Source organism: Vipera berus, assembly GCF_964194415.1.
Source record: "Vipera berus genome assembly, chromosome: 1".
Classification (NCBI taxonomy): Eukaryota; Metazoa; Chordata; class Lepidosauria; order Squamata; family Viperidae; genus Vipera; species Vipera berus.
The window spans coordinates 167,415,548-167,546,041 of NC_138202.1; the positions used below are offsets into that span (position 1 = coordinate 167,415,548).

The 130,494-nt window shown below is 40.0% G+C and overlaps 2 protein-coding genes across 3 annotated transcripts; both read left to right on the forward strand.

Moving 5' to 3' along the window:
* Positions 1-1,397: 1,397 nt before the first annotated feature.
* ZC3H15 (zinc finger CCCH-type containing 15) lies at positions 1,398-14,772 on the forward strand. Its single transcript, XM_081315332.1, has 10 exons — positions 1,398-1,622; positions 7,053-7,154; positions 8,574-8,685; positions 8,778-8,930; positions 9,701-9,792; positions 10,802-10,984; positions 11,589-11,735; positions 11,860-11,961; positions 12,205-12,331; positions 13,014-14,772. Exons 1-10 carry the CDS (start codon positions 1,542-1,544, stop codon positions 13,205-13,207), a joined length of 1,293 nt encoding a protein of 430 aa, XP_081171458.1. The 5' UTR covers positions 1,398-1,541; the 3' UTR covers positions 13,208-14,772.
* Positions 14,773-37,095: 22,323 nt separating this feature from the next.
* Positions 37,096-120,004, forward strand: ITGAV (integrin subunit alpha V). 2 transcript variants are annotated; one of them, XM_081312674.1, is made up of 30 exons: positions 37,096-37,564; positions 52,583-52,710; positions 72,340-72,431; positions 80,900-81,014; positions 83,545-83,606; positions 85,604-85,649; positions 86,923-87,048; positions 87,501-87,545; positions 90,343-90,386; positions 90,486-90,542; positions 92,422-92,474; positions 93,905-94,113; positions 95,424-95,615; positions 96,178-96,223; positions 97,670-97,771; positions 99,000-99,058; positions 101,831-101,985; positions 103,096-103,233; positions 103,802-103,869; positions 105,102-105,249; positions 106,138-106,230; positions 106,425-106,504; positions 108,008-108,088; positions 108,185-108,290; positions 110,497-110,655; positions 111,572-111,685; positions 115,952-116,065; positions 116,159-116,269; positions 117,171-117,293; positions 119,125-120,004. In XM_081312674.1, exons 1-30 carry the CDS (start codon positions 37,413-37,415, stop codon positions 119,218-119,220), a joined length of 3,114 nt encoding a protein of 1,037 aa, XP_081168800.1. In that variant the 5' UTR covers positions 37,096-37,412; the 3' UTR covers positions 119,221-120,004. The 2 variants fall into 2 exon arrangements, with proteins under 2 accessions (XP_081168800.1, XP_081168801.1); XM_081312675.1 differs by having other exon boundaries at positions 85,607-85,649.
* Positions 120,005-130,494: the final 10,490 nt, after the last annotated feature.

A 130,494-nucleotide genomic window follows, 5' to 3' on the forward strand; every position in this document is an offset into this window, starting at 1 on the left:
TTCCAAAATCAAGAAGTATCTGAAACACAGAAGGATGTGAAATCATGCAGTTCATAGCTCAGTCGAGTTTATCTTTTAACACAACAAAACATACTACGCTCACCAGTACTCTTGTACTTTAGGGTGCAGCAATCTCGACGGAGATCTTTACAAAGGGGGTGCAGTGTATGCCACTCAGCATACACAATGAACAGCACAGCAGGAGGCTGGACAGCTCCGGGCTATAACCGTTTCCGGGAAAAGCATGGATGGTTCAAGCAGTTGACAGCCCCAGGCATGGTCAGCCCTGGTGGGAAGCCATTGGCCACCTGCACTGGCGGGAAGCCCAGGTTTGAATCGATTGGTTGTGATTCACCTGGGCAGGTATAAATAGACGCCAGGTATCCCCTTTGCCCCAGATTCATTCTGTTCCTGAATAAACGCATTGTTACCCAGCTCTTGTGTCCGTCTCTCTGTGAATCACGCGATCTTGCAGGGGAGATTCATGAAAAAGCCTTTGGTGTTAATACAGGCATATTATTTGGTTGGCTGCCTCCCACATACATAACGACACACGAATGGAAACGACGGTACGGTAGACACGCCAATAAGGATTAATTAATGACCTTGCTACTTTCGAAAAACTAGGCAAATTTGAGCCTAGCTAGGATTCGAACATATAACTGGAGAAGTTAATAATAAAAGAAAACAAAACTAATTCACATCTGCCTATCCCAGGTAAGAACTTGATAGGTGGGACAAAAATGCCAAACCCAGTCTGAACATCTGGATGACTGTGTGATGATTAATAACAAGGAATAATAGTAATAATAATAATAACGACGACGACGACGACGATGATAATGATCCAAAAGGAAAGAGGAAATCCCTTTTTGCCGGCCCAGCTATAAACGTCGTAAGCATCGAGACCAGAGGTCTTCAAACTTGGCCCTTTTATGACTTGTGGACTTCAACTCCCAGAATTCCCCAGCCAGCGTGCCTGGCTGAGGAATTCTGGGAGTTGAAGTCCAGAAGTCATAAAAAGGCCAAGTTTGAAAACCCCTGATCGAGACTGCCTTGAAAGGAAGGCGTGAAGACGGCACGCCTCGCCCTTTCAATCGCGCCCTAACCCCGCCCCCCCCTCTTCCCCCCCTCCTCGCCCGATCTCGCAATCGGAAGAACCCGGTGACGTAATACACAAAGAGCGAATTCTTCCAGCCCCTCCCTCCCTCCCTCCCTTTCCCCCACCCACCTCGCGAAATGCATTGTGGGCGTTGCGATCTGCCGCCGCCGCCGCCGCCGCCGCTTCCACGAGTCTGCGCAGGCTCGCTTCCGTCTTGCCTTTCCTGCCGCTTTCTTCACTGACGGCCTGTCGCAAATCTGGGCCGCTTCTTCCGGCCGCGCTCCTTCCCTCCCGCTCGTTCCGTCGCTTCGCTCGACGTCGCCCCTACCGCTTCTCGCTTGCCGTTAAGCCGAAGCGAGCGGCTGTTCTCTCTCTCGCTCTCCCCCCCCCCCTCAGGGCCTCTTCCCCTCTCTTTCCCCCCTTTCCCCCCCGCCCCGAAATGCCCCCGAAGAAACAGCCCGCGGCAGCGGCGGCGGGGAATAAAAAAGCGGATCAGAAGAAGAAGGAGAAGATCATTGAGGCGAGTCTCGGGCCTGAGTCCTCTTCAGCGGGGGGGGGGGGGGGAAAGAGGCTTCAAACGCGTTGGTGCCGGTTTCTCCCTGCCTGCCTGCCTGCCGGCCTGCCTAGATATATGGAAGAGTTTTAGAAAACTGGACAGGGTATATGTTGAAACCGAAATTAGGGTCTAACGTCTTTATTGTCGGGCCGTCAGCTAGTGAGATTTGGCTAGGCGTCAAGACTTTTGTGGGTTCCGTTACTAAGATTCAAAAATTGTAGGGAGGTAACTTTTAAGTTGGCAGTTTATTTAGAAAAGGTATATAGGGTTTCCTGCCTTAGCAGGGGGTTGGACTAGATGACCTCCAAGGTCCCTCCCAACTACTACTATTACTACTCCTTCTTCTTCCTTCTTCTTCTTTCTTCTTTCTTCGTCTTCTTCGTCTTCTCCTTCCTTCCTTCTTCTTCTTCTTCTTCTTCTTCTTTCTTCTTTCTTCTTCGTCTTCGTCTTCTCCTTCCTTCTTCTTCTTCCTTCTTTCTTCTTCTTCGTCTTCTCCTTCTTCTTCTTCTTCTTCTTTCTTCTTCTTCCTTCTTTCTTCTTCTTCTTCTTCCTCTTCTTCTTCTTCGTCTTCCTTCTTTCTTCCTCCTCCTCCTCCTCCTCCTCCTCCTCCTCCTTCTTCTTCTTCTTCTTCTTCTTCGTCTTCTCCTTCCTTCTTCTTCCTTCTTCTTCTTCCTTCCTTTCTTCTTCTTCTTCTTCTTCTTCTTCTTCTTCTTCTTCTTCTTCTTCTTCTTATTATTATTATTATTATTATTATTATTATTATTATTATTATTATTATTATTATTATGGCAACAGATTGTATGTTAGTCACTACAGAGACTTTTAGGGGCCTTGTTTTCTTATCTCAGTCTTAAGTTTGAAGACCAGGGATGATGGGGAGGGGGGGAAAAAAGGCATGTAAAGAAGGCAAGGCATCTGTTGACATTTGTAACTGATGCTGGAATTAATTTTGGACTCAAATGTTCCTAATTGTAGGTAGCTTTCTCAGAATCATTCTCTGTCTGGCTAGTATTTATGGATTTATTACCCATATATCTCATGCTCGGTGTGTTTAGGTACTAAAAAGGGTGGCGTGTATGGGAATCTCTCCTAATTTGATTCTTATAATGACAGTCCTGTGTGGTCAGGGTAGCTGAGAGAGAGGAGGACTCCTCGTGCGCAGTCACCCAGTGAACTTGGTGAGGGAAGGCCAAGGTGTCCCTGGTTCTCCATATTGGCTGACTGAAATTACAAGGATTTAAGAAAGGTGGTGGTGGTGGTTCACAAGCCTCAGGGAATCTTTTTCTAGAAGTTAAAAATTAAAGAATTTTTTAAAAGATGTTTACGTGCTGATGCTAAAAACTTCAACTCTGCTAATAGCAACAAAGCCATGAGTCCTGAGCGCAGCTGGAGTGCTGCTACAAAGACATGGATGTAATTTCAAGGAATAAACATCACCAATTAAAGCAGACATGTCAAACACAAGGCCCCGGGGGGGGGGGCAGATCCGGCCCACGAAGTGGTTTCATGTGGCCCGCGAAGCCATCCTGGAAACAGGGAGGGAACGGCCCCCACTGCCTTGGCCCCGGCCCAGAGACCCTCCTTCTGCCAGAGACCCTCAGATCTGTCCCACTCCTGCCCAGGCCCCCATAGGCACCCTTGATGCGAACGATGTAGAGCTGGCCACGCCCACTCAGTAGGCCACGCCCACCCTGGCCATACCCACCCGGTCCCTTGAGGGCAACCGCAATGCTGATGCGGCCCTCAATGAAATTGAGTTTGACACCCCTGAATTAAAGTATCAAGCTTAAAGTTCTGTTTTGTACCTGTATACAAGAGAATATGCACATTGGAGTTGGCTGTAAAAGTATATTAATGATGTGGAGTAACAGTTTTCCTTCCATGAATAGATTTGTACTGTGGGGGTTCGCGGGATTCTTTGACAGAGTTAATGCAATTCATTTCTGTGAAGTAATTTGCACTGGCTTTATAAAAAGCTAGGATATAGCATGGGCTGAAGCAACATTTCCTGGAAGATATTTGGTATGTGCCTAAGGGGCTCCAGGCCTTATGGCTCTGTTGCTCACTGCAAAGTTCCACTAAGACCAGCTCAGCCTAGTAATACTTGGGTGAGTTGGTGAAGGAAGAAGACTCTTCTCAGTCTTCTCCTATAGAACTCATGCTGGAGCAGTTTGCCTTGAAGGGGGCTGCAATGCAGCTTTCGGGGAAACTTTACCTAAATCTTTGAATGCCCAGCCTTTTATAATAATCGTATGAAGCCAAATTATTTTGAATGATTTTATGACTTACGCTGCTAATTTACGATGTTATGAGAGGGAATAACCTATGAGGCCTCTAAAAAGTTCCAGTGGTATAATAGTTCAGTTGCTATGTTATCTTGAATCTTGGGATAAAACTGATAGGACTGGATTTTGAGCAAAAACAAAATTCTGTTAAGGTTTGCTGGAATAATAACCAAGGATATCCACCAGATCAGTATAGTCTACCAAAATGAACGTTGAATACAGTAATATTTTTAGACTTGGAGGTATTAATCAATACAGGCTATTCTATGGGTGTGGATGTATTAAGTTACTCTATAGAGCTGTGTAAGCGAATGATACTTAACTAATAAAATATCTCAGTAGTCCATTTTTCAAAGGATTTAAAATCTAAAATAGAGACATTGAAATTACTGAGGAAAAGAACTGGAGGCATGGGAAGAATATAGGATTATTTCAATTATCCTATATTTTAGCAAAATAAGATTTGAAAGACTAATTTTAAAAGACTCAAGAAAGAAAAGACTATTATGTGACTATTATCTCTAAGAGGGAGTAGTAGAGGAAGAGTAATACAGTGAAAAGGAATGAAACATTGGAAGAAAGTGGTTTGATTCTGTAATATTTAAAATCTTAAGCAGCGTAAGGATTTACATCAGTCGGCATGGTCAGGCTTTTTGGGGATAACACACATTAATACAGATCTTTAGGTATTGCAAAAATGCTTTGAATCACTTTATATCTGATAAAATAGTTTCCTACTTTGATGCTGGCAGTGTTAGACGTGAAAGGCAAATTGATCACGCTACTAATTTGTTAAAACCGATGTACAGTTTCAGATTAATTTGCTAGGAAGAAAATGTCCCTTTTATTCAAATTTTAATAGTTCTCCAGTAAAGTCTAAGGTATCATTTTTGCTTCTCTCTCTCATAATTTGTTTACAAGGTATTATACAAAATATTTGCAAAATGTTTAAATCTCAAAATAAGGCAAAGATAAAGAAATAATTAGACCACACAGTGCTATGGATATAATAATAAAAACAAGAGAGTGAGAGCTTTATCATACTTTCTTCTAATAGGCTTTGAAAAGTTTGAATGTCTTACTAAAAATAGAAATGGATAACTTGATTGTTGTTGTCAAAGGATTAGAGACAGTTTTGGAAAGAACTGGAGACATCTTTTTAGCCACTAAAGAATATTCTTTTTGCTTTATTACAGGACTGGTATCTTAAAATTGCATATCATTTGCACTCAACACTAACAAGAATGTCTTATGTAATATCCTATCTAATTAGTGGTGGGATTCAGCCAGTTCGCACCAGTTCAGCAGAACCGGTAGCTAATTTTTTGTTGCCCAGGCCCAGAATGGACTTCCGGAAGTGGCATCCACACAGAGAACCGGCTGTTCACATATTTGAATCCCACCACTGTATCTAATCGATCATTTTGAAAAAGTAAAAGTTAATGTTGTTGTTAGTTGTGAAGTCGTGTCCGACCCATCGCGACTGCATGGACAACGTTTCTCCAGGCCTTCCTGTCCTCTACCATTTTCTGGAGTCCCTTTAAGCTCATGCCTACTGCTTCAGTGACTCCATCCAGCCACCTCATTTTCTGTCGTCCCCTTCTTCTATTGCCCTCAACCTTTCCCAGCATTAGGCTCTTCTCCAGTGAGTCCTTCCTTCTCATTAGGTGGCCAAAGTATCAACTTTAGGATCTGGCCTTCTAAAGAGCAGTCAGGGTTGATCGCCTTGCAGTCCAAGGGACTCGCAGGAGTCTTCTCCAGCACCATAGTTCAAAGGCTTCAAGTTAATACCCAGTTCATCTTGTTGATAAACTATTTGTGGCTTGTTTAATATTGTCAGTTTATGCTTGGCTCTGTAGGGAATAGGGGATACATATTAGAGAACCACTATAATATAGTTATTAATAGCAAAAAATAGCTCTTGACCAGAAATGTGGGTACAAACAACTTTCCTTTTTCAGAATAGTTACAAGATTTGTTGAATCATTTGGAGTGAAAAATACATTAACCTACAAGATTTAACTGGCTTAACTTACAGTTAACTGGCTTAACTGTAACACTGTAGCAGAGAAAAAATAAAGAGGTATTCTGAACTATATTTAAGGCTATCTATTATGTTATATCTAGGGACGCGGTGGCTCAGTGGGTTAAGACGCTGAGCTTGTTGATCAGAAGGTCAGCAGTTTGGCGGGTCGAATCCCGAGTGCCGTGTAGCAGAGTGAGCGCCTGCTACTCGTCCCAGCTTCTGCCAACCTAGCAGTTCGAAAGCATGTAAAAATGCAAGTAGAAAAATAGGGACCACTACGGTGGGAAGGTAACAGCGTTCCGTGCGCCTTTGGCGTCCAGTCATGCCGGCCACATGACCACGGAGACGTCCTCGGACAAGCGCTGGCTCTTCGGCTTTGAAACGGAGATGAGCACCGGCCCCTAGAGTCGGAAACGACTAGCACGCATGTGCGGGGGAACCTTTACCTTTACCTTATTATGTTATATGAGAGGAAAATAAAAATGCTTGAAGGCTTCCACCCTAATTATGTTTAAATAAATAATTGTATAATGCTCCATCTACTTTAATAGCCTGATATTTCTGTTGATAGAATTTTAGGGTATATACACAGAGTTCTATTTCATATATTTTCTTTTTAGCTTTGTATGCAGAATATTTTACTTCACTTTTACTGTCACCTAAGCATGTTTATCATAATCCTGAATCTGCAGGGCTTTGTGTTAAAATCTTTCATTTATTTAAATAACCAATTTAAAATCTACAAATTTTATTTATGGTCCAAGACCAAACACAATAACCAATTTTATTTATATGGATACAACCACCAGATATTGTGTCTGGACAGAAAACTGAATATATATTGCAAGCAATTGGACCAATGGATAAGGAAGAACTAAGTCTACATGTTTTCTTTTGATTGGCATTTCTCATTAAAAAAAATTATTATTGAAGTGGACATATTCTTAAATGTAAATGTATTCTAATAAAGCAAAAATGTTTTTGTTACAGTTATATTCTAAGGATAAATTTCAAAAACTGGATTGCTTTACATGAATTTTGTAAAATGTAATGCTAACGCTCGTGCAAATATTTCAAATTTAGGATAAAACATTCGGCTTAAAGAATAAGAAAGGAGCAAAACAACAGAAGTTTATCAAGGCAGTTACCCACCAAGTTAAATTTGGTCAACAAAACCCACGGCAGGTAAGTAAATATTTACTAGGCTTCCCTCTTTTCCCTTTACATATATTGTGATTTGATTGCTTTTTTTTATACCTATGGTTATAGCCAAATGGCTATGGCACAGGTCGGCAACCTGCGGCTCCGGAGCCGCATGCGGCTCTTTGAGCCGTCTCTTGCGGCTCCCAGCCGCCCGGTGCGCGCGCACCTCTTCCAACGGGCAGTGGTGCGCGCGCACCTCTCCAAATGGAGAGTGGCACCGCCCGTTTGGAGAGGTGCACGCGCACCTCCCCGAATGGGCGGAGGTGCGCGCGCACCTCCCCAAACCTTTGGAGAGGTGCGCGCGTACCTCCGCGCGAATGGGCAGCGGTGCCGCTCTTTCAGGAAGCCCGCCGCGGCCCGTCTGTGAAGCTGCCGAAAGCGGCAGCTTAGCAGACGGGCCGCGGCAGCTTCCGCAAAGAGCGGTGCCCCTGCCCATTCCGAGAGGTGCGCGCGCACCTCTCCGAACGACCGGAGGTGCGCGCGCACCTCCCCAAACCTTTGGGGAGGTGCGCGCGTACCTCCGTGCGAAGGGGCAGCGGTGCCGCTCTTTCAGGAAGCCCGCCGCGGCCCGTCTGTGAAGCTGCCGAAAGCGGCAGCTTAGCAGACGGGCCGCGGCAGCTTCCGCAAAGATCGGCGCCCCTGCCCATTCCGAGAGGTGCGCGCGCACCTCTCCGAACGACCGGAGGTGCGCGCGCACCTCCCCAAACCTTTGGGGAGGTGCGCGCGTACCTCCGTGCGAAGGGGCAGCGGCGCCGCTCTTTCAGGAAGCTGCCGAAAGCAGCAGCTTCCTGAAAGAGCGGCACCGCTGCCCGTTCGCGCGGAGGTGCGCGCGCACCTCCGGTCGTTCGGAGAGGTGCGCGCGCACCTCTCGGAATGGGCAGGGGCGCCGATCTTTGCGGAAGCTGCCGCGGCCCGTCTGCTAAGCTGCCGCTTTCGGCAGCTTCACAGACGGGCCGCGGCGGGCTTCCTGAAAGAGCGGCACCGCTGCCCATTCGCGCGGAGGTACGCGCGCACCTCCGGTCGTTCGGAGAGGTGCGCGCGCACCTCTCGGAATGGGCAGGGGCGCCGCTCTTTCAGGAAGCTGCCACGGCCCGTCTGCAAAGCTGCCGAAAGCGGCAGCTTTGCAGACGGGCCGTCGCCATCGGGCAACCGGGAACCGGTTCCATCTCATTTTTTAAAAAATGGCAGCCGCGTGCGTCCGCGCATGCGCAAAAAACCTTTTTGCGCATGCGCGTGCATGGACACACGCACGCGGCTCCCTCTTTTTTTAATTTGTGATGGAACCGGTTCCCAGTGGCTCTTTTTCTTTTTTAGGTTGCCGACCCCTGGGCTATGGGTAGTATTATAATTATATAATACTAATAGCTATAGCTTATGTATATTAATGATATGCTCTACTAGGCTTCTCAAGCAGATGCTGACAAAAAAGGAAAGAAAGATGATAAGAAAAAAGAATTGCAAGAACTGAATGAGCTTTTCAAACCTGTAGTTGCAGCCCAAAAAATAAGTAAAGGTAATTTATTTTCTACATTTTTTTAGTGTTGCATTTCAGGTTTATTTCTTTAATCTAAAAAAAAAATACTAAACAGTGTGCAAAATTTACAGGAGCGGATCCAAAATCGGTAGTCTGTGCCTTTTTCAAGCAAGGGCAGTGCACAAAAGGAGACAAGTGCAAATTCTCTCATGACTTGTCTTTAGAGAGGAAGTGTGAAAAGAGGAGTGTCTACATTGATGCCCGAGATGAGGAGCTTGAAAAAGGTAGGTTATTTCTGAAAGATAGGTTTAGTTAAGTTCTGTAAGTTAATATAAATAATGTTTATTAGTGTAAGTATTCCTCACTTAGGTGAAACTTTGTAATTAGCTGTGAGATCTGTTTTCTGCCATTTTAACAAGATATTTCTTTGCTACCTGATTTCAGGACAATAACAAAAATAAAAATTAATTCATCGTACTGTTGTTAAAGGCCTTCACAATAACACAAACAGTGTAGTAGTGTTAAAAGTGCATCTTATTAAGCATGGGATGATGCTTTTTGTTTACTATTTAGATTTGCTTTTAAGGAGATCAAAAACACTGATTTTTTTTATTCAGCCACAGTTCAGTGCTATGACTAAATCTAGACAAATATTGTGTCTGGTTCAGTTTCATGCATAGTGCAGATTAGCAGTTTGTCAGAAAGAAAAATTTCAAGTCTTATCAGCCAACTAAGAAAGGGATTGGGTGATATTAACTGAGTGTATAGTTCATTAGCATAATGCTAAATCATGTTATGTCTAAAAACCAGTATGAACGCTTGCTAAAGGATTCATATCAAACATTTGCTATGCTGTTTTGTATGAACTAATTCATACATAGGACTTAGTATTCCCTTTTGTTGCTTCATATAACTCCTTACATCCTGAATATTCATAAACTTATAGATGACATATTTCTGTTTGTCCTGGCATGTAGTGGAGAGATTGTTAATGGTGATGAAGGTGCTTTCGTAAAGCATTTCTTTTCATGAAACATTTTGCTGTTCTGTCTAGATACAATGGATAACTGGGATGAAAAAAAGCTGGAGGAGGTAGTGAACAAGAAGCATGGGGAGGCTGAAAAGAAAAAACCTAAAACACAAATCGTATGTATTTTTGGTTCTTAATTAAAGAATCTGTACTAGAATTCCTTTATGTAGATTTTACATATTATTTCATTGTGTATTCTCTTTGTGTAGGAGAGAAAGCCACTGATAAAATGAACTGAAATACTCACTGTGTGCTATGGAAGGCTAGTGTAATAATAGCTGAAACTTGTCAAAACTTCCATGATTCAAAAGTGTAGTTTGTTTTAGCCTGGACAAATTAACCTCAGTAATGGCATATTAACATAATACAATGGAGGGAAATAAGGAATCCATAGAATTAGAACTATCTCAGGCATATAATTATTTTGCCATAGATTATTTAATGTTTTCGGGATGTAATTCCAACTTTGTTTTTACTACTTCTATTTTAGACATGAAAGGCATGAAGGTGGGCTGAGATTTATATAGAGAAAACAAATCCTGTTTCAAGGAATGATACTTACATATGTCAGTATAAAGGAATAATTTTGGAAATATAGGTACTGTATAAACTACCTTTTCCCAATCATAAATTAAAGAGCTACTTCAGATATATTCAGGATTATATAGTTACTAAGTAACTATGGTTATACTCAGTGCTATTTTGTAAAAGAAAAAGGTGCCGCAACTCACACATGTCACTCAACCCGCCTTGCCTACCCTACAAGGTTCCATCCAAAAAAGGTGCCGCAACTCCGTTCTGAGCGTTCTATGAGAAAAAAAGCCCTGGTTATACTAATATGAATAGAGAATGAGATAACAAATGTAGTCATATCATCTGAAGGGATTGGTGTCAAATAAAAAAATAACTAAGAGCATTTTAACTAAGAGAATTACATCTCAGGGGAAAATGAACGTGGACACTATTCTGTGCAAATAAAGCAAACATTGCCATGTTACCTTCTCAACCTGCTTTTATATTGCTCCGGGTGAATTCATGTGTTTGCATTTTGTCCCCAGGAATAAGAAGCATTCTCTTGTGGGTGTAAAATAGAAAACAGAGTTTGATGCTAAATGTTTAATGCAGGTGTGCAAGTATTTCCTTGACGCTATTGAAAACAATAAATACGGCTGGTTTTGGGTCTGTCCCGGCGGAGGTGACAACTGCATGTACCGCCATGCGCTTCCTCCTGGTTTTGTGCTCAAAAAGGACAAAAAGAAAGAAGAAAAAGAAGAAGAGATTTCTTTAGAAGATCTAATAGAAAAAGAGGTAATGTAGCCACTTACCCTGAAATAGAGTGGGGGAAGGAATGCAGTTATTTGGGCAATGAGAGGATCCCATTAATTGAGTAAAGCTGAGAATGTTAAATTTAGAGATATTATTAAATTGCAATTATAATTTTTAATTATTGAGAAAGATTTATACAGCTGCAGCATTCCATTAGTTTACTTTAAAAATTAAAGCTTTTTTAATTTCTGCAACATTAGACATCATGCAAATAAATACTAGTATTTGCCTCCAGGGGGCAGCCATTTATCTTAACTGAATTTCTTTATGATAATGAATTTGTCTTGTATGTGTCATTGGATAGTAATAAATAATATAAAATATAGGTGGAAGATTTTTTTGACCTTAATTTTAATTTATATTTCCAACTGCTTGTAGGCTCTGGAACCTTCAATTTAAAAATGTGAATTCCTGCCTTTGGTTCCAAAGAAGCTAGAAATTCAAAGGGTCTAAGCCATATATACTCACAATCTTGCTGAAAAGATTTATGATAAGATTTAGATTTTAATGTACTAGAGAATGCGAAAGGGGGGGGGAGAAGTCTTTTAAGATCCCGCAAAGTGATTATTTTTTTTTAATCTTGCAGCGTTCTGCCTTAGGACCAAATGTTACTAAAATTACTTTAGAGTCTTTTCTTGCGTGGAAGAAAAGAAAAAGACAAGAAAAAATTAGTAAGGCTGAGCAAGATATGGAAAGAAGGAAAGCGGACTTTAAAGCTGGCAAAGCATTGGTGGTATGTTCTGCTCTTTTATACAGCAAAATATAGCCATAGTTTTATTAACACAAGTTGACCTGAAATCCGTCTGTCTGTAATATTTACATTTCTGCTCGGTGTTGGTCCTTTTCTCCCTGGCTAGATCAGCGGGCGTGAAGTGTTTGAGTTCCGTCCAGAACTAGTTGATGCAGATGATGAAGAAGCAGATGATACCCATTATATTCAAGGGACAGGAGAAGATGAGGTAAAGCAGCTGCAAGAGCAATGAGTATGTGATACTGAGAAAAAAATGCCCTTCACAATTAAAAAATCCTATAGTTAAATGCACATGCTAAATCCTCCATCAGTACTTGCTTTAAGGTTGTAGTCCGGTGCACAAGCAATTGAACATAGACATTAAATACAGAGGTAATGTTAAAATATTTTTTTTGTTATAAACAAAATTAGAAAGCCTAATTATGGGAAACCCACGTTTCTTCCACTTCAGGTTGATGAACTTGTCGGTGTAAACGATATCGACTTGAATCTTTATGTTCCAAAAGCAGTGGATGAGACTGGAATTACTGTAGCTAGTCTGGAACGATTTAGCACATATGCTTCCACTGAGAAGGATGGTAAGGCATTTAAGAACTACTTTTAATGGGGAGGATTGGGGTAATTTTTTTAGATTCTGAATATTATTCTATATTTAATAGTGAATCCCAAACTATGATTCCTGTTGCATGTGTGATTTGTTTTGATAATTGAGTTTCTTAACTTATCCCGAATAACATAAAAATAAGTGCAAAAACATGATAAAAATTGTTTCCAAGTGAGAGTCAAAACCTCCTCTTGAAAATAAAGCTAAAGTCCTAAATCTGCCTGCCCATAAGGAACTTTTTGCATCTTTTGCAATACATAAATTTGTCTAGGAGGTGAAGTAGTAGATTCCTGATTTCTGAAAAGTTTATTTCTAAGTATAATGCGTTGATAGTTTTACTTTCTAGTCCCTCAGCTTTGATGTATTTTTCAGGTACATCCGTCACATTTAATGATATTAAATATGATTGATGCATAAATATAGAACTTTGTGTAGTGATCAAGCCGCTGGCTTAGAAAGTGTGAGACCTTGAGTTTGAATCCCAGCTGACGCAGAAAGCCAGTTTGGCGACGTTGGGACAGTCACACACACTCAGCCTAGGAAGCAAACAAGGGAAACACCATTGCCAAAATTTAGCCAGTAGCCAGAGGATAAGAAGGACTGAAAGACACACACACACATACACAAATGATAATAAGAAATGTTTTATTTTTCAGACAAGAAGTTAAGTGAAGCTTCAGGGGGTGGACTTGAAAATGGAGAGCAAAGTGATTTAGATTCTGACAGTGACATGGAAGGCAACTCAGAAAATGGTGTAATTGATGCTGTACCTGTTGATGAAAATCTATTTACTGGCGAGGACTTGGAAGAACTAGAAGAAGAACTAAACACACTTGATTTAGAAGAATGAACAAGCAAATCAAACATTGTTTTCAACTGGTTTATCTAAAATTCTCAAATGGAGTATTCTTGCTTCCTCGTGTGATTCTGGAAAGAACGTTAAAGCAGAAATATTTCACCAATTTTTCTGATTCAGTCTTAACCAGTTTCATAATAAACTTCATGTGATACACTGAAAAGATTCCTTTAATATGCAGGGATATTGTAATGACATCAAAAATAGAAGACTAATTTTCCACAGAATATAAAGTTGAATGTTTCTATCAGGTCCTTGAGGAGATCAAAGCACAACTGCATCTATGTTAAGTGTGTTTGAATGATTTAAGTTTAAGATATATTGTATAATGATAACGGATTGAAATGGCTGTTCTCTATGCTGAAATTGAAAGCAGACATTGCTCATGGTGGAGACTCATAAAGTGACACTAGTATGGGGCTCTGTTTTCCATATTAAACATAACTGACACAAAAGTGTAAAATAAAGGCTATCTGGTTGAAAATATTGATCCCAGTATACATGCATGTTTTGCAGGCAACAGTAGATTTGAACAAAAGCAGTTTTGCAGATGGATGCAGTTTATGCCGTAATCTCGAGGTAGTGATTCTGAATGCAAATGCATATTCATTCCTTTTGTTGATCCAAAAACAAAACCAAAAATCCACAACTTTATTGTATCAATATCTACTGTAAATTTTGTGATAGCTTAGATTTCTGCTTTGAATCACCTGTCTTAGTGGGGGACACTAGCATTCTTTTATTATCTAAAAGTAAAGTAAAAACAAGTTGCACATAATTGAAAAATGAGTTACTGTATTACAATGGTATTTAGATAAAATGTATGAGCCAGGTGAATTAATATTAAATATTTGCTTTGCATTTTGTTTTGACATTAAGAAGCTATCCTAACATTTGATTGCAAAGCAATGATGTAAGAACTTTGATATGTCTTAGAAATCAGGCTTTTGTATTCATTTCAAGTGTCGTTTCTGTCTAGCTTGAAATCAACAACCTATGTACAAATCCAAAAACTTATTATTTGCAAAGAGGATTATGACCACTGGGAATTAAAAATAATTTCATTGCTTGATCTAGCTGGTAAAAGGCAACTCCTTCCCCTATATCCAGAGAAGTGTGTACTATCTTTTTCATGTAAATTGATATTTGAATGTAAAATAGAAGGTAGTAGATTAGTAAATCAAATCTTCCTGGTATTCTACTGGCTTCCAATTGGATTAAGGAAGGAAACAAAGCTGATATAATGTATAGTAAAATGGCTCTTCAAGATTGCCATTATTTTTATACTGAATGTATAAATTATACATAAATGCAAATCCAGTTTCTTTGTCAGTCCTTTTTTAGATTATTCCTCTTGGGGGTTTTTTGCCTTAATTTCCCAACTCTGCAGAGACTTATGGACTTCAGCTTACGTTTGTTTTTTTATGTGTGTGTTTTTAACATGACATAACTGTTTGCAAAGGGAATGGAATATTAATGTAATTGGACGTCTTAATATTTCTCCTTTTAAAAAAGTTTGGAAGAATCTTCACAAAAAAAGTAAACATCCAATAAGCCTATTAATGTTATTTACAGAGAATGAATTGTGACAGCTCTATTTACTTTCCCAGAGTTGTTCATTTTTGCTACATCAAACAAACTAATGAAATATAAACACAAAATTAAACACAGTTTAAACTTTAGTGAAATAGTTTGTATGTCTAGTAAAGGAATTTACTGACCAAGCAGTTTGGTCTGTTTGGTACTGTGAGATGGTCCTACGGCAAATACATTTTATAATGATATTTCTTAAATTAAGAGTACCTTTCAGAGTCCCATAGGAGCCTGAAACAGGCTGAGTTGTTTTAATGTAGAAAGAGGCTGTAGTTTTGGAAGGCTCCAAGTAATACTTCTGAATCATTTTTGAATCATGCACAGCCCTCCAAATCCTTCTGGTGCAGTCAAAGAGAGAACCTTTATTTGTATGTGATTTGTTGACTGGTTTCTAATTAGTTTTCATAGTATTTCCATATGATTTCAAAAGAGGTCTTCAGGTCTTAGCTTGTAATGTCAACTCAGAAATGGAATTCCATTCACAAATCTTTGCTTACTACAGTAACCTTCAGCTTCTATAGGATCATATGGATTTGACGTTTCACCAGGACTGACATACAGAAAGAGAGGCTAAATTGAAAGATTGAAAAGTTCTTCAAAAGTCAGAACATTTTTGAAAAGGTAAGTGCATAGCCCTCAATACATTTTGTATGATGTCAGGATTGTAAATACTGTACTAACTGATGTAATTCTTTCAGAATGCCAGAAGAAATATTAGTAACCTCAAGTCTACAGTATTATTCAAGGTGACAGAAAATGTGTCCCTATTGTATGAACCTTGCACTCTTAATCATAAGCATTTTTAGCATAAAAAGGTAAAAGTAAAGGTTCCCCCGCACATGCGTGCTAGTCGTTTCCAACTCTAGGGGCCGGTGCTCATCTCCATTTCAAAGCCGAAGAGCCAGCGCTTGTCCGAGGACGTCTCCGTGGTCATGTGGCCGGCATGAGTAGACGCCAAAGGCGCACAGAATGCTGTTACCTTCCCACCGTAGTGGTCCCTATTTTTCTACTTGCATTTTCACGTGCTTTCGAACTGCTAGGTTGGCAGAAGCTGGGACGAGTAACAGGCGCTCACTCTGTTACGTGGCACTCGGGATTTGACCCACCAAACTGCCGACCTTCTGATCAACAAGCTCAGTGTCCTAACCCACTGAGCCACCGCGTCCCTTAACGTGGAAACAATGCACATGATTTTTATTGTGAAACAAAAACAACAAAAATTCCATTGAAATAATTTCCTTTTATTTTTTCATGTCTGATTCGTATCCATTCTCTGATTCTTCCTTTGTCTTCCAGTTTGCTACTGGCGATTGACACGTTTACAGATATATACACCCGTGTACTTACTTTGGTGCCAAATATATACATATATACATATATACATATATACATATATATATATATATATATATATATATATATATATATATATATATATATATATATATATATATATATATATATATATATAATAGGAATATTATTTAAAAACAAAATTTGCTTTATACATTGTAATGATTTCTAAAAGTTACTTTTAAAAAAAATAACATTTAATCTAGCCTAATACAAACTTAAATGTGTAATTAATGTCTGTTCATATGTACCAATGACTCAGTCCTCACTGGGACGCTGGCATGGAAAGTATCAACTTTAATTGATTGGAATGTCAACCTTGATTAGTCTCTTTACATTTAAAATGTACATTTTCCCAAAGAAAGCTAATTCCACCTAAAAATACAGCAGTAACGGACTCGATATTTTTAGCATGCAATCTAAAGAAAAATAATGTGCTTTGGCCCTAAATTGGCACAAATTGTTTTCAAGATAATACATTCACTTTAAATTAACATATGTTTGTGGTTTCAGGGGATATATTCAATACACATATATGTGCATATTGACTAAGTGGATTTTGTGGCACTAATGAAAACTGAAGAAAAAGTATTGTGAAAAATTAGTTAAAACTCATCTCATTTACCTGAACAGCTTATCTTATGTTAATATTGACTTATGTAGCACTTCTTCTCAAAGCTATAGTGTATATGTAAATCAGTTCAGATACATGGTAAAGTACTGGATAAGGCAGATGTTTTCTAACACCAGTATGATGTTCATAAAACTGACTCATTTCTCCCTGAAATTTCTATCCCCTAAACTAGCTCAATCTCTGGATCTGCCTATAGTGCATACTATGTTTGCAACAGAAAAAAATGCTTTGAGAAAAATATACTAATTAACTATATTTTTCATATTTACTAAGAGCTTTTCCTGTAACCAGTATAGAATCTGTGCAGAAAAATAAGAACATGATCCATTACTATTCTCCTGCTGATTTTACTTCAGTTGCCATTTTAGTGGCATGCATGCTGGTGTGCAAAACATTTCCTTCCTTTTAATTATTGCTTATTAGTCATTTCACTGGAATCCAAGAAATCTAAGTATGAGGATTTATCCCCTGGATATTTGTTGCTGTTGTAAGAAATAATGTAAATAATTAATGAAATACTGGAAAATGTGGCTTTGAATATAGAATTCTTCCTTGCTTCCATGTTATTTAAACATTGTAGAGGGAGGGAACTTAGTGTTGCTGTTTTCCATCCCCATTGCAAGCTTGCAAAATTTAAGCATGCTAATTGATATCTTTTTTTAAAAAAAAAAAGCAATAAGATTCATACTCAATGAAAGATCTTAATATAAGCCTTATGAGCCTATTACTGTCTACTCAAGCTATGCTCCTCCCCTTGCCTCCCAAATACTACTTGGTGATTGGTAGGCCTTTCGTTAAAACAATTCAAAACAGCTGCAAACATTTCATAAGGAACTTCTAATTATTATGGACATTCTATAATGTAAATACAATATTTCAGGTATGTTTGTGCTAAAAACCTATAAAGATATATAAAGTTCTGGTCAGTTGTAGTTTTCAGATGATTAGCTTCACTTTCATAGAGAACTATAGTGAAGAAGGGGGTTCTGAATTGATAGGAAGCTGACTTCAAATCGGAGCATAATTCCATTTTGTTTAATATGTTGTTGTTAGCTGCGAAGTCGTGTCCGACCCATGTCGACCCCATGGACAATGTTCCTGCAGGCCTTCCTGTCCTCTACCATCTTCTGTAGTCCATTTAAGCTTACGCCTACTGCTTCAGTGATTCCATCCAGCCACCTCATTCTCTGTCGTCCCCTTCTTCTATTGCCCTCAATCTTTCCCAGCATTAGGCTCTTCTCCAGTGAGTCCTTCCTTCTCATTAGGTAGCCAAAGTATTTGAGTTTCAACTTCAGGATCTGGCCTTCTAAAAAGCAGTCAGGGTTGATCTCCTCTAGGACTGACCGGTTTGATCGCCTTGCAATCCAAGGGACTCGCAGGAGTCTTCTCCAGCACCATAGTTCAAAGGCCTCAATTCTTTGGCACTCAGCCTTTCTTATGGTCCAACTTTCACTGCCATACATTGCAACTGGGAAGACCATAGCCTTGACTATGCGCACTTTTGTTGACAGGGTGATGTCTCTCCTTTTTAGTGTGCTGTCTAGATTTGCCATGGCTTTCCTTCCCAGGAGCAAGCGTCTTTTAATTTCTTGGCTACAGTCCCCATCTGCAGTGATCTTGGAGCCCAGGAAAATAAAATCTGTCACTACCTTCATTTCTTCCCCATCTATTTGCCAGGAATTGAGAGGGCCAGATGCCATGATCTTGGTTTTCTTAATGTTAAGTTTCAACCCTAGTTTTGCACTCTCCTTCTTCACCTGCAACACAAGGCTCTTTAGTTCTTCTTCACTTTCTGCCATTAGAGTGGTATCATCTGCATATCTTAGGTTGTTGATATTTCTTCCGACAATCTTAATTCCAACTTTTGATTCACCTAGCCCTGCCTTTCTCGTGATGTGCTCTGCATATAAGTTAAATAGGCAGGGTGATAGTATACATCCTTGCTGGACTCCTTTCCCAATTTTCAACCAATCAGTGGTTCCGTCTCCAGTTCTCACTGTTGCTTCTTGACCTGCATATAGGTTTCTCAAGAGACAAATAAGATGGCGTGGTACTCCCATCTCTTTAAGAACTTGCCACAGTTTGTTGTGATCCACACAATCAAAGGCTTTACCATAGTCAATGAAGCAGAAGTAGATGTTTTTCTGGAACTCCCTAGCTTTCTCCATGATCCAGCGTATGTTGGCAATTTGATCTCTAGTTCCTCTGCCTCTTCGAAATCCTGCCTGTACTTCTGGTAGTTCTCGATCCACATACTACTGGAGTCTAGCTTGTAGATTTTAAGCATAACTTTACTAGGATCTGAAATGGGTGCAATGGTGCGATAGTTTGAACATTCTTTGGCACTGCCTTTCTTTGGAATTGGAATGTAAACTGATCTTTTCCAATTCTGTGGCCACTGTTGGGTTTTCCAAATTTGCTGGCAAATTGAGTGTAGCACTTTTACTGCATTGTCCTTTAAGATTTTAAATAGCTCAGCTGGAATACTGTCACCTCCACTAGCTTTGTTGTTGCTCAGCTTTTCTAAGGCCTACTTCACTTCACATTCTAGGATGTCTGGCTCGAGGTCAGTGACCACCTCATCATGGTTATCAGGGACGTTAAGCTCATTTTTGTATGGTTCTTCTGTGTAATTTTGCCACCTCTTCTTAATCTCTTCTGCTTCTGTTAGGTCCCTGCCATTTTGGTCCTTCATCATGCCCATTTTTGCATGAAATGTTCCCTTCATCTCTCCAATTTTCTTGAAGAGATCTCTGGTCCTCCCTATTCTATTGTTTTCTTCTATTTCTTTGCACTGTTCATTTAAGAAGGCATTCTTATCTCTTCTAGCTATTCTTTGGAATTCTGCATTCAATTGGGTGTATCTTTCTTTTTCTCCTTTGCATTTCGCTTCCCTCCTGTCCTCAGCTATTTGCAAAGCTTCCTCAGAGAGCCATTTTTTGCTTTCTTGCATTTCTTTTTCTTTGGGATGGTTTTAGTTGCTACTTCTTGTACAATGTTGCAAACCTCCGTCCATAGTTCTTCAGGCACTCTGTCTATCACAGACATGTCAAACACAAGGCCCGGGGGCCAGATGCGGCCCGCGAAGTGGTTTCATACGGCCCGCGGAGCCATCCTGGAAACAGTGAGGGAACGGACCCCACTGCCTTGGCCCTGGCCCAGAGACCCTCCTTCTTCCAGAGACCCTCAGATCTGTCCCACTCCTGCCCAGGCCCCCATAGGCACCCTTGATGCGAACGATGAAGAGCTGGCCACGCCCACCCAGTAGGCCATACGCACTCTAGCCACGCCCACCCAGTAGGCCATGCCCACCCTGGCCACACCCACCGGGCCCCTTGAGGGCAACCACAATGCTGATGCGGCCCTCAATGAAATTGAGTTTGACACCCCTGGTCTATCAGATCTAATTCCTTAAATCTATTTGTCACCTTTACTGTATATTTGTCAGGGATATGATTTAATTCATACCTCCTGAGTGGCCTAGTGCTTTTCCCTACTTTCTTCAGTTTAAACCTAAACTTTGCAACGAGAAGCTCATGGTCTGAGCCACAGTCAGCTCATGGTCTTGTTTTTATTGACTGTATAGAGCAGACATGTCAAACACAAGGCCCGGGGGCCAGATGCGGCCCGCGAAGTGGTTTCATACGGCCCGCGGAGCCATCCTGGAAACAGTGAGGGAACGGCCCCCACTGCCTTGGCCCTGGCCCAGAGACCCTCCTTCTTCCAGAGACCCTCAGATCTGTCCCACTCCTGCCCAGGCCCCCATAGGCACCCTTGATGCGAACGATGAAGAGCTGGCCACGCCCACCCAGTAGGCCATACGCACTCTAGCCACGCCCACCCAGTAGGCCATGCCCACCCTGGCCACACCCACCGGGCCCCTTGAGGGCAACCACAATGCTGATGCGGCCCTCAATGAAATTGAGTTTGACACCCCTGGTATAGAGCTTCTCCCATCTTTGGCTGCAGAGCACATAGTCAATCTGATTTCTGTGTTGACCATCTGGTGATGTCCATGTGTAGAGCCGTCTCTTGGGTTGTTGGAAAAGAGTGTTTGCTATGACCATCGTATTCTCTTGACATAATGCTATCAGCCTGTGCCCTGCTTCATTTTGTATTCCAAGGCCAAACTTGCCTGTTATTCCAGTTATCTTTTGGCTTCCTACTTTAGCATTCCAATCCCCCATGATGATAAGAACATCATTTTTTGGTGTTAGTTCTATAAGGTGCTGTATAGCTTCATAGAACCGGTCAATTTCATCCTCTTCAGCACCGGTGGTTGGGGCATAGACTTGGACTACTGTGATATTGAATGGTTTGCCTTGGATTCGAACTGAGATCATTCTGTCATTTTGGGGATTGTATCCCAGTATTGCTTTTCCTACTCTTTTATTGACTATGAAGGCTACTCCATTTCTTCTGAGGGATTCTTGCCCGCAGGAGTATACCTGATGGTCATCTGAGTTAAATTCACCCATTCCTGTCCATTTTAGTTCGCTGATTCCTAAGATGTCGATGTTCAGTCTTGTCATCTCTTGTTTGACCATGTCCAGCTTTCCTTGATTCATGGATCTTACATTCCAGGTTCCTATGGAGAAAAAATCTTTAAAGCATCGGACTTTCCTTTCACCACCAGACACATCCACAGCTGAGCGTCCTTCCGGCTTTGGCCCAGTTGCTTCATTCTTTCTGGCACTACTAGTACTAGTCCTCTGCTCTTCCCCAGTAGCATATTGGACACCTTCCGACCTGAGGGGCTCATCTTCCAGCGTCATATCTTTTTGCCTTTTGGTACTGTCCATGGGGTTTTCATGGCAAAGATACTGGAGTGGGTTGCCGTTTCCTTTTCCAGTGGATCACGTTTTGTCAGAACTCTCTGCTATGACCTGTCCGTCTTGGGTGGCCCTGCACGGCATAGCTCATAGCTTCATTGAATTACGCAAGCCCCTTTGCCACGACAAGGCAGTAATCCATGAAGGGGCAGTAATTCATGAAGGGGTTGTTTAATATAGGCTGCCTAATCGCCAGCAGCCCTGCAGGATTTACAAACAGGTATATTTCCTATCCATAATGTCATAGCGGACATTATTTAAAGCTGCTTTTAAAAATAAATTCCACAAAAATGGATTCACAATAGATGCCAATAAATTCATCATAATACATTGTTCAAATATAACAAACAGGGATTGAACTACGGATTTTAGCATATGAGCCATGCTCTGCTTAGAAAGGGTTTTATTTTATACACTTTTACCAGATTTGAGTGCATAATTGTGGAAGGGAGAATAAAGAAGAAACTGAAAATAGCGAAGTTCATATATATTACTATGTATGCAAATTAGATTAAAATATATGGCACATTGGAGAATTTTTAAGGTATTGATTCCACTGATGTAGCTTGTTCGGTGTCCAAACTGAGAGAGATAGTTTATTGATCATTTTGGATGCAAACCTATAATAAATTTTAACTGGGATATTATAGTTTTAATAAATATTTTCTGCTGTACTTTATGTAATATATTTATTTTGATGCCTTCTTGTATGAGAAATACATAGAAAAAGAAGTTTCAATCTATTATATTAAAATGACTGGTAACTGAGTATTTGCAAATCTGGATAAGCCTTATATGTACTGTTATGAATCTCTCACTTATATTTTCCTGGTTTCAAAAAATCAAAAACCTTTTTTCTCTGTAAGATAAATTGTTATGCAAGAATACAGTAAGCTACACTATGCAAAATATATTAATTTGATAATTCTCTTGATCAAACAGCATTAATAATGGAAATACTGCCTGTGTGATATTGGTGGGCATGCTAGGCAGTTTTTATGACAGAAAACTGGAAATCTACTTCAGGTTAAAAGTGAAACTCACTGGTATATCATTTTCTATTCATGCAAAAGTCCATGTTTAGACTTGATCTTACAGTATCTACACTTTTCGTATTGATTATATTAACTGCTTTTTTCAAGAAAAACAAAATAGCAAACAGGAGAGAGATTTTAATCGTGTATGATTTTACTGAATCATACACATACAAATTTATGAAGATTTTTTTTCTGTAAATAACCAAAGGTTCTATATAACAAATATGTCAAGCATCTGTCAGTATTTTCCCCTCCTAACACTCTGGCTGTTAATTTATATTATTTTACATAGTATTTTTAGACAATTGCAGGAAAACACCTAACTGTATCTTGTGGATATTTGGACATTTCCTGAGGGAAAATAAGCTTAAGGGTCATGAGTTCTGATACAGATTTAATATAACAGAGTCACTGTTCCATTTTAGAAGACAATGGAATTGCATGTGAGTCTGATTTCTGATTCCCGTCTTTGATGAAATTTTGATGAATCATTTATTACCGAAATTAGAACAAGGCAAGGAAAGAAAGCAGGCAATACACAATTGGTTCTTCTCAGTCCAGTAAATGAGTAGGAATCAAAGCAGGTGTCAAAATGCAAGATAGAGCAGAAATGTGTGGCACATAGACTTTAGGTTATTGGAGAGGGGGCTATATGGGAGCACCCCGATACTCCCATATTACACCCCTCCTACGTGAGCTGCATTGGCTACCGGTTGCCCTCCGGGTGAGATTTAAGGCGCTGGTACTTACCTTTAAAGCCCTACATGGCTTAGGCCCGGGATACTTGCAGGACCATCTGCTGCCGGGAACGAGTTCCCATCGCCCAGTACGCTCACACAGAGAAGGCCTCCTCAGGGTACCGTCAGCTAGGCAATGTCGGCTGGCGACCCCCAGGGGGAGGGCCTTCTCTGTGGGAGCGCCAGTCCTATGGAATCAGCTCCCCCCTGAGCTTCGGATGACCCAAAATCTCCAATCCTTTCGCCACGGCCTCAAAACACTCCTATTCCACCAGGCTGACCTAGACTGACAGGCATTTTAATTAATTATATTTACAATTTTTAATTTATTTTTAGTTTTTAATTTTAATTTATTGCACAGATGATTTTAATTTTATTTTTATCTTAATTTCTGTACTTATTATATGTTTTGTTGTTAGCCGCCCTGAGTCCTTCGGGAGATAGGGCGGGATATAAATCCCATTAATAAATAAATAAATAAATAAATTTGAATGATTTGGTAGAAATCACAATCCTCTTTTCCTGTATGTTCAGAAATGCCACAACCCATCTACACTATATGGCTTTTCATTCTTGTGCCTAATCATAGCAAGAACGTGCCCAGGTGACCTCTTTTTCTGTCGCGTCATTATTTTGCCTTCATCTTGTTCCCAATCCATATCTGAAATAGCAGGTTTTTTCATGGGCATAATCTGATATTTCACCAACCATTCAGGGAGCATCAGAGTCAGATGATCCTTGGGAGGAAGGTAGCTAGTAGCCCCCCCTTAGGCTAGTAAGGGCACACTTTCCTCTTTGTTCTGTTAGGGCCATGGAGTGTGGGAGAAGCCGGCATCTTTCAAGCCAGATGTGAGAGACTGAAGAAACTGAGAAAGTTAAGTGTAGGAAACCTAGACATAAACAAACAATAGATGGCAGAGTTGTAAGCGGCTTTTCCAATAAGCAGCTCAGTCCTGGTTGCAGGACAAAGAAGTTGTAAACTTTCAAATAAGAGTCTACCTTAATGAACTTGGTAATGAAACTGAGATAAACTACATTTTCCAAGATCTGATACCTTGTTTCCAATTCTTGCATTAAAACTTTTTAAGTCAAAATCTCCTTGATGCTTGCTTCTTCGATGGTGGTCTGATGAAAGGGACTTGAGATTGGGCTGACTTTTACTGTAAGAATGCTGAGCTGATCCTTGGTTCAGAAATCCAGATCATTTGGAGCAGCAGCTGACCAATGATTGGGAGGTATACATACCTGATAATGGGAGCGAGCCTCTTTTCTGGGCTTCCTGATGTGACTCTCCTTCACTTATCACAGTTGCTCTAGATACTTTTGAACGTGGATTGATTCTCTTCTGGGAGTCTTAAATCCATGATCAAAAGGGCATCATCTGATAATTCCAGACTATTTGAATGCACCCACAAGCAAGTTCTGATAGATGACTAAATCTCCCAGCCTTAACAAGCCCTCTTTGAAGAATGATTCTAGGTCACGGGTCGGCAACCCGCGGCTCCGGAGCCGCATGCGGCTCTTTGAGCCGTCCCCTGCGGCTCCCAGCTGCCCGGTGCGCGCGCACCTCTTCGAACGGGCAGTGGTGCGCGCGCACCTCTCCAAATGGAGAGTGGCACCGCCCGTTAGGAGAGGTGCGCGCGCACCTCTCCGAATGGGCGCAGGTGCGCGCGCACCTCCCCAAACCTTTGGAGAGGTGCGCGCGGACCTCCGCGCAAACGGGCAGCGGCGGCGCTCATTGGGAAAGCTGCCGCGGCCCGTTTGCAGGCTGCCGAAAGCGGCAGCTCTGCAAACGGGCCGTGGCAGCTTTCCCAACAAGCGGCGCCGCTGCCCATTCCGAGAGGTGCGCGCGCACCTCTCCGAACGAGCGGAGGTGCGCGCGCACCTCCCCAAATGTTTGGAGAGGTGCGCGTGGACCTCCGCGCGAACGGGTAGCGGCGCCGCTCGTTGGGAAAGCTGCCGCGGCCCGTTTGCAGGCTGCCGAAAGCGGCAGCTCTGCAAACGGGCCGTGGCAGCTTTCCCAACAAGTGGCGCCGCTGCCCATTCCGAGAGGTGCGCGCGCACCTCTCCGAACGAGCGGAGGTGCGCGCGCACCTCCCCAAACCTTTGGAGAGGTGCGCGCGGACCTCCGCGCAAACGGGCAGCGGCGCCGCTCATTGGGAAAGCTGCCGCGGCCCGTTTGCAGGCTGCCGAAAGCGGCAGCTCTGCAAACGGGCCGTGGCAGCTTTCCCAACAAGCGGCGCCGCTGCCCATTCCGAGAGGTGCGCGGTTCCATCTCATTTTTAAAAAAATGGCAGCCGCGTGCGTCCGCGCATGCGCAAAAAACCTTTTTGCGCATGCGCGTGCATGGACACACGCACGCGGCTCCCTCTTTTTTTAATTTGTGATGGAACCGGTTCCCAGTGGCTCTTTTTCTTTTTTAGGTTGCCGACCCCTGTTCTAGGTGGTTTACCAGCTGCTGGCTGGTAATACTTGGTGGGAAGAAGGAAAAGCCTTTGTCAGAATCCATTTATATCACATTCATAAATGTATGTTTAAAACATTATCCCCCCCCCCCGGATCCTGCCATCTCCCGAGGAAGGAGGAGTGGATGTAGATTCAGCCTGCCTTAGGTTATTTCAAAGACCAAGGGAAACCTTTTGAACTGGGGGAACAAAGGGGAGGGTTAGGGAAGAAGGCATCTGGCCTGTGTCTCCATTTGAATCTGTAAAGGAAGAAGGCAATAACCATAAAGATCCGAAGTTCCCTTGTTCCCACGAAAGGGATGACACGAAGTAAATGATGGGGGGCTGACCAAATGGGGTTGAGGGAAGGGGGGTTGAACCGGGAACTCTTTATAAAGTTTCAATCTGTAAAACAATACCAGGTCCTGTCTTGTATTTCCACAACCAAACATGTCCTAGTAAAAATTCCTTTTGGACTAGAGCTGACTCCAAGAGTTTTTGTTTTCCTAAGACGTGGATTGGGGTGGGTCCTGACAGTCTTGATGGAACACCTTTTCCCATTGAGTATGGTACTTAATTTCCTGCACGGGATTCTAAGACTTGGATTAGCAACCCCATCGCCAAAATATGTTTAGACAGAATCTTGGAGTGCCCATCACCAATGTTTTTTTTCTTGCTCCCTTTCTTTGCTTTTACTGGTTCTTGAGGAATAAGGAATTACTGAGTTCACTCTTCAATACTAAACTAAGCAGTCCTTGTCTGGCCTACTCATCATTTACTCTCCCCTTTGCATTTGCAAATTCCCTAATCTAGTTGTGACTGACACCCTTATAATAACATAACTAACGGTAAATGAAAGAGGCACCATTTAAGGCTACAAGGCTTAACACTCGGGGCCACATTCTGAAATATGAGAAGCTACTGTAGAAAAATGTCTTCTAGAGATTAGTCACAATTAAATATCCTGCCAAAGAAATGACATTTGACATAAAGGTTGGCAGATAGTTGTGCCACTTCAATTCTTTCCAAGGGCAGCTTGGCTGAGCATAATAGAAATGTTAGGTTCCAGCTATTTGGATGCCCATATATATTTCCGGGGAATAAAAATGGTTGCCTAGCCAGCCTGAGGGTGTTGCTTTTTTTCTCTCTTTTTTTTTGTAAATCATAATTTAAGGAGGGGGAGGATAGGCCCAGAGGGAAACTTCTAGGGATGTTTGTATGCTCATGGGCAAAACTTTGAAACAACATTGGTACTTTGAGAAAAAGAAAAATAATGAGCCTTCATTCCCACCTTTTAGGACATGAAACTGAATTTGTATCTGCTTCATGTTATCCCCACAACCCTGTGAGGTGCGTTGTGCTGAGAGTGGCTAGCACAAAGTCAACCAGTCAGCTTTCATGCCCAAAGGGGCTAGAACTTACAGTCTCCCAGTTTCTGGTCCAGCACCTTAACCAGAACAGAAACTGGCTTTGTTTCTCGGAACTAGAATCAATATTTTGTTTCCAAATTGTTTGAAATCTATTCTCTTATTTAAATAAACCTGCTGGTCTTCAGAATGAAAAAAAAACCCAACAGCTATGGTCCACCATGATTCCTCAAAAGAATGGTATTAAGATTATAACTAATACAAATACGAAGGCTGTGTTCTATTCAGATGATTCCTGGGTCGTGTCTCACATGATGCATGGCTATAATCTCCCGTTATCAAGCTTCCTACAAAGAAATCAGTGATTTTGAAGAAACTAGTGGAACACTTATACTGAGCTGGGGACTGTCTTTGCTAATCTGGTCACACAGATTTCTGTAGCTTTGTTTTTAAATAAAGAATAAAGTGAATACATGTCATCTGTTACTTAAACATGAATTCATTTGAGGTTTCTGCCAGTCTTGCTTCCTACTCTTTCATACAGCTTTGTTTCTCTTTTTCCTCCCACGTATTAAAAACAGAAATGGCATTATAAAAGAGAGAGAGAGAAAATGGCAGTAACCACTGATAATTCTTGGCAGGATTTTTAATATATTTTATTTTCAACATTCTTATTGTAGGGTCAGTTTATGCAGTAGTGTGAACAGTCATATAATGATTATGTGCCATCAATGGTGTTCAGTCTTAGCAATCACGCAGATTATCTCCATGTTTTGTCCCAATTGATAATGTCTTTCAATGTTCCGCACACACACACACGCACACATGTTCTTGCTACAACTGTTCCTAACTATAAAAGCAACACCATTTCTGAATAAATACAACAGTGTTATCTTCTGAATGAAGGTATCCAATTCTAATCCATGTCAGTTCATTGATGCCTAAGTGACTGATGGACCCACTGGAGTTCCAAAGGAATTGGAAATTGTTCCTGAAGTTTTGCTATATAGCCCTACTGAGGCCTTGGCAACTGCTTAGAATAAGGATAATATTGTGCCTCTGCAGACTGTCTTGCCCTATCTCCCCTGTGGTTTACAGAGGAGTTGAGGGATCAAGAGGTGTCTAGAGCATCACTGGAAGAACACAAGGGGCTAACCTGATCAATTACAGTTACAGCTGCTATTAAGCCTACTTCATGGCAGTAAGTGACAAAAATCAAACAGACCTGTTTAGGATTACCCAATCCTTTCTGGATAAAGGGACTTTGAGGTTCATCTTCAGGGTCATGCTGAGAAATTTTCAGCACACCTGGTGAATAAAATTATTTGGATCAGTTGGAGGCCAAGCATGCAAGTCCTTTGGAGATTCCTGGGGAAGTGATAACTGGGAAGAGTTTGATCTGGTTGGACCAAAGAAAGTAGACAGGATCCCCAGGACTATAAGCATATTCAACTATGATTTAGATCCATGCCTCTCCTGGTTGGTCAAGAACACCTGGGGGGTGACGTTGGGTAGGTCCTAGTGATGGTTAATTCATCCTTGAGATGAGGTATTTCCAGCACCATTTAGAGGTGCTGATGCACCCTCTTCTCAAGCCATTGCTAGATCTTTCCATCCAATCTCCCACCTGCTCATTTTAAAGAAGGTGGTTGCACTGCAGCTTCAGAGGCTCCTTGGTAAGGAGGATTATCTGGATCCTTCCCAGTCATGTTTAAGGCCCAGATAAGGGACAGCAACAGCATCAGTCATGCTTTTGGATATTACTTCTGGTGGCCTCTGCCAATTGGGAAATACAACACAGAACAAATATAAATATCTCAGCACACTTTATTGTCGGGAAGGAGATTCCAACCATGTTGCCCCCTCATTTTGTAGCCATGCTCAGCCGCAAAGCAAATTACACTAGAAATGTGATTTTACAACTATTTCCCTGTGATATAGAAATGGATACTCACAAGAGCTGTACTTAACCACAAATTGTTTCTGTCTGTCCAGACTGAAACAGGTATTACTAATATCTTTTTTATTAAAAGGTTTTATAAAAGTTACAATATAAACCCTAAAACCAACCCACCCTAACCCCCCCCTCTGCCTCCCCCACTTCCCAGAGCTGAGTACAGGGTTACAAATATAATAATCATAAACTAACTAACATTAACCAACTATATAAATAACCAAGTCCATAATGCGCTTTAACTCCGCTTTAACATAAATATAAACAGATTTAAAGTAAACATAATAATAAAAACATAAATTAATATCCTAATTATTAAACAATACAATATCCAAGTTGTTGAACAATACTAATACTAAAAATAAGCAGGCCGGCCTGGCCTGATAGATCTTGGGGTTCCATTTGTTTTTTACTATTGTTAACTGTATACTTACCTTGCTCTGTACACCGCCCCGAGTCCCTCGGGAGAAGGGCGGAATATAAAAACAAACAAACAAACAAATAAATAAATAAATAAAACTAATAAAAATTCCACTATAATAAACTATTAATAATAATAATACTTAGTCCTATATTTATTCTGAATATAATCTATCCATCTTCTCCAGACCGAAATGTATCTTTCTTGTGAATGATCCTTCAAATAAGCAGAAATCTTAGCCATTTCTGCTAAATTTGACAATAAGCGTCCATTCTTCTATAGTAGGCAAGCAATCCTTCTTCCAATATTGCCCTACCAATAACCTTGCAGCTGTTATCAAATTCAACATCAAGTTAATTTCTTTAGTATCACAATCTGTAATAACACCCAATAAAAATAATTGTGGAGTAAACTTTATCTTTCTCTTGAAAATCTTTTGAATGTTCCACCAAATCTTAATCCAAAAAGCTTTTATATTTCTACAAGTCCACCAGATATGAAAATAAGTAGCATCCAAACTGCCACACCTCCAACATTTGGGCTGTAAATTAGGATACATACAAGACAACCTTTTAGGATCCAGATGCCATCTATAAAACATTTTATAAAAATTTTCTCTTAAATTTTGGGCCTAGGTAAATTTTACATTTCTGACCCAAATTACCTCCCATATATCCAATGGAATCGGTTCTTGAATATTTTGGGCCCACTTTACCATAGAATCTTTAACTAATTCCATTTCCGAATCCAATTCTATTAAAGCATTATAAATTCTCTTTATATGCGCTCGATTTTGATCTTTAATCTGTTTTACCAAATTCTCATCCATTAATGTAATACCAACCTTTTGATCTAACTTCCACCTAGCTAACAATTGAGTATACTGAAACCAAGACTGTACAATATTTTCTTGAGGTATTACTAATATCTTGTTAGTCACTTATCTGTCCGATTTAGTTAATCACTCCCCAAACCCAGGCAGGATGACAAGCATTAATTTACACAAAAGCAAAGGCTAAGAAGTAAATTGTTACCCTGTTTGTCTAGACAGGAGTGTGCAATTTCCCTCAGTTGGAGGGCCACACCAGGCTTTGCATGGCGTGGCAGGGGCTATATTTTAAAAGTAACTCTGGTGGGAATGGAAGGGAAAAAACTGGTGCCTTACAAGTCTCTAAGGCTGAAGGTAGCCTGTTTGCTTCTTAATCACCACCACCCAAACTCACTAAATGCAATAATATAGCCAAAAATCTCTGGATTCCCACAATGTGAAGGTTTTTTAGGAATAGCAAGGGATGTTGATGAGCTGCATAAACCCTGACCAATCCCGAATTTTTTCACTCCAGGCTTGGGATCATTCTTCGTTAGACAGATTCTCAGCAGTGTATAGTGGCAAAAAAATCAAAGGATCCCTGGCTCCAATGAGGTAGTTCAGGTAATTCCTTTGCCAGAAGCCAATTCAGCATTTACTTTTTTAGAAATACAACCTCTTCAGTTAGGTTATACCCTATTAAGATTTACTGGCAGTGCTTGCCGTACTTAAACATGGTAGCTTTTTAAGACCTGATTCATACAGTTCACTAAGCTATAATGAAAGATTTGGGGCTTACAGTTAGAGGTCATTTTTGGTAGTTTCAAATGCAGAAAAAAGTCATTGCTTAGCATGATTAGGGAACATAGATAAAGAGTTTTAGAATATTAGGTTGGGCAGACATACCCACACAGGACTGGCTGGCTCAAAGCCAAACAGACGGCTAGAATATTTTTAACAAGAACTGTAAGGAGTCCATACAGTAACAGTTCTATAATTTATTTTCCGGAGTAATGGTGACTAAATCGGGTGGGAGATGAGTGGGAAGTGGTTTTACTGACTCAGCAAACAACTTTAATGAAATCAGCTGCTTGTGACAAGTATCAAAAGATAAATAAGTAGGGAAAATGATGTTTGCAAATAAAACCCAGTAAGGAAAAACAATAGTAAACTTCTATGGGAGAGTTGAAGAAGACTAATCTTCAGTGCTTAAAATCTTTTCAAATCTACTATGCTTTCTCTTCAATTCAAGAGACATGTCTCTGAACAAATTGTACAAATAAGCAGCTGCTTGACAAAGCACTACAGTAGTTCAAACTGAAAGTAAATTCCTCAAAACTCAGCCTTCTCACAAAGTTTGATGCAGATTTAAACATAAGATCATTCAATAACATATGGACCAGAGACTTTTGGGCTTAATGGACAAACAAATCTTATGGAACTTTGCTTTTATGTATGATAACAGAAGTGAGACTTTTATATCCACAAAGGTGGAAGGATTTACAAATACCTAAAATGGAAAAATGGATGGTGAAGCCGATGGAATAGGCGGATGGTAAAACTGTCAGCTTTGATCAAGGAAAAGATCTTGAGTACCGGTAATTTTGTTTCTACTGGGAAATCACTTTTGGATTTTTAACAAGAAACTTTAAAAAAAATGAAGTGTTAATTTTAGGATTTAATGACATATATGGGACTATAGAAAATAATATATAGACAAATGTTAACCTTAGAGTAAGAGTTTGATGTATTTTTTTTATTCATATCTGTTCCAAAGAAAGTCAAGAGTCTTTTTTTTGCATCTTTTTTTTTCTTTCATAAACATTTTCTTTCTTGAAAGTTTATCTTTTAAATTTGTTTTTGAAGATCAATAAAGTTTAAAAGAAGATCACTGTGGCACAGTTCTCAACTCAAGGATTCAAGTTTATAAACATTTTATTTTTCATTCTGTTGCAAGCAATCTAATTCCTCTTTTTAGATTTACTGTTATCTGGGTCTCCTTTTCCCGAAGCCATTGAACATGCTCCGGTGTGCATCCATATAACCTGATTTCCTTAAATAAAAGGACTTCGGAGATTGCCTAACATTGAATCTGCTGAGAGGATGACTGCATTTGGTTTTTACTCAAATTCCTAATATTAGCTGCCATTGCTTTGCACAGGAAAACCTCTCTTTTAATTTTAGGATTTTCTAAGTACATAACATTTTCTTATACATATTTACACAAGCAATGTACATATACATTTCACTTAGTAATCTAGTGATTTAGTCCCCTTCTTCCTCCTGTTTTCTCCACAACAGCAACCCTGTGAGGTGAATTGGACTGAGGGAGATTAACTGGCCCAAGGTCACTCAGCTGGCTTTCGTGATGCCATGCATAGGGCTATCTAGCCATTGTTAGTACACATCTAGCAAAGGAAGCCTAGCACTTCTGTCAGTAATTGGGTTCCAACAATAAATTGCACTGATTGTTAGGACTATTTCTTCTAGAATTCAATAGGAATCAACATCTGCTTTCCTTTAGCTCCATTTTATTATTCCTTGTTCTGAACTCTGGAATGAGAGGCAATAAAATTTGATCTTTTTTTTTTCTGTGACAAGTAATTTTAAGAATGCTATCATATGACCTCTAAGTCATATTTTTCCAGGCTAAACGTGCTCATCTCCTGTCTTTCTTCACATGACTTAAGTTTCTAGTTCTCTAGTCCAGCGTTTCCCAACCTTAGGAACTTGAAGATGCGTGGACTTCAACTCCCAGAATTCCCCAGCCAGCTATGCTGGCTGGGGAATTCTGGGAGTTGAAGTCCACGCATCTTCAAGTTCCTAAGGTTGGGAAACGCTGCTCTAGTCTAATCACCCTTGTTGCCCTTCTTTGAATCTTTCCAATTTCTCTGAATCTTCTTAAAGTGGTGTACAATACTTCAGATGGTGTGTAATCAAAGAATAAAGTGATTTGGAAAACACACTTCTTTTGATACAGCCTAAAATTGCATCTTTTGTTTTTTGCAACCCCATCACATAGCTGATTTATATTCAGTTTGAACTCACTTCAGTGCCCATCACTCAAAGGCTAAAAAACACCAATAATTTCATTTGTTATATGCTATTCTCTTGTTCCTCTAAGGAGCTGAGAGCTCTTTCCCTCACTTTATCTTTACCATTGTTCTATGAGACATTGATAGTTGTCATGGTGCTAAAGCTGTTTAATTATAATTAATCCAACCAAACCACATTATAATTAGCATGATGTGTGAAATAGCCAGTGACTAGCTCAAGGTAAGGTTTACAAGGCTAAATAATAATCTGCAATCAGATTTCATACACCAAACTAGTATTGGTTCATGTGATTGGCTCATGTCAGTATGTGATGACCTTCACATAGGAAATATTTAACAACAAAAAAAAACCCACCCCAGACCATTTCACTACATACCCTATTTCCACACACTGCTATTTCAGTACTGTATTTCCAACGTTACTTCACTGGATATTATTGGAATTACAATCCAAAACATATTGTTGTTAGTTGCGAAGTCGTGTCCGACCCATCGCGACCATGGACAATGTTCCTCCAGGCCTTCCTGTCCTCTACCATCTTCTGGAGTCCATTTAAGTTCACGCCTACTGCTTCAGCAACTCCATCCAGCCACCTCATTCTCTGTCGTCCCCTTCTTCTCTTGCCCTCAATGTTTCCCAGCATTAGGCTCTTCTCCAGTGAGTCCCTCCTTCTCATTAGGTAGCCAAAGTATTTGAGTTTCAACTTCAGGATCTGGCCTTCTAAAGAGTAGTCAGGGTTGATCTCCTCTAGGACTGACCGGTTTGAACATATAGAGGATACCAAGTTGGATAAGTGGGGTTTTTTTAAATTTAAAGCAGAGGTCTTCAAACTCGGCCCTTTTATGACTCATGGACTTCAACTCCCAGAATTTCTCAGCCAGGCATGCTGGCTGAGGAATTCTGGGAGTTGAAGTCAATGAGTCATAAAAGGGCCGAGTTTGAAGACCCCTGATTTAAAGGGTTCTCATTCAAATGAAACTTATGCCCAGTGCTTAATTAATTAGGAGGTGTATAGACTAGAGGTCAGGTAAAGCACATTCTCAGCAAGTAGAAAATCCCTGACATTTCCACTTAAAAGAATTTTATGTAATTGATAGGGAAAAAAGACCTTTGCCTGTTTTACCTGAAGTTGCAGGGTGTCAAAATAAGCAATATTGAAAAGAATGACTTGCCTGCATTATAGCAGTTTCCTATGTTGAGTGAGAAGTAAATTCCACTGAACTCCATTGGATTTATTTAGGCTAGTTCTCAGGAACGTATGATTAAGAGAATTCTTACGTTCTCACTTATCCCAAAAATAGGAAGTACGTGAGGGGTAGTTGCATGGCTTTGGATTGGAGATAGTAGGATGGCCTTTTTGACCCTTGGTACATATTATCACATTTCCTAGCAAACTGTGTATGAAAGGACTTTGGTAATAAGTGTATTTTCAGTTTCAACTTTGACTTAAACAAATATAAAAAGAACCTCACCATACTACAAGAATAATTCGCTACGGAGAATTATGCATAACAGGTAACTCATCAGAACAATACTATAGGCAGTCCTCGATTTATGACCACAACTGAGCCCAAAATTTTTGTTGCTAAGTGAAACATTTGTTAAGTAGATTTTGCTCCATTTTATGACCTTTCTTGCCACAGTTGTTAAGTGAATCTGGCTTGTCTTTGCTTGTCAGAACTGCAACCATCATAAATATGAGTCAGTTGCCAAGCATCCATATTTTGTTCACATGACCCTGGGGATGGTGCAATGGTAGTAAATGTGGGGGGAAAAACGGTCGTAAGTCACTTTTTTCAGTGCTGCTGTAATTTTGAACAGTCATTAAATGAACTGTGGTAAGTCGAGGACTAGCTGTAATTACAAAAAAGTCTAAGCAGCTTTCTTCATAAGAAATGATACCGATTTTTGGGCACACTTTAAATATTTAAGCCACTGATGAAGAGTCACTACTCTTAGGAGTCACCATTTCATGTAGACGTGTTTTTTTTGGGGGGGGGGGGAAATCACCTGAATAATTTACCAAAGATCCCGATTTAAACCTTACTTGTTGGGTAACGAAAAGGAACTCACCCCGGCGAACGGTAGGAAGGCTGAAGTAGCCACTCTTATTTCCTTGCGAATTGGCAATTTTCCCTTCCCCGCGTACGACCTTTGCGCGCGCGGAGGTCGTGTGAAAGGTTCAGGATTCGCGAAAGAAGCAAACCCCAGGAGGCTCATCGTCCCCATCGCACTTCCAAGGGCGATGAGACGTCCAGGAACTATCCCCGTCGGTGGGGTGGCTGAGTACATAGAGGGCGCAGCGTTTCTCCCTCCCCTCCTCCTCCTCCTCCTCCATTCAGACCAGCCTGGGATTCTACAGCCGAGCCGCGTCGGCCTGTCCATTTTCCCGATGGACAGCCGTGGGTTGCCCTGCGCATGCCCAGATCGTGCGCATAAATCTTGCTCTTTCAGTTCCCGGGTCCTTGCAACTCTCGACTTTATTATTATTATTATTATTATTGTTGTTGTTGTTGTTGTTGTTGTTGTTGTTGTTATTATTATTATTATTATTATTATTATTATTATTATTATTGTTATGTTGTTGTTAGTTGCGAAGTCGTGTCCGACCCATCGCGACCCTATGGACAATGTTCCTCCAGGCCTTCCTGTCCTCTACCATCTTCTGGAGTCCATTTAAGCTCACGCCTACTGCTTCAGTGACTCCATCCAGCCACCTCATTCTCTGTCGTCCCCTTCTTCTATTGCCCTCAATCTTTCCCAGCATTAGGCTCTTCTCCAGTGAGTCCTTCCTTCTCATTAGATGGCCAAAGTATTTGAGTTTTAGCTTCAGGATCTGGCCTTCTAAAGAGCAGTCAGGGTTGATCTCCTCTAGGACTGACCGGTTTGATCGCCTTGCAGTCCAAGGGACTCGCAGGAGTCTTCTCCAGCACCATAGTTCAAAGGCTTCAATTCTTTGGCGCTCAGCCTTTCTTATGGTCCAGCTTTCACTGCCATACATTGCAACTGGGAAGACCATAGCCTTGAACCATAGCCTTGAACTTATTATTACGAATCCTATTAATAGCATTGTTTAAAAGCGGACAGCTCTCGCCCAGCCATCCTGGAGACTTCCTCGAGCTACCTAAGGTCAAACCCTAGTCCAGGGGTAGGCAACCTCGGCTCTTTTATGACTCATGGACTCCAACTCCCAGAATTCCTGAGTCAGCATAGCTGACTCAGGAATTCTGGGAGTTGAAGTCCATGAGTCATAAAAGAGCCGAGGTTGCCTACCCCTGCCCTAGTCGAACGACCACCTATTCCCGGAGTTAAATAAAATAAAATAAAATCAAATAAAAGAGACCTCGTGGTAACCGCAGCCAGCTCTTTCCCCCCCCCCACGTCCCCCCCTCCCCCTGCTCCGGCACCAGCGCGCGCCCGTCCTCTTTCGGCGCCCGCAGAGCCCGCAACGCGACGCTTTTCGTTCCTTCGCTTTCTTTTCCTCCTCCTCCTCCTCCTCTCCTCCTCCTCCGTTTGGAAACGAAGGGGGCGGCTCGACCGCGCTTAGGCTGGCGGCGGAGCTTGCTGATTTCTCCGCCCACGTCCTCGTCCCCGTCCTGGGGAAATAGGGAACAAAACAAAAAAGGAAGTGCTTGAGCTCCCCGCCGGCTGGGAGACTTTTGCAAGTCCATCATCGGAGGACGCGTCGGGTGGTTGTGGGGTTTTTATTATTATTATCATTATTATTATTATTGTTTTATTTTTCTTTCCCTCCGCCGCCACTGCTCGGCGTTGCCGCGGCGCTTTCTCCTCTGCTGCTGGGCATCGGAGAGGCGGAGGGGGCGGACGGCGGCGGCGGCAATCAGAAATCCGGGAAGATCCGCCTCCTCCTCCTCCTCTCTCTCTCTCTCTTTTTTTTCCCCTCTCGCCCTCTCTCCCTCCACGGTTCCCCGGGGTATCCGCTGGGCATTCCTGGGCTAACCATGGTCGCGCTCTATCTGTTCCTCTTCGCCGGTCGCCTGCTAGCGCCGGGGTACGCCTTCAACCTGGACGCGGAGAGCCCGACTGTATACTCGGGCTCCGACGGCAGCTACTTCGGCTTCGCGGTGGATTTCTTCGCCCCCGACCAGTCTTCGTAAGTCCCATGGCGGGCGCCGCTTTTGCAAGACGTTGAAAACCGCCGCCGCTTCCCAGAGCTCCTTCTTAGTAGTAGGCGGTGGGCGCCAGAAACTCTCCTCTGGCCAAAAATCCCAGGGAAGTTTTTTTTCAAACGGAACCGAAGCTCGCTCCGCTTCGGTCCCTGTTTCGAGCGCGGCTCCGCTTGGGAAGGATCCCGCTTTTTTGAAAGGAATTGCCGGGGGGGTGGGGAGGACTTCGGAGCAAGTGTCTATCCGGCTAGTGGGATTTAAGATTTTTTTTTCTCCATTTGCCTTTCTTCCCTGACCAAGCGCCCTCCTTGCCAAACCGGATTAACTTTTTTGTTACGTTTCGTTAAGATCCTCGCTTGCATTTTGAGCAGGACGTATTTCAGCCTTTAAGGAGAAGTACCGCTCTGTTTGGGAGGGAAGATAATCCCGTCGATTTCAATGGAGTTTGCAGGGGGATGCAGGCTTCCCCTTCCCCTTTACCAAATAAGAGGATTTGGTAAAATCCAAATACTCTCTTCTTTTTTTTTTGTAGATTGAAGTCTTCTTATCCAATCTGTAGAACAAATAGTCTTTGTAGTTGGGAAAGATAGCTAGCTGTGCTTAGGTGAAGAGTTATTGGATGCTGTAAACATGTAGAAGGAAAATAAGAGGGCTAATAATACATGTTTTGCTCTGCTGCCGTTTAGGACTTACATTTAAGAGCACTTTTTCTTCATAATAATGTGTATACGATTTACTGCCTGCTTTGAGATGTGGCAACAAATCCTATATACATGTAAACTGTATGGATATATTATAAAGCCGGTACTTTTAGTTTATAAAGCTGGTGACTCTCTGAGCGCTGTTTTCACTCAAAGCACTCTAATCCAGTAAATTCTAATTTATCTGACAGCGCTTCATTTTGATTATGGTGGCAAAAGGTTCAAAGTGCTGGGGAAGTGGGGAAGAGGATGCCCCAGGAATAAGTATAAATAGATATTTTCCTTAGGCTTCTGTTTCCATAATTACTGCTAACTTCTTAGGCCCCATAGAGTATTCTTTTGATTTGAATAGAACTTTCTTCCTAGTTCAGTGTTTGAGGGGGAGACTTTTAACTCTGAGCAATATTTTGAATGTAATTATGTTTCTGTGCGCAATGACTACATTTGCTGGTGAGATCATACAATATGATTTGCTGTCCAATACCACCACCACCCCAAGTATCCTAGGAGTAACTTATAGGGCTAGAGCTGCATTTCTAAGAGTTTTTCCTGGTTGTTGAGTCCAAGTACAGTCTTTAATCAGCAAAAAAAGAAAAAATGACAGCAGCCCAACAACTATATTCTCCATTGCTGAGTCCTATCCTGTCTGTGTTTCCAAGTCATGCAGTCACCTGACTTCTCTCCAAGGCAATAGGTGACAAAGTCTGTATCTTAAAGCTTCCCTAGGACCTTGACAGTATAACAAGAAGATACTGTTTATCCAGCTGAATATCTTGTTCATGGGTTGAGAATGGAATGTAGGTATCCTTAGAGATATGGCAGAAAAAAGATTTTGCCAGCATGTTTGTGCCATTACTAAATGAAAGTGGGGGGAAATCATAAGTGCAATATTAGATTTAAACCCTACTGACCTAGGGGATTTTACCTTTGTTTTGTATATTTTCAGAAAATACTGTTGAACACTAAAAATGAAAACAGTGAGATACATGAACCATAAATGCAATCCTTGCCTGTAGAGATTCTCAATCATCCAAGACATGGTTGTCCCAAAGTTGTTTTTTCCAAAAGGCAACCAGACTTTCTTGGTATTTTCTTTGATAGATAAAATCAAAATGTTATCACCTTTCGATAACTGGGCCTCTGGTCCAAACATGCATTGATAACAGAAATAAGTGCTAGGTTCACATATATTAAGCTGTGATTCACAGAATTAAGCACAATTAAGTCTGGCTCATCAAGCACATTAAGCCATAAACAGTTTATAAACCAAAATGGCAAGGTTCAGACAACCCAGTGAACTATTATGTAGCTGTTGCTTTATTAAGTATTATTATACCTGTATTCAGGTAGGATACCAGAAGAAATAATAAATGTATTAGGGCAGGGGTCCGCAACATCTGGTCCAGGTACCGGGCCGCAGCATGCCAGCAACCGGGTCGCACAAACAAGCAAAGCCCCATCTGCGGGATACAGGCAGTACACAAAACCACACCCCCTCCAGTCCGCGTTCCCAAAAGGTTGGGAACCTCTGTATTAGGGAACTAAGCACACTCCACACACACACACACACAAAACTCTTCCCAGTTTGCTTTAAGTTAGTCTGTCACTACCTTAGAATACTCTCATATTGTCTGTCTTTAAAGTTCAACTCTTAAAGGAGCTGAAATATTTGCTCCCTAAGATGTAGGAAAGCATGGTCCCCATATACATAATCTAAAAGATCTGGAACATGACTCTTTGGTGCTGACCAAAATATACCCTCCTCCCTTCCAACCTTTTCTGTACCCCGCACCCCTAGAACACTTCTGATATATTCTCACGCCCCTTACAAAAGTTTGTAATAACAGCAACAAATTATGCATATACACTATAATTTTGAAAACCCAAGTTTTCGCACCCCCTGGAATATCGTCTTGCACCCCCAGGGGGTACGAGCGCCCCTGGTTGGGAACCCCTGATCTAGATAAATAGTGAGGGCCCTGAGAGAGAAAAGCTAGCTGGCTTATAATTCTCTGGTAGTCTTAAAGTAAAGGTAAAGGTTCCCCCGCACATGCGTGCTAGTCGTTTCCGACTCTAGGGGCCAGTGCTCATCTCCGTTTCGAAGCCAAAGAGCCAGCGCTTGTCCGAGGACGTCTCCGTGGTCATGTGACCGGCATAACTAGATGCCAAAGGCGCACAGAACGCTGTTACCTTCCTACCGTAGTGGTCCCTATTTTTCTACTTGCATTTTTACGTGCTTTCGAACTGCTAGGTTGGCAGAAGCTGGGACGAGTAACAGGCGCTCACTCTGTTACGTGGCACTCGGGATTGGACCCGCCAAATTGCCGACCAACGAGATGACTCTGTCACAGATCCAGTTGGCTTACTTATGTAAAGTGGGGTCACAGGAAGGGATCAGCTTTTTCCTCCAGAAGCAGAAAATGTCTGGCCCTGCTCTTGTTCCTGGTGATAGAAATATAATAAGAAATGAAGTAATTAACCAGTGCCTTCACTGTTAGTTCAGAGGTGCTCGGAGATGAGCTGTCCAACCATTTTCAGTGGTCATGTTGGAGTGTCTTTGCTTCTTTCCCAATCCCAGTGTAGTCTAGAGAACTCAAAAGCTTGCATGCTGTTTTGTGACCTTATGGCTTGTTCTAACAAAGGCATGGCTGATAAAAAAAATTAGTCTCTGAAGGTTTTGCTGTTTCATCGCAGGGTAACATTTTTGCTTTTTATGGTTTAATTCTGGCAGCCAGATTCACTGAGGTAGTCTGGTCAATATTTTCTCCTTAACTTTTGACATAATATCTCTAAACATACTGATTCCGTGCATGGTGCTTATTGTAGAAACACTGTATTGTGAAAGGATTTAACACAAAGCAAAAAAGCATGAGCCAATCCTTCAGTAAAAGCTGTAAAGACCAGCATCCCCACTGTGTGGATATGGGGCCATATCTACCATATCTATATACTTATATCACCCAGATGCACATTTCTGTGTGATGGGCAGCATATAAACAAACAAACAAAATATCTAGCCCTTGAATGTGCTTTGTTTGGCCTCAGAAATTGTGTCTCCAAATCAAAAGAGTAGAATTCCTTATTATCTGCAGCAGGAAATGGAAAAAGAGAAGTGAGGTAAATGACCGCATAAGTTATCCAAACCTTTAAAGACCTTTTAAAAATCATTGAAAAATCCATAAAACTGTAGAAAATGCTAGCTGTAAATTTCTGCCCCATCCAGTAGTGAGGTAACATCATGTTGGTTGTTATGGTGTTTGTCTTCCTAAACACCGAGTGGTTTGTCCCCTAAGTATTAAATAGCTAATTCGTTCTGCTCTCTTCTGATTGTTTCTTATTTTATTTATCAAACTAGTTTTACTGCTAACTCGCCAACAACTCCTGGCATCATAACTACGATATATGTAAAATATTCAGAAATATGAAGATCCGATGATCTGGAATGTTATATAATTAAATAAGTATTTATTTATAGTTATATGAAAATCCTTGTTTCATTTTTATGAACACATTTATTTGAAATGGCTTACAAAGCACTACAGTGCACCATTAAATTGTTTAAAATACAACTGCAAACCTAGTGAGAGCATTATTATATATCTCATTAAAGTCAATTAATGCTATATTCTTCTTTGAAGTGAATCTCAATTATTGTATTCAAGATTAGAAACCAGCAATGGATTCCACCCTAATCTGAACACTATTAAATACCATGGGTTTATCTTCACATATCTTTTATCTTCATCGGTTTTGTTATAAAATTATGCGTACAGGTAGTCGTCAACTTATAACAGTTTGTTTAGTGACCGTTCAAAGTTACAAAGGCACTGAAAAAAGCGACTTATAACCATTTTTCACACGACTGTTGCAGCCTCCCCATAGTCACGTGATCAAAATTTATGATGGTTGTGGCATCCAAGGGTCACATGATTGACTTTCTGACAAAGTCAGTGGGGAAGCCAGATTCACTTAACGACCATGTTACTAAACAATTGCAGTGATTCTCTTACCAAATGTGGCAAGAAAGGTTGTAAAATGGGGCATAATTTACTTAACAAATATCTTACTTAGCAACAGAAATTTTGGGTTCAGTTGTGGTTGTAAGTCAAGGGCTACCTGTATATTTATTTATATTCCAATATTAAAATTCTCTGGATAGCGTACTACATATTTATGTGTTTTTAATCCTTATAAAAATATCAAAAAATATAAATATAAACATTATAGGAAAGATTGAGCTTTATTTATCTTGAGTGCTTTTAAGATGCTTTTATCATGTCTCTATTGTAATTGTAACATTCTCATTAGATGTCTATTAGAAAAGATACTTTTTGTTTGTTTTAATGCTCTTATATTGACCATTGAATAGATGGTTATGCCTTATTTGTTCCCCACTCAAAAGTTATCTTTGGTTTTGTTTGATACATACAGTTGCCTGCTGTGGTATTCCCGTTTTCACATATCTGTAATTGAATGAACTTTCACATGAATGAACATATATAGGATTGTACTCTTAGAATAGACCCATAAATTTCCATTTTGTTTAATTGATTTACAAACTTGGTATAATGTCTGGTTATTTATAAATTATGGTAAATCAGAATTAATTCTATTTCATGTCAATAACAATTTTGACAAGTTTAAGGATTGGGGTTTTGGATCTTGTTCTGATTCCTTTGTCTACCCTAGTATGAAGACATGTACAAATTTTCTCAGTGGGTAAATTTGAACTTGTGTTCAAAGGAAAAGGAAAAAAAAGAAAGAAAATGGTCCAGATCTTCTTTTAGCATTTTTTGTTTGAGTAAGATAAGGGGTTTTTTTAATTTGAGGTAGATTTATATTACAAAAGACCTTACTGTTTTATTCTTTCTCATTATTTTATGCACACTTTTATATAATATATGTATTTCACAGGGACATCTTTTTAAGGATTCTGTAGCATAAATTCAATTACATGATCAGAGGAGCGGACTTAATTTTTCACACCTTCAGGCCTGACACTGGATATTTATTTTAGCTTTGGTCACTGGAACAAAAAAATTTGGAACTTAGTTCTTATGTGGAATTAGCTTGAAAATTACTTGACCCACTGAAATGCTGATATCCTTATTTATATGAGGATTACCGTATTATTAATGCTTCCACTTACTGGTCCATTATTTCATTGGAAAATATGGGACTGTATATACCATGTTGATCGTTAAGTTGAGTTAGTAATACGGAAACAAAATAATATGGAAAGCTGAACTTCTCAAATTACCTTTCCAAGAAGGTTTCGTGCCTCTGTGGTGGGACCTTCATTGCTTTCAAGGAGTGACCTCATCTGGCATTTCCCCTTAAGGCCAGTGTATAAGAAAAATAAGATTACCCAAACCTGGGCTGCTTTACTGGCAGTTGAAACATTAATTCCTATAGCACCATTTCTTAACCCCATAATGTCAAGGGATGCATAATGTCAAAGGGGGAGCTCAGCTAATCTCAATGTACACATGTTGTACTTTGACAATAAAGGTTTATTATTATTATTTTTAAAAAATCAGCCACTCTTCCATCTTTACGAGAGAGATCTCACCAGAGATAAATAAAATTAAACCTTAAAAAAAAGATAAATGTAACAACTCCTTTTATCTCTAAATAAGAAAATGCAAGCAGTAACCGTTAAGAGAAAGAACTAGAGCCGCCACAATAAAGCTTAGTACAAGAAGAAAAGTTTACATTTTTCATAACTAATTTAAATATTATTGACATTAGTAGGCTCTCCACTAGCATAAAACTGAAGATCTCAATAGTGCACGTTTTAAAATATACCATAAAGCAGTTATTGAGTGCCGCATCAGCATTGCGGTTGCCCTCAGGGGGCTGGGCGGGTGTGACCTGGGTGGGCGTGGCCTACTGGGTGGGCGTGGCTAAAGTGCGTATGGCCTACTGGGTGGGCATGGCCAGCTCTACATCGTTTACATCAAGGGTGCCTATGGGGGCCTGTGCAGGAGTGGGACAGATCTGAGGGTCTCTGGCAGGAGGAGGGTCTCAGGGCCAAGGCAGTGGGGGCCGTTCCCTCACTGTTTCCAGGATGGCTTCGCCGGCCGCATGAAACCACTTCATGGGCCGGTTCTGGCCCCCGGGTCTTGTGTTTGACATGTCTGCCATAAAGCTTTCTTCATTTTTGTTTCCTGGTGACCGCATGGCCAAGTCCCAGCAATTTCCTTGGGAAGATTTCAGAAGCGGTTTGCCCTTTCCTCTTTGCTAGGGCTGAGAGAGATTGACTGGCCTAAGTCCCACCCATTTGGATTATGTCTAAGGCAGGACTAGAATTTATGATTTCCTTGTTTCTAATCCGATGCCTTAATGACTCTACCATACTTGGTCATGCCATAAAGTATGCATGACCGTATTGTAAAGTGATGCAGCAAACGTAAGGTTAATAAAGAGGAAAACTCGTAAAATAGCTTGTACCATAACAGCTCTGAGCAAATTGCAAAATGGAACAATTTTCCAGGACCTAACAGTAAAAGGAATTTAATGGAATTCCACAAAATCATAGTTGTTTGGGTATTAACTTCTGCTGGAACCCCCACCCTGCATTACCACAGACCTGGGTTACATGAAAGCCATTGCAAACACAAAAGATTTTTTTTTTTTTGGAAATTTCATTTAAAGGATATGTGTGGGAAGTGGTTCTTTGGAGCCATCTCATGATGTGAACTTCTGATTTAACGTTGTTTAAACAGGGCTTTATTTACATTAAAATTCCTCTTAGGTTTCAATCCTGTAAAGTGTGAGAGTTCTGTTAATAAATTTAATCTTCCTTGTGGTTTGTATACATAGTTGAGGATTGCTAACTGCAGTTTTAAATGTTATCTAATAAATTTGATTTGCACTGTGCTTTAGTTGGAACGGAATAGAATATACTAGGAACTTACATAAATAATTGAAGGATTCTCAGATCTTTTACTACCTTCGAAAAATCCTGGGAAATAGGTGAAATCTTCACAACTACAGAAGAAGGGGAGGAAAATGCAGGAAACTCAGTCTTAAAATGTACTGATGAGTAAATGCTAACGCAGAATTGTCAAAAATAAATAGTGCCACATTAAACTTTTTTTAAAAAAAATGTATTTTTGGATTATGGTAATTCTGTGGCATAATTTCTGTAGTGAAAGGTGAAGTCTGCATTATATTTTGGATAACAAGTTTATGATTAACTTTAATGGCTGGGTCAGCTTTTAGGTGGGTTTTAAGGTTAGGAGTAGCCTTTCTGCCATATTAAGTGTGGGTTGCCTGACTGATTAATTTTAGAGTTAAATTTTCTTTAGGATTTCACGTAAAGCCACTTGGTCAAAATCAGATACATTCAATGAGGTTTTTTCCTGAAAATACAAGGCACTAGAGAAGGAGCAGTACCAGATGCTTTGTTTAATAGTGGCTTTTTTTAATGGTAAATTGGTATTTGGTAGCTTATTTTCTTGATTTTGACTCATTGGAGACTTCTGCACAGAAGTTGGGAGAAAGCTTTGAGTTTAACAGGCCTTATATTGATGGACTTGTGACAAACCATTGTTTACCAAGCCTCAGTGGGCTGGGTTTCATATATAATGCTATGCCTTAAATAATGTGTTATAAAACCACAATGACTAGATTCAGATATAAACCAGTGAAACCTCATTGTATAACGTAGTATATGATTTATTAGCTTGGTCCTGATTTTACCGGGGGTGGGGTAACCTTTCTTTTCCCCCTGATCTCATGCTGCTGTTCAACATTTTTATCCCGAATATATGTACGATGAACATGGCTCATCAGCATGGTGTAACATATAAACAAGGCCTTATAAGAGTTCCTATTGTTTTCATTCTGCAACTTGAGACAGCAAAACCAGGGGAGTGGCCAATACCTGGCAGACCACTGTGGAATATTTTTGGCTTGGCAGATTGCAAATTATGTTGGCCTAGTTTTAATCAACACGCGTACCGTATTTATACTCATTCTGTACTCTGCTAATACCTTTGCTGTAACCCATGTTTTTGAAATTCGACGATTAAAAAAACAAGTTTTTGGAAGACCTGAGTGCAATTTTTGCAGAATTCTTTCAGTCTGCTTGCTGGATCGTATTGCTCCCCTGAATTATTGGAAGATTTCACTTTTAACTGTATTGCTTAGATTAATTATGCTCCAGGCACAACAAATCCATATTCAGAGAACTGTTTTCTCTGTTGTTACTTTTAATAGTAGAAGTCGTATTTTAGGATCCTGGAACCTGAGGCCAGGAAGTGAAGACTTGTTCAAATAACTGATTACTATCTGAAAAGACTAGGATCTGTTAAAACATAGGACAGTTTTATATGCCCAAGCCAGGCAGCTTTTATTTGCAGGACCGTCTGCTGCCAGGAACGACCTCCCATCGCCCGGTGCGCTCACACAGGGGGGGCCTCCTCAGGGTGCCGTCGGCTAGACAATGTCGGCTGGTGACCCCCAAGGGGAGGGCCTTCTCTGTGGGAGCGCCAGCCCTGTGGAACCAGCTTCCCCTTGAGCTCCGGATGGCCCCAGATCTCCGGTCCTTTCACCGCGGCCTTAAAACATTCCTTTTTCATCAGGCTGACCTGGACTGACGATAGGGATTTTTAAGTAGAATATTTTTAATATTTTATCATTTTATCATTGGGGCTTGTTAGTTTAATCTTTTTTAACATTTGTATTATTGTTTTATTGTTGTTAGCCGCCCTGAGTCCTTTGGGAGATAGGGCGGCATATAAGTCCCAAAAATAAATAAATAAATAAAATAAAAAGAGTTTTTTGAAAGATGGCCAGAGACTAATACTGGATGAGTTGAAAATTCAGTAGGCGAGCCATTTATTCACATTTAACATCTGGTGTTGAGATTTCAAAGAGCAGTGCCACATTGGATTACTGAGAGTAGTTACACTGTTGCATTTTTACACACTTTTTGCATTCTTTTCAACATGGTTTATGCAGCGGGGATTGACTGGTGAGTTTCGTCTTGCGGTTCACTCCTACAGTGACATCAAAGCTGTGTTGTCTGAGGCATCACAGCCACTGCTCATTGCTTTATGATAACAATATGGTTGTTTGGATTGAAAGAAGTCCTTTACTTATAAACTATTTGGCAGTAGCCCAAGCACTTAGTTTCATTTACTTTTACTTGCTCTGGGCATTTTCTTTGGCTTTTAGCCTTTGTTGATTAATTAGTGGAAGTGAGAGAGGGATGTGCACTTGTCTTTTTGGCTTTTTCCAGCATTAGGAATGCCTGGTGGTGATGCTGCTTAAAGAGTATGGGGCAGTAAATAGGCTAAAACAGCTAAGTATCTGAAAATTGTCCATAATCTCCAGCTATTCATCATATAGAACAGAGGTCCCCAACCTTTGGGGCACTGGGGACCGGTTACGTGGAGAGAGGTTTTTCCGCGGACCGGAAGGTGCGTAGTTTTGTGTGCTGCCTGCATCCCACGAATGGGGCTTTGCCTGTTTGTGCAGCCCGGTACCGGTCCACGGACCAGGGGCTGGGAACCCCTGATAGAGAACATTTAGGATAGCTCTAAAGCTCATTAAAATGAGTTCACTATTTTAAGAAAAAATAATAATAGCAAGGGCTGGTTCTATAGGTCTGATCATCACTCTGTATGACATTGGTTTGACTAAACATTCCAATTTAAATCCACTGTGCTCTTATTTTTTAGTGGCTAAATGAATTATACTGTATCACTAAAATAAATAATAGTGTGTGATTCAGAATTTTATTTAAGCAATTATTTGATTTATACAGCTACCCAACTCAAATTCCTGACTTTTATTCCCATTTAGTTCTTGCTGCTGCTTTGTATCACCCTCTTCCCACATTCAGTCAGTATTTCATAACTCCAGACAACATGCAGTCTGTACTACTGTCATTCCACTCCCAACTGACACAGTCTTTCCTAAAATACATGGAAGATACTTCTAAACATATGAAGTTTGCCAGGACATTACCCCTTTTCATATGTGACTGTATAACCAATCATACTTGCCAGCTTTCATTTTTTAAGGAATTGCTTTGTCATCAGTGGTTAATTCATAATGTTCCCTCAGTGATAACAGCAACTTTTCTGCCAAGACATTTAAAAAATGCAATAATCAAGATTTAAGATAAGGCAGCAGTCCAAAGAAGCAAGATGCACATATGGCTGAAATTCTTTTGGTAGTTACACACATAGAAGCTACGTTTTCATTTTTTTACATTCAGCATTTATTTAGGAGACTGTTTCTTTAAGCATGGTCCTAGGACACTGCAGTTCTCCCAAGGCTTTCTCAATGCTCCTCAAAATCAAAATTATTTGGCAACCTATGTTGAGAAATAATGCAATATTAAAATTCTGTCAAAACAATAGTGAGAAATGATAGCAGCAGCCAATGCATTGATTTTAATTTATAATATGAAAAATATAACCCATAAGCTTTTGGGGGGTTCTCCATAACTTGTTTATAGCGGAAAGTAGTCCTGAGAGAAAAACATTTAAGAAACACTGATTTAGAATATGTAGGTTCACATTTAGAATATTCCAGGTTCACAGAAGAAGAAGCTTGATATGTTCAAAAACTCTTTAATAATTTATTCTAGGATAAGAGGAATAAACATATATTTAAAGTCTGCTATGGGTTCCTAAGGGATGGATAATTAAAATATAATAAAGAAAAAAATAGAACTAATGAGCATTTGATAGCAACACAGATGTGGATACCATTTTCAAAGACAATAACAGAAATGGTATAAGTGAAATATCTTCCTTCCTCAGATTCTTAAGAAAACGAGAGAGAAAAACCCCTCATTTCTGTTGGATATATGGTCCTCTTATAGTGATACAATATTTGCCACAGTCTCTTAATTTATCCAGCAGCATCAGCAAGCAGCAGTCTCATCCATATATTGGATCCTATCCTTACATTGGCCTGCATTATTGTCCCTTAGCAGAATATTTTGACATGACATGCTATACTATGTTGGGTAAAACATGTATGAGGTAGGTAAAGGTAAAGGTTCCCCCGCACATGCGTGCTAGTCGTTTCCGACTCTAGGGGCTCATCTCCGTTTCAAAGCCGAAGAGCCAGCGCTTGTCCGAGGACGTCTCCGTGGTCATGTGGCCGGCATGACTACACGCCAAAGGCGCACGGAACGCTGTTACCTTCCCACCGGAGTGGTCCCTATTTTTCTACTTGCATTTTTACGTGCTTTTGAACTGCTAGGTTGGCAGAAGCTGGGACGAGTAACAGGCGCTCACTCTGTTACGCGGCACTCGGGATTTGACCTGCCAAACTGCCGACCTTCTGATCAACAAGCTCAGCGTCCTAACCCACTGAGCCACCGCGTCCCTATGAGGGACTATGAGGTAGTTTGCATTTTTTTTCTGGCATTAGAATGAGGATAGAACGAATATTTTGACTGTTTGTGTTCTAATTTTTTTTAAGACCCAGTTTGGTATAATATAGATCAGGGGTCCCCAACCCTCATTCCATGGACCAGCACCGGGCCACAGCATGCCAGCAACCGGGCTGCACAAACAAGTCTCATCCATGAGATGCAGGCAGCACACAAAACCACACACTCTCCAGTCCGTGGGAAAACCTTTCTCCTCGGAACCGGTCCCTGGTGCCCAAAAGGTTGGGGACCTCTGGGAAAGATAGTCTTCAACTGATGACTACAATTGGGACCAGAATTTCAGTCGCTAACCAATGCAGTTGTCAAGCAAGTCATCACATGATGGACCCAATTTTACAACCATTTTTACCACAGTCATTAAGTGTATCACCACAATCATTAAGTAAATCCAGCTTCACCAATTGACTTCGCCTGTCAGAAGCCAACTGGGAAGGTCATAAATTACAATTAGGTGACCATAAGATGCTACAACTCTCATAAATGTGAGTTAGTTGCCAAGTGCCCAGATTGCAATCACATGACTGTGGGAGCGGTGGCATGGACATAACTTTGAGGACAGCTTGCAAGTAACTTTCATTGAGGACATTGTAAGTTCAAACTGTCATTAAATGAATAGTTGTAAGTTGAGGACTATCTATATTTAAGACATCAGGGTAGAAACCAGGACACTGGTGCAATGTGCAGGCATGCAGGAGGGAGGGAGTCTTTTCCGAGGAGCTAAAAGACAAATCAGCCTGGAATGCTTGATATCTAGGAAGAGGCCCAATGTGGACCCACCCTAACCCTTTCAAAGGGTATATCTAATAGTTAATGCAGGTTACCCTTTCATCCAGCAAGATTCCTGTCTGTGGGCAAGCAGCAATAAAGAAATTCATCCAAGTAAATCATCTTGTCATTTTTGGTTTCTTGAGTCTGACGGACACTATGAGTTTTAGTCTTACTTTAGACACAGGCTAGCTAGCTGAATGACCTTAGGCCAGTCACTCTCTCCCAGTTTTAGGAAGAACGAATGTCTCCAGGCAGTCACCAGGAGTCAAAATAGATTTGAAGGCATGCTTTGCCTTTTTAAAAAATTTTTTCCAATTTAAACTATTATAGCCTGGGTTCATTGAAACAAAATATTAGAATTGTGTATGAGTTAACGGCTGGAATGTTATTTCTGTGGAATATTATGGACAATAGTATTGTGAATGAAGGAAAATATACCTAATGCTTTACAAGTATAATATTTTATAGGGGAAACACCAGAGAAGCTTTCCTTTAACATAAAGAGCATGGTTTAAGCTAATAGTTGCCAAAAGCCACTTATTTTATTTTTGTTTGAGTTTAAGTGTAATTTTCTGGCTGAGGAGGCTAGACAATTTTGATGTATCAAATTCAATAAAATGTAGTTCTCACAAGGCTACAAAACTACTTAAGATAATGCCAGTTGCTTACTCAAATATGGCTCATGGAACTATTTTGTTTTTTTTTCCAAATGACCCAACAATCAGGCAAAATTCTCCTTGGTGCTTCTTTTCTTTCAGTCTTACAGCTCAGTTTTATTAAATTGCTGTCTTCCTGTACACGGAGTCAGTTTGAGCAGCTAATAGTTTTTAGGTAGCCTGGCTAGTATTAAGACTTCTGGGAAATAATGTCCATTTGTTTGGAAGGCATATAAGTACTGAATAAGTCACAAACTGAGCCAAATGTTACATTAGAAAGTTCAATCACTTAGGATTTTAAAATATCATGTAAGTCGAGGAAGAGGGGCTTTCTACTACACCTGTTTATACTTACATCTCAACATTTAGCATGTGGTCAATACACAAAGCAGTTACACAGACCTTCCAGATCCTATCCACTATGGCAGGGGTAGGCAACCTTGGCTCTTTTATGACTCATGGACTTCAACTCCCAGAATTCCTGAGCCAGCCGTGCTGAGGAGAAAGGGAGAGGTTTCCATGCTGAGCCATGCTGGCTCAGGAATTCTGGGAGTTGAAGTCCACGGGTCATTAAAGGGCCAGAGTTGCCTACCCTTGCACTATAGAATCAAGGTCAGCTGCAGTTGTTAGGTATTCTAGTATTCCAATTTGGAAGGCGTGATCTGCATGTGTTTTTTTTTAAAAAAATTGCATTTGCATCTGAAGTGGTTGACAAATATGCTTTGTCATATGCATTAGATATTTAAAACCTACAAGTCTCCTTTCATCTTTTGTTCTTTTTTGTGGGGATGATATACTTCACAGGTTGGGGGAGGCAAAATATAAATGGCAGAGCTTAGTTATGTTTTTCCAACAGCTACTAATTCCTGCTTCTTGAAGTCATACTTATGGTGGCATAGAAAGTCTTTTGGGATAAAAATGAGGTTCTGTTATAGCCAAACTCCTCAGGAGAGAAATGAAATGTAAAAAGAAAAGCAGGAGGCTAAAAAAGGGGATTGGGGCCTTCTGCCCTGCCCATGAGGGTCCCACTCAGTTGAGTATCACAAGTCTTTCCCAGAGAAAATCAAAGGAAATAGTGATATGTAATTTATCTGAGCAACTACTTTAACCCTCAGTCAAGCAGCAAAACAGGATATTTAACAAATCTCTGTTGGGCTGGATTCTCAGATGCAGCTGGTGAATTACAGTGACCTGCTAGAACTGGAGGTGAAGTCATCCATTCAGCAAATCTGTTTGCATGGAGGAAAATAGGCGGTCAGAAATACTAAGTCCTCCTCCTTCTTTACTTCCTCTTATAAAATGGCCATTAGTGTTTTGGCCCTTTCATTACATTTGCTTTCCTCCTCTTTTTATTATTATCACTGCATTTACATGAGGAATCCACTACATCCTATCTCAGATTAGCCTGTTTCAAGTGAAATGATCAGATTTCTCACTTGTTGTTTCTCCCGGCAGGATGTTCCTCCTCGTGGGTGCTCCAAAGGCCAACACTACTCAGCCTGGGATTGTAGAAGGAGGCCAGGTGCTCAAATGTAACTGGAATTCCAATCAAAATTGTCAGCCAATCATATTTGATGCTAGAGGTACTGTTTAATCTTTTAAGATACATTTTTATCCATTGAGATCTGAATAAATTGCAAAGATGAAGGCAGTCTTCCACTCATTAAATATTTGGTGCTGATGAGGAATACTTTAAACAAGTATTGCTTGCTATGACCATTTTGTGGCATTGACATCAAATAATGCCATCTTTGCTGGCTAGAGGCTTTTATGGTATGAATTAAATTAGGTTTGTGTGATAGGCACCTAAGTGGCTGCGGACTGCAGAAGGCCGTGAATCTGCTGGGTGGCATTTAGACCTGACCTGACCATTCTTGCATTCCTCTGATCTAGGGTGCTTTCCGGCAGTCATTAAAGAATCCTATAATCCCAGGAGATAGAATTACTCTTAGAAGAACTAAAGGGAATTTGTGTTATCTAAAGGAACAAGTTTAGGCCCGTGATGAAAAATTATACTGTACATAAGCCAAGTTAAAACAGATCTCCAAACCCAACCACTTATTATAACCTGTATGAACTGGTGTTGCCTGTCTGCTTGGCCCGAAGTTTCTGACAATAACTATATAACATGTATAAGCAATGTTTACTAATTGTGCATTGAATATTTAAAGACATGTATAAGATATTCACATTTTATGTGCCTGTGTGGGAAATACGAGCATAACTCAGTGCATTTAATTGCCACTATCTTATTAATGATAGATTGTCCTTTCGTTTGCATTAGTTTTCATGTGGTTTACAAAAATTAAGTATAGACGTTCAGAATAAAAGGAAAGAGTAATAGAAAACAGATGTAAGATGAAATAACCATGCTTACAATGTCCAAGAGAAGGAGGAAAGGGATTTAGCCTCATTTAGAAACCAAAGGATACTTGTACTAGGTGTTACCGCCAAGTGTTCAAATCCTACAGTTGGAAGGAGCAGTTTATGTCATCATGTCCAACCCTTTGTTCAGGGCAGCAATCAGAAAAAACAGAATCCTTAAAAAAGGGCTGTCTAGGTTTTATTTTAGCCAATTTAAAGTGACGAGTGATTGATTTTGCTCTTCTTACTGTTAGGAAGATTTATCTATCAGTCAATCAGAATCTAACTTCCCGAAATTGTTCCATAGCACATATATAATGAAATCTCCAAATTCTCTTAGTCCTTCCTCCCTACGTTAGTCAGTTTTCAAGTTTCCCACTGCTTAGAAATGGGTATGAATAAAGGAATACTCATATAGTGTTTTAAAAAATAACAGCCATGAAATTCTATATTTTCAGGCTACATCCTGTCCAGGAAAAGTACACGGATGTTTCTGCTCTCCTTAAAGAATCTAAGCCAGACTTTCCTCACCTACACCCCCTACAAATCAAGATCTGTTTTTAACTTGTCTTTGTTCAAAGGATTGCTATTTTGGATGCAGTGTTTTCCAAGCTTTCCAACCAAAATATTTGCAACTGGGAACGGAAGATTTCCTCACCCCTAGTTACTGAGTCAGAGAGATTAATGTTTTTAATACTCAAATCCATCATGAGTAGAAAAGGGGAGGGTAAGAATGTACTTTTCCTCCATTTGTAGTGCTGATGTTGCTTTCTAGAAAATGAACAGGGTAAATTTGGACCAAAATGGCTTGCTGCAAATGGTTACAAACCAATAGCATCTTTGGGAAGGGATCAAAATCTACAAAAAAGCGGGTGTGATATCACGATCAAAGCTGTGTTCTTTTTGTATGTGCAGCAATACTGCCACACCTTCTCTCTTGTAGATTGGGCATTTCAAAGATGGAAATAACAGCTGCTTGATTCTGAGAAATGAGTTATCCCATTTCCATTCTTGTTGGCCATCCCAAGAATAAAATCAGGCTGCTGAAAATGGATTGTTTTGCCACTGAAATTCAGTGTCATAATCTTGGATGCTAGGTAGCCACAAATGGAGTGTTGGAAAGTGGTTGTGGCCTGCATGACATCTTCTCCTATTTATCCTGTGTGGTATAAATCTGTTGAATGAAATTTATGTCCTTGACACCTCCAGTGATGGACTTGTTTGTGCTGCTGAAACCCAACTATTGCAGCTCATTTTAAGCCAGCATTTAAGCCTTTATAGATCATGAGAGGATGATTAGTAGGATTTATTTTATGTGGACAGCCCTTTGTCTGATTTCATTTTGCTTTAAGATGTTGTGACGTATTGCAGGTATTCTTAGTTGTTGGCTGAATTTACTCTGGCTTGCTTAGCTAATGTGTCTAATCTGAGGACCTAGGCTATTTTTAAACAGGTTTGCTGGTTAGAGTATTTTAAAGTTTTATGTTGCAGCTTTATCGATTTTCTGTGGGCCAGTATTGTTGCTCTCATACCAGCACCTCGTATCTTTTAAGTAAGAATTGTTGTTGTTGTTAGCTGCGAAGTCGTGTCCGACCCATCGCGACCCTATGGACAATGTTCCTCCAGGCCTTCCTGTCCTCTACCATCTTCTGGAGTCCATTTAAGCTCACGCCTACAGCTTCAGTGACTCCATCCAGCCACCTCATTCTCTGTCGTCCCCTTCTTCTATTGCCCTCAATCTTTCCCAGCATTAGGCTCTTCTCCAGTGAGTCCTTCCTTCTCATTAGGTGGCCAAAGTATTTGAGTTTTAGCTTCAGGATCTGGCCTTCTAAAGAGCAGTCAGGGTTTATCTCCTCTAGGACTGACCGGTTTGATCGCCTTGCAGTCCAAGGGACGCGCAGGAGTCTTCTCCAGCACCATAGTTCAAAGGCCTCAATTCTTTGGCGCTCAGCCTTTCTTATGGTCCAACTTTCACTGCCATACATTGCAACTGGGAAGACCATAGCCTTGACTATACGCACTTTTGTTGACAGGGTGATGTCTCTGCTTTTTAGTGTGCTGTCTAGATTTGCCATGGCTTTCCTCCCCAGGAGCAAGCGTCTTTTAATTTCTTGGCTACAGTCCCCATCTGCAGTGATCTTGGAGCCCAGGAAAATAAAATCTGTCACTACCTCCATTTCTTCCCCATCTATTTGCCAGGAATTGAGAGGGCCAGATGCCATGATCTTGGTTTTCTTAATGTTAAGTTTCAACCCAAGTTTTGCACTCTCCTTCTTCACCCACAACAAGAGGCTCTTTAGTTCTTCTTCACTTTCTGCCATTAGAGTGGTATAATCTGCGTATCTTAGGTTGTTGATATTTCTTCCGGCAATCTTAATTCCAACTTTTGATTCATCTAGCCCTGCCTTTCTCATGATGTGCTCTGCATATAAGTTAAATAGGCAGGGTGACAGTATACAGCCTTGCCGGACTCCTTTCCCAATTTTGAACCAATCAGTGGTTCCGTGTCCAGTTCTCACTGTTGCTTCTTGACCCGCATATAGGTTTCTCAAGAGACAAATAAGATGGTCTGGTACTCCCATCTCTTTAAGAACTTGCCACAGTTTGTTATGATCCACACAATCAAAGGCTTTAGCATAGTCAATGAAGCAGAAGTAGATGTTTTTCTGGAACTCCCTAGCTTTCTCCATGATCCAGCGTATGTTGGCAATTTGATCTCTAGTTCCTCTGCCTCTTCGAAATCCTGCCTGTACTTCTGGTAGTTCTCGATCCACATACTGCTGAAGTCTAGCTTGTAGGATTTTAAGCATGACTTTACTAGCATGAGAAATGAGTGCAATGGTGCGATAGTTTGAACATTCTTTGGCACTGCCTTTCTTTGGAATTGGAATGTAAACTGATCTTTTCCAATCCTGTGGCCACTGTTGAGTTTTCCAAATTTGCTGGCAAATTGAGTGTAGCACTTTTACTGCACTGTCTTTTAAGATTTTGAATAGCTCAGCTGGAATACTGTCACCTCCACTAGCTTTGTTGTTGCTCAGCTTTTCTAAGGCCCACTTCACTTCACATTCTAGGATGTCTGGCTCGAGGTCAGTGACCAACTCATTGTGATTATCTGGGACGTTAAGCTCATTCTTGTATAGTTCTTCTGTGTAATTTTGCCACCTCTTCTTAATCTCTTCTGCCTCTGTTAGGTCCCTGCCATTTTGGTCCTTTATCATGCCCATTTTTGCATTAAGCGTTCCCTTCATCTCTCCAATTTTCTTGAAAAGATCTCTGGTCCTCCCTATTCTATTGTTTTCTTCTATTTCTTTGCACTGTTCATTTAAGAAGGCATTCTTATCTCTTCTAGCTATTCTCTGGAATTCTGCATTCAATTGGGCATATCTATGTTTTTCTCCCTTGCCTTTTGCTTCCCTCCTTTCCTCAGCTATTTGCAAAGCTTCCTCAGACAGCCATTTTGCTTTCTTGCATTTCTTTTTCTTTGGGATGGTTTTGGTTGCTACCTGTTGTACAATGTCGCGAACCTCTGTCCATAGTTCTTCAGGCACTCTGTCTATCAGATCTAATTCCTTAAATCTATTTGTCACCTCTACTGTATATTCAACAGGGATATGATTTAATTCATACCTGACTGGCCTAGTGCTTTTCCCTACTTTCTTCAGTTTAAGCTTAAACTTTGCAAGGAGAAGCTCATGATCTGAGCCACAGTCAGCTCCTGGTCTTGTTTTTACTGACTGTATAGAGCTTCTCCATCTTTGGCTGCAGAGCATATAGTCAATCTGATTTCTGTGTTGACCGTCTGGTGATGTCCATGTGTAGAGCCGTCTCTTGGGTTGTTGGAAAAGAGTGTTTGCTATGACCATCGTATTCTCTTGACAAAATTCTATCAGCCTGTGCCCTGCTTCATTTTGTACTCCAAGGCCAAACTTGCCTGTTATTCCAGTTATCTTTTGGCTTCCTACTTTAGCATTCCAATCCCCCATGATGATAAGGACATCATTTTTTGGTGTTAGTTCTATAAGGTGCTGTAGGGCTTCATAGAACTGGTCAATTTCATCCTCTTCAGCACTGGTGGTTGGGGCATAGACTTGGACTACTGTGATATTGAATGGTTTGCCTTGGATTCGAACTGAGATCATTCTGTCATTTTGAGGATTGTATCCCAGTATTGCTTTTCCTACTCTTTTATTGACTATGAAGGCTACTCCATTTCTTCTGAGGGATTCTTGCCCGCAGTAGTATACCTGAGTTCGCTGATACCTAAGATGTCGATGTTCAGTCTTGTCATCTCTTGTTTGACCACGTCCAGCTTTCCTTGATTCATGGATCTTACATTCCAGGTTCCTATGGAGAAAAAATCTTTACAGCATCGGACTTTCCTTTCACCACCAGACATATCCACAGCTGAGCGTCCTTTCGGCTTTGGCCCAGTCGCTTCATTCTTTCTGGCGCTACTAGTACTAGCCCTCTGCTCTTCCCCAGTAGCATATTGGACGCCTTCCGACCTGAGGGGCTCATCTTCCAGCGTCATATCGTTTTGCCTTTTGGTACTGTCCATAGGGTTTTCATGGCAAAGATACTGGAGTGGGTTGCCATTTCCTTCTCCAGTGGATCACGTTTTGTCAGAACTCTCTGCTATGACCTGTCCGTCTTGGGTGGCCCTGCACGGCATAGCTCATAGCTTCATTGAATTACGCAAGCCCCTTCGCCACGACAAGGCAGTAATCCATGAAGGGGAAGTAAGAATAGTATGTTGTTAAAAGGAATAAAAGCTCTCCTTATTTTAATATCCCTCCCTTAGGTTTTGGGATTGTTCATTTTCTACCGCAGGTCTATAAGTCTAATGCTGGGTCTCTGGCTGAAGCAGTTCATGCCAGCCTCCTCCACACTCTGGAGAAGACAGGCTCTCATCTCATGTCATAGAAACAGGTCCAGCAGGCTTTTCATCCAGTCTCAGCTTATGGAGTTGTCAGACAGTGAGTAATATCCGTGCATTAGTCAAGCTGTAGCTTGTTTTATATGTGAATGGGAAGAGATTGCTTAGGACTAGGAGTGACATGATAACAGTGTTCCACTATCTCAGGGGCTGCCACAAAGAAGAGTGGGTCAACCTATTTTCCAAAGCACCTGAATGCGGGACAAGAACCAATAGATGGAAAATAATCAAGGAGAGAAACAACCTAGAACTAAGGAGAAATTTCCTAACAGAACAATTAATCAGTGGAACAACCTGCCTCCAGAAATTGTGGGTGCTCAAACACTGGAGGTTTTTAAGAAGAGACTGGACAGCCATTTGTCTGAAATGGTATAGGGTTTTCTGCCCGAGCAGGGGGTTGGACTAGATGACCTCCAAGGTCCCTTCCAATTCTGTTATTCTGTTCTGTTCTTTTATACATACTATGGAGAGCAGTAAAAGGAATGGCTTTCAGCAGTCTTAGGTGGCTAACTCTTCCTTGTCTCCAAAAGACATAGAAATTCAGAATTCATTGGGGGCATCCAACTTGAAACTAGTACATATGTTTGTACAAGGTCTTGCTTACATTCCTAAACGAGTGCACCTCCAAATGGTGCCATCACCATATTTTGGGAACCAAATGTTTACTTTTGGAAATATTTTTGTTTTGTTTTGCCACTTTTACCAAAAATCCTGGCTGATAAGAGATATTTTAAGCTTTTTCAACGCGAAGTATCTATTTAACCCGTTAACCTTCCCCTAACCTAAATGATCCTAGATGCTGTTGGCATTGACTCAGTGATGTCACCACATCATCAGAAGTATTTCCAGAGCCAGGAAAAAAGAAAATTAAAGAAAATTTTCTTCATTGTTTCTTTTTAAAGTCAAATAAATAGGTATCCCTGATTTAGAATATGTTTTAGCATTTCCATAGTCGGTTTTTTTCCAAATAAATGTTTCAGTTGAAAATTTGTCCTTTATGTTCGTAGCAATGTATTATTTGGGTTAAATTTTAAAAAAATCCTTATTCCTTCTATTATCTTCCAAAATGAATATGCAGAAATACAGAATGGATTTCCCCTTACCTTCCTCTTTAAACTGCATGACATAAAGCCATGTCACCTGGCATATAAATGTAATATCCACTCCCTTCCAAAAAAAGAATTGGTTAAGTTCACATGTTTCCCTAAGCTATAATGTAGTTGGCTGGTCTGGGGGATTATATACCAGGCCCAGTTTTAAAAAATTGCAGGGTGCATGCTAAACCAATTTCAAGGACTATCTGATACACATATTCCTAGATTAACACTGCAGAATATATTCATGCTATGATTGCACTAGACTAGCACTAAGGCATATATACCGCTCCTTAGTGCTTCACAGGACTCTTTAAAACGGTTTACAGAGTCCGCTTATTAGCCCAACAATCTGGGTCCTCATTTTACTGACCTCAGAAGGATGGAAGGCTGAGTCAACCTTGAGCCCATCAGGATCAAACTCCCGGCAGTGGGCAGAGTTAGTCTGCAACACTGCATTCCAACCATGGCGCCACCAAGGTATTGTACATTATGTATATAAAACGGAATCCTGACATAATTTAGCTAAAAAGTACATAGAGAAAGAATCATAATCTAAATCTAGATTACTTTTTATTTATTTTTTTTAAAAAAATCAAATTATCTTTTTTTTAAAGAGAGAGACAGACATTTCCCTTGGCAGAAAGAGAGAGAGAGAGAGAAACTACTATTGTTTTAAATACTGTTTTCTTTGCTTTCTATCCCCCACACTTCTACAAAACAGCTGTAACTGTTCCTGTATTTCAGTCATACGGTCCACTCTGTCTGCATCGTCCTCACTGCAGTCTTAAGGCTGGGTGTGGGGACCAGATGTTCAGAGTTATGTCTGATAATCTGAAGCTCTTAATGCTTTTCAACCACCAACATCAGTGCCCTGCTCTTCCTTTCTTGCCTGCTTGTTTTTGTGCATTCGGACAGTGCAGGGAAGGAGTCAGGAGCTTATCCAGGAACATTGTTGGCACAAGCACAGGAGACTGGTGGCGGCAGTCTCCTGTCTGTGACAGGAGATGTAAAGAGTGGTGGGAGAATCGCTTCTTAGAAGACCACACATTTCTAGGACCCAATTAAGAGGCATACCTATAAACCCCTTAATCCTAGTATGAACCCAATTTTTGTAATTCGTACGATTGTTTATTGTTTACTTACCCCTGTTTATTTCTTAGGACCCTGTTTATGTCTTAGAACCATAGTGTCAGAAGAGCTGTTTAAGCTATTGCGTAAAAGTTCTTAATGCTATGCCCAGTCCCTTAAAACAGAGGTCCCCAACCTTTTGGCTACCAGGGACCGGTTCCGTGGAGAAAGGTTTTTTTCACAGACCAGAGAATGTGTGGTTTTGTGTGCTGCCTGCATCCCACAGATGGGGCTTTGCTTGTTTGTGCAGCCCAGTTGCTGGCATGCCGCTGCCCGGTACCGGTCCAGGGACTGGGGGCCAGGGACCCCTGCCTTAAAACTATAAGTACCCTGTGGCTGAATGTATTGTTTGAATCCTGTCATTCAGTGGACAGAGGTTGAGTAGATCCCCATGTAATGTAAATCCTCCCCCCCCCCTTTTTTTTTTTTGAATACCTTGGCTGGATGTATTCAGGACAAGCAACTCTAGTGCTCAAATTCCCATTTAACGTGGGTAAATCAGCTTTTAAAATAAGGGTTTCCTTTATGCGGCAACACAGCTCAGTTCTCATTGAACTGTTGAGAGCTCTGTTGATCACAGCGACAGACTGAGCCGACAATAGGCAGCTTTGTCGGCGGGGGGTGTGTGGGGGTGGAGGGGTGGAATGACACTGTCAGGCAGGCAGGCAGGCATAGATATTTCTGTGACCCATTTAGTGGGTGGCAATTTTTAAAGGGGCACCATCTTTTCAACTTTCTCCATCTCAGGACTTGTGCCGATGCTTTTAAGAAGTCATGCAGAAAATGTGTGGCAGAGGGCTGGGGAAGAGGAAATTGGTGAAAAGTTGCTTCCCCTGCCCCCGTCATGAAGATTGACAGAAATGTGGTTGAACTAATGCAGAGTGGGTGGTTTGGTTTGGTTTAGTACTGTTTTGGGAGCAGAGGGAAAAGGTAGTCACATTTTTTTTATAGTTGATCATAAAAATGTTTTCCTACCAACGTGAGCCTCACATCACGTTCTTGTGGGGATAATCAGCAAATTAAAATAGAAAATATGATGACTCAAGAGAAGACATTTATAACATAAAAACCGCAAAAGGCTTAAAAGTCTTATTTTTTTAAATAGGACTGTGTTTGATATGTTTGTTGTTTTTAAACTTTTTTTGCTGTACACTGCTCAGGGTCACTTCTTGTGAAATGGGTAGCCACATAAATTTGATAAATAAATAAATAGAGTACACTGGTTTGGATAATTTCGTTAAAATACTATTAGGAACAGCTGATTCAGCTGAAAGTCTTCCTCTGTTGATCTATTTATTTGTGGCCTTCCCCAAAGCTCTTGCTGAAATAGCAAGCTTTTCAAGCTTGTATATTCACTCTAGAGAAGAGAAGGCTTAAACTACTCAGAATTCTCAATTATGCTCTCCTCAGCTTGGAAGTTGATCTCTGAAAGCCTTGAGGGATCAGAATTTAACTAATAGAAAGAGGACAGCCTTAAACTGAAAGGTCAAGTCATTCTTTGAAAATAAAAGCATCAACATCTCAGTAAGGTAAAAATAATTAAAGAGAGCATTGCAAGTATAACTTATTTAAAAGTAATTTTATGATTTTAGTTTCTACACCCTAATTGGCACTAGCTTAAAAGTGGCTACTTTATAAGATACAGTTCACTAGATGCTACATTTATCTTGTGAAATAAGCAGATGCTGTATTCTGCTTACATATTTCAATAATGACTGAAAGCAATCCTTGCCAAAATTGGATGTGCATAGATAGCATGCCAAGGAAAATAATTGATCTGGCTCAATAAAAGCTGTTTTTTTTCAATGTATCTTTGCTTAAATTTTTTGTCTTCTTTGCATGATGAAGCCAACACAGATATTCGTGCTAAGAGACAATGATGTCATAAAAAGAAAATGGGTATGGGTGTCTTTCGTTGACTTGCAATAACATAGTAATATTTACTATTCTTTAGTAAAGTACATTTTTTTGGTTTTGGTTCAGCTTGCCCAAACATAGTGATGAATTTTTTATTTTATTTTATATTGATTAAAATATTACAATCCGGCCTTAACTGAACCCAGAATTTATCAGACAAACTTGCTAAGACATAATGGTTATATTTCTTTCATCTCCACTATAATGTATAACATTTGATACTGTTTTATTGTTTGATTAGTCACTGTGCACACATTATATAAATTATTGCCTAGGATTATTTTAATGGCTTAATGGGGTCATTATTATATGTGGCGAAGTTCCTGAAATGTCAGTAACTGTATCTTGCCCGGTGTCCACCTTATTAAATCAGAAGCTTTCTATTTTTCAGTAAAGGCTACCGTATATACTTGAGTATAAGCCGAATTTTTCAGCCCACTTATCTCTTTGAATTCTAAAGTTCCAAAGTATTTTAGTTTTGTCATTTTCTGTTACTTCGTCTATTTTGAGATACCATCAGTTCTTGCTTGGAGGCAGAGCCTTGGTGGAGCAGTGGGCTAATGCCTCCTTAAGTAACACCAGCTGCCTGCAATTAGTGCAGGTTCGCATCCCACCAGGCTCAAGGTTGACTCAGCCTTCCATCCTTCCGAGGTAGGTAAAATGAGGACCCAGATTGTTGGGGGCAATAAGCTGACTTTGTAATAATGCCGCTTGGGGGGGGCGAAAGCCCTAATAAGCAGGCACATACATAGAATGAAGGCTATTGCTAAGCACGTTGGTTTGTGCTTAAATTGTAAGCCGCCCTGAGTCTTCGGAGAAGGGCGGGATATAAATGAGATTTTTTTTAAAAAAATGGATGTTTGTTCAGAACATTCAGTGTACCTTTATTGCTACTTTTTCATGTTGTTGTTTCTAATTAGTCTGTATAATCTTGCGGCAACTAGCTAAGTTGACAACTCCTTCTTCAGTTTCTTTGTAGAGACGACATTTGCTGCCTTGTCAATCTGGCTTTATATGTACTTGTTCTTAAGGCTTGGTCTTATGCAGTCAGAATTAGCTCCTCTGCCTCTTTAATTTTCTTGCTCTTAAGGTTTGCCCGGTCTTGAAATTATCTGCTTTGCCTGTCAGTTTTTAATGTACTGGCCATCTCACATTTTGCTGTGCCATGTCTCTTTTTCTATTCTTTATTTGGTCTTTCTTGTAGGCCAGTTTGGTCTTTCTGGCATTCAGTAAGCCTTCACAGTGCACAAATTTCAATGGATATTCTTCACTGTCCATCAAATATTCTTCCAATTCCCTTTTTTTTCTAATTCAACTGTCTGGTGTATTTACAATATTCCACACCCAGTTATTTTCCTTGTCAGTAGAGTCTATCAACATTGCTTGTTGGATGAAGGGCATGATTCATGGTTTCTGGTCTTCCTATCCATGACTTTTAGTCCTGCTTGAGTCCAGTCCACTATTACGGTAATTTTATTTCAGAGTTTTTCCATATAGCTTCAGATCATCCAAGTAAAGGAGGCGGCCTGTCAAAGATTTTTAATGTTTGATAACCATGACCTGACTTGTTCAGTATTGTTGACAGAGGAATCTATTTTTATTATTATTATTATTATTATTATTATTATTTATTATTATTATTATTATTATTATTATTATTATTATTATTATTATTATTATTATTATTATTATTATTATTATTATTATTATTATTATTAAAAAGTATATAGCAGCTCTTCTCACCAAAAGGGACTCTGAAGTCTGACTTGAACAGGATATCTAGCTCACTACCAGGCCCAGGGCAATCACAGATGCAAACTAGGCCACTTTCTGGCCTATCGATATTTGCAGGTCATTCAGAGAGAGAACCTCTGCCTTAAATTTTTAGGACAGAAACGGAGAAACTGTAGCTGATTGGCCAGAGGAATAGCATTTCTTGAGAGCTCTTTACCTTTCAATTTACTTCTTCAGACCTTGACATGATCCTGAAGAAAAAAATCAAATAAAAAAGTTAGTTTATTGTTTGAAATATTGTCTTTCTTTCTTTCTTTCTTTCTTTCTTTCTTTCTTTCTTTCTTTCTTTCTTTCTTTCTTTCCTTCCTTCCTTCCTTCCTTCCTTCCTTCCTTCCTTCCTTCCTTCCTTCCTTCCTTCCTTCCTTCCTCCAAATATATATTTTATCCTAACTGTATTTACTTCTGTTATTAAAGCCTACCTAGGAAAATTGAGTTCTTAGCATCATGTGGAGAAATCAGTGTTCTTAATATATTCATAAACCTCTTTTTGCTTTCACTTCCTACTTTATATTTGATTAGGCTTGCCCCATATTTAAAGATGCAGGACTACTCTACCAAATGTCATTTTGAGTCTAAGTGGTCAAACTGCTTTATTTTCTGTAATTGTGATAATGATGTTGCAAGACAATGTCCACTGGATATATTTATGCTGGAAGCATTTTAAATAAGGTGCTCTTTTCTTTTTTTCTTGACAAAAGTGCAGGTCTCTGCAAATGAACAATCTGAATAAGATATTAAAAAACCCTTATCATTTGTGATGGACTTTCTCATTCTTGTTGAACATTTCCTCCTTGATTTTCCATTCAAGCTGAATGTTTGGTTGTTGTTGTTGTTCTATTCTAATGCTTTTCAGTAGTGTCAGAATACTGTGGTTTAGTAAAGACATGTTTAGATGATAGATAACCTTTATTGTCATTTTTTTACTGTGGGCACAATGGCACACATTAAAAATGAAATTTAGTTGCTTGCTCTCAGAGTGTACACATACATAACATACTTTAATCATACCATATACAACATATGTATATTCCTACAACCTCACATATAAAGTACACATATAAATATTAATCACTGTCCATCTTGAATACATAACGGAAGGAGGAAGCTTTAGAGTTCACAAGGTTAATACTGTATGGAACAAAACTATGACTGAATCTGGATGTTCTGCTTCGGATACCACGAAGCCTTCTCCCAGAAGATAACAAGGAAAAGAGGATGTGTAGTGTCCCAGAGAATCACTGCAGCTGTTAAGTTAGTAACACGATTAAGTGAATCAGGCTTCCCCATTGACTTTGCTTGTCAGAAGGTTGCAAAAGATGATCGCATGAACCTGGGACACTGCAACTGTCATAAGTATGAGTCAGTTGCCAAGTGTCCAAATTTTGATCATGTGACCATGGAATGCTGCAAGTGTGAAAAATGGCGAAAAGTCACTTTTTTTCAGTGCCATTGTAATTTTGACCAGTCACTAAATTAGGTTGTAAGTTGAGGGCTAACTATTGCTATCACTGGCTTCTAAACCTGATGAGTGCAGACAACTGCTATCTAGTTGAAAAATAGTTGTTGCTGTTCATGATCTGTTTGAGAGGGCTTCCCACAGACATCCATCCAGTTGTCCACTCTTAGAACTGAGGTGCTGGAATACTGGAGATAAATTTCTGGTCTGAAATAGTAGGACTGTTCTTATGGTCTCCTTAAATTCTGTCCTAGAACAGGATTAGGCCTTTGGTGCCATAAATATTTCTGAGTTGCAACTCCCAGTGTCTCTTAGAAATATAACTGATGGTGAGGAAGACTGGGTAAATAAAATACTTAGCAACATTTAGAATACAGTGCAACCTTTGCCCTGAAATGTATTTTTGCAGTCTGGAATGGAGATGGCATTTTGAAAGTTTTATCAAAAAGTTAACTAATCTTGAAAAGTGCTTCCTGAAGTTGTAAAATGTAAACGTTATTATAATAGACGGTTTCCCTCATCTTTAGTTTATAGTAAGGTTCAGCTGTGGCTCTGATGAGTTGCTGGCTTTGTGTATTGAGATTTGTGCAGTGAAATGTTACTGTGTTTGGAGATAAATGAAACCCAATTTTTGAAATTCTGTTTTAAATACTTACACCTATAGGGAAATGAGCCTTAAGAAAAGCATGGAATCTCCAAGATGAACTGATGTGGCATATGAATTTGTAACTGTCTGCAACTGGTTGTGGATCTCTGCTAATATGAGAACACACTAAGACAGAGTGACTTTCGGGAATCCCTCTGATCAAGTTGTGAAAATTCTGTCTGTGATTTCCTGTTGTGGAAGTCTTAAAATACAGTAGGCTTAGGGTGTGTGTTTATGTTTGGGTTTCCAACGTAGACCATAATGGTAACCCGTGATAAGAACGCAATTATGTTTCTTCCCAGAAATTTTTCACAATTCACAATGCAGAAAATTAAGTGGTAGAATTTCCACTATCCTATACTACATGACTATAAATCACTTATAAGATTTTAAATCAGCTGTTCTTTGTTTTGAATGCTGGCAGAAACAGCCATTTCTCTGGGATTTCCCCAACAGGAAGTAATAATATGCCTAAAGAGGCAGAGATTTCCTTACATGGTGGATAGCATACAAAAATTTTTTGATTCATAGCCAGCAGTCTACCAAGTTAACAGAGAAGCTGCTGACTCACAGGAAAGAGGACTTTTAATCATTACCGTCTATACTTAATGAGAGCATTGTTTAGCTGTGCTGGTATAATCTTTGGAGGTAGCCTGAGTTGCTTTCCAAAAGTAGTTAGTGGATAAATTAATATAAAACTTGGGGATATTTCAGCGAACTCATTGGATCGTAGTGATGAATGAGTAAAGCTTGAATCATGCAATATGAACAGACTGACCATTTTCAGTAAGGTTAAAGATTGGGTGGTAATGTCTCTGAGCAATCTTGAATGTCCTTGACTATTTTAATCACTTTCCTGTGAGGTAACTTAGACAGAAGCTTTTGTGATTGTCCTGGTAGATTATTTACTTCATGAGACGGATGGATAGACTGCAATTTTTTTATATATTTTGGGATTTTCATAGCTTGGAATAGCATCTACTATGATGTCCTTCTGACTTGTTTCTGATTGGATATTGTTTCTGATTGGATGACTATGAAGTACCTCAAGGTTCCACCTTGGGCTTTCTTGCCTTTTAGCATCAACATGAATCCGCAGAAGAAGTTCTCAGCATGAAGATAATACATAGCTTGATGTATGTTCTTCATTATCTTATCACAGGGGGGGGGAATGGAAATGCTTAGTAAGTTCTTGAAACAGTTTGGAAATGGATGAGTGAACCCAAGCTGAGGATTAATCCTCATACCATAGAAATATGGGTTGAACATATGCCTTAATCAGTGGAGAATTATGTGATAGTGGGAGATATCAGTGTCTTTCTCTAGCACAGTTAAGTAATAAATCAGTTTATATAGAGAAAGACGTTGCTAACTCAGTTATGTTGTTGTTGTTGTTAGCTGTGAAGTCGTGTCCGACCCATTGCGACCCTATGGACAGCATTCCTCCAGGCCTTCCTGTCCTCTACCATCTTCTGGAGTCCATTTAAGCTCACGCCTACTGCTTCAGTGACTCCATCCAGCCACCTCATTCTCTGTCGTCCCTTTCTTCTATTGCCCTCAATCTTTCCCAGCATTAGGCTCTTCTCCAGTGAGTCCTTCCTTCTCATTAGGTGGCCAAAGTATTTGAGTTTTAGCTTCAGGATCTGGCCTTCTAAAGAGCAGTCAGGGTTGATCTCCTCTAGGACTGACCGGTTTGATCGTCTTGCAGTCCAAGGGACTCGCAGGAGTCTTCTCCAGCACCACAGTTCAAAGACCTCAATTCTTTGGCACTCAGACTTTTTTATGGTTCAGCTTTCACTGCCATACATTGCAACTGGGAAGACCATAGCCTTGACTATACGCACTTTTGTTGACAGGGTGATGTCTCTGCTTTTTAGTGTGCTGTCTAGATTTGCCATGGCTTTCCTCCCGAGGAGCAAGCGTCTTTTAATTTCTTGGCTACAGTCCCCATCTGCAGTGATCTTGGAGCCCAGGAAAATAAAATCTGTCTCTACCTCCATTTCTTCCCCATCTATTTGCCAGGAATTGAGAGGGCCGGATGCCATGATCTTGGTTTTCTTAATGTTAAGTTTCAACCCAACTTTTGCGCTCTCCTTCTTCACCCGTAACAAGAGGCTCTTTAGTTCTTCTTCACTTTCTGCCATTAGAGTGGTACCATCTGCATATCTTAACTCAGTTATGTAAGTTCTCATTATACAGAAATTACATTAATATGATATCAGTTTCACTGGCTGTCAGTTTGTTTCCAGCAGTTTAAATTGGTCTTATTCTTTAAAACTCTGAAAAATATAAAGAGTTTCTCTACCAACGTGGATTTCTCTAGTGCCGAAGTTCTGCTTCCTGACCTGCCATCAGGATCCGTCAGTCTGGTAGGCAGAGTTTCTCTGACGTCTACATTACACATAGGGCATCTGTACTAATCGTTAAATGGATTTCTTGTTTCAGTCTGCATTTCTGAAGTGTTATAAATATAGAATTATTTGAAGAATTTTTTAAAATAGTATGGCCTGCATCAGTTTATACCAATTTCAGGAATGGCTGATAAATTTGCTGTCCAAAAGCGAGAAGAGTTCAGTTTGAGAACCTGATTATTCTAAGATAGTTGCTGAATTATTGCAAGTCACTTTTTGCTGGTAGCCTTCGTATCTCTAGAGTGGATGATTTTTGTCATCTAGTTTTCTGCCTATCCATTACTTCCAAACATAATACAATTTGGGACCAGAAACCATATTCACATTTTGGCCTTGCTAACATTTTTCATATAAGCTCCCTTTTCCACCCTTCTTTCCTTCTGTCTGTATCTTTTGCATGATTATGCCATTCATGCAGCATCACTGTGGCTTGCACTGAGCACCTTTGGTAGAGAAATCAATTTAATAGGTATTTCCTAATTGTCAGGGGGAAATGGCTTTTAAAGTGCATGCTCCACCTCAGAGAACAGCTGTCTGCAATTATTTGCAGATGATATTCAGTGGGCACTGGTGTACATAACCAGTGGACCTACCTGATGTCAGTAATTGGCCAGATCTATGAGGACAAAGATGATCTGCCACTATCCTGGTCCTAAAGAGTTTACAGCTTTATATGTCATAACCAAAACCTTGAACTGGGCTCAGTAGCTAACTGACAACAAGAACTGTCTTCAGGATGGCCAGCACATAAAAAACTGTAGTTAGGAAAGACCGTGTATAACAGTGGTGGCGAATCTATGACACACATGCCAGAGGTGGCACTCAGAGCCCTCTCTGTGGGCACGCATGCCATTGCCCCAGCGCCGCCTCCCCCCATGGCCCCCTCCTCACCAGCAGCCCCCCCAGAGGAGAGTTGCCCCAAGGTGCGGTCCACACGGAGCAGCGCAGCGAGCACATGGCAAATGGGCAGTGGGAAAAGACTCCGCCCTCGCGCCCTGTCACACGCAGATGATGCTACAGGACGTGGGTGGAGGGTGTCACCATGGCGCTGCTGGGCCATCTGGGTGATCTGCTGTGGCAGGCCGTGGAGGTGGGGGTGGCCCTGCAGGCGGGCGGGGGGCAGTTTTTGGGCACTCGGTCTCTAAAAGGTTCGCCTTCACTTGTGTATAATGTTATGCCATCTGAAAGTTGCAGTAGGAGTTCCTAATCACACCGGTCACTTGGGTTTCCAAGGGCAGTGAGGACTCAAGAACTACCCTCAAACTATGCTCCCTCCTCCATTGCCCCATTTACAATGAAATCAGAACAAAAATATAGTTGGTAGGTATCTTGGACAATTGAACTCTCTTCTCGCAGACTTGTTTCTAACTTAACAATCAAGTTGCTACTCTTGCTCTGGTGTCATTTAAATTTAGAAGGAAATGTTTTAAGTTCTTAATTGTAGTTCTGGCTTTAGGGTCCTGGTAGTAGTAGAGACCAATATGTGTCTTGAGTGTTCGTTATGCAGTACTTCAGTTATTTTTATGATTATTTTTAATTGTAATTTTTTGATAGTGTTTTATCACATTGTTTTTCTGTCATGCATTGGTTGTTACCTGCCCAGTTATTTAAGATGGGCAACCACCTAAATTTTCTAAATATTTATTTTAGAAACTTTAAAATTTGTGACACATAATTCCAAGGTCCTTAATGGACATCCCCAATGATTTCATGTGGTTATTAAATAGCACTGAAGGCAGAACATTGCCTTATGGTGCCCCACAGCACACCTTCCAAGATATGGAAACAAGGCTCAGATAGAAAGTCACTAGGCAGCAGGGAATACCTTCTGTTTCCTAGATACCAACTTCACAGAGTCTCATATCTGGTTATCTGCAGAATAGCATCTCATAAAGCCACAACAATCTCCTGAATAACAAAAGTAATTCTCCTAGCACAGGGGTAGGCAACCTTGGCTCTTTTATGACTCATGGACTTCAACTCCCAGAATTCCTGAGCCAGCATAGTCATAAAGGAGCCAAGGTTGCCTACTTCTGTCCTTAGCACTAGGCTAAAGCTGATGCCACATGTGAAACCCAAATGGATACATTACTGAGAGGGGTCACAAACACCTCCAAGGCCATTCATCAGCACAATAATAAATATCAAATCATATTATAGAGCTTAAGTTAGCATGGGGTAAAGCAGAGAGTATCTTCCATGCTATCAGGTCACATAAACCTAAATCTGGACTCAAGGGTCTATTGGATACGATATATAGTATATTAAAAACTGTAAAATTTGATATGAATGCTAGCAATTTTATTATAGTGTTTTGCATATTTGTTGCCTAAGGTCTCTGAGGGGGTCTAACATTGTTTTTTCTAGGTCAAGCAACAATAAATAATAGCCTATATGCCTTCACAATTTAAGGATTAATATTATAGCTTAGGCCGTGTGCTTGTTTACGTGCAATTGATAGATTGGCTGCCAAATTATGATTTCAACATAAATTTTATTTGTTATTATTTTATTCTAGAAATTTTAACTAGATACTCTTTGAGTAGTTTTAAATGTACTGATTTTGATTGTAATAATAAATATTTGAAATAAACAACAGCCTTTGCATGACAATTGCATTTGTGAGATTTATGCCTTACTCAGCAATGGTTGAAAGTCCACTGAAATCTAGATTGCCCATTCACAATTAAATATCTTAAATTCTATGTCATACTGGCCTCTTATTTTCCAATTAAATATGTGGACCCTCTGTAGTTAGAAGGCCTGAATTTTCTATCCTGGCATTCCTTTACTAATATTTTGCTTTATTGTCATAAAATATGGTTAGGTTTTATGTACCAAATCTACCTTTCCTTGTGTATAATTTAAATATTAGGCTTCTGATTTTTTGCATACTTTTTCTATTTCTTTGCATGGGAAGGAAGGAAAGGTTAGGAAGGAAGGAAGGAGGGAGGGAAGGAAGGAAATAAGGAAGGAAGGAAGTCCATTTCTGTTTCTTGACACAGCAAACATATCACATAGTCACATTCTTTTAAATTTATGAGGAGAATATTTGTACTTCAGTCATTTTCTAATGAACTTTAACCCTTATCAAGTCCCAGAGAAATGTATCTCTGAGTCTGTGATGAAACAGTATTCAGGCCTTTGCAGGCAAGCAGGCTGATAATGGCTTATATTGTTTTTGAAGAATGTGCTCTTTGCATATGAGTCATTCTAGATTAGTCTCTTCAGATACAACATTTACTATGTCACATTATCTCAGTCGCAGGATCTTTCAGCGGCATCAATTCATAAGCTCAGCTTTGAAGTTATCAACTTGTCAAGTGATGAAAAAACTAGTGGTATTTGGGCGTACTTCTGTTATCACTTCAGCGAGTTTGATATTCATTAAAAAGGTTAGGATGTTGTCACATTCCAAGGTCATGTTCACAGAATTCTGCTTAAATATTTTGTCTTCTAGGCAACAGAGAATTTGCTGTAGATGATCTTTTGGAATTCAAATCACATCAATGGTTTGGGGCGTCTGTAAGATCTAAAGAAAATAAAATTTTGGTAAGTCTTCATTTTAAGGCTTGTCACATATTACTACCATCAATGCATACAGTGAAATATAAAATACAAATCAATAAAAACATTTAGGGAATGTTAATATATCTTTTAAAGGCTAAAACATATGATAATAAAAATGAATCTAGCAGCAAAAAACAAACAAACCACAACACATTAAATAAAAAAGAACCACACAAAAAACCCAGTATCTAATCCAAAAGCAATCATAACATGCTTAAGGGACTAAATAAATATTCAATTTCTGTGCCAAAATTAATCATTCTACAATAATCCAAACATAACTTCTGAAAAGGAAACTTACAGGTCACTTCATTGGTCAGAGCCATAGATGGCTTTAACATCCAGTAGATAAATATAGCTTTGTCAATTAATCTGGGCCAAAATCAATTAGAGCTACAAGGTTTAAAAGCAGCATTTTAAATCGAGTCTGGGGATGGATTGGATTTCTGGACTTCAACTCCCAGAATTCTCCAGTCAGCGTGCATAAAGGGTTGGCTTGGTTTGTATTGAAATCTTAGTTCTGTGAACTGTTAACTCTAGTAAGTGGGCTCAAGAGCCTACTGTCTCTCAGCTTTTTTTTTTTTATTAAAAAGTTTTAACATACAATTTTTCCTTTAAAAATCCCCCCTCCCCCTCCCTTCTCCCTCCCCCCGTACCTCTCCCCCCTCCCCCCCTCCCCCCGACTTCCCAGAGCTAAATACAAGGTATATAAAAAAAACAATCATAAACAACCATATACTAACATCCATAAACTCTAAAATCCATCACTCTCTAGCTTATATAGGATAATATATATATATATTAAATATATATAGAAAAACAAAAATAGAAAAAGAAGAAAAGAAAGAAGACTTATTCAAATGATACATGAAACTTCTTAACCCTATACTTGTTCTGGATAAACTCAATCCATTTTCTCCATTCCATAATATAGCGTTCTTGCGAGTGATCTTTCAAATAGGCCGAAATCTTCGCCATCTCAGCCAGGTCGGAAACCTTTAAAGTCCACTCTTCTATGGTCGGCAGTTCCTCTTTCTTCCAGTACTGACCTATCAAAAGTCTTGCTGCTGTAATTAAATTCAACATCAACTTAATGTCCACAACTGTAGCATCTGTAATTATTCCCAACAAAAAAAGTTGCGGACAAAACTTTATCCTCTGTTTAAAAATCTTCTGCATGTTCCACCAGACTTTTATCCAAAAGGCCTTAACCTTTTTACAAGTCCACCATATGTGAAAATATGTTGCGTCTTCATCACCGCACCTCCAACATTTTGGCTGATAATTCGGATACATACTTGCAAGCTTTTTAGGATCTAAATGCCATCTATAAAACATTTTGTAAAAATTCTCTCTTAGATTTTGAGCTTGTGTAAATTTTACATTCCTCACCCAAATCTTTTCCCACGTGTCCATTGTAATAACTTCCTGGATGTTTTGGGCCCATTTTATCATACAATCCTTAACAAGTTCTGTTTCTGAATCAATCTCTATCAACGCAAGATATATCCGTTTAATATGTGCTGGTCCCTGATTTCTGATTTGCTTTATCAAGTTTTCATCAGTCATTGTAAATCCATTTTTCTGGTCTTCTTTCCACCTGGCCCGTAACTGAGTATATTGAAACCAATTTTGAACAACCTTCTCTTCTCGCAAGAGGCTATATGATTTCAAACACCAAACATTTCTTTCCAAGCTTAGGATCTCCTTGTACGTAGTCACATCATGTTTGAAGCCAGCATGTATATTTTCTATTGCGTGTTTTGGAATTGCCCACAATGGTATCTTGCAGTCTAACTTATGTCTATACTTCTTCCAAACTCTCAACAATGCCTGTCTTAAAATATGCACTCTAAACACATTGTCTACCTTCTTGTCATACAACAAATATGCATGCCAGCCAAACAACAAATCGTGGCCCTCAAGATTTAATAATCTCTCTTGTGACAAATTAATCCAATCACTTATTCCTACTAATGCAGCAGCTTCATAATATAGTTTAAAATTAGGCATTTTGAGACCACCTCTCTCACGAGTATCCTGCATAATCTTAAGTTTAACTCGTGGCCTTTTCCCTGCCCAAACAAATTTATTGATACCTCGCTGCCATTCCTCCAGATTAGAATCTTTCTTAAGAATCGGTATCATTTGAAATAAAAATAAAAATTTAGGCAGGACATTCATTTTCACTGCTGCAATCCGTCCCAACAAAGACAATTGCAATTTTCCCCAACTCTCCAGTTCTTTTTGAATTTTCCCCCACAATTTTTCATAATTATTTTTATATAACTTTGTATTAGAGGGCGACAAAAGCACCCCCAAATATTTAACCCTTTTAACAATCTCAAATCCAGTTAATCCTTCTAAGAGAGCCTTTTGCGAAACTGTCATATTTTTGGCCAAAATTTTAGTTTTCTGTATATTAACTTTAAATCCAGAAACCTTCCCATATTGTGTTATTATCTCCATGAGGTCCACAACAGAGTTCTCTGGCTGGGTCACTGTAACAACCAGATCATCTGCAAATGCTCTCAATCTATAATCCTGATCTCTAATTTGTATCCCCTTAATTTTTTCCGAATTCCGTATTTTAACCAATAATATCTCTAATGTTAACACAAATAACAAGGGCGATAATGGACACCCTTGCCTTGTGCCCTTCTCAATATTACATACTTCTGTCAGACTATTATTAACTATGATTCGGGCAGTTTGTTTTTGATATAATGCCCTAATCGGTTGTAGAAAATTTTCCCCAAAATCCATTTTATCTAAAACTTTCATCAAAAATTGCCAATTCAATTGATCAAAAGCTTTTTCAGCATCTAGAAAAATTAGCGCCGCAGGGATCTGGTTGTTCCTTTCCAAAAACTCTAACACATCAACTATATGCCTCACATTATTTTTCATTTGCCTACCACTAATAAACCCCGTTTGGTCCCCATGAATCACCTGTTGCAGAACCCTCATCAATCTATTAGCCAAAACCTTAGCAAATATCTTGTAATCTGTATTTAAAAGCGATATTGGTCTGTAATTTTTAACTTGAGTAGCATCTTGGTCTTCCTTCGGAATCAAAGAAATAAAAGCTGTTCTCCAAGACGGTGGCACCTTTCCCCCCCCTCTGGATTGTCTGGAACAGTTCCTTTAACGGTTTCATCATCTCTAATTGTAAGTTTTTGTAGTAAGCCGCTGACAAACCATCCGTGCCTGGTGCTTTATCCACCTTCAATTCCTTAATTGCTGTAAAAATTTCTTCTTCTGTAATTAATTGATTAATCTCCTCTTTTTGTACTTGCGTAAGAACCGGGATGCTAGCATTCTCCAAATATATATCAATGTCTTTTTCATTAATCTTCTCCTTAGCATATAATTTAGAATAAAAATCCACAAAAGCACCCTTGATAAGGTCCTGTTGAAACACAACCCTTCCTTTATACTCAATTTTGTCTATATTAGAAGCCCTTTGTTTTTTCCTCAATCTATAAGCTAACCATCTACCTGGTTTGTTAGCGTTGCAAAAAGTATTATGCCTGGCAAACCGCAAATTGGTTGCCACTTGGTCAGCCATTAATTTATCAAATTGTCCTCTTAACAGTTTAATAGCCTCCTTAGTCTTCACATCCTCTGAATTCAAAATCAAAGCCTTTTCTTTTTCCTTTATTTCATTCTCCAGATCTTTCCTCCTAGCTTCCACAGCACGTCTATGTTTATTATTCATATATATCAACACCCCTCTCATGTAGGCCTTGCTAGCATCCCAAACCATATCCATAGAGGTACCCTTATTCATATTAATTTCGAAAAAATCCTTCATCCGCTGTTTGCATTCTTCCACATTTCTCTGATTTCTAAACAAATTCTCATTTACGCGCCACGAGCGCCTGTCTCTATTCTCCTTATCAATCTCTAGCCAAACTGGACTATGATCAGAGATAGTTCTTGCACAAATCTTCACCTTTTTAGTCCTTAAAAAAAATCATTAGTCAACAAAATAAAATCAATCCTAGAAAAAGATTGATGTCTGTCAGAATAAAAAGTATAATCCTTCTCCTGCAAATGTCTCTCGCGCCAAATATCTCGCAGTTCCAAGTCATCCTTCATTTCAAAAAAGGATTTAGGCAGTCTAGCATGACTTGGGACACGCTTAAAAGCTCCAGCCTTGTCCATCTGTACATCCAAAACACCATTCCAGTCCCCCATAAAAATAAAAGATTTATAATCCAACTGGGTAAGCTTTGTATGAAGTAAACTAAAAAAGTCAGCTTGTTGTTGATTAGGAGCATATAATCCAACTAAAAGCGTCTTTTTACCTTCTAGCAGCAGCTCTATCATAACGTATCTTCCATGCTTATCTGCTTCAATTAAGTCTGCTGTTAAGGCACTTTTAACATAAACAACCACTCCATTTTTCTTATTCATTGCAGAAGCAACAAATTGCGTACCCAACCTTGAGTTCGATAAATACTTTTGATCCACAACCCTAATATGCGTTTCTTGCAAACATATAACATCTATCTTGAATTGTTTTAAATATTGAAAAACTTTCTTCCTCTTCTGTGGTGAATTTAGTCCATTAACGTTCCAGGTTAAAAATTTAGTTGCCATGCATATCCTCCCAAAGCTCTTGGAGCACTGCTTTGATAGGACTATCTTCTTTAGGCCGTGCTCCTCCCACTGCTTGGCTGTAAGTACGTTGTGGAAGTTCCAAAGACTTTTGCTGGTCTTGTTCTTTTATTTTTTTTGATCGTTTTAAAGCAGCATGCGTTACCCTTTGCTCTCTAGGATCATCCAAAGAAGTTATAGCTTGATCTCCTCCAGCACCGTTTCCCTCTGCTTCAGCCTCTTGATGTTCTCCTTCTCCAGATCCCTTTGCAGCTTCCAGAAGTGTTAATGGGGTTGCTTTTAAAACGTTATTGTAAAAATCACGCGCTTGCTTCACAGTAACCAGCCGGTACCTTTTACCTTCATGCATCACCATCAACCCAACTGGAATCTCCCATCTGAACCTTATATCTCGTTGCTTGAGCTCTTGCACAAGAAATGTAAAATCCTTCCTTCTCCTTAAAATCTTTGGAGGAATTTCTTTTAGAACCAAGACTTCTTGATCAGCAATCACAACTTTAGCATCATAGGCAGCTTGTATAACTTCATCTCTAATTTCCCTTTTTGCAAAGTAAACCACCACATCTCTAGGCAACTTTCTCTGTCTAGCAATCCATGAATTCACACGAAACACTTTATCCATACCTCCTCTTATTTCAGATGCTGGCTGATTCAGTACCACTTCGAGAGCCTCAGAAACCAGCTGCTTTAAATCTTCCTTAATATTCTCTTTCAAGCCTCTGATTCTAACAGCAAACTGCATCTGGTAATATTGAGCAAGACTCAATTCTGTTTCCATTTTGTCTCTTAAATCTTCATTCTCCAATACTTTTGCTTCTAATATGGCATTCTTTTGAGTTAAATCTTCCACTTTTTCATCCAAATCTTCCACACATTCCGCCACTTTATGCACTGAAGACAAAATGTCTACCTTCATCACACTGAACTTCTGTTCCATCCTCTCTTCCATTCTCTCCTCCAATTTCTCCAATTTCTCCTCCATCTGTGCAAATTTATCACCCATTGATTCCAAAATTACCTGGGCATGTTTTTCAAGAGCATCTCGTAAGTCCTTCGGTGTCAATACATCAGGAGGATGCAACGCCTGCAATGATGATTGTTGCACCGGAGAAGTTCCACTGCTCCGAAGAGTTTTAGGGGGAGGTTTAGCCGCCATCTTTTACTTTCAATTGTGACGCACTTTCACTTTAGATTTAAAAAGTCCATCAAGCTCGAGAGTAAAATAAAATAATCCTCTTCACCTTTTCCTCTTGTACCGCTCTGCCTGCTCTTATTAATCCATAGTCCTTCCTTCAGGCAGGGGTGGTCGCAGACGCCTGGCTCTGCTCCAAGAAATCCGGAGCAGAGACGCTGACCAGCTGGGAGCAACCCAGGCTACGGGGGAGTTCAATCCTTCAGCCGCCCAAGCTCCAAGCTCAGGCGGCCCCGGAGAACTCGACCCCTACCTGGGGCCTCACCCCCTCCTCTTCTCCCGAGGAGGGGGCTTCAAATTCGCCCGAACAGCTGATCGGCGCTGTTTCGGGCGAAAATCACTCAGCTGAGCCGCGGGCAGCCCAGGAAGGCTGTCTCCGGCGCCGCGCAGCCACCGGAAGACCTACTGTCTCTCAGCTTGAATGCCAGAGATCAACATAGTAGCTCAAAGAACAGGGCAATAAAAATAATAATACAATATAAAATGGCAACAAAGGAGAGACCATCTAGCAAGACATTAGCAAGACCTCACAAGTTGAACTAATATGGGCGTTGATTATACTAATGTCTTACATTGCAAAGGAGCACATTAGCTTAGATTAAATTAGACTAGATAGAGTTATTATTTGTATTGGCTTTGTTCTTATTTTATCCCCATTGAAGTGATTTATCTAGAAATTACTAGATCGATGGCTGGATATATGGATATAATAGGTAGGTAGATAGATATATTTAATTGATTCAAGACATAAAATTGATGTAAAGATATATAAGATTTTTTTTTTAAAAAAAAATGTCTTTATTTGCTTGTTGCCTTAGGGCAGATATGTCAAACACAAGGCCCGGGGGCCAAATCTGGCCCGCGAAGTGTTTTCATGTGGCCCGCGAAGCCATCCTGGAAACAGTGAGGGAACGGCCCCCACTGCCTTGGCCCTGGCCCAGAGACCCTCCTTCTGCCAGAGACCCTCAGATCTGTCCCACTCCTGCCCAGGCCCCCATAGGCACCCTTGATGCGAACGTTGTAGAGCTGTCCATGCCCACCCAGTAGGCCATACGCACTCCAGCCACGCCCACCCAGTAGGCCACGCCCACCTGGCCCCCTGAGGGCAACCGCAATGCTGATGCGGCCCTCAATTAAATTGAGTTTGACACCCCTGCCTTAGGGCCTGCCTGTTCTTTTAAGTCAGGGGTGTCAAACTTGCCACATCACGTGACGTGTCGTGACGTATCACGACCTTTGCCCCATTGCCGGAGCTGGGGTGGGCACAGTTTCGGCATGATGCATCCGGTCCGTGGGCCGGCAGTTTGACACCCCTGTTCTAGGTGGCTGCTGCCCTAATCAAGCAAGATTGTTAGGCAAAAGGAGAGGGCATGTCACACCTTTGAAGTCAACAGATGTATCAGATGTAGGAAGTATAGGGTTGATAAGGTAACCATATCATTGCCTGTAAAAATTTCAGTGATCCTTTACGGATAATCTTTGACTTAGAACCACAACTGGGACTGAAATCTCGTGCCATTAAGTGAGATGTCCACATGATTGTCTCACTCAACGACCTCGATCCCCGAAGCAGACAGAGCAAAAGAGCTCCCTGCTGAAGGAGGGTAGTTCTCCTATATGCAGGGAAGGGAACTCCTGCAGCAGTCTTCAGGAATGGAGTTTGGGATTCCCACTTTGTTACTCCAGCCCTGCACAGGAGTTCCTCTCCCCTCTGTGATCACAAGTGTACAGTTACGTGTGTTGGGCTGGAGAAACAAAGTGGGGAATCACAAAGTTCCCTTCTTTGTTTCTCCAGCCCAGCACATGAGTTCTTCCCGCTTTGTGTGCAGAAAGGAACTTGCACAGTAGGATGGAGAAAGGAAGTGGGAATCGCAAAGATCCCAGTTTCATTTCTGGAGCCCAATGAAGGGTTTTCACCCCACTCACCCCCTGTGCATGAAAATAGGGGAAATCGTTTGACAGGTAGCAGCAGTTTGCAACCTTCCCTGCCAGCTTCCTCCCTGATTCCAGCAGAGAAGATTGCAAATAGCATTCGTGTTTTACTTTTTCAGGGTATGAATATCGACCATTTATGTTACGCGGAAGAGAGAAAATATATTATTTGGAGTGTATGGGGAGGTTTGTTCTTATCCCTTGAGATCTATCCAAACTTCTGATTCTGTTTCTTAGAAGGCCCTGCCATTGAACCATGGAGTCTGTTTCTCAGTCATACTTTGTGGGAACAAACTTCCTTTTAGATACATGGAGATTCTCTCAGCTTCAGTCCACATCAGCATAATATTGATATACAAGCTCTTCCCCCTGAATTGTCTTGGCTTATTTGAACATGTGCATGAAGCCACTACTTAACTGAATTGTAAAATACATTACATCGACTCCTCCCACTTCATAGTTTAGCAAACTCATAGTAGGGCTGATTGTAAATTTAACATGCTCTTTGGGGGGTGGGGGTGGGGGATCTGCATCCCAGTTCTTTTAAAAAGCACATCATGTATCTTATTTGAAAAGCACATCCAGTATGTGCATAGCCATTTGTTCAGAGGCTGCTTGTTGTTCATAACCATTCTTTTCTCTTGATTTTTCTCATGGCCATGGGCCTTTTTAAAGAGCTTTCTGAATACTTCCTCTGCAGGCATGTGCTCCTTTGTACCACTGGAGAACTGAACAGAAAGCGCAGAGGGAGCCTGTGGGAACTTGTTATCTTTACGACGGGTCTAAAGCTGTTGAATATGCTCCTTGCAGGTCAAGTATGTAAAGAACGTCTTGTTAAAATTACAGCGCAAATTCTGTTTTCTATGTACCATCATCTTTCATGCATCGTTTGAAGGAATGCGCCTTAAACACTCATATTTCCCATGATGTTCCTTCATAACTCATTACCATCATTTGGGGGGGATCCTTAATGGAGAACACAATGGAGAGAGGGCAAATCTTATCTTTTTAGCACTTTCTCTAGAGTTGGATTTCATAGAAAACACTATGAAGCTTTGAATCTGGGAATAAATGGAAGAGGGTAATGGGAGTGTGATTATTTGGATTTGCTTGTTCTGTACCCCCACCACCGCCACCGCAGTCTCTGTGATTTCACAAATCTATATCTAACCATAATGATGCCAAAACGATAAAACACAGATTGGGACATCACAAGGCAAGCTTTGTCCTTTCATAAAGGTAAAGGTAAAGGTTCGCCCGCACATGCGTGCTAGTCGTTTCCGACTGTAGGGGCAGGTGCTCATCTCCGTTTCAAAGCCGAAGAGCAGCGCTTGTCCAAGGACGTCTCCGTGGTCATGTGGCCGGCATGACTAGACGCCAAAGGCGCACGGAACGCTGTTACCTTCCTACCGTAGTGGTCCCTATTTTTCTACTTGCATTTTTACGTGCTTTCAAACTGCTAGGTTGGCAGAAGCTGGGACGAGTAACAGGCGCTCACTCTGTTACGCGGCACTCGGGATTTGACCTGCCAAACTGCCGACCTTCTGATCGACAAGCTCAGCGTCCTAACCCACTGAGCCACCGCATCCCTCTGTCCTTTCATACTTGCCCCTAAATGGAGCCCTTTTTTCCAACTGAGCAGGAATAAGCTCATCCGTTAGGACATTTGGGGGAAAATAATGGAGCAAATCCAAATTATGTATGAACTGGATGGAATACGTGTGGCCCATTCAAAAGAAGTCAGTGAACCATTTTGGAGTTGGCTGGAGATCTGTTTAAAGGATAAAACTAAAAAGAAAAAAGGCCAAGATCAAACGAGCAAACAAATGAAAAGATTGTTAGCAATTTTTTTTTGTGAAGCTTTATAGTCAGAGGATTAACCATGTCATAAAGAGCTTTTTGGACTCTTTCCTAGCCTGCAAGAGGAATGCCTTTTCCTTCTTTAAATGCAAAGTATATTTCATTGCTATTCCTAGCCGTAACTGCATTGTAAATATAGAAGAAAAGAGCAATATGTCATTCTAGAGAATGTTTATCTTTCACATTTTTATTTTGAAACAGGCAGTATTTTAAGCCAGTGTTGTTTGTAATAACTCAGAACAAACCCCTTTTTTCATTAGTTCAGTATGACTTGTAGATCATGCCTGCACAATGTAGGATTGACAAAGCCCTATGACGTCCTATCAACCGATGTTGGAAAGATGGTGGTTAACAATTGTGCTTTCGGTGCCTGAGTTCACCCTCAGAAATGCGGCAGAACAGAATACATGGATGGCTGTGCTTCTTCTAGCAGGTTGCCAGCTATGTGGTTTTATCTGAGCTGTAGGAAGTACAAGGTTACTTGTCCCTGAAATGCATTCTCAAAAGCAGCTGGTGAGCTGATCCCCTTGTAACTGGCCTACATCACCTTAAAATGTAAGTGAGGACTGAATACTCCCACTCGTTATCTTCTTCCCCCTAAGAAGTCCTTGTGGACTAAAAAATAGGGAGGAGGTAAGAATGAATTAAGGGACGCGGTGGCTCAGTGGGTTAGGACGCTGAGCCTGTTGATCAGAAGGTCGGCAGTTTGGCGGGTCGAATCCCGAGTGCTGCGTAACAGAGTGAGCACCTGTTACTCGTCCCGGCTTCTGCCAACCTAGCAGTTCGAAAGCACGTAAAAATGCAAGTAGAAAAATAGGGACCACTACGGTGGGAAGGTAACAGCGTTCTGTGCGCCTTTGGCGTCTAGTCATGCCGGCCACATGACCACGGAGACGTCCTCAGACAAGCGCTGGCTCTTCGGCTTTGAAACGGAGATGAGCACCGGCCCCTAGAGTTGGAAACGACTAGCACGCATGTGCGGGGGAACCTTTACCTTTACCTTTAAGAATGAATTATGGGCTCCTCGCAGTGAGGTGTGGAAGTGGAATTGAACAACAAAGACCTTTCTAAGAAGATTGAGTAGGAAGACCTTAGCACCCTTTAACATGAGGCTATCCAGAAAAGTTACAGCCTCCAAGGATATTTCCTCTAAGAACTGAGTTTTCCTACAATAAATTACAGCAGAGTGTTATTTTGAAAGAAAGGAGAGGATCAGAATTGGCGCTGTCCCTCTGTTCCTCTCTTCTGAAGATTTTGAGATTCCGTAAGAGATCCAGGTTGCAGAACACTGATTATTCATTCCGTATTTTCCCCATTCAAGCCATCTTTCCCAGAAATAAGGTTGGTGGTTTGTTTTGCCTTATCCTTGCCCTCAAAGCAGCTCTCCTAGTCTCCTCGGTTTGCACCCTGGCTTTCCTTACGTTGCGTAGAAATTTTGTATTAACACAACTTTACAATCATTTCCATTGTTTCTTATTGCCATAGCAAGCACCGATGCTGAAGGACAGGGCTTTTGTCAAGGTGGATTCAGTATTGATTTTACTCAGGTATGGAAGTTATTTCCGCATGTTTCCTTCAATCTCAGAACCCCACAGTAGAGGGCAAAGTATCTGTAAAACCCAACCCTGAGCAGAGAAATCTGCCAGAGGAACTTTACAAGCAACAGTTTATTGTTTCATACCTATCGCCTTAAATATATATTTTGGTAAAGTTGCTGTGGACCATTGGTATCCTCAGGAGATTGTGTGTGGGGGGGGGGGGTGGATTAAAAAAGGCAAAATGGGCTTGTGACCATGCCATCAAAGCCCCTCCCTTTTTGCACCTGTATTGATATTGCATGCATGTGCAAAAGGTGGGAGGGTTTGATGGCACGACCATGCTCCCATCTTGTCTTTTTTGATGAAATTGTTTATTTCGTCCAGGATTGCATGGGAGGAAATCAGCAAAGAAAATAAATGGCTAAAAAGAGATACGATGTTAATCCATTACTGGATCTTGTTCCTTTAAACTTAGATGAGAGCTTGGCTTAAAAAATAAAATTCTCTTTGCTTTCATACTTTAAGCCATCTTCAGTTATTTTATTTCTGAAATTTTAATTTAAACTGCTCTGATACATAAGAGATATTCACGTACACAGGGAGGCAGTGTGCGTGTATTCTTCCACATGTACACACATTTGTCATTATAGTAACAGAAAATGCGCCCATCATAGACAGAAGCAGTGGATTTCAGTGACCTAATACTAGAAAAGAAAGAGAAGAAGAAAGAATAGGATGTCATTTCTGTAATCTCAGCTTGCCCTGTCCAAGGCAAAGAACTGCATTTGATATGTACAGAAATTTTATATCCTCCCTTGTAGTAAATGCATTAATTGAGGGACTGGAATTGTTAAGTAAAAAATTGGCACGGTTGGGATGTATTTCCTACAAATTTAGAATTATATGAAAGAGCCTTAATGTAACCTTGGCTCACGTTCTCTTCTTGTTTCTAACAACGAGGAACCCTTCAAAGATTTTTGCTTGCGTGCATCTGTGATTCATCTTAACTAGGTTTTAGCCTGGAACAGGCAAGGTTTGTTCGAGTCATGGCTTATTTAATCACAGCATCCAAGTAAAAGTGCAACGTTCAAACCAGAAATTAAATTTAATAAAAATGTGGCCTGATAAAACAAACCAGAATCAGGAACCATTGTGATCTTCACTTTTTTTTGATTAAAGTTTACCATCGTCAAGGATAGGCATCCACAGAGGCTTCGCTGCTTTTATCCAAACGATGAAAGCAACGTTACGCCACAAGTTCCATTTGTTTCAAATGTGTGTGCAACGTCATGACACATGTGCGAAAGGAGCAGTCTTTGCATTGTTTTTCTCTTTCTGCCTACTTTCATCATTCTCCCATGCCACAGCTGCCACTGGCAATCGTTGGTGTAAACCTAGAAGTTGATGCTTCCAATCGTTTCCATCTCCTAATTATTTCCTGGAAGAGGATAGAAAAGGCAGGGCACTCACTTCTGGGCTTTAGCAAACTCACGTTCACACCCCTAAATTATGGCTTAGCTTTGCAACTAAGGCACACCATTAGTGTCTTAAACCATTCTGCATGGTGGGTGAGAATTATTATCTTTTTCTTTCAATAAGAGGATTGAGGAGGGGAAAAATACATTTGCCTAACAGTGTCTATTCAATCAATGGGTAAGCAATGAGATTTAAATGAGATGTGTTATGCAACATTTCCTAGACTTTTTTTTTTAATAATCACGGAACATTACAGAAATGTGAAACAAGGAAGTTGAAATACCACAAAACATGAATGCACTTAACAATACGATGGGAAATGAAAACAAAAGTACTAGTATTAGATTGGCCAGAATTCTCTGTGAAGTTTGAGTCATGTCTGAAAAAGCAAAAAAAATCTTAAATCAGACACAGTGGAGCAATCTTCAGTCATTGAAAGTTGTAACAATTTCAGCTTAGTCTGGGTACTTATTTTTAGATATTACATTACAATAAAGAAACCTCTTTTTCTTTCTGTCTTTCCTCTCTAGAAGGACAGAGTTCTACTTGGAGGACCTGGAAGTTTTTATTGGCAAGGTAAAACATGGGATTTGGTGAATAAAATGACAGTTAAACTTAATTCTTTACTTTTGGCCTGATATAAAACAAAAATGATTGTGGGTTTTTTTTTAATTCCACAGAAAAAGTTACTGCAAGTTCGAAGTAGCTGAAATAGAGATGTTATGAGCGTTTAGTCTTTTTCCTATTGATCTTTCTGGGCTGTTTTTCTCCTATGAGGTGCCTGATCCTCATAAGGCTATAAACTGCTGGAGAAGGGAAAATGCATTAACTTTAGTGGATTCCTTGTTGTAAAGCAGAAGCATCTTTTTGGGGCACCTGAATATTACAGAAACCCCAATATAAAATAACATTCCCTGGTGACAGGCAGTGGCCTAAACATATAATGTGTAAACAGTGATTATATTATTTACACATTCCTGAAATAGCTCAATTTTTTCAAATAGTAATGACCATTTACATTTAAATCAAATTATATGGCTACACTATCTGGGCTACCAGACTTCAAATAGTTACCAGGAGGCAGCAAACTCTTTACTTCCATTACATTGTTATCTGTTTTTTTTCTTCAATCCAGAGATTGATTGATTGATTGATTGATTGATTGCCATAGTTAGCTATCAAACTAAGCTGTTGCTCTGCTCAAAATTTGAAAATGACTTTTCTGGGCAAGAGAAGTTGTAGAGATTCAGTTACGCACATCTGCATGTTAGGCTTTGATGCCTGATGCTTCTGGTGAATTAGGATCCTGGGTACAAAAGCAGCAATGAATATGATCTGTCTTTATTGCTGTTTTTGTACCACAGAATACTGTTGTGGAGATTAATCGGAGTAGGTTTTTCATGCTAATTGCTATCAGTTGTAGGTTTATCCAGAAACTTCAGGTTAGGAATTAGATATAAGTGCATTTGCTGAATTTTGAGCTACTCAACAAGGTACCTAAATAATGATACAGGTCACTCTGTTAAATCTATACTAATAAACTATCTAAGAACTTCTGTTAAAGACTTATAGATCATAACTTAATTGTCACATAGGATCATGCTTTCTTTATCCCCTTTTGTGAGGCCAAAGATATGCTTGGTTAAGATATGCTTGAACCAAAATATTGTTATTTTATTTCCAGACTTAGTTTGGCTTTCCTCTATAGTCCTGTTCACGATTACCTAGCAACAAGCCTGAATCGGACTAGTTTCTAAGCTGATATTATAGAATTGCATTTTATAATGAGACAACAAATATCTGCTCAGAACTGTATTATTTCAAGGTATTCCCTTTTGCTTTTCTCCAGGCCAGCTAATCTCTGATCAAGTGGCTGAGATTATGTCAAAATACAGCACTACAGTCTACACAACCAAATACGATCACCAGTTAGCAACACGTTCAGCTAGTGCTACTTTTGATGACAGTTATTTGGGTGGGTACTTGACTCTGAAACAGGAAATATTTTAAATTTCGCTGGGATGAAGCTTCCCAATGAGATCAGTGGAAGTATATTTGTTTTTGAAGTTTGTGAAAGAAGAACTATCCTAAATATAGTCAAATTTTAAAAAAAAATATGACTGGCACATATTTACTGGAAAGTTTTCCCTTGCCTTCTTCAAGTAATTATTTAAATAATGCAGTCTGTACTTAAGCTGTATTGGATAGAGAATTCTAATTCTGCAACTGTGTATTCAGTTTTTTCCAATTTTGAAAGAGAAATAGCACCCCCTATTAGTCAACAGTGAGAATGATTTCAGCAACTCCATGAACCGGTTTATTTAAAAATAGATGTCTAAAAATGTTTTTGGGTGCATCACATATTAAGAGTATTTCCATGCATTATTGAAATATTAATTCTTGAATTCTCATTTTCATGCTTGACAGGTTATTCAGTTGCCGTAGGGGATTTCAATGGTGATGGCATAGAAGGTATGTCTTGTTCATATTTCCATAAAATGTCCAGAAACTAATGAATTTTGACTACAGGGAAAAGATTTGAGGAAGTTCTAGGAAATAAATAATCCAGATGACCTGTTGAAATCTGTATTAACTTTTCCATGTCTGAGTCTATTTATTTCAGCTATTGTATCTTTCCTTGAGGCTATGAAAGAATAAAGGTCAGAGAAAATTCTTTCTGCTTTCATTGCAGATGTAATAAGAGGTTTATGAGCCACATTAGAGATTGTGAAAATAGAAGACTGCTGTTGACTTGTTAGTGTCATTTCAATATATTCTGTCTCTCAGAAGTGATGACAAAATATAACCTCACAATGTAATACCTGTTTTTCTATGTTTTCATTACAACAACAACATGCAGATACATGAAGGACAGAATTTGTGTTGTAGTGAAAACACATGTTTTATCATTCCCCTCTCTCTTTTCTCCATGGATGCCTATAGTCTTGATGCACATACTTTTAAGAGCTGTGGTGGCGCAGTGGTTAGAATGCAGTATTGCAGACTAACTGCTGACTGCCAGCAGTTCGATCCTGTTCAGTTCAAGATTGACTCAGCCTTCCATCCATCTGAGGTTGGTAAAATGAGGACCCAGATTGCTGGGGGCCATAGGTTGACTCTGTAAGCTGCTTAGAGAGGGCTGTAAAGCAATATGAAGCGGTGTATATGTCTAAATCAGGGGTCTTCAAACTCGGCCCTTTTATGACTCATGGACTTCAATTCCCAGAATTCCTCAGCCAGTGTACCTGGCTGAGGAATTCTGGGAGTTGAAGTCCATGAGTCATAAAAGGGCCGAGTTTGAAGACCTCTGGTCTAAATGCTATTCTATTGCTATTAAGGAGGCATAATTGGTGCTTACCTTTGAAAGACACTCTGGAGCCCTGCAGGAGCATGATGTCAATATAGGATAATTTCCTCCATGATGCAATTATGCAGTTCAAGTTTGTTTGGGCAAAATGGAATCAAGTCACTCCAAAAAGGTAGTTGTATACATTGGTGGGATTCATATATGTGAATAACCAGTTTTCTGTGTGGATGCCGCTTCCGGAAGTCCATTCTGGACCTGGACAACAAAAAAATAGCTACCGGTTCTGCCAAACTGGTGTGAACTGGCTGAATCCTACCACTGGTTGTATACTTGGGTGAATTAGAATGAATAGGACCTGCGGAAATGTGCAGCCAACCCTGTTCTTCCATCTGTGGAATGGGTGAAGTGTACTCACAGTCTCTCTCCCATTTCACACCTCTCTAAAAGACTCCAAATTCCTCTTGAAGATTGGGAACGTTCCAGAAGGCCCAGGAGTGAAAAAGAAATAGCGTAACTATCCAGAAATGACCTATGCCACTGGCTCAAACCCTCTGGGAAAAAAATGAGAGGAAAAGGAGACACCATTTTAAAAAGGAATTCCTGTGTAAAGAGAATTAGTTATGCGTATTCTTGTTCCCCCAGTCTTGCAAGAATTCTCCCAGTCTTATTACCATTACTTACTGTCAATATATCATATCTTTTGTCTTTATTTATTTATTTATTTATTTATTTAGATTTATATACCGCCCTTTCCCGAAGGACTCAGGGCGGTTTACAGGGCATTTAAAAAACAGTCAATACAAACGTTAAAACAAATTAAAAAAGATTAAATAGAACCCTGAGAAAATTAAAACCCAGTTAAAATTACAATTAAAAATATTCTCAGCCTGGGCCCGAGAGCTCGAAGAGCCAGGTCTTCAGGTCCCGGCAGAAAGAACGGAGGGTGGGGGCAGTCCTAAGCTCCGCAGGCAGCTGGTTCCACAGGGCAGGCGCACCCACTGAGAAGGCCCTACCCCTGGGTGTTACCCGCCGGCAATCTTTAACCGGCGGCACCCTGAGGAGACCCTCCCTGTGGGAGCGCACTGGACGAAGGGAACTTGATGCTGGCAGCAGGTGTTCCCTCAAATATCCCGGGCCCTCGCCATTTAGGGCTTTATAGGTCATCACCAGCACCTTGAATCTCACCCGAAGGGCAACTGGAAGCCAATGCAGCTCGCGGAGTAGAGGTGTTACATGGGAGTATCGGGAGACCCCCATCACGACTCGCGCGGCCGCATTCTGCACCAGTTGAAGCCTCCGGGTGGTCCTCAAGGGCAGCCCCATGTAGAGAGCATTGCAGTAGTCTAAACGGGAGGTCACGAGCGCATGAGTGACTGTGCGTAGGGCATCTCGGTCCAGGTAGGGTCGCAACTGGCGCACCAGGCGAACCTGGGCAAAAGCCCCACTGGTCACAGCTCCTATATGGTCTTCAAAGGTGAGCTGCGAATCCAGGAGGACGCCCAAGTTGCGAGCCCTATCAATGGGGGGTAACACCTCACCCCGTATGTCTTTGCCAACCTGTAAGTACTTAATGAATCTGTTCATTCTAGTTAAAATAGTCCTCTTATTGCTAATAAATAGATAGACAGTTTGGTGTAGTGGTTAGGACACCAACTGGAAACCCAGAATACCATGAGTTCTAGTCCCACCTTAGGCACAAAGCCAGCTGGGTGGTCTTGGGCCAGTCACTCTCTCTCCGCCCTAGGAAGGAGGCAAACCAATTCTGAAACCCCTGCCAAAAAAACTGCAGGGACTTGGTCAGGCATACTCTGAGATATGATTGGGTGGAAACTAGTGGATAAAATGAATAAGATAAACCTTTGTGAAACTAAGAGTAGTATTGTGAACTACATGGGAAAACTTTCTGAGGGGGACTGATATTCTATCTGCACAGGTGATGGAAAATTCTTTTTCTGTTTTCAGATTTTGTGTCGGGTGTCCCAAGGGCAGCAAAAACTTTGGGCATGGTAAGGACAAGAAGCTAGTGTTAAAATAATTAATTTATTCTTTTTAGCAACCATTCAAATATGCGATGGTATAGAATTTCATTTGCATATATTGTGCAGGTATCCATTTACAATGGGGAAAGCATGGCATCCATGTATAACTTCACTGGAGAACAGGTATGACTTGGTTTCTATAAGAGGAAAATATTTTTATATTTATGTCTTACCTTTTACCAGGGTAGGAACGTTGGTCATATAATATACAAAATAAGTGAGAAAAAAATAGGAAATGAAAAGTTTTTAAGAGAGAAAACGTGGTCATAAGTCAGCTGTAATAATCAAATTCAAACATCGTGGCTGCTGTGTATCACAATTTTGAGAAAAGGTGTTCTTTCTGGTGATCTTGGCTAAACTGATGGAAGATGCCTTCCCAGTTCATTCCCTCTGATTCTAGCAAGTGGAATAACCGCTGGAAGAAGAAGAGCCAATTAATAATTAGCCTAAACATGCCAATGGCAAAACCCTTTTTTTTCATTTCTTACAGATTTAAAGCATATGGCATCCGATGTAATCACCTGTTCACTGCTAGATTTAAAATATCAACATCAGATATCCCTTGGAGATAGCTGATTAGCCTGTTCTTCCCACAAAAGAGAACCCAGTGTCATCTAAAACAGTCTGTTCCATGGTTGGCAATTTCTTACGTCCGAATTTTATCCTAAAGCTTAGCCAAAATCTGCAGCTTTCCAATTTCAAGCCCGTTCTGATCCTCCTCATATACCTATGAGGAGGAGATGTCTTTTGCTCTTTGAAGACAACCATCCTGTCTCCACCATCTATTCTTCTTCGGGGTCTTAGGGTTTTTTAACTGTGGACCCTTATGCTCTGGGGAGTTGAGAACAAATGCTGCAGGACGGAGAGAACTGGATATAAATTCAAATGTGGATCTTTGTCAGATGCTCCATCTAGTCAAAGTAATAACAAAGCCGAAATTTTCTATAGGTTGCTGCTATAAAGAGAATGGCCCATCTGAACTAAACGTGGAACAAGAAATAAGAGTGGTGGTCTCAGAAATAAAACTCAGACATTACAAGTTCATTCTCCCCATTAGAAGTATGGCTTTAAATCTTATTTAACTTTTATTTGTAATTTCCAATGAAAATGTTTTATTTTTTAAAAAGCTGCAAAAGTTGTTTTCATTAAAAATTAATTATTGAAACAATACCATATGTATTATCTACCTCTAACCTCCATTAAATTGTTATCCAAGGGAAGGATGGAATCACAGCCATTCATTTATCACTTTAGGAGGGCCCACAAAGTTGAAAAACTCTGCTTGAAGGCATCCGTGTTCAACTTCAGTCCCAATGAAGCAGCCTTACTATTTATAAATATTTCTTAAAGGTAAAGGTGAAGGTTCCCCCACACATGCGTGCTAGTCGTTTCCGACTCTAGGGGCTGGTGCTTATCTCCGTTTCAAAGTTGAAGAGCCAGCGCTTGTCCAAGGACATCTCTGTGGTCATGTGGCCGGCATGACTAGACACCAAAAGCGCACGGAACGCTGTTACCTTCGCACCGTAGTGGTCCCTATTTTTCTACTTGCATTTTTACATGCTTTCGAACTGCTAGGTTGGCAGAAGCTGGGACGAGTAACAGGCGCTCACTCTGCTACACGGCACTCGGGATTCGACCCGCCAAACTACCGACCTTCTGATCGACAAGCTCAGCGTCCTAACCCACCGAGCCACCGCGTCCCTTAGACCTCTTAAAATTGAAATTCTTTGTGTAGTTATGTGGGTGGAGAATATCCAGTGATGTGCTTCCCTCCACATTACTATTAGTAAAATAAAAAGGATAAAATGTGATCTGTGTGCTTTCTGTAACAAGGGAAAAACATTCTAACAAATGTGCAGAAATAACTAGGGGAAAAAGGATATACTTCTAGACTTTGAAATATGCATGGCAAGAAAGCTTTTAGTAGGTGTAAAATGCCTCTCTAACTCCTAAGTTATTTCTGTTTAATACAGCATTTCTTTTGTTCAAATTTGTTACCCAGATAGCTGCTTATTTTGGATATTCTGTAGCTGCCACAGATATCAACGGAGATCAGTAAGTTATGCTTTTGTTTCCTACTTCTTGAAAAGGAGAAAAATAAATCTGGTTCTCTAAAATCTTGCCTAAGGTAAAAATAAAATGTTTGAAAGAAAAATGGAAATCTGTTAGCATGCATATTTAACTCTCTTCCCCTCCCACTTTTGGGGCCTTCTTCTGTTAAGATTGCTCGATATAGTTCTGCAAACATTTCACAAACACCATACAGTATATAATCACAGATAAGCTTGTCCACAGATAAGCCAATCCTCAAAATTTCAGCCAAAATACCATGAAAAATGCATCATCTGTGAATAAGCCGACACTTGAATTTTTAACTGCAACAATTAGTGGAAAAACTGCAATGTCTTACATTCTTATTGGTACAAATCATATGATTTTAAGCCCATGATAAATAGATCCCAATTTTTTGGGTGGTATTTTGGAGCCTAACATTCTCGGCTCTTTCACGAGTACCTACAGTATATTATCTTTGGAATCTTCCCTGGTAGAGCTTCAAATCCTGTGAGGGCAGAAATCATTCTTTTTGATTGTATGTCCAGCCTGAACCTTCTCTCATCAGCCTTTTCAGCTGGTCCTCATTTAGCAACTGACTCATTTGGTGACCGTTCTTAGTTACGATGGTGATGAGAAAGTAACTTTATAATCAACCACTTACATTTATGACCTTCGCAGGTTTGTAAAGCAAAGGAAAACTGAAGTAAGATCTTAGGCATAGTCACAGTTACGCTTAGCAAACGCTTAACAACCAAGTTGCTGATCCCAGTTGTGGTAGCCAGGGCTTTTTTTCTCATAGAACGCTCAGAACAGAGTTCTGGCACCTTTTTTTGGATGGAACCTTGTAGGGTAGGCAAGGCGGGTTGTATGACATGTGTGAGTTCCGGCACCTTTTTCTTTTACAAAAAAAGCAAATTTACAAAAAAAAATGAAAGTGACCTGTACTTCTATCCAGCATTATTCTTTTCTCTAGTTCTCTAGTTCTCCTAATCCTCAACTTCCTTTCTTCCCTTTTTTCTTTCCCCACTCATTCCTAGCTGCTGCATTTTATGACTAAACAATATCTAGGGGGGGGGGTGTTGTTATTTTTTTGTCATAATGAATTACACACCCAGTATAATTACATGCAATCCTACGTACGTTAAGCCTCAGATATGAGTACCACTGATGGGACTGATTCCCTAGTCAGCCTGTTATGATTATAACCTTGTCTGTTTTATAATTCTTTTGGCTGCAAGAGATATGACCTGGGATTCGATTCCAGTCACACCCAGCTGCTTGTATTCTTGGGCTGTTCATTCTCTCCCCCAATCGCTGTGTACTCCATGGAGCATAATAATGGGCTACGATGATGCATATAACAGAGGCGATCTTTGTGTTGAATGAACAACTTTCTCTCCCTTTCTCTCTGCCTCTGCCCCCAACTTTAGCTATACAGATTTGCTTGTAGGTGCCCCACTCTTTATGGATCGTGGTTCAGACGGCAAGCTTCTGGAAGTGGGCCAGGTGTCTCTTTACCTCCAACAAGCCTCTGGAGGGTTTCAAAGTTCAGCCGTGAAGTTGAATGGCTTTGAAGTCTTTGCAAGATTCAGCAGTTCAATTGCCCCTTTGGGAGACCTTGACCAGGATGGTTTCAATGGTATTGCATTCAGTCATTGTCGTCGTCGTTACTATTGTGTTGATTAAACTTTTTCAATTTTAAACTTTTTAGTTTATAATTTGATTAAACCCTGTGGTTTGGTTCAAAATGTTTGTTTGTTGGTTTGTTATTTTAATGCTTTGGTAGGCCTTGCTCTAATCTAGCAAGCAAATGTTGTTTGAGTTAATGCATCTTTTTTTTTTAAAAAAAAATGAAGCTTTGAAAAAGTACTGCACAAATAAAGAATAACACATTGCATTTATTTTAACTGCGGAATGACCTCTACTTCTGTATCAAGTGCTACCTTACATAAAGTTACCTCTAATTAATAGGATTAGTGCTAAATTCCTTTACGCTTTGAACTTGAAAACATATCTTTAAACTGGATAGTTCTCAGCTTATGACGACAAGTGGGACTAGAAGTTTGTTGTTGCTGAGCAATGTGGTTGTAAAGCACGACAGCATTGATTAGTGACGGCAATCCCTGCATTCCTTCCTTGCTGTAGTTAACCAACTCCCACAGTTGTTAGGCAAGGCAACTTCCTGCCAGCTTCCCACAGGTAAAGTCAATGGGGAAGCTGGCTGGAAGTTCAAGAGCTAGGCTCCCAGGCAGGTAATTGGCTGCTGCCAGCTGGGAGAGGGAGCGAGGGGGTGTGCGGGTTGGGGAGGGTGCAAGGGGTGTCTGAGAGGCACAGGCCAGGGAGAGTGTGATGGAGTGTGTGAGGGGATGCTTGCGGATGCGAGGGAGACAGGGCAAGGTCAGAAAGGGTGCATGCATAACTGGCATGACACAAGCATAAGAGGGGCTTGGAGAGAGTGCACAGATGGGGGAGACTTACTTTAGCAACTTGCAAACTTTCCTGCCATCTTCCCCATTGATTTTCTGGAGAAACCGGCAGGGAAGGTCACAAATGCAGTCATTTGATTATGGGACAATGCAACCGACTGTAAGTCTGAACAGACTGCCTAATGCCCAAATTGCCATCCACATGACCACAGAGGTGCTGGGACAGCTGGAACTCAAGAAGAGCAGCACCATTGTAACTTCAAACAGTCACTGAGCAAATGAGCATAGCTCAAGGACTACTGTTACACTACTAATTTGAAAATGTATCTTATCAGATTGGATTGGCTGTAATTCATGCTTAAAAGAAAAAAAAATCCACTGTTCCTGCTGACCTAAATGGTTTATGGCAGAACCCCTTGAAATGTAGATTGGCTTAGTCCAAGTTAATCCATGGACCTTCATTCCATAGCCCCTGTACTTGTTCATATTTAGAGACGCTAGACATTTTTCACTTTGCTTGCAGACATAGCAGTTGCAGCACCTTATGGTGGAGAAGACAAGAAAGGACTGGTTTATATCTACAATGGGAGAGCCAAAGGATTGAATGGAATGCCATCTCAGGTCCTTGAAGGACAATGGGCCTCTGAAGCAATGCCACCAAGTTTTGGTTATGCCTTGAAAGGAGCTATGGATGTAGACAAAAATGGCTACCCAGGTGATTTTTCTATAGCAATAATGGCTTATGTTCAGTAGTTTGCAAATATATTAGCATTTATGCAATGGATCTTTCCTTTCTATTCCCAACTCACCCTCTTGTATCCCCCCCCAAATCTTCTCTAGAATGTTCCCTGCTGTGTAGAGCAAGGCTGAGGAATGTACAAACTCTATTTTGCATTCCATTGTAGATAATGGACACAACTGAATATAATCCAGTGCAAGATTGTATGGATTAAAGTTTTGTTTGAATTGAATTTATTAAATTTATATGCCGCCCTTCTCCCTAAGGACTCAGGGCAGCTCACAACAATAAAAAGTTAAAAAACATAAAATGCAAAATTTAAAAAAGAATTAAACCATAAATGTAGTAAATACATAACAATTAACCCAATAAAACCAAATTTAAAACTATAGTCAGTCCAGGCCTGAGTAGCATTTAACTCAGGGAAAGCCCTATTTTATTTTATTTAGTTCTAAAATATTAATAATCATGGTGATGAGTTTTCAGCTGTAGACAAATATCCAATCTAAAAATCTGCATATATTTTTTCTGCTTCCAGATTTGATTGTAGGAGCTTTTGGTGTTGACCGAGTTGCTGTATACAGGTAAGTTTTCAGAAGAATATTAGTAGAGAAGTCCAGTTCTTGTAAGCAACTAGAAAAGAAAGAAAAAATAGCTGTTATTAAATGGGAGGCATGCTTGAAACCAGACCTTAGTCACAACCACTTGTCTGGGAAGCTCACAAGTCATGTGGATGGCAATTTGGGCATTAGGCAGTCTGTTCAGACTTAGGATGCAATTACTTAGCAATCTTTATTGATGAACATGCTGTCTCTGATTTAGAAGCCATTGTGACTTGAAAATTTGTTTGTCATGAATTTGATTCTTTTTCTTTAAAGCCATCCAAGTTGCTAGCCATTCCTGTTCCTTATTGGAATAAATTCACCAATTCTGACTATGTGCTGGGAGGAAAATATTAAAAATACTAATTTCCCTGGTATTTCTCCCCATTCAACTTTAATAGCTGATGTTAAGTTCCTGTACTATGAAAACAGGAGAAAACGTCTCTTCATTCTCTGTCTGTTCCATGCATAATTTTCTACAGCTTTGTGGATACCTAAGCCAAAAAAAAGCCCCCAATTCTCATAGCAGAGTTGTCCAAATCCCTTGATTTAGGTTGGCGACTATTTCTGTTTAAAATTGTTGTCCAAAATATTTTCCCTCTTGCTGTTTTCTACTTCCTTCTTCAAATCCTTTGTGTATACAACTTCACCTTTCATTGTCTAGCCCAGGGGTGTCAAACTCAATTTCATTGAGGGCCGCATCAGCATTGCAGTTGCCCTCAAGGGGCCGGGTGGGTATGGCCAGGGTGGGCGTGGCCTACTGGGTGGGCGTGGCTAGAGTGTGTATGGCCTACTGGCTGGGCGTGGCCAGCTCTACATCGTTTGCATCAAGGGTGCCTGGGCAGGAGTGGGACAGATCTGAGGGTCTCTGGCAGAAGGAGGGTCTCTGGGCCAGGGCCAAGGCAGTGGGGGCCGTTCCCTCAGTGTTTCCAGGATGGCTTCGCGGGCCGCATGAAACCACTTTGCGGGCCGGATCAGGCCCCCGGGCCTTGTGTTTGACATGTCTGGTCTAGCCGCTAGACAAGGGGTGTCAAACTCAATTTCATTGAGGGCCACATCAGCATTGTGGTTGCCCTTAGGGGGCCGGGTGGGTATGGCCAGGGTGGGCACGGCCTACTGGGTAGGCGTGGCTGGAGTGTGTATGGCCTACTGGGTGGGCATGGCTAGCTCTACATCATTGGCATCAAGGGTGCCTTTGGGGGCCTGGGCAGGAATGGGACAGATTTGGGGGTCTCTGGCAGGAGGAGGGTCTCTGGGCCAGGGCCAAGGCAGTGGGGGCCGTTCCCTCACTGTTTCCAGGATGGCTTCGCGGGCCACATGAAACCACTTCACGGGCCAGATCCGGCCCCCGGGCCTTGTGTTTGACATGTCTGGTCTAGCGATTCATGCAGGTACCCCTTTCTAGTTTTTCTTTGTTTCTTTTCGAAGAGCCCGGCCAGTCATTACTGTGAATGCTGGATTAGAAGTTACCCCAACAATTTTAAATCCAGAGAATAAAATCTGTGAAGAAAATGGTCAAAAGGTTTCTTGGTAAGTTCAATAGATTCCCCATGAAGTGTTTGCAATTAACATTGTAAGTCAAATTAAGGAACCAGGAACATCTGTAGCTGATGAAAGTGAATAATGCAAGGGCGAGTGTCTTTCCTTTCACTGTGCTTCCTAGTCTTGTCACAGGATTTGAATGCATGATTTTAATTACAGAAGGTTGCTTCCTTATATTTGATTCTTAGTTTCCTTTCTTCGAAAGCAGTGGACCATGTCGAAATCCTTGTTCATGTTTATAACACTGTAAAAGGCTGCTCCAAATGGGAAAGGAATTAGATTCATTGTATAGGATTTAAAAGGGACACGGTGGCTCAGTGGGTTAGGACGCTGAGCCTGTCGATCAGAAGGTCGGCAGTTTGGCGGGTTGAATCCCGAGTGCCGCGTAGCAGAGTGAGCGCCTGTTACTTGTCCCAGGGCTGCCAACCTAGCAGTTCGAAAGCACGTAAAAATGCAAGTAGAAAAATAGGGACCACTACGGTGGGAAGGTAACAGCGTTCCGTGCGCCTTTGGCGTCTAGTCATGCCAGCCACATGACCACGGAGACGTCCTCGGACAAGCGCTGGCTCTTCGGCTTTGTAACGGAGATGAGCACCGGCCCCTAGAGTCGGAAACGACTAGCACGCATGTGCGGGGGAACCTTTACCTTTACCTTTTATAGGATCTAAAGCCCCATTTGAATTGTGCTGAATTCCATGAATCTGAATTCTAAGCTTTTTCTTGAATGATTAAGAACAAAACTGAACGCTAACTCAACTCAGAAAAGTAGTACTCTTTTGAATGGTGTAAATTTGCCCATGCCTTTGTCTAATCATTCCCCCGCCCCGCAACCTTTTGATGAGACTTGCAACCATGTGAAAAGTTTCTTGAGCTTCCCCCTTTCTGTCTCAAATATACCACACATCTTAGACTTCTCAAAGTTGATTGAAATTAGGCATCTAAAATTTCTCTGGACATGCAGAACAGATCAGTTAATCTATTAATAACATATTTAATAATTGCAAATTGAAGAAATGGTAAAGACTTAATTTTAAAACTAAATTTTAATGACTCTTGGGATCAAGAATCTTGCATTGGAGTTGGATCCTAGTCCCAGTTCTGAAACTCTGGTCTGAGAGCACATGAGAATGCAAAGCCCTTCAATATTCATAGGTTTACCTCTTGCATGTGGCCAAAAAATTATTGTCTTTTAATTATTCTTTAATTCTCTCAATAGTTTTAGAGTAAAGTTCTGCTTAAAAGCTGATGGCAAAGGGAATCTGCCCACGGAACTCAGTAAGTTCTGCAGATTTGTTTTATTGCACATGTAAAATAATAGTTTAACATACTGCACTTGTGTATTCATACTATAAATTGACAGTCTTTAAACTTTGGGAGCTAGTCCAAGCTCCACCAGTCTAAGACATAAACAAAGCTGCTCAGTACTACCTAGAATATGGCTGATGGGTTTGTGTTGATTGCTGACCAGAAACAGATTTACTTTAGAAGCAGCTTGAGCTTTATGGCAGACAACATCCGTCTGGCCTCTGATATTGAAAGCTCAGGATTAATTATTTATCAGACCATAAACATAAGGATTGAGGTCACACAAAATAGCTCAGTGCCCTGGTCATCCAGTTGCTGCAAATATCTGCCAAGATGAGAATGTGCATACGTTTGCCTATGAACTTCATGATAGAACAGAGTTCTTAAATTCACAGGCAACATAGGGTCCTCTAGCACATTTTCTGAGCTGAATCCATCCCACATTTATATATCACATAAAATACATAGCATATATAGCTAAAACATATAAAGAACAGTTGCTGGAATTGGGTATGTCTAATGAAAAGAAGGACTCAGGGTGACATGATAGCAATTTTCCATTATCTGAGCAGCTGTCACAAGGAAGACGGGCAAAGCACTTGAAAAGGCAGGACAAGAAGCAATAGATGGAAACTAATCAAGAAGAGAAGCAGCCTAGAACTAAGGAGAAATTTCCCAACCATTATAACAATCTATTAGTGGACCTAATCCAGAGGTTTTGGGTGCTCCAACATTTGAAGTTTTTAAGAAGAGATTGGACAGTCATTTGTCTGAAATGGTTTAGGGCAGGGGTAGGCAACCCTGGCTCTTTTATGACTCGTGGACTTTTAACTCCCAGAATTCCTGAGCCAGTGCTGGCTCAGGAATTCTGGGAGTTGAAGTCCACAAGTCATAAAAGAGCCAAGGTTGCCTACCCCTGGTTTAGGGCTTCCTGCCTGAGCAGGAGGTTGGACTAGAAGACCTTCAGGACCCCTTCCAACTCTGTCATCCTGTTATTATTTTACAGCATGTGTTTGTTTGCTTACTTGGAGAGGCTCATTCTTAGTCTTTCCATCCAAGAAAGTTTGAGGGCTTTCTATGGGAGGGGTTGGGCACATGGAGAAGATCACAAAGAAGGCAAGCAGGTACTGCCCCATTTCTCCCTGAGTCAACATTTATGAGCCCAGCTAGGATATGTCACTAGGGCAGAGTAGGTGAGGAAGAATCTGGAGGGTCAGGCAAGGTGCCAAGTATCAACAGCTGTCAACTCAAGTAGCCTCTTTGAGGCTGCCATCCATCTTCTGTCGGGATATATATATATTTATATTTATATATATATATATATATATATATATATATATATATATATATATGTGTGTGTGTGTGTGTGTGTGTGTGTGTGTAAATTTTAGATTGCTAACAAAGAATTAAAGGGAGACTGATATGCATTTCAAACTTATTTGTTTTCATCAGTCAGCCATACCCTTCTGAGATTCGAACCTGGGCTGATTGCACATTAGGCAGTTGTTTTAGCCTCTAGGCTGCAAGCTCTATCTCACTTTGTTAGCTGAGAAGCAAGGGAGATATTTGTAAATGCTTGTTGACTATTTAGATTTGTCCCATGTTTGGGGCCTAGCAAGGTAATCTAAATAGTCAACAAGCATTTACATATATATATATATATATATATATATATATATATATATATATATATATATATATATATATATATATATATATATATATATATATATATATATATATATATATATATATATATATATATATATATATATATATATATATATATATATATATATATATGTGTGTGTGTGTGTGTGTGTGTGTGTGTGTGTGTGTGTGTGTGTTAAATGTTTGTTAACTATTTATATTACCTTGCTAGGCCCCAAACATGGGACAAATCTTATTTCCTGTTTCAGCCTAGAGGTTAAAACAACTGCCTAATGTGCAATCAGCCCAGGTTCGAATCTCAGAAGGGTATGGCTGACTGATGAGAATAAGTTTGAAATGCATATCAGTCTCCCTTTAATTCTTTGTTAGCAATCTAAAAATATTTACACAAATATGAGCTGTCATTACTGTGACCACTGCCTGTGGATGGCCTTGGGTTAGGTTGAAATTATATATATATATATATATATATATATATATATATATATATATATATATATATATATATATATATATATATATATATATATATATATATATATATATATGTATATATATATATATGTATGTATGTATGTATGTATGTATGTATGTGTATGTATGTATGTATGTATATGTATATATATGTATATATATGTATATATATGTATATATATAAATATAAATATAATAGAGTAAACTGTAGTGATTAAAAATAAGTAGCATTTGTATAAATGAATGAAAGGTCTGTTGCAGCCCTTAGGCTAATGAACTAGTCCACGTGGACATAATAGTTTGAGACCTCTACACTAGAGGATACACCTCCTATTTCACTTTAAGAACAAGGCATCAAAGTAGGCCTCTAAAAAACTCCTCTTAAGATATCTAGTATAAAGGGGAAGAGCAGTTGCCCACCTATTCGCATTCTGCAACCCTTGTTAACTCCTATTTTCAATCGTGTTGGATCTCCCTTGAATGATTCTCAGTGACAGCCTTTCTAACTTCTGAGAAAAACACCTCATCAATGGTTGCTGCAGGGAACACACAAATCTAAAGGCTGTGTTACTAAAATGTTTTTGTGTTTGGTGATAGCTTTCCATGTGGAGCTCCTGTTGGACAAACTTAAACAAAAAGGTGCCATAAGGCGAGCTCTGTTTCTCCACAACAGACAACCTGGCCACTCAAAGAACATGACAGTCTCCAAAGGAGGTCGAAAGAGTTGTGAAGAACTTGATGCTTTTTTAAGGGTAAAAATACACAACTGTACTTTGCCCTGGCTTACTTTTTCTTTTTGGGTGGTATGGTTTATCTCAGCAGCTTCCAGTGCCAAGAGCCAACGTAATGATTTGCATATTATCTAGTTTTACCATAGATATCTTCTCCCTTTATTTTTAAATGGAATGGCTGTGTCCACGCAAAAGGTCCAAATGTGTCCAGCTGTGAATAAAATGGAACTTGAGCCATGTGGATGGTCACATTTTTTGATCCAGTGTTTGGAGTCAAACATTTTCTTTGGAATTGCCTCGATTCCACACGATGGAGAAAACTAAACAAAAAAAGAGAGAGAGACATTTTACCCATTGATCTCAGTAGTGCTTTGACTCTTTTATCCTGACTTTTTTCGCTGATTATTTTTCTCTTTACTACTAGGCCAGGGGTAGGCAACCTTGGCTCTTTTATGACTCGTGGACTTCAACTCCCAGAATTCCTGGGAGGTTGCCTACCCTTGCACTAGGCCAGGGGTAGGCAACCTTGGCTCTTTTATGACTCGTGGACTTCAATTCCCAGAATTCCTGGGAGGTTGCCTACCCTTGCACTAGGCCAGGGGTAGGCAACCTCGGCTCTTTTATGACTCATGGACTTCAACTCCCAGAATTCCTGGGAGGTTGCCTACCCTTGCACTAGGCTGACTCAGGAATTCTGGGAGTTGAAGTCCATGAGTCATAAAAGAGCCGAGGTTGCCTACCCCTGCACTAGGCCAATGCATACTGTATAGGTAATTGCAAATATTTGTGGTAGAGCCTTGTAGAGAGCAATAACATCTGCAAAAACATGCTTCCTGCACAGGAAACAGAAAGTGTGGCAAGCAAATACAGACTGACACCTCTCTAATTCAGCAGAGTGCAAGAGGGAGATAGGGAGGAGGAGGAAGAAGAAAAATCAGTCAGGCTTTCAACTTTCTGTTACTATATTTTATATCAATAGAGTTCACTCAGACTTGTGATGTCTGTTTTCTGACCCTATCCCCCTCAAAGAGCAGACCACATTTGGTAGAAGTCATAGTCCCCAAATTCTGCAGTTCTGATTTTTGCTTTATTTTAAAACATACACCACCATCCCCATTTTGTCTCTTCTAGGATGAATCTGAATTTCGAGATAAGCTTACTCCAATTACTATATTCATGGAATACCAACTGGATTACAAAACTGCTTTGGATTCTACTGGTTTACAGCCCATCCTCAACCAGTTCACTCCTGCAAACATTAGCAGACAGGTATAAAGCTGGGAAATGTAATATACTTTTTTTTTTGCAACCAGCAAGTTTTTAAATGTTAATGATGTTTTTAAGAAATATAAATAATTTAACAAACTCATTGTTTTTATTCTTTGTATGTTGTGTTAGAGAAAGAAAGGATATTAACCTCCCCCCCACTTTGGGTTAGTTTTTCTAACCAAATTGTATAGATTTCTCTTTTAAAAGAAATAGTAGTTCTTTGATGTCATTCTCCCTTTTCTGAGTCAGAGAAGAACAGTTTCTTGAGTCAAGGATGCAAGCACTAAGCTGATATTTTGCTATTCATCCCTATTGTAAAATTTATTCCCACAAGAAAAGTGTTTTTATATTACAACTTGGCTTAGTGCCATAGTAAAATGAAAGTGAGTTACATCAGTCTTCAGTAATCTGAAGAAACAAGAAAAACAGTCAGGGATTTGTGGTTTAATTTTAATTTTTTCTCAAATTTAGATTCATATTCTTTTGGATTGTGGGGAAGATAATATCTGTCACCCAGATTTAAAAGTTACTGCATTTGGGATTTAATTTTAATTTTTCTCAAATTTAGGCTCATATTCTTTTGGATTGTGGAGAAGATAATATCTGCCGCCCAGATTTAAAAGTGACTGTTGACAGGTAAATTCTGGTTGATTTTTGATTCTGGAGGTATTTAAATATGATTAAGAAATGAGTAAATAAGCACAAATGTAAAGACAGGGCATAAAAACAGAAATTGGCAAGGCAGGGCCTAGTCAGGGGTAGGCAACCTTGGCATGGCTGGCTCAGGAATTCTGGGAGTTGAAGTCCACGAGTAATAAAAGAGCCAAGGTTGCCTACCCCTGGCCCTAGTGGTTCTCAAGATAGAGCTGTTAGGTTCATGTGTCTCAGCAGTTGAACATCAAGCAATCAGCCAAGTATCTACTAATTTGGAAGAATGGAAAGAAAAACCCCAGAGAATAGATTCTAAGGTCTCTGTCTTCTCCTCACTGCAGTGGGCAATTAGTTGCATTGAGAGGCTTCATTCTTGTCTGCAGTATTTATTTTGATCTAGCTAAATCATATTTGGGAAACTTCTGCCAAGCTAGCTGAATGCTGAATTAATGGTGAAATGTTTGGAGTTGTGTGATTTTATGCCCAGCTTGATTTGCCAACAACATTGACTCAATTCAGCATATCATACCAATCCATAGTTCTCACTCAAGGCACATGTAACCAGGTACAGATTAACCTACTTCAGATACAGGGTGCAAAGACCTAGCTCTCTAAAGACAGCTCTAATGCTGGGAAAGGTGGAAGGAAAAAGAAGACGACAACCGGAACAAGATGGATGGAGTTAATCACCATGGTGATGGGTGCACCACTGGAGGACTTGAAAGACCCGGTTAGGTATAGATCTTCATGGAGAATCTATGTTTTCACTAAGAGTTGAAACTGGCCAATCAATCAATCAATCATGCCTAGGATCGTTAACGTTATTAAAACAGGATGACCCAGGGCAGCAGAATTCAGGGGTCTTGCATGGTTCAGATTCCCTCTTCTGTAGCAAAGGATAGTTGTGCTTTTACTTCCTGGGGAGCTTTCAGAAAATCCCAATTGCCTGTATTGGTAATAGAAACAGAAAGAAAAAAAATCTCTTTATCTTCTCTTATTGCTACTGATTGTTAGTCAATGTATAGGAATTTACTAAATAACTGCCTGTGATTATTTTCATTTGTATTTGATAAAAATCTAATCAGCTTCTCTGCTTCAAAATACTTCTAAAAAGAACTCCATGGAGATAGGCAACCAAGACCTGACATTGGACGACAGGTCTTATTTGGAATTTGATGAAGAGGGATCGCTTTTATTTTGTCTCGGTTTTTTTGCAGCGATCAGAAGCAAATCTACATTGGAGACGACAATCCATTAACCCTAATTGTCAACACTCAGAACTTAGGCGAGGGAGCCTATGAAGCTGAACTCTTTGTAACCATCCCACCACAAGCAGACTTCATTGGTATAGTTCGCAACAATGAGGTATGTCTTGAGGACCTGGGTGAATGATCTCACTATTGCTACTGATTGGAGTAGTCCCTCAAAGCTTCAGCTTCAGCTTTCAGTGCAAAAAGTCTCAGGATCACTTCCCAATCCAGCTATTCTTCTGTATCTTGTGTGAGAGCTGGTAACAGATCAGTCCATCACCCAAATACAAATGGAAACCAGGTCACCTTCCCCAAAGAGAGGACCGTGAAGCCCATTACGTTGTTTAGGCAGAAGAAAGGTGCAACATCTTTTAGTCTTGATTTCACTAAACATTGGCCTCACGTTTGATATACCACAGTTGCTTGAATTGTTCTGTGATGGTTTCTTAACAACAAACCTATTTATTTCAGCTTTTCTGCCTTTGAAAAGCTATTACTGGATTTTGTTCAGTTATAGTTTTACATTGTCAACCAAGGAAAATATAACATGTTGGAATTTCTATGAGTTTGGTACCAGGTATCTGGATAGCCATAAAAAGAATATAATGCAGCAAAACCTAAATATATCGTGGAATGTTTAGGGGAAGTGGTATCTGTACTTCTGAATGTCTGTTAAATCCAAATTTATGACATTGGCATCTGTTTACAAAATTTTGCCTAATGGTGTAATTATAATGATGATTGAAGTTGTTTGGAAAAATGTAAGTATACAGTAAGTGAAAAATTTAGACTACAGACTTAATTCACTCTTTCAGGAAAAAGTGCAGATGCATTTTTTGTTGCTGTTTTGCATCTGATGACCAGTAAATTAAGCCAATTAATTTATTATTTTAAGTGTCGTGATCGTTTTATGATGTATCTGAGCACTTTCCCTGGTGTACCAAACGATCCTATTGTACCTTGGCTATTTAATTTTGGGAAAAAATATTTGCATTCATTGCAGGCTCTCTCAAGACTTTCATGTGCATTTAAGACTGAGAATCAAACTCGGTTGGTTGTCTGTGATCTTGGAAATCCTATGAAAGCAGGAACAAAGGTAAGAATGAATTCATCTCTTTGTTTGCTGTCTTTGGAAGAAACAAGGGGAGAACCCATCCACAGAGCAGGGCTTGCTAGAATGGGATAGAGAGACAGCGCCAAACTTTGATTCAGAGCTATAGTAGTATCCAAGCTTGAGTCTCTTTCTGGGTGTTGCCTATTAAAATCTGTATATTTTCTTTTGTGTTAAAGCTCTCAGCTGGTCTTCATTTTAGTGTTCATCAACAATCTGAGATGGATACTTCTGTCAAGTTTGATCTACAGATCCGTAGGTAAGGAACACTTACATAATGTGTTTTTGTTATAATGAAATATGATTATCTGGTACTAATTATGTTACTTTTAATACTTTAAAATATGGAAAACCTTGTGTAAGATGAAAATATAGGAGCGTACTATTTTAGTCTTAAATACACAAAGGCAATTTGGAAATAAACCTCCGTTTGGTTATCAATGACAGATACTCGCAAATACAGAACTTTTATTATACACATTAGAAAACTACAACATTACATTACTGTTCAACATAATTGTCATTCAAATTGAGGCACTTGTCATAAAGTCTTACAAAGGTTTGAAATTCCTTAGTAGTAGTTGCTCGGCGCCAAATCTGGGCTATCGGTGGGGGGGGGTGTTAAATCAAAAACATCCCAATGGAACTGCTTCAAAAGTTCTTGGGTGCGTCTAGCGGTGTGCGGGTATTGTGAACCAACACTACACCGGAAGTGGTGCCATAGAAAATCCCACCAAATGTGAAGATGCCAAAGGAGTTCTGCTAGTGAAATTCATGGAGCGTGGTTCAACCATCAATTCAGAAGTCTTCTGTAAAACGTTATGAAAATTCAGATGAGCCATCCATAACAAGCGTCGGGGCATGCTGACTTCCGGTATGATGTTGGTTCATGATAATGCTCACCCACACATGTCGAAAAGTAATATAATATTGTAGTTTTCTAATGTGTGTGTAATAAAAGTTCTGTATCTGCAAGTGTCTGTCATTGATAACCAGACAGAGGTTTATTTCCAAATTGCCCTCGTATATAGTTCCAATCTCATTTCATTAAGTTTCATTTCTAGCCTTTTGGGCCATTAGTATCTGAACTGGAATATTTCAGAGTGTCCTTTTACTTAATAGATTTGGTGGTCTTTGTATTTAAAGAATTGGTTTGTTCTAAACCAACTCTGTTCTAAACCATTTTTAAGATGGCACCCAAATTGTTGTTAACTACAAAATTAGTAGTTAGGTATTTTAGTACAGGTAATCCCCAAGTTACGAGCAGTTAACGCTCGTTTGAATTATGTGATAAGCGCCCCCTAGTGTTTACGAGCAAAATTACAAATATTGCAGCACCACAGCAGTCATTTGTCCTTACGAGCAACTTCAGTGGCACTGCAACATTCACCCTATTCCGCCCCTTATCCAACACGTTAGGATGTTTAGACAAAAAGACTCCAAATAACTGGCCTTACAAATGCAACTATGAAAAGAAGAACAGTTTTGTCATCCTTAGTGGGCACCTAGGAGCCTGGGATTTTTCAGACTACCTCCTTTGAGGAGAGTATTCCATTTATAAATTTCCTCTTTGATGTTCTGCAGAGTAGCAGGAGGGAACACTTACAGACATTTTAAAACGATTGTAAAGAAAAAGAAAGGAACAGGAAAAACGAGCTCCCAAATAGAATTCAGTGCCACATCTCTGGTATAGTCAAACTTCTGAATCTGATGGCATTTCAAAACTTGAACCTTACCATGTAATAACTGCATTATTCTACAGCTCCAATTTATTTAACAACCTAAGCCCAGTGATCTCATATCAAGTGGACCTGGCCATTTCAGCTGCTGTAGAAATCAGAGGGTGAGTGCTGATCCTTTCACAACCTCTGTCTTGATTTGAGCCTTCTGCTCCATGTACCGGGTCCATTCATTCCTGCTTGTTCCTCATCCAATTTAGGGTCTCCTCTCCTGATCATATTTTCCTCCCAATTCCCAACTGGCAACCAAAAGAAAATCCAGAAACAGAGGATGACATAGGACCTTTAGTTCAACACATCTATGAGGTATGTTGATGCTCAGAACAACAAATAGTAATCATCCTGAAGACACAGAATGCTTTTTTTTTTCACCATTACTTCTTGTTGTAAGCTGAACAGATAACCCTGTGGGTGCTTTACTGATTTCCAAAGTAAAAGCCAAATATCTCCTTCAGGCACTCTTTTACCCCTGCTTTCTTTAAACTTTTGTCTTCTGCAGCTACTGGATTTCAACTCCAGCATGTCCCAGCCAGCATGGCCAGTTCAACACATATGTGGAATATTACAGCCTTCTATAACCGTGCATTTACCAGAATCAAGGCAATTTAATCTGACCTTCTCTATCCTAGGCCTATTTTGGTCTCATTAAGTTAAATGAATCTCATACATTCCCATATTCTGTCTTATGGGTTGATCTGCATGACCAACCCTGTGCATGTGATGCATATTATTTCACAGGGGAAGGAATGTGTCATGTCATTTTTTTTATCCATCCTAAGCCTAGTATGGAACAACCTTCAGCTTATTTGTTTATTTATTTCTCATATTACTAAAGCTGGCCAACTCCATAGCAACACCATGATTGGTGTTTGTTAATTTACACTGGCACAAGCACTGCAGTCCATTTCATCTGCTGTGTTTTAAGTTTAAGTTTATTGAATTTATGTACCGCCCTTTTCCCGTAGGACTCAGGGCAGTTTACAAAGTATTTAAAAACGTCAATACAATACAAAAGTTAAAAACAGTTAAAAATATTTAAATTTGATCCCTGAAAAAATATAAAACCCCATTTAAAAACTCTCAGCCTGGGCCGGAAAGCTCAAAGAGCCAGGTCTTCAGGTCCCGGCGGAATGACCGAAGGTCGGGGACAGTCCTAAGCTCCACGGGCAGCTGGTTCCAAAGGGCAGGCGCACCCACTGAGAAGGCCCTCCCCCTGGGTGTTATCCGCCGGCAGTCTTTTACCGGCTGCACCCTGAGAAGGCCCTCCATGTGGGAGCGCACAGGACGAAGGGAACTTGATGCCGACAGCAGGTGTTCCCTCAAATATCCCGGACCCAAGCCATTTAGGGCTTTATAGGTCATCACCAGCACCTTGAATCTCACCCGGAGGGCAACCGGAAGCCAATGCAGCTCGCGGAGTAGAGGTGTTACATGGGAGTATCGGGAAACCCTCATCACAACTCGCGCGGCCGCATTCTGCACCAGTTGAAGCCTCCGAGTGGTCCTCAAGGGCAGCCCCATATAGAGAGCGTTGCAGTAGTCTAACCGGGAGGTCACGAGTGCATGGGTGACTGTGCCTAGGGCATCTCGGTCCAGATAGGGTCGCAACTGGCGCACCAGGCGAACCTGGGCAAAAGCCCCTCTGGTCACGGATCCTATGTGATCTTCAAAATTGAGCCGTGAATCCAGGAGGATTATTTATTATTTATTTCATAGAAGGGAAATGAAATTTCCTCTAAGTGGTTACTGTGCTTTGTGTCAAGAACGTTTTGTCCCTCCTGTCACTGATTGCTGCCCTGCACAGTTATTTTGTCCTGAGCTTCAAACTGTCTGCCTCCTGAAAATTCTCCCCTTCTGATGGATTTTTTTCCCTCTCCTTCATTTCACCATTGGACTGTCCAGCTGTTTTTCTGTGACCATTTCTTCCTGTCAGCTCTGCCCCATTCAGCCATCTGGTCATGATGTGATTAAATGAGTAGAAACAGAGCCAAAAGTAGAAGGAAAGAGATGGGCACAATGTGAAATTGGTGAAATAGTAAAAGGCTAGACTTTTTTTTTAAGAAGTTCACTGATAAGGAAATGAAACATGTACCATTTTTAATGAAATTGACAAGAGTTTTCCACAAATTGTGCACAAGGTAAAATACTGATATTTCTTTTGTCAGTGTGCTGGTAGGTGTATCAGACTGCCAAAGTATATGGGGGAATCAACAGAGCAGCTCATGCAAAAGGTTTATCGGTGTTCTCAAAGATTATGTTTGATGGTTGCTTTCCTGGTATGGGTGGGATGGATCAAAAGCAAGGGATTCTGCCAATCAGAACCATTTTAATTAGGCCTAGTGATCGCCCTGGCAAAAGAGGCAGAAAAGGTTGAAATCCAAAAAGGGTTTCTTAATGCTAGTTCCATTTCTAGCCAGTTTATGCCTTTCACAGCCTGTGCAAGACTGCTTTGGAAGCTGTTTCATTGAATATGGTTCCTATTAAACTGATTCCGTTTCCACTTCTTTGTTAGCTCAGAAACAACGGCCCAAGTACCTTCAGCAAGCTGATGCTCAATCTTCAGTGGCCATATAAATACAACAATAACACTCTTTTATATATTATGAAATATGAAATTGAAGGACCCATGAACTGTACATCTGACATGGAGATTAACCCACTAAAAATTAAGGTAAAAGGAAGCCTATTCAGACTCTCTGAATACCAAGCTAACTATGTGTTAACTGTGTGGATTATTGTCAGTAATTATAGCAATAATGAATGTTTGGCATCAACAGGGAAAAAGATAAAACAATTTTAATGGGATAGTAGAGCCATCTATACTAAGTAGATAAATAGAGGTGATCACATTGGTATGACCTATGAAAATAGCTGGAGGAAGCAGCTTCAACTCCTAGCTTAAAAATCCTTTTTTTCCATGAAGGATCCTATCTACAATCAGTTGGTTTTCATATCATAGAGTTAATGCTTGAAATATTCTGTCATTTTATAGTGTTCCGCAATATTCTCTAAGTAAAGGTAAAGGTTCCCCCGCACATGCGTGCTAGTCGTTTCCAACTCTAGGGGCCGGTGCTCATCTTCGTTTCAAAGCCGAAGAGCCAGCACTTGTCCGAGGACGTCTCCGTGGTCATGTGGCCGGCATGACTAGATGCCAAAGGCGCACGGAACGCTGTTACCTTCCCACCGTAGTGGTCCCTATTTTTCTAATTGCATTTTTACATGCTTTCGAACTGCTAGGTTGGCAGAAGCTGGGACAAGTAACAGGCGCTCACTCTGTTACGCGGCACTCGGGATTCGACCCGCCAAACTGCCGACCTTCTGATCAACAAGCTCAGCGTCCTAACCCACTGAGCCACCACGTCTATGATGTAGTTTATCATTTTGGGACTTGTACATTAACTTCATCCATCCCAGTGCTGCTTCTGGCTTCCTCATTGCGTATTGACTCTTTGATGTTGTACGTGGGTAGGGAAACAGCCTGTTGCAGTGGATCACACATTGTTATATCTACAAATAAATATGGATTAACAACATTTAGAGTTTGTCCAGGAAACGTGCCAGTAATCAAACCTATCTTGATTAAACAGGTATCCACTTCTCAGCAGGATGAAAGGAATGAAACGCTTAGTGGAGAAGATAACCGCAATCACCAAATCCATCGGAGAGATCTAAGTGTTCCAGAGGAAGATGTGCAAACTTTGGTAAAGTCTATGTGCTGACTGCTTTACAAACAGTCCTTTGTCAATATTTTAGAAGAAAGTTCAGATGTTTAGGAATATTTTAATTTTTCTGTGAGCCTTGGTGGCGCAGTGGGCTAATGCCTCCTTAAGTAACACCAGCTGCCTGCAATTAGTGCAGGTTCGCATCCCACCAGGCTCAAGGTTGACTCAGCCTTCCATCCTTCCGAGGTAGGTAAAATGAGGACCCAGATTGTTGGGGGCAATTAAGCTGACTTTGTAATAATGCCGCTTGGGGGCCCCCCCCGAAAGCCCTAATAAGCAGGCATATACATAGAATGAAGGCTATTGCTAAGCACATTGGTTTGTGCTTAAATTGTAAGCCGCCCTGAGTCTTCGGAGAAGGGCGGGATATAAATGGGATTTAAAAAAAAATACTGGAATCAATTTATTGCTCTAATTCAGGGAATTTCAAACTTGGCCCTTCTATGACTCGTGGACTTCAACTCCCAGAATTCCTCAGCCAGGCACGCTGGCTGAGGAATTCTGGGAGTTGAAGTCCACGAGTCATAAAAGGGCCAAGTTTGAAGACCCCTGCTCTAGTTGGTCAGAGTATGGTTGGGCTATGGATAAAGTAAGACAAAAAGGGCCTGCTACTGAGCAAGTTGGTAGTATAGTTGCTGCTTTAGTTTTTCTCTGTTTTTCTCTGATCCCTAGACTTCATTGACTGAACAACTTCTTATCTGCCTGCTTGCTTACCTAGCTCTCTGTCTCCTCCCTCTCTGACTCCATCTCTATCTGTATAGAATTTTAAAAACTATTTCAATCTTTAAAGACTGTAAGTGGAATTGAAATTGTCTGGATGTTTTTCAATGAATAATTCAAAATATCAATACTGATGAAAGATTTAATAAAATGTGACATGTTCAAAACAGATCACATCTTCAACAGACATTTCCCCTTTGGTTTAGAGAGGTCTCAGGTACAAATATAGAGTGTCTCTGAAAAAGTCAAACTAAGTTCAGTGACTTTAAGAATCTGGTAAATTTTAGCTGGTAGAAATATAAATTAGGATCAGGGCCAAATAACAGCCGAATACACCAGGACATACTTGAAAGTAATATGTGGAATACATGCAGGCAGCAGGCTCTTAAACAGAAGAAAAACCAAAATCAGAAAGCAAACCTTTGGCTTACTCAGCCTTATAAGCAATACATTTTGAATTTTGTTCAAACCAATTTCATCTTAGTGTATATATTTTTTGATATTAAAGGTAAAAGTAAAGGTTCCCCTGCACATGTGTGCTAGTCATTTTCAACTCTAGGGGCCGGTGCTCATCTCCGTTTCAAAGCTGAAGAGCCAGTGCTTGTTCGAGGACGTCTCTGTGGTCATGTGGCCGGCATGACTAGACACCAAAGGCGTACGGAACGCTGTTACCTTCCCACCGGAGTGGTCCCTATTTTTCTACTTGCATTTTTATGTGCTTTCGAGCTGCTAGGTTGGCAGAAGCTGGGACGAGTAACAGGCGCTCACTCTGCTACGCGGCACTTGGGATTCGACCCGCCAAACTGCCGACCTTCTGATTGACAAGCTCAGCATCCTAACCCACTGGGCCACCGCGTCCCATTTTTTTGATATTACGGTATCATTAAACCAATAGAAAACCAGTCTCTAAACTGTTAATCCTTGAATCAAGCTTGAGTTAACAGAAGTTTGGGATCTGCAGTTGGGAACAGTTGTTTGGAAGCTTGGTTAATGTGAGACTTCTGGTGGAAAAAGAGGCTTGAAGGAACTCCTTTTTCTGTTGTATCCAGCTCATCATTTCTCCTAATGGTATATTCTCCAGCAGGGGCAAGTTGAAGTGTAGCCTGCACATGGAGAAGTTCTTATTGCGATACCTCAGCCGCTGCAGTGTTAAAGAAGTTGGATCTCAATGGTCCTTAGTAGGGATGATTTAATGCTGCCTCCTCACTGCACTTCATGCTCCTTTGATGTGTGATGTGCAAGCTGCTGCACATCACACATTTGCCAGCTGAGTAATTTTTTATCTAAAAATTATTTTTCCAGACAGTCCTGGGAACACTGGAGTTCTTAAAAGTTTGTACTAAGGACTTCTTTACAGTTGCTTATTTCAAGGGTGATGGCACCATATTTTTAAAAGTGCTTCATTATAAAGGTGCAGTGAAAGGAAGGGCAATGAAAACAGGCACTTTTGCTCCTTTTTCTTAATTTTGCATGAAGTATTAATGTGCACAAGATCACATCATATAAATGTCAAATAAAAATGTAAAATACGGTTTTTGGTATTACAATCCTGATTTATAAATCAAATAGTAGAGAGGTGCAGTAACTAGAAAGGCCTACAGTTGCAAGAAAAAGTATGTGAACCCTTTGGGATTACGTGGTTTTTTGCATGAATTGGCCATAAAATGCGCTCTAAACATCATGTAAGTCACAACAATAGAAAAACACAGTCTGCTTAAAATAATACTACACAAACATTAGCTGTTGTCATGTTTTAATTGAACATAAGATGGAAACATTCACAGTGCAGGGTGGAAAAAGTATGTGAACCTTTGGACTTAATAACTGGTTGACCCTCCTTTGGCAGCAATAACCTCAACCAAACGTTTCCTGTAGTTGCAGATCAGATCTGCACAACGATCTGGAGTAATTTTGGACCACTCCTCTTCACAAAACTGTTTCAGTGTAGCAATACTCTTGGGATGTCTGGTGTGAATCGCTCTCTTAAGGTCATGCCACAGCATTTCAATCGGGTTGAGGTCAGGACTCTGACTGGGCCACTCCAGAAGGCGTATTCTGTTCTGTTGAAGCCATTGTTTTGTTGAATTACTTGTATGCTTTGGGTCATTGTCCTGTTGCATCACCCATCCTCTGCAGAGCTTCAGTTCGCGGACAGATGGTCGTACGTTTTCCTGCAAAATGTCCTGATAAACTCTGGAATTCATTTTCCCATCAATGACAACAATCTGTCCAGGCCCTGAGGCAGCAAAGCAGCCCCAAACCATGTTTTACAGTGGGGATGAGGTTTTGATGTTGGTGTGCTGTGCCTTTTTTTCTCCACACATAGTGTTGTGTGTTTTTCCCAAACAACTCAATTTTGGTTTCATCTGTCCACAGTATGTTTTGCCAGTAGTGCTGTGGAACATCCAGGTGCTCTTTTGCAAACTTCAAACATGCTGCAATATTTTTTTTTGGACAGCAATGGCTTCCTCTGTGGTGTCCTCCCATGTACTCCATTCTTGTTTAATATTTTCCTTATTGTAGATGTGTCAACAAAAATGTTAGCATGTGCCAGAGATTTCTGTAGGTCTTTAGCTGACACTCTAGGATTCTTCTTTCCCGCATTAAGCATTATGCGCTGTACTCTTGCAGTCATTTTTACAGGACCATGCCTAGGGAGAGTAGCAACAGTGCTAAAATTTCTCCATTTGTAGACAGTCTGTCTTACCGTGGACACATGAACATCAAGGCTTTTGGAGATACTTTTGTAACCCTTTCCAGCTTCATGCAAGTCAACAATTCTTGATCATAGGTCTTCTGAGAGCTCTTTTCTGCGAGGCATGGTTCACATCAGACAGTGCTTCTTGAGAACAGTAAACCCAAAAGAGGTGTGTGTTTTTAAAGGGCAGGACAGCTGTCAGCAACACATCCAATATCATCACACTGATTGGATTCAAGGTTGGCTCACTCCTGGCTCCAATTAGCTCTTGGAGAAGTCATTAGGCTAGGGGTTCACATACTTTTTCCACCCTGCACTGTGAATGTTTACATGTTATGTTCAATTAAAACATGACAACAGCTAATATTTGTGTAGTATTATTTTAAGCAGACTGTTTTTCTATTGTTGTGACTTACATGACGTTTAGAGCGCATTTTATGGCCAATTCATGCAAAACTCCACGTAATCCCAAAGGGTTCACATACCTTTTCTTGCAACTGTATTTAAAATTGATATTTTCCTTCAATTATATATCCCATCTTTTTTTCCCCTCAGTAAATTCCTTTAGAAGGAAATGGCACACCAGCTGTACAATATAATTTTATGAGTATTACCAGAGCATCCATGGGTCAAAAAAATCAAGACAGAAACCACAACCATGCAATTGAAATTCTGCCCCCTTTCTGCGTGGAATTTTGCGCAATTGTGTGATTGTATCACCAACACTTGGGCTGGAAAATAACAATCTGTAAATTAAATCTAACAAGTAGTTGAGTAACTAAATAAAATCAACTGTTCTCTTCATCCTCCTTCTTTTTAAATGGCAGGGTTGTGGAAACGCAGATTGTTTAAAAATATTTTGCCAAGTTGGTCGCCTAGAGAGAGGAAAAACTGCAATTCTCTATTTGAAATCCCGCCTTTGGGCTCAGACTTTCATGACTGTAAGTATCTGGTACTATTCCTGCAGTTTCACTCTGCTCCCGAGTACAGATAATAACTGATTCTAATATGACACTTCTCTGTAATTATGACAGAAAGAAAACCAAAACCACTCCTATTCTCTCAAGTCATCAGCTTCCTTCAATGTCATCGAGTTCCCCTATAAGAATCTTTCCTTTCCTGAAGATGTCCACAATTCTACAATAGTAAGTTGTTTGATAATCAAAAGTAGATTTGACATTGTCAGTGTAATTAATAGGAAACGAAACAATAATCTGATCAGCTTTGCTGTTTTTGCTAGGCAATCTTACACGGTTGGTAGTCAGATTTATACCATCTGATTACATGCTGGTCAAGTGTTTATTAAATTTGAGCCTTTTTATGGGCCTTGGAAGTGATCTAAAGACTGCTGTCCAATTTGGACTCTCTTGTTGAAGGGGGCGGGGGAAGCAGCTGTTACACGTGCAGTTTCCTATTTAGGAAAGAAAAAAAAATCTAGTTGTGACCAGGCAGTCTTATTTGATAGTGCAGTTTAGAATGGTCTTCGCTTGGCAAACATGGGGTGAATTTAATTTAGTTCCCTAAAAGTCAATGAAATTAAGCCAGAAAACGTTAAAGGCCTTCTGTTTAAACCTTTATAATATGATGTGCAAAGTTCCTAAGATATCCCGTGCGCATTTGGCTTTCAGCTGGATGAAGAATCTCAAGCAGAAGGCAGAGTGGGAGATAAGCAGCCATGAGGCTCTGTCTCCATCCCTTTGTTTAAGTTGTGTCTCCCTACCTTCTGAATTCCAGTTCCTTAGTCTTTCAAACATATCCTTGTTGTCTTGAGGGCTAGAAACCTGTACTTTTTTATTTCTATGAAATGTTTTAGACAGCTTGATTTTTCAGATTCTGCTGCAGCCAAGAAAACATCCACAGGTTTTCAGTCATAAGCCAATAAAACCTTCTTCTGTGACCTTCATTGTGGAATGTATAGTTCAGCCTATCAGACTCAGGTGGTCAAAATCTTGCACCATGTTATGAAGTTCCTATTTATATCCCTGACCCAGTTTATTTTACTCATTTTTTTCCAGTAAAATATGTTGACATTTCTTTCCTTTTTAGGTTACCACAAACATCTTGTGGGGTATTCAGCCAGCACCAATGACAGTACAAGTATGGGTTATCATACTGGCTGTCTTAGCAGGGTTATTACTTTTGGCCCTTCTAGTTTTTATAATGCACAAGGTAAGTGAATATTTAATCAAATCCTGTCCGTTTCTGTTAAAAAAAAAATAAACTAAATATTTGAAATAATTTCTGATTTTAATCCGGTGTGAAGAGCAGAAAGTTCCGTAACTATTATCTGGGGAAGTATTGCCTTTGTTAGATTGAAATAAATAGATGGGCTCTCCTTGTGATTGAGAATCCTCACTTTTTGGAAAGCCCCATAAAAGGTAATGGGTGTAGTTCAAGGTGCTATCTATCACCTATAAAGACCTTCATACCACAAAACCTAGCTATTGAGGGGCAGCCTCTCTCTGACTTTTTGGTTCTTCCAGGAAGATCAAGGATAGTTGAAATACTATAGGTCCTCTCAGTTACACTATGAAGTCTTTAAGAAGCTTGCTTTTCTCCATACCTGCCCTTGCCTTGTGGAATACTTTCCCCCCAGGTTCCAGTAGGACCCTAACCTTTCTGCCTTTTCAAAAGGCCATAAAGAGCTGGCTCTTTCCCCAGGTTATGGGCTAAACCAGGGGTGTCAAACTCAATTTCACTGAGGGCCGCATCAGCATTGCGGTTGCCCTCGGGGCTGGGTGGGTGTGGCCTGGGTGGGCATGGCTAGAGTGTGTATGGCCTACTGGGTGGGCATGGCCAGCTCTACATCGTTCGCATCAAGGGTGCCTATGGGGGCCTTGGCAGGAGTGGAACAGATCTGAGGGTCTCTGGCAGAAGGAGGGTCTCTGGGCCAGGGCCAAGGCAGTGGGGGCCGTTCCCTCACTGTTTCCAGGCTGGCTTCGCGGGCCACATGAAACCACTTCGCGGGCCAGATCCGGCCCCCGGGCCTTGTGTTTGACATGTCTGGGCTAAACTGTGACCACAGCTCAGTACAAGTGAACGTTCAGGTATGAGGGATTCATATTTGGGGGTACCTAGAGTTATTTTGATGCTGGTCAGATGCTTCCTCAGCTGCGTTTCTGTGAGCCACTCAGGATTACTATATGTAAGATGGGCAGTCATAGAAGACTTTGAAATAAATAAATGACAATGAGTCTCTTTTCCTTTCCGTGGCTTGAAAATGGACAGAAATCGGGGGTGGGTGGTACAGAGAAATGTGTCTCCAACCTTATTTTTATCGTGTCAGCAAGGAGAGGAGATCAGTGGCTCTGAGGTTGGAACACTTTAACTTGCAGAGAAGATTGTCCCGTAAAAATATTGTCCGTGGCCATTTGATACAGTTTCTTTCCTGGGAAGGAGAGGAAGCTGGAAATTAAATTAGAAAATAGTTGCTCTTTTGGCCAACTCAGGTTTTTTGCTTGGCGTTTCTCTGTGGAAATGATACAAAACGGCACGTATAAATTCATGCAAATATGCATGTTCTGTGTGAGAGGATTATACTAGTACAGTATATCAAATTTTCCCAACTTATCTGATACAGTACCATTAATCCACATGCTCACTTGCCTCAAGGTTTATATGGAAAGGAAAGTTGGTTAATTATATATATATATATATATATATATATATATATATATATATATATATATATATATATATATATATATGTGTGTGTGTGTGTGTGTGTGTGTGTGTGTGTGTGTGTGTGTGTGTGCTCCACCACAGTTGTTTCATGAGAGGAAATGGCAGAGGCAAGACTATTGAAGGTTTTATCTATGGATTCTCGAGAGAATGCAGTCAGTATGGATGAGATTCTTATAAATAGGTTTTATATGTATTGGCAACAAAGGTGCTTTATCGACAATCAAGAAACTGTTTGGCCTATTCATGGAGTTATTCTGGTTGCTAGCACCTGAATTATCATCCCACTCCTTACTATAATGTCTTCTCTACATTATAGGTGGGTTTCTTCAAACGTGTGCGGCCACCTCAGGAAGAACAAGAAAGAGAACAACTTCAACCTCATGAAAATGGAGAAGGGACCTCAGAAGCTTAAGCAGTATTTTAACTGCATCTTTTACCAAAAGATTTAGAGCGATTGCCAACTTCCTTTAGAAATATGCATTTTGATCCTTGAGGACTGAATAGCAAATGCCTTTTTTGCTATGGGCAAAATTAACTGGGAACTGAAAGTGACATATGCTTGTTTCCCTCTTATTAATCAAGTTCACATTTGTGACTAATACAGATGCACTGACTAATGTATTTTAGTGCCACAATTTTGCTTACTGACGTCCAAAAGGCAAAGTGAGGAGATGGGATTTGGTTGGTGTTTCATTTGTTTTTTTAAAAAATTTATCGGTACAACTTGATCTGCTCCACTACTTGTAAACTTGTAACAGTGACATCTGTCTAGAGAACATGAACATAAACTGAAGACCTGCTCCTGAACTTGTTAACTGGACATCCCCGAGGTACTCACCAGTTTCTGAAGAATTTCTTCACCATTTCTAAGTTGGAGATATCAGTGGCATGAAGCACTGAGTGAAATACTGACAGATCTACTTCAATTGACTATTTAGGGATAACCTCTGTATAGAAGAGGACCTCGCTGTCACCATGATGTGTTTCCATTTAAGGAATTGCTGTCCATTTTATGGAATCTTACATCTGGAAAGATGTACTTTGGTTGTATGGAAGATCATAGATACCATTTATCAGTTCCGCTGTCCAGTTTTATGTAGCATCATGAAATTGACTGATTCATGCAATCTTTTTCTGATTCCCTTTTTTAATTTTCTGTGGTTTTTTTACATTAAAGAAAAAAATCAAAATCTGTGCCAAGTAGTCCAAATTCTACATTTAGGATAAATAATTCTAAGATTTTCCTGTATAATTTAATTCCGTTTTGAAGCTCCAGGTTTACAAATAGTTTGGAATCATTTCTGGTTAAAAGTCAGACCTTGAAAGACTTCGGGAGTTATAAAACAATAAAACCCATAGTAATTTCAGTAAGCTCTCTGCTGTTCCTGTAGAGGTTCTTCATTACATTACGTTACGTTACAGATTTCAACTCTTTACTTTTCATATAGAAATTTTAAAAATTCCTTACATTTAATTATGCAATAGTTTTAATAATAATTTTAAAGGAAATCGTCATTCTTATCTCAGAAAGTCAAATCAAGCCTGGGTCCTATGTTCATAATTATCATAAAGGAGTAAATAAATTATAGATGGGCAACTTGAGCTCCCCAACTTCCAACTGACCCCCTTTCCTAACCATCTTTGAGAAATGATTGCTGAATACTGACAGGCATTTCCTACTGTTCTGACATGGAAAGCCTATAGAAACTCTAGTTTAAGCCCTCAAAAAGGGCTATCACGATTAAAAACTGAAAGTAATATCCCCAACATTCTCTCAAGATCTGTCCTGTGAGGTAAGACCCCCAATGATCTGTGGCCTCCAGATCCCCTCCTCCTAATGTTAAATGCAAATGTGGCCAACAAAAATTCTTGTGTTCCCAAACTAAATGCACTCCCAGCTATAAGCCTAAGGAGAGACATTGATTGTTTTAGTGGTTAACCAGTAATGATACTGAGGAACAATGTGGTTTTTAATGCCACGCAACTAGCCTTTCCCCAATTTCATGGCCAGACACTCTTTCCATTCCACAGCTTTTGCAATACATTTGCTACATTCCAGCCAGCAACATCAGACAGTTTCTTGAATTTCAGGACAGGATTGTAAATTAAGGGCAGGCTATATAAATCTCATCAATAAACAAACATGCTGATGTCGGACAAGTAAAGACCTCAACCCAGGCATCCATCGTTAGCTACAATGGTAACAAAATGACAAAATTATGTATAGCATATAGTGCACCGTCTTTTGGTTCTTGCGTCACAAAATTACACAAAAGTACATAAATAATTGAGTTTGTGTCACATACTTTGTTCCTTGTCTCCTCATCCACCCATTCCTTTTAAATACCCATGAGCTTTCAAGATCTATTTTAGACCACTGGAATGAATGGAACTTCTTTTTGAGATTTTCTGGGATCCTGGCAGAAATTTTCAGTACACACGTAAACATATATTTCAGTTCAGAAAGTTGATAAAAAATGCAAGGGCTTATATGAAGAGTTTGTTTATGGAAATCACTGGGGCCAAGTACATAAAGCCACTGTAAAACTAAATTCTGAGGCTTCATTTTAGACATTTTGTCTTTTGTTTTTAATGAATCTCTTTTGGGGGGAAATGTAAGGGTATGATTTAGTTGAGAAATAAAAGAATTCATTTCTTTTATTACTATACTATATTATACTATTACTGTGATTTCTTTGGTTACTATAAAGACAAACATGTCCCACATGTAAGAGCTGTCAAAGCTTATATGTTGATAACCATTGATAAAAATTATAAAGCTTTCAATGACTGAGAAATGTTATTACTAGTTTTCCTAATACTTTTCTTCAGCTTTGCTGAACAGCAAAATCTAAATAGGCTGAATTGTAGTGTTTCATTTACTGTAAGGTCTGGTTCATGTATATGTGTACATTGATTTTTTATTATTATTACTTTATTCTTGCTGACCAGCAGTGGCATTTATGTACCAGTGAGAAACAGTGAGTCTAAAGCAATATAAGGAAAGAAAAGAAATCTTGCAAAAATGGAAGATGTGTGTGTGTGTGTGTGTGTGTGTGCGTGCGTGTGTGTACCTGCGTGCGTGCATGCTACTTGTGATTAGACTTGTATTATTGAATGAACACTATCTGAATAGTTTTGAATGTAAGAAACTGCAAGCACCTTACATTCATATCCTGTATGTACAAAAATTTACTCACTTGATCTCCTTCCCAAATAGCTTTACTTGTATAGAACTGTTTTTGTATAGAACTTATGTTTTTTTTCCTCACTATGAATGACTGGGCTATTGTGGCAGTGCTCCAGTGAAACATGAAATTTTCTTACACACTTTCTGCCCAGATTAATCAATGGCCAAGCTGGAGGAGCAGAATTAATCCAAGATGTTGTGTTCAGTACTTTTGAATGAACAGAATCGGTGCAGAGCGATTTAGCCATAATTTCTGTATTATGTATGCAGATCTCTGTGCAAAAGATATTACTCTACAGAGCAATTGAACGTGGCCCAATGATGAAAACAACACGGCGCTAGTGTAGTTTAGTGTGGTTTACGCCCTTTTGTAATGTATAATGATGTTTACATGTTAGTTACTAAATTAATTTTTGCTTCCATACCTTTCAACCTCTTGAAGAATTCCTAGTGTTTCACCAGTTTACTCTGAAGTATTTCCAACATTCTGGAGAACAACAATGTACAGTGAAAAACGTGGCACTTTTCATGCTTTTATACAAAATTGTGGCTGCTCTTATAAGGACAAAGAGAGTGGAGGCCAAATACAAACTCCACTGGAGAGAATACCTGTTACAACTTTGGATAACTATTGAGAGAGGAGAGTCCCATTTTATAATATATTTTAAACCAATTAATACACTTCAGTCTAAATACTAACATAGAGACTGCATCTCCAGAGGAAGGCCCATTCTCTAAAACTTTTCTTTCTTAAATAATACTGTATCGAGTTGTGTACAGCAATTTGACAGGCCTAAAATTACTATTCTAATTTTCAGTTCAGTAAATGAAATTAAGAACATTCATTACCGACTGCAAATATTCCTGCAATCAAAACTTTCCCTATTTGCTGCCATCTAGTAGCAGCTGAGATTTTTTTTCTAGTAGTCCTGTTGAAGAATACATTAGAAGACAGAAACAGTCAATTCCCCCCCCCCCACACACACACACACAAAAGCAAAATATTTACTTGTGGGGCATTTCCTTAGGAACCCTTGGCATGGTGTGGAATGTAATGGCCCTTAGGCAAAGCAAATTCACCCAAGGGAAGGCTTCTCAGAGAGACCTCTGCCTTACCTAGCTGTTCCTGACTTTAAATAAGGGAAACACATTCAACCTATACGTAGCTACTGATCATCTCCCTTAACAGTAAGTTGAGATCCACCCTAACAAAAGTTATGTATGTAAGTGACAGCAAGTCTGTCTACATATCTGGAAATCGAAAAGAGTAGGTCAAATATTTAGTAAGGCTACATGTGTAGACAACCTTGGGGAACAAGGAGAAGAGAAACCGACAAAGAGAGGCAGGAATCCCCAGTGGCTTAAAACTTAGGAAGAAACCAGCCTAATTGACCAGACTGTTAAAAGTAGCAGCAAGACATTCATACTTTCAGGCTTGCAAGATTCTGGTAATGTAGCTTTACAGTAAAGTAGAATTAGCTCATCTAGTCATATTTCTAGTCTGGATTACCTGGAAGAACTGACGGTCCCTTATTTAAAGTTAGAAACAGGACTCAAGTCAAGGTGAATCCTATCAACTTTGTCCACAAACAATGATACCATTTACCCACAGTCACTAACTAATTCAGTTCCCTCTCTACTGTTTTGGTTAAAGAACTTCTGCCTAATGCAGAAAAAGAGTATGGAATCAGAGTTATAGGCATGTGAAACAAGGTAGAACAACGTAAAGTTATGTTAAGCGTTACAACTTCGTTGTGCAAATAATCCAACTATATGATTGGGTGGTGATATTTGATACAAATATCTATTGTACGTCATGTCATTTGTATGATGACACATATGTAGTAATTTCCCTCCCCCTAGCCCTTGCAGTTTTGTGACTCACCATATAAAGAAAATAGATGAGGTCCAATATAAGTCCCAGCCATTTCTAAAAATGGTTAGAAATGTATTATATATTCTGCTCTATGGTTTGACCAAAGGCTAAATCTAGAATGTTACTATCTACTGATATACTGTTATATCAGGAATGAAACATGCCTTGAGATAAGTGCAGCTATACTATTCCTTGCAGCTTATTGTATTATTGGAAATCACATTTGTTACTGTTGAGTTTCTACTTTCTTATTATTATTGCAATTTCTACTTGACCAGTTGAATTGTTTCTGACACAAAAGTTGGGGGTTTGTGTCAATTACAACTGTCCGATTTGAAACAAATCCAGAAAATTCAAATTGGTGATACAATTGAGTATAACACAGAAATAGAGGTTTCTGTCCCCAAGAAAACGTGAATACTAATACTAATTCAAGTTTCCATTACAGAACATAGATTTATAATTCTCAGCTCCAAATGCAATTTCTTCTATTCAATGCCCATCAAACTACATGGTTCAGTATGGATGAACCTTCAAATGAACTCTACCATAACATTCCTATTAAATTCTGAATCAATTAGAAGTGAGTTGTTTCGTTATATTTCATATTTCAATGATTAGTGGGTAACAAAGTTCATAATAAAGGACCCATTCAGGTGAGATTGAAACTGCATGTTTTTTAATAATTTAATTCACTAAACAATCACCCTTTTAAAGTCTGAAAAGTAGAATATAATAAGTGTTTTTGTTTAGCCTTCTATTATCTCTTTGGGGCACAGAGTCTAACGAAATCCTTGTTATCCACGAGGTCTCTTTCACATAAGAGTAACATAAATGCACACAACTATAAGTAAATGGTTATCTTTCTATTTTCTTTTATTTTTGTCTTGATACCTGATATACTTTTGGGAAGAGAAGTGGAGTTATGGGGAATTATGGGGATTACAAAATGTGTTTGCTTTCTATTATTTAGTTGCCTTTTAAGCCATATAATGGAAAGACTGATAAATATCACCACGTAGGATCAAAATTTGCAATCTGTTTAAAACATATATGCAATATGCACTTTTTGATATATATGTTTTCTTTCTTTCCCTCAAACATAATGAAAATTTTCCTAATTCAGTACAGAATTGAAGTACAGGCATACATTAAAGCTTTTTTTTAGTTACTGGAGTTTTGTTTAACCAAACTCTTTTTAAAAAACAATGCAGAAATAAGAATATTAGAACTTTTTTGGTTATTGAAGTTTAGCAAATAAATTTATTTTAAAAACTGGGTTATATATAATACAGTACAGAAATAGAGTATAGATATACAGTGTATTACAGCTTTTTTAGTTACTGGAATGTTTGTTTGAAAACATTTTTTTTTAAAACTAGACATACAGAATATATATAGGTATATATTACAACTGTTGCTTTAACCAAAAGCTAAAAAAAAAAAAGCTCAACACACAAAGAGAAATAGAGTATAGGAATATATTAGAGCTGCAATTATATATATTGGAGTTTTCATTTAATGTAGGTTTTTGTTTCACCAAAAGCATTTTTTAAAAAAAAATTGAACATACAGTATACCGTACAGAAATAGAATATAGGTGTATATTAAATCTTGTTTAGTTACTGGATAAAATCCCTTCTCACCCTTACGATTGGTATCTGTGTTCCTCCATTTCAATCTTTGAGGGTTCTGCACACAGTATTGTAGCTTTTCCTAGCACTGTACTCTTCTGGACACAGAACTCTGATGTCATTCCTGGGATCTGTGGGAGACACTTTCCCAGCTTAGGAGTCACAATGCCTAGTGCTGCCACCACTACTGGGACCACTTTGGCCTTGACTTTCCACATCCTATGCAGTTCCATCTTCAGGTTCTGGTACTTCTCCAGCTTCTCATACTCTTTCCTCTTTCAGGATGGTGCTGTCACTTGACAGTGCTAAATCTACCATCACCACCACCACCACTGTCTTCTGGTCTTTATCTACTATCACAATGGTTGATTGGCCAGTACTTGCCTGTCTGGATCTATCTGGATCTGGAGGTCCCACAGGATCTTAGCGTTCTAATACAGCTCAACCTTCTGTGGGATCTCCCAACTGGACCTAGGAGGGTCTAGCCCAGGGGTAGGCAACCTCGGCTCTATTATGACTCATGGACCTCAACTTCCAGAATTCCTGAGTCAGCTGACTCAGGAATTCTGAGAGTTGAAGTCCATGAATCATAAAAGAGCCGAGGTTGCCTACCCCTGGTCTAGCTCATATTCTGTGCAGATGTTCCTATATATGTAATGCTGGCTGGTTATTTGAGCCATTCACAATATGCTATTCCTGTATGTATCTGACACCCTGCCACTATGCGTCGGACTGTCTCTCAGACGTCTCTGCCTAGTATGCACCTTGAATCCTGTCTAACAACAGAACCATAGAAACAAAAGATGGTGCTTAGTGCCTTTTTTGTGCTGCTATGAGCTGTGCTGCAGTGTGGACTTAAAATCCAGTGCTGACACACACACACAAACACACATAATTTCTGTACTGCATTATATATGTTCAGTTTCTTAGAAAGGTTTTTGCCTAAACCAAAACTCAGGTAACTAAAAAAAGCCCTAATACATACTTACATTTTATTTCTATACTGTACTATGTATGATTAGCTTTTTAAAAAAGATTTTGGTTAAAAACCTCTCTAGTAACTAAAAAAGCTTTCATATATACCTTTATTTCCGTACTGGTGTGTATTCAAATTTTTAATAAAGTTTTTGATTAAATGAAACTCCAGTAATTAAATCCAACACACACACACACACACACACACACACACACACAGAGGTGGGGGTGGTATACGCAGTCTATTTCTGTATTATATTTTATATGTCTAGGTTTTTGGTTCTGTTTGTAACAGAACTGGTTTCTTAGATAACCCAGTACTCAGATAACATTCTTGCTGTTTAATGGTGAACAAATTTTTACTATCCTCATCATTCCACTCTAGATATTTTTCTCCATTGTAGCAGGGATGAAAATAATCAACTTTTGCTAGTTTACAGAATAACAACTGGAAGGGTCCTTGGAGGCTGTCTAGTCCAAATCCCTGCTCAAGCAGGAAACCCTATGCCATCTCAAGCAAACGGTTGTCCAATCTCTTCTTAAAAACCAGGTAGCTATGTAGCCTTTTCCATAGAAAGATATGTCTCGTGCCATTTAAAGGACCAACAAAATTATTGTGGTATATGGACATGTATATATACTCAAGATTGCATCAAACACTGCAAGCTATAGTGAGTTTCCTACCTGTTGACAACATTTGATGTCCTTGGACACATGCACATGATCTCCAAGAGAGCTATTCTATATCAAGCAATAACAACATAGTCATTTTTTGCTAAATAATTTCAGTGGAATATCTTTTTTTATGCTTTCTTGGAAACAAAAATTAAATGCTTTCTATGGATAATCAAATACACAAAACACTGGTTTAAAATTAATAGGAAATCTCTTTGGCAAACATTGATCACTGCACCTATTTCCCCCCACACGCACACATATTAGCTTATGTGATGATGAGAGATTTATTTTTTTAAAGTTGTACTCTAATGCTTCCAGGAAAGCCAGCTTGCAACAGGGGCAGCTGCAACAGCAGCACCAGCTGATGATGATTATTAGATTAATAAAAGCCTGCTTGAGTTTGCTGGTGGGGGATCAGCCTGCTGTCCCATTAACCCAATGAATTATAAGGGAGTGTAAGTTCCTCATGGTGTGCACTTCAGACCATGACAACAGCAATCTTCCTCAACCCTTTACTTTCTAGTAGTATTGGCTTTTTATCAGAAAAAAGTAGGTCCATATGAAATATTATGATTATTAGACATATCCTGTCATTAAGATCGTAAGGTTGCACACATTCAGGGAAAGCCCTATTTTTAACTACCATAATGCACAAAATCTGCCTCAAAATGCTCCTAAACTGAAGGATATTCCAACTATGTCTTTTGAAGGTCAAAAGAGAAACATCATGGGAAATTAAAATTTCCAAAAAGTTCAAAAATAGACACAATTAATGATGGTATAAGCAACTATAGGTCATACTGCGTTTTGTGGAAGTGACCTAACCTTGAAAATGGCTGTATCATGGCATAATGGTGTTTCAGTCTAGCACAGGGGTAAAGCTGGCTCAGGAATTCTGGGAGTTGAAGTCCATGAGTCATAAAAGAGCCGAGGTTGCCTACCCCTGGTCTAGCATGTCATATAAGGTAAATGGAGAGTCTAATAGGAGGAATTCAGGAAGTTCACAAGCATGGAGTAGAACAGCATCCTCCAACGTTTCCAGCTCAGCAGACTGGCAGAGATGGCAGCAGGGGAGAGAGGATGTTTTTGTGCGTGCCCACCACTTCCATGGCCCGGTTCTGATTGGGCTGTAGCCCGGACAGTGGATTGAGGGTTGGGGATCCCTGGAGTAGAAAGCAATACCACTCTTCCACATATCACTAGCTGGCCTATGAAGTGTGCTGCCTGTGATTCATACTGGAGCAAATAACCATCTCTAAACAGCCTGATTCTATGTTTGTCTAGTCCAAAATTGCTGACTTGATAGCAGCAGATTTCACAGCTTAACAATGTATTGTGTAAAATGTTTTCTACTGCTTCTGAATTGCTTGCATTGGTTTTTAATAGATGAGTCAGAGTTCTAATATTATGAGGGCAGGAGGCAAGGCATATCCATGATCTACATTTTCTGTAATATGTATGATATACATCTACCACGTCTATTTTTCTTGATTTTGCTTCAAATTAAAAGCAACCATTTATCCAGCTTGAAGTGTTTCTTTAGGAACTCATTGCAATTCTTATTTTATTTACTACCCAGGGCATTATGGGATTATTACCCAACACACCCAATTCATTGCTCACTCTTTATTATAGCTGATTTGCAAATATATTTTTTAAGATCATCCTGAAAAGTCCAGGCTTAGTATTAGTCATGTGGAACACCTCTTCAGTTTGAAATTGTTAATTTATCCCTGTCTTTTGCTTCCCTCTTTTGGGTACTTGCCCTTTTATTCCAAGGCTACTATATTTGTTCAGAAGTCTTTGAAGAATGATTTTATCCTTTTTTAAAAGTCCAAATATACAGTCTTGATAAAATGTTGTGCCCAAGTATACATGTTGATTTTTTAAAAATGTAGATTCACAAGACAAGAAGAAGCTAAATTGGTCCCTTCTCTGCAAAGTTGCTAATTTTAAAAGAAGCTGTATTTTTTTTAGATCAGTAATTTTACCTTTTAATTAAGAATCCTCAGATGACTGTCACAATAGAATATTTTATCTCTAATTTGTCATTTTTTTCCTTTTTTAACCTTTATTTGTTTTGATACATCTAATTTTTCTCTTGCAATCATGGCATTGTTTCCAAATTCAATAACTTCTAAGTTATGGACAAGTTCAATCTACATATCATAAATCCAAAGGCTTTTTTGTGTCCTTGTAATGCAAAAAATGTGAATCTGGGGCAGGGATTTAATATTTAAAGTGAAATTTGTTGCTTACAATATAGCATAAGCCTCAGAGATATATTTAAAAAGCTTAGAGCGAGTAAGCTGGGGCTGGGGTGATGTGGCTAGGGATTACCTATGATAACATGAATAGATAAATGTTGTAGACCTAACTGTTCTGAGGACATTATCTTCATGACCTGTAGACTAAGGGAACAAATTAATAGGGCATTAATGAGTGCCCTGCTTCTGGAACTGCAGGCAGCAGACCTGAAATATCAGCTGCAGAGAGGAGGATAAAGGATTTGGCATAAGGGCAAAGGTAATTTTCTGTGGTTTCTGGTGGATGCAAAATAAAATAAACATTGTGTATCACTGTAGAGCCAAAAGTTACCAACTCATGATTTATCTCTTTATGCCTGTTGAGAAAGCCAGCCTGTGAGGACTATGACGGGTGTCAAACTGCCAGCCCATGGGCTGGATGCGTCATGTGAGCCACCCCAGCTCTGGCAAGGGGAAGTTGCAATACATCACAACACGTCACGGGATATGGTGAGTTTGACACCCCTGATCTATGAGGATCCTTGCCTCAAATCAAACCACTTTCATTATAACAATGTTAGAATTCTCAGATCTGTACATCTGATGGCTGGTCACTGCCAAAATTTGTGATCTGTGTTTTCACAGAGGTTTCAGGCGAATCTGATCCACATTTTATGCCACACTGATGTCCAAAGTTTCCAGCTGCCAGTTATCTGAAACTTGATGTTTAAATGTGTAAATGTTTGTGAGTCAGAGGACATATGAATCTCCAGGGTTGTGTCATAGTGATGTCATCAAGTGTCGGATTGTGGTGACTCATTCTTTGCAAACCCAGCCTTTGATTTGAAGATTTCATGTGAATGCCTTCTTCAGTTAACAGGATCCGTACTCGGACCCGTTTTTGCATCATGGCGGAGCTAACAATGATTAGATCCAATAGTTAGGATAAAACCCATATGGACAGACATAATCTATTATTTGATTTTAAGAGCCATGGTGGCGCAGTGGTTAGAATGCAGTATTGCAGCCTAATTCTGCTGACTGCTACTAGTTTGATTCTCACCCACTCAAGGTTGACTCAGCCTTC

Coding starts and splice junctions, on each gene's coding strand:
- ZC3H15 (XM_081315332.1), top strand. CDS start 1,542: ATGCCCCCGAAGAAACAGCCCGCGGCAGCGGCGGCGGGGAATAAAAAA. Junction 1,623..7,052: donor AGAAGGAGAAGATCATTGAG/GCGAGTCTCGGG, acceptor TTTCAAATTTAG/GATAAAACATTCGGCTTAAA. Junction 8,686..8,777: donor AGCCCAAAAAATAAGTAAAG/GTAATTTATTTT, acceptor CAAAATTTACAG/GAGCGGATCCAAAATCGGTA.
- ITGAV (XM_081312674.1), top strand. CDS start 37,413: ATGGTCGCGCTCTATCTGTTCCTCTTCGCCGGTCGCCTGCTAGCGCCG. Junction 116,066..116,158: donor GGGCTCAGACTTTCATGACT/GTAAGTATCTGG, acceptor TAATTATGACAG/AAAGAAAACCAAAACCACTC. Junction 117,294..119,124: donor TAGTTTTTATAATGCACAAG/GTAAGTGAATAT, acceptor TCTACATTATAG/GTGGGTTTCTTCAAACGTGT.